This window comes from Cynocephalus volans, chromosome 8 (assembly GCF_027409185.1).
Source record: "Cynocephalus volans isolate mCynVol1 chromosome 8, mCynVol1.pri, whole genome shotgun sequence".
In the NCBI taxonomy this organism is placed as follows: Eukaryota; Metazoa; Chordata; class Mammalia; order Dermoptera; family Cynocephalidae; genus Cynocephalus; species Cynocephalus volans.
In genome coordinates this window covers 16,764,799-16,886,694 of record NC_084467.1, presented here as the reverse complement: position 1 = coordinate 16,886,694, position 121,896 = coordinate 16,764,799, and the positions used below count along the sequence as shown (strand labels likewise).

The 121,896-nt window shown below is 40.5% G+C and overlaps 1 protein-coding gene across 4 annotated transcripts; it reads left to right on the top strand.

The window, feature by feature from the left end:
• The first annotated feature begins 16,406 nt into the window (after positions 1 to 16,406).
• Positions 16,407 to 102,952, top strand: USP48 (ubiquitin specific peptidase 48). 4 transcript variants are annotated; one of them, XM_063104562.1, is made up of 27 exons: positions 16,407 to 16,716; positions 42,159 to 42,279; positions 43,281 to 43,437; positions 46,071 to 46,198; positions 46,533 to 46,657; positions 47,164 to 47,272; positions 49,932 to 50,065; positions 50,765 to 50,847; positions 58,318 to 58,497; positions 62,160 to 62,285; positions 62,979 to 63,128; positions 67,471 to 67,668; positions 68,942 to 69,056; positions 70,038 to 70,168; positions 73,144 to 73,215; positions 82,116 to 82,240; positions 82,396 to 82,518; positions 82,985 to 83,046; positions 83,286 to 83,396; positions 84,822 to 84,952; positions 85,269 to 85,375; positions 87,656 to 87,760; positions 92,346 to 92,501; positions 96,496 to 96,621; positions 98,867 to 98,915; positions 101,228 to 101,254; positions 102,330 to 102,952. In XM_063104562.1, the coding sequence occupies exons 1-27, from the start codon at positions 16,583 to 16,585 to the stop codon at positions 102,350 to 102,352; spliced, it is 3,108 nt and encodes a 1,035-aa protein (XP_062960632.1). In that variant the 5' UTR covers positions 16,407 to 16,582; the 3' UTR covers positions 102,353 to 102,952. The 4 variants fall into 4 exon arrangements, with proteins under 4 accessions (XP_062960632.1, XP_062960631.1, XP_062960630.1 ...); XM_063104561.1 differs by having other exon boundaries at positions 62,157 to 62,285; XM_063104560.1 differs by lacking the exons at positions 101,228 to 101,254; positions 102,330 to 102,952 and adding an exon at positions 100,819 to 100,996.
• The last annotated feature ends 18,944 nt before the right edge of the window (positions 102,953 to 121,896 follow it).

Sequence of the window (121,896 nt, the reverse complement as noted above, 5' to 3'; positions counted from 1 at the left end):
CACAGTACTTGCAGGGATTTGAGAATGTTGAATTCCCCTATATATTATTACATAGAAGATATCATGGTTAGAGGAATAGACAGAAAATATACAATAACTTAAGCAGATAAAATCATTAAATGTTTAGAATTAAGAGGATGAACAGTTACCCACCATAAAATTATAAAGGGGAGGGCATTTAGTTATATTTTTAGGTAAAATCTGATCACTAGAGGGATACAATACCAGAACCAATTAATGAACAGATAAAGGACATAGCCCAGGATTTTTTTAAAAAGCTCCTATAATTGATAAGATTATTTAGCTATTGGAGAAAACTTACTCCATTTTGAATATATTCTCTTACAATATATCAAATGACTAGAAAAAAAATCTAAGACTTTCCTTGAGGTTAAGACAACAGACATCCTTAAATGAACTAAAGAGGATAGTATGACATCTTACCCTCAGCATCTATACTACTAAAGAAAACAGAGATTTCGGGCGGAGCCCATGGCACAATGGGGAGAGTGCGCGCTGGGAGCGCAGCAACGCTCCTGCCACGGGTTCGGATCCTATATAGGAATGGCCGGTGCGCTCACTGGCTGAGTGCCGGTCACGAAAAAGACAAAAAAAAAGAAAAAAAAAAAAGAAAACAAGAGATTTCAATGACTCACAGACATGCTGACTGATCACTCTGAGTTAGATTCTGAAGATCAGGTATAGTATCATTTTGGCCTACTGGACAAAGAAATTTCTTCCTTTTCTTTCTTTTTTTAAAAAAGATGACCAGTAATGGGATCTTAACCCTTGACTTGGTGTTGTCAGCACCACGCTCTCCCAAGTGAGTTAACCAGCCATCCCTATATAGGGATCCGAACCCATGGCCTTGGTGTTATCAGAACCAGACTCTCCCAAGTGAGCCACGGGCTGGCCCTTGGACAAAGAAATTTCTGGTGCAGAAAACTAGCCCCATAGAAAAACAGGGCACTGGTTATGGGCTGGCCAATTAGCTTAATTGGTTAGAGTGTGGTGTTGATAACACCAAAGTCAAGGGTTCAGATCTCCAAACCGGCCAGCCATCAAAAAAATAAAAAACAAAAAAAGGCACTGATTGCACTCCTTGCACTAGAGGATACAGAGGGACTGCTGGTAGCCCCAAAATAAGAACCAACTTACCCATCACTGCGTGAGCCAGACTCAGTCCTAACCAAACCAACAGGGTAGCTCAAAGTACTACTCACCTAGAACGGAAATGTGTTGCTTTGTGTTGCTTTGCCCCCCACAGATTTGTCACCCCACTTCCCCTGGGTGACAGAGATGCAAAGGATTACTCAAAGCCCATCTCTTCTGAGCAGTGAGAGGCCCCAAAGTGGTTAATCTCCCGCTGGAACCCTCAATCGAGAGGGATCCCTTCCTTGGGAAATTAACGCTGAATTGGGGTTCTCTTCCTGCATTTATTTTCCAGACCAGGAAGTTACGGGAAGAGAACAAAGGTGGGGCTATAGGTTAACAGTATAGGTTGGTAACTTTCAGTGAAACAAGCCAGATGACATTCCAGTAAGGCAATTAAGAGGTCTTATCAGCACAAGCTTGATTTTAGCAAGCATTCCTTCTTATAGCAATTTCTCTGTATCTTTACATAACAATCAGCAACTAGTCTGTCTTTTAGCCAGCAACCTGCTGTGCCACAAATCTTTATCTTACACCAGAGACTTATAGCCTGAGGGAAAATTCCTGTCCTCCCCAAGGTCAATATTTGAAATTGTAAGACTTTGGAAAACCAGGCCCTGTGAAGTACATATGCTTTAGAGTATATTCCACATCTCCCCCCGTTTTATTTATTTAAAAGAAAAACCAAAAGTTATAGATCAGGTTGGCATAGTCAAGACAAAAAGCATTTTGTTAAAGCAAAGTTAGTATCATTTAGCATGGCAAGACCTTTTAATTTATTTCAGGTGAGGACTGATGATGTTATGGTCTCTCAGGGCCACTGCAGCAGCATCACTCCAGGTGCTGTGAATTGGGTGTAATTAATAATTGTTGAAACTCTGGGAAAGGGATTATGCTCTATATAATAGTTGACTCTGAGTTCAGAGAGTTAGTTAAACTGTCCAGGACATTACGGTTTTTAGAGCGTCTAGTCTTTTGCCAAATCTTTGATCAATTACGAGTCTTTTGCTTAAGAACAGGATGTCTCATCCAAGTTACAAACACCCTCTTTAAGGCCAGGAAAATTTAGAGAACTGCTTTTGTAGAGAAGACGTCATTTCCCCTTATGATCAAGGCATACCTCATAAAAGCATAGATGATCCGTATCTTGACTGAAAAGGTCTTACTTTTCTTTGTATAAATCTCTCGATGTTGGGAAGGCTCTTTCCCAGGTGGTGATAGAAAGAAGCATCTCAGCTCACTTTCTTTCAGTGATCTGTCCCACGTTGCTGGAAAGACTGTTTCCCAGGTTGTGTTTTGTCCCACGCTGGGGGGAAAGATGAACAGCAGGATGAAGCAGCAGCGAGGCCAAATTTAGGCAACATAAAAAAGGGGTCAGAACTTAGAAATGAGACATGCTATCTTGTATCCAAAGTTTTAAATTATATCCTGTTATAAAGAGAGAGAGTTAATTTTCATTGAACTTATAAAATAGCCATATTCCCATTATAATCCTAAGAATACTTAAAGTTACTAAATTTTGGGGGGGATCAAATAAGGAGAAAACAAATACTTTAACTTTTTTTTTTTTTTTTTTTTTAAAGATGACCGGTAAGGGGATTTTAACCCTTGACTTGGTGTTGTCAGCACCACTCTCACCCAGTGAGCAACCGGCCATCCCTATATGGGATCCGAACCCGTGGCCTTGGTGTTATCAGCACCACACTCTCCCGAGTGAGCCACGGGCCGGCCCTAACTTTTGTTTTAAATGACATTTTACCAAACTGTTGTTAGTTATAGATAGCTGAAGAGAGAGGGAGAGTTTTCTTACATTTGGAAAAACATTAGGAGAACCAACAGTGTTTTAAAATAAGGAAATTGTAAAAAACCCATAATTTTTTAAAATTAGTTTACCAACTTACTTTGTTGTTTTGACTTTTGTGAACAATTTCATAAACCCATCAGTTTATTCATTAGAATTTTGGAACTTCAATTTAAAGCTATGAACTCAACGTCTGTCGGCAAACTGTACCTATTAGAGTTTTTCATCAAATATTTGAGGATATAACATTTTAAAATTATAATTAAACCAAGATTATGACTGGTAGCATTTATATCAAGACACACCTTACAAGATTTTGGAACACATATTCATAACACCTTCAGTACTGACAATGCTTTCCCATATAGATTAATTTATTAAATAAGCCAATTAGTTTTGATACATCTTTCATATATCCTTTGAGAAAGTCCAGGGCCCTTGGAATTCCTCAAAGTTAAAGTTAAAATGTTGAGCTTTTAGAATTTGGTTTTGGAAAGTTTTGTTAAATAACAAAAGGCTTAAAACATTTAGTTGAGTAAGATCACAAATTATTACAAAAATAAAACCAAAGTGACAAAGGGTTGTAAAGGCAGAGAGCACAAGAACTTATCATGAAATAAGTTTTTTAAACCAGTTATCTAAGGGACAAAGAAAACCTTTTACAATTTTTTATTAAGAGCAATCAAGTGTTTTTTAGAAAATCTGGTTATTCCATCGCAGGAGAGCAAATTCTAACCCTGTATTAGAATACTTTTGACTTTAATTTTTAGAAAAACTCACACATAATTTGTTTTTAAATCCTGTTAATTCTTTTTACTGTAAAACCCTTTTTACAAACTTATCTACATGAACCATTATCAAGACTTACTCAGACATTCTGGTTTTGTCCTATACTTCCTATTTTCTAAATAGCCAGTCATTTTACTCTAGGACAAAAATACACTGTACCAGATGCTTTCTTACATAAAAATTATTTTTTTTTCTCTCTAGCCCCTCCAATCATAACCATATCCCCACATCCATAGCCTTCTTTAAATCACCTCCTTTTTACATACTTGTTTCTTTTTTATCAATGTTAAATTGGCCTAATTTGTCTAAAAATTATATATAAAAAAGTTTTTTTTCTTTTGTATTTAGCTTTTTTGGTTTGGTGGGGTTTACAACTAAAAAGCCTCTAGCAAAGACAAATGTAGTCCTGTTTGATTAGTAAACCCAGGCAACAATGTGTGTTGATAAGAACATTTTAATACATTCAGGTTAGTAAATAGGCATCCATTTATCAGAGCAAATTATACAAAGCCTAGTTTGAGTTTTAGCTATATTTACCAAATACATATTTATGGTTTCCCAGCCAAAAACTTGGTTTATTAGATCTATACCCTTATCAGTTAATGATAACTAGGGCCTATGCGATATTTGGCATAGGTTTCTTTTCACTAGCCATTTCAGGTCCCAGGTTTCCACGTGGCATTTAGAGCCAAGTGGAATCCAGAGAGGCAGAGGGCAGTATTCACTATCTATGTCTAAAAGATTGTTTCTCCCAGCATGGCCAGGAGGCAGAGCTGGGATAACGAGGAGACATATTGACCTAGAGACAAATTTAGGTAAAAGGTTTGAATCAAATTTTGAAAATATATTTATCAAAACTTTAGATTTAAGTCACATGAACTTGAAAAGTATACTTATTTATTTAATGAGCGTACGTTAATTATAAGCCAATTTGGTACCTTGCACATAAAACAATTACACATACAGACATGAACATATAGACATAACATACAGCTTATACATGCATATATGCAGAGATAAACAACAAGAACTAAGATCTTATAGGTTTTGTTCAAGATGTAAAAAAGCTCACTAGTAAAAAGGACAGTCAGGTTTAAATTTTGTTATTTCCAAAAGACTTATTGGTGAGCTCACCTTACCTTAAAGCAAGATAACAAGTTTACACTGTAAAGCAAAGTATGCAAGCTTTTGTCAAGAAGATGCAGAGAAGATTTTCTTCCTTTTAAGAAAACAGCATAGAATTCTACCAATAGGATTTTGTGAAGAAATACATAGATGAGACTAGAAGAGAATTTAGAAGTCTGTTTAAGATGCCAGAAAATTTGAGACCATTTAGTTAAACAGGTAGATTTTATGTTAGTTTTAGTTTCTCAAATGGGTTACTGAGCTCAAGAGATGAGCCACCAATCAGAGATGAAACCATTTGACTCTTGAGGTTTTTAGGAGAAGAGCAGTAGACCCAAAAGGGGTCTGGTTGGCACAATGACTGCTTTTCTTCATAAAACCCCAGAGTCTTCAGAGAAAAGGAGTAGCACATGCAATTAAGAAAAGAACCACTGCTTTTAAGAGAGGAGAGAAGCATTGTGCAGAAAAGAAAGAAAAACATGCTCTAACAATACCAACACTGTAAAGAAATATTAACTTCTTTTACTTTAGATTGTCCAATTTAAAGTTTTCTTAGTCACTGGCAAAGATTAAGTTTTATCCCTTTTTGGTGACATAAACATGTCTTAGTTTTTTGTTAAGGTCTTGGATAGGTCTCAGAGTGACTTGACATAGATTCCTAGTTGCTAGGTGGGAAGCCTTAACAAGACCCATTGCATAATTAACCAGTGACCAATTTGTTCCCAAATTTTTATGTTAACGCTCCCTTCCTTGAGGTATCAAGGATATGGTTGTTTAATATCCACTAACAGTTTTACAACCTGCCATTCAGTTACTTACAGCCTGCTGCTTTAAGGAGACATTGGAGTTGTAATGTATGTTCAGTCGCCCCTTTCATTAATGAATAATCCATATTTTACAAGTAAGGAGAATGAAAAAATATCTCCAGGGTTGAAAAGACCTAACTTTGACGTGCCGCAGGTGTGCAATCGCTAATTGAAAGCCACCTGTGATTCTCTTACCGAAATGCGTCTCCCTTATTAGGGACTCCCTTGCCGGGATGAATCAGACGTCCTATTCCTCTCTAATGTTTGGCAGTCTCCGATTCGTGGAGAATGTCCTCACATGGGGCACCATTTTGTTGCTTTGTGTTGCTTTGCCCCCCACGGATTTGTCACCCCACTTCCCCTGGGTGACAGAGATGCAAAGGATTACTCAAAGCCCATCTCTTCTGAGCAGTGAGAGGCCCCAAAGTGGTTAATCTCCCGCTGGAACCCTCAATCGAGAGGGATCCCTTCCTTGGGAAATTAATGCTGAATTGGGGTTCTCTTCCTGCATTTATTTTCCAGACCAGGAAGTTACGGGAAGAGAACAAAGGTGGGGCTATAGTTTAACAGTATAGGTTGGTAACTTTCAGTGAAACAAGCCAGATGACATTCCAGTAAGGCAATTAAGAGGTCTTATCAGCACAAGCTTGATTTTAGCAAGCATTCCTTCTTATAGCAATTTCTCTGTATCTTTACATAACAATCAGCAACTAGTCTATCTTTTAGCCAGCAACCTGCTGTGCCACAAATCTTTATCTTACACCAGAGACTTATAGCCTGAGGGAAAATTCCTGTCCTCCCCAAGGTCAATATTTGAAATTGCAAGACTTTGGAAAACCAGGCCCTGTGAAGTACATATGCTTTAGAGTATATTCCACAGAAATGGTATATAATAGATCTGCAACATAACCAGCTCCACTTTAGACAAGCCCAAGTACAAAATGGTACCACCCACCTCCTCCCCTCCCCTCCCCCTTCCCTTTACGAGAAGCCTCCTGATTTAAACAGAAACCCCTTTTGCTTCTGCAAAGACACAGTTCTCCACCCCATCCACATTAGCATAATGACCCTTCCTTGATGGTATTAGCCAGCTCTTAGTGCCAACATTCCAATATAAGCTCTACCACCCCCACACCTTGTGCTGTCTCCTTTCCAGGGCAGCCCTGGGCTGCCTGCTACTTTGAGCACAGCCTAGCAGATTTTCTTTCTTTAATAAAGCTTGAACAGTACCTGACATCTTGGCTCACTTTATTTCATTATGGTGCTGAAACCCAGGAAGGATTTTGGCCGATGTTGTGGACAATCCCCTCTCTCTGGGGGTGATTGGCCCTTGGCTGCCCTTCCTGGACCTGCTGGAACTGGGTACACTTGGGACTCTCTCCTTTTGCCATTTCAGACCAACAGATCCAACACTGGCCTCAATTCAGGGTGAGTCAGTGAGTCTGTACTGCCTACTCCTACGGTTCCCCTGACTACTCTTTGTCTATGACTCAGGTCTCTATGAAAGCCCAGGCCCCTGGCCGAGGGAACCCTTCTTGTGCCCCCCAACTACTGAAGGTCGCTCCTCTAGCCAGTTGGTTGGCTTTTTTCTCTTGAAAAGAAGGTGGGCAACAGAGAGGATGCTCTTTGTTGGCATGCTTCTTCTACCAGGACTGACTGCCCTTTCTCACCCTCTAAATGGGATCCTCACAACCTAAACCTCCATGCTGTACACCCTTGGGCTGTCTCCTGGCCAATTTCCTGGCCTCCAGGGAGACATTAAACCTATATGTCCCATCCCGTCTTCTACTGTACTCTGCGCTCTACACCTCTGGGCCGTCTCCAGGCCAATTTCTCGGCCTCCAGGGAGACATTAAAACTCAAACGCCTTGTTGCTATGGACTCCAGTGGCCACAAGATGGCACTCGATTTACACACTCACTTAAGCGGCAAAAGCTGTAGAGATTCCTTGTTCAGGCCTTTTCCTATCTTTGAACACGTTCTTCTCTCTGTCAAAACTGTCCTATGTCTCAAATTCTCCTAGCTCATGCTCGACCTCTCCTTCCAGACTCAGATCAATCTTTTGATCCGTCAGCCCTCCACATTTTTCTCTCTGCCCCACACCTGGCCTCCAGATGCTCGTCCTCAGCCCAACTCCTCTCCTTTTCCCCCATCGTCAGGTAAGAACCCTGTCTCAGCTCTGGCTTTTTATAACCCTTCCGTCAAGTGGCTAGGATGGAATGAATTGTCTGAGTCCATGTACAGGGAGCAGGTCTGGATGGCAGCTCAGGTACATGCTCAAAATAGTAGTCAGCCTGTGGGAGCCATTGCTGTTCCTTGCACGGACCCAAATTGGAACTACGAGGCTAGCCACGGGGATCAGGATCTCCAGGATAGTAGACACTTGATTTATAGCCTCCAAAAGTCTACTCACAAGTCAGTCAACTATGACAAGCTTAGAGAGATCACTCAGAGATCCACTGAAAATCTCAGTGAGTTTCTAACCCACCTCTTTGAGGCTTTACATGAATACACATGTATAGACCCAAAGTCCCCTGCATGCATGGGCCTCTTACACTCTCAATTCATTACCCAATCAGCCCCTGATATTTGAAAAAAACTATAAAAGAGATCAGGCCAAATACCAGCTCCTGGCTAATGCCATCCATGGCTCACATACTCCAAAGCTGGCTGCCTCAAGGAGAAAGCCACCCGAGAACTACTTCAAATGCAGTCAACCAGGCCACTCGGCACGGGCCTGTCATAACCTGTCCTCACTGCAAATGGCCAGGTTACTGGGGGACTGACTGTGCCACTTGCCAGAGAGGGAGTGGCCCAGTCCCCAACCTACAGCCTTTGGCTTCACGGCCATCCCTAGGAGGAGGATTGATGATGCCCAGGGCCTGAGGTCCCCATGGAGATCACCACTTGTGAGCCCACGGTAACTCGCCTCATAGCAGGTAAGCCAGTCTCTTTTGTCATTGATACAGGGGCCATTTACTTTACCCTTCCTAAGTATGCAGGACAAACAACCCCATCCTCTATCATAATAGTGGGGTCATGGGATCAGAATACCACCCACAAGGCCTGGCCTGTGGATCACTCGGGAGAGTGTGGTGCTGGTAACACCAAGGCCACGGGTTAAGATCCCTATATAGGGATGGCCGGTTAGTTCACCTGGAAGAGCGTGGTGCTGATGGCACCAAGTCAAGGGTTAAGATCCCCTTACCGGTCATCTTTTAAAAAAAAAAAAAAAAGAATACCACCCATGGATTACTCAAGCCCTTTCCTGCGCCTTACATCTCATCCAATTCCCACACAAATTCTTAATAATGCCTCAATGCCCAGCCCCCTTACTGGGATGGGACATTCTTTTCAAATTCAAAGCTACTCTTACCCTAAACATTTTAACTTCAGCTACAATACTCCTGTTACAGGCCACACCCAGACCTGGCCCCTGGGGCTTCCACCTTCCCCTCCCCCTCAGACAAGGTTAATCCCTAGTATGGGATGCTTCTTCTCCCTCCATTGCTATGCACCATTTCCCTGTCCTTGTTAAACTGCAGAACCCCTCTTTGTTCCCTAATGTCCCACAGTACCCCATCGCTAACAAACACCTAATAGGCTTAAAACCCATCATAAACAAACTCCTTTCTTCTCTTCTCTCACGGCCTACCCGCTCACCTTTTAATACACCCATCCGTCCAGTTACAAAGCCTAGTGGCTCATACTGCTTAGTACAGGACTGATCCTGACACATGCTATTCCAACAACTTACTGGGACAGTACTACCTCAGGGGTTTTGGGATAGCCCCCACTTTCCAGCTAGCCCTTAGCTCAAGACTTATCTGAACTTCCTCCAACCTCTAGCACTTTAATACAATATGTGGATTTTTTTTTTTTTTCGTGACCGGCGCTCAGCCAGGGAGTGCACCGGTCATTCTTATATAGGATCCGAACCCACGGCGGGAGCGTTGCCGCGCTGCTAGCGCAGCACGCTACCGAGTGCGCCACGGGCTCAGCCCAATACAATATGTGGATTACCTCCTCCTTTGTAGCCCCTCCTATGAGGATTCACAGGCCCACACTGTTACTCTCCTTAATTTACTGGCCTCCAGGGGATATCGAGTGTCCCCCAACAAGGCTCAAATTTTTTCTCCTTCAGTTGAAGAGTCTAATTTGTTTCTTTCTTTCTTTTTTTAAAAAGATGACCGGTAAGGGGATCTCAACCCTTGACTTGGTGTTGTCAGCACCACACTCAGCCAGTGAGCGAACTGGCCATCCCTATATAGGATGCAAACCTATGGCCTTGGTGTTATCAGCACCACACTCTCCTGAGTGAGCCACAGGCCGGCCCCTCAAGAGTCTAATTTCTGAAATCCTTTCTCCTACCACAAAAGGTAAAATCCTTTCTTTCTTGGGGCTCGCAGGGTATCTTCGCCTATGGATTCCTAACTCTGGCGTGCTAGCAAAGCCACTTTATGGGCAGCCAAAGGGGATCCTGCCATTCCTTTAGATCCCACAAAGCTCATTCATTCTCCTTACCAGCGATTAAAAGCCACTCTCCTTGCACCCCCAGCTCTATCTCTCTCAAGCCTATCTCTTCCTTTTATCCTATATGTCACCAAAACCCAAAGATTCACAGTCAGGGTTTTGGGACAAAAGGCAGAAGATATTTTCTCCCTGGTTGCATATTTCTCTAAACAACTAGACACCACAGCTCAAGAATGGGCCCCTGGTTATGGGCCTTGGCAGCAGCCGCCCTTTTAGCACAAGAAAGCACTAAACTAACTTTTAAACAACAAAGAGTCAAGACCTTCTCAGCCATGAGGCCAAGTCAATTCTCTCCCTTTCCCGCCCACAACTTATTCACCTTACTTTCACTGAAAACTCCCAGTTCTCCTTTAACCCTTGCTCTCCCTTAAAATCCAGCCACTCTCATTCCACAACACTCATGACACTTAGAACACAATTGCATGGAGGCTTTAGACCTCTTTCTCAATCCCTTTCCACACATCTCCCTTCATCCCATTATATGGTTCATAGATGGTAGCACCTCCACGCCCACCCCCTGGGCAGGTTATGCCATAGTAAATCGAACACAAGCTATTGAGGCTGCACAACTCCCAAAGAAGGTAGGGGTTATACACAGCAGAGGACGCCAAACCTCCAACGACCCCATAGCCCAGGGAAACAAACTGGCGGATCTAATCTCAAAACAGGCTGCTCAATCACCAGGCTCCTACGCTTCCTTTCCTGCTCAGGTCCTTCTCATGGCCCCTATGCCTTTATCTCAATATACACTCCAAGAAATACAACACCTCCAACAGTTGGGGGCACACAGAAAGGACAACTGGTATACTCTCTCCGGTTGCTATGTCCTCCCTACCATACAAGCTGAGCAAATCCTTTTAGATTTCCACAATTCAGTTCATATAGGCTATGAACTCCTCCTATGCCTTCTTCAGCCCTTATATTACTCTCCCACAAAAGGACACACTATCTTCTAAACTTAGTAGATACCTTTTCAGGTTGGGTTGAGTCTTTTCCCTGCACTTCAGAGGATGATACAGCAGTAACACATGCTCTTACCTCAGAAATCATCCCTCATTTTGGCCTCCCCACCAGTCACTCACTCGCTTATGGGCTGCCCCCCACAAGCCCACAGGCCTCAGCCCCCCTCAAACTTATGTACGGTAAGCCCTTCACTCTCACACCTCTCCCTTCCAGCTCATCGTCTTTAGGCCAGTGTCTCCCTACTCTTTCAGTCATTAGGGATCTTCTTTGGGAACAGGCTGTCTATTACCTCATCCTTTCCCCACCACCCTCTCAGACTTTAAACTAAGCCCAGGACAGCAAATATATATTAAAACCTGAATCCCAAAGCCCCTCTCACCATGCTGGGAAGGGCCTTATACAATACTTCTCGCCACCCCCATGGCAGTAAAAGTACTAAGAAAGGCCCTTTGGTATCACTTATTGTTGGTAAAACTAGCACCTGAGAATTTACCCAAAGAATCTGTTAACACCAAGCCAGAGGGGTCCTTCTACTTAACCCCCAACCTGACATCTCCTTACACTTCATCCATTTTAGGACCCACAAAACTAAAAATCTCCAGGACCTTTGCTCTTCCCCCAATCCCAGAAGGATCATCTTTCCCCCAGTGATTATTCTCTCACTCTTGCAGTCCCACTTCACGTCCTTTGCACAAGAGCTACTATTATACTATCTGTTCTAGGACTTGCTACAGGATTGGCAGCAGCTGCCCCAGAGCAGTGTAACATTACAGGAAGATTTCTCCTGGTACTCCTTTACCTCTTATCTGTAGGATGCTTCTTAGCAATGTCATTGTGACAATGCGCCCTTTAAATTCTTTTGGCTCCCTAACCCTTTGCATCCTTCCTGTGTTTTTCCTCCTATCTCAATGCCACCCCCTTACCTGGAACGTGGAGGTTCCAGGTCCGCAGGGATGACAGTCCTCAGCAAATCAGACTGGTCCCCGAGTGACTCATCTGTCTCCCACTTCGCGAGTAACTTTTTGTGGTCACCCCCGTCCCCGTCGATGCAGACATTTCCACAAACGTCTCTTCACTTTCCTTTAATCTTACCTCAGTGGGGACTGTCAGCATTGTGCGGGGCCTGCCCACACTCTGCCTCACTAACACCAAACGCTACCGCTCACTTACCCCCTCCTCACCCATGCCCTAAAACCGGAATATATTTCCTTTGTAAAACTACATTATCTTGTTGCCTGCCCCCCAACATGATTTCTTGCATATTCTTTGGCTCATCCCTGACATCACCCTCCAGAGGGATGGAGAAATGGTGATGGGACTGGGACTAACTCCCCCCCGGAAGTGCCCCTGCTCCCGTAGGGCACTAATTGTACCTTTTAATTGGGGCAGGGATCCTTCCTGCAACTGGAACTGGCATAGTGGGCCCTGCCACTGCCTCTCAATTCTATCAAAAACTGTCAGAAGAACTAAGCATAGACAGCGTCTCCTCCCTTCTCAGTCACAACAGTGGACAGTCGCTTTACAGAACCATTGGGCCCTTTACTTCATTACAGCCGAGAAGGAAGGCACCTGCCTCTTTTTGGGGGAGGAATGCTGTTATTATGTAAATGAGTCCGAAGTGATCCAAGACAACTTAAACCATTTAACTGAACCCTTGGATACCCTGGCTTATGTCCCTACTAGGACCCCTAACTGTGTTGGGACTCATCCTGCTTTTTGGTCCCTGTCTTTTTTGGTGTTTCTCTAATTTCTTGCAGAACGTATGCAGGCTTTCACCAACCAAAAGGTTGCCGAATTGTTCCTGCAAGGAGGATATCAGCCCCTCAGAATCAGAGACCCTTCCCTGGAGGAATACAGCCTCCCCACATGAAACCAATACCCCACCACCTAAATCTTTTATTTTTTCATATCTTCGCCCATCTCCGGCAGGAAGTAGCTTCAGAAGAATGAGACCTCCGTCCTTTTCCCCTATACTTAAAAGGCAGGAATAACAGATCTGCAACATAACCAGTGCCACTTTAGACAAGCCCAAGTACAAAATGGCACCGCCCACCTCCTCCCTTCCCCACTTCCCTTTAGGAGAAAACTCCTGACTTAAACAGAAACCCCTTTTGCTTCTGCAAGGAGGCAATCCTCCACCCTGATCCACAGTAGCATAATGACCCTTCTTGATGGTATCAGTCAGCCCTTGGCACACTATATAAGCTCTACCACCCCCACACCTGGTGCTGTCCCCTTTTCAGGGCAGTCCTCGGCTGCCTGCCACTCTGAGCACAGCCCAACAGATTTTCTTCTGTTAATAAAGCTTGAACGGGGGGCTGGCCTGTGGCTCACTTGGGAGAGTGTGGTGCTGATAACACCAAGGCCACAGGTTCGGATCCCATATAGGGATGGCCGGTTAGCTCACTGGGTGAGCGTGGTGCTGACAACACCAAGCCAAGGGTTAAGATCCCCTTACCGGTCATCTTTTAAAAAAATAAATAAATAAAAAATAAAGCTTGAACGGTACCTGGCATCTCAGCTCACTTTCTTTCAGCATTCTGTATATATTTTGAAGATACAGCTATCAGGTTTTGTGGAATTAGATGGGGATGTAAAATAAAGAGTGAAGATAAGGCTGCCTCTGAGATTTCTGGAAGAATACAGTTGACACCTACTGAGATGGGAAAGATACAGAGGGTATTGATGTGTATGCTGTAGGGGAGGTTGGAAGTGGAATAAACATAAGTTTTGGACCTGCAAGGTGTGAGATAGCTATTGCACATTTGAGATGCCATGTAAACAGTAGGATATACAAGTGTGGCACTTGAGGAGTGAGGTCAGGTCTGGAGATACGAATTTGGGAGTCATCCATGCACAGATAGTATTTAAAGTTACAGGAGATGAGATCACCTGGGGAATAAATGTAGTTAGAGGAGAAGTCCAAAGGACTGAACACTAGGCCATTCAAGTTTACAGATTACAGAGATGAGAAAGCAGTAGCAAAGAAGACAGAAAAGAAATGGCCAGTGAACAGTGGGAGAACCAGAAGAGTGTGGTGCCCTGTGAATTAAGAGAAAGTGTTTCTAAGCGAATGGAGTCAATAACTGGGTCAAATGCTGTTGATAGGTCTAGTAAAATAAATACAGTATGAGTTTACCATTGGATTTAAGAACATAGAGGCTACTGGCTGTCCTTCATATGAGCAGTTTTGCGGGGTAATACAGGAAAGAGCCTGATTCGGAACAGGCTTAAAGAGAAATAGGAGGAGGGGAATTAGAGAAGAGTATAGAAAACTCTTGCCAGGCATTTTGCCATAAAGGGGAGCAGAGAAATGGACAGTAGCTGGTGGAGGATATGGGAGTCAAGAGTTTGTTAAACTTCGGAAAAATTACACCATGTTTGAATGCTGATGAGCATGATTCAGTAAAGATTGAAAAGTTCATGAAGGAAGAGCAATATATCCCCCAAGATTCAGACTCATGTCTGCTGCTGTCCTGGCATGGATGTCCCGGACATACCTGAAATGCAACATATTCAAAACGGAAATCATCTCCCTTCTAAATCTGATCCTTCTCCTATAGTTTCTATCTCATTTGGCAAAAATTCCATCCATTTAATTACTCCTGTTGGAAAACTGGCATATAGTAGTGACAGCATGGTGAATAACATTCACAATTTCATAATGTGTGACGTGAAGCAATGGATGACACTGAGAGCTGTGAGCACCAAGGAAAGGGCCATGACCCAGACTTGAAGATAAAATAAGAGAAAGGTGAAGAGATATCGGTCAGCTCAACAAGTTGAAGCAATTCTACGTCCTACATATCTTTCAAATTTGTCTCTGCATTCCACACCTATTACACTGCTCCAGTTCAGGCCTTCATCATCTCTAGCCCGTGTTACTTCAATAGCCTTATGAGTTTTCCTCTGACCTTGACTCGGACTGAAGAAGCAAACAAAATGCATATCTCCATTTTATCACTCACCAGCTTAAAACCTTTCAAGGAGTCCCTTGAACAAAGGCAAGGTCTTGGCCTGCCTCTTAAGCTTTATGTCTCAGCTCTCCCAGTCTCAGAATTTGTGACCCTCCCACACCAAGTTTCTTATCTATGTTGTGGTTCCCTTTGGAATGGTGCCTTTCTTCTCTTCTGGGTAAGTTCTACTCATCTTCTACTGGAGGGCTTACGGGTTACTTATTTAGGGAAACCTTTTCTCAAGTACGAACCTCCCCAAGACTGGGAAGGGGACCTTACTTTGTGTTTCTGCCGCTCACCCCTCACCAACCCCCAACAGGAGGGACCACATCCATAAATGTTAGTCTAATGGATCCAGTCCAAGGTTACCCAGCTGATAAGCAACTGAGTTAGAATTTAGCGTTCTGACGCCCGCAGGCGTTACATTCAAATGTAGAGTATTCAAATATCCTTACTCCAGCAGTGTCCTTTACAGTGTGCAAAACGTTCTGAAGAAGCTACTCTCTATGTCCTGGGGCAGGACTTGCAGAAAGGAAATGTTTTTAAACCCGGAAGCTAGAAAGGCGCTTAATCATCACATAGAGATAACAGGCACTTGGAGGAAGCCAACTGCAAGCAAGAGCCTGCTCTCTAGAGCTACCCTGCCAGGCACCGGCAGGCGACTCCCCACATTCTGCGTCGCAACGCGTTCGCCCGCCTCGAAAACTACAAATCCCAGCATGCCTCGCACTCAGTGAGTGGCAGCAGGCACGGCATGCCGGGACACGTAGTCCCGTTCTAGCTCAGGAAAAGCCCAGAACGCCCCGTGATGTTAGGAGGGCTCAGGAAAGGAGTCAGAACCGCTTTCGGCTCAAGTGAAATCTTCCTCCAGAGAGCCGACCCTGGTGTCCTTGGTGACCCGGTTTCTATTCCAAACAGGCCCCACCCCGCAGACCAGGCGGACCTATGGTGTGCATTGAGTAGCCTCTCGCGTGAATCTTTCACGGTTAAAAGAGTACGGGGGGCAAGAATAGTTAGCCTTCCACCCTCGATCGCGGGCTTGTTAAAACAGTGGTACGTACACAGGCCGCTGCTTCCCCAGCAGCGACGGTGAGGACGTGGCAACACTGCCTTGGACAGCCGCTTTCCTTTCCTCCGCCCGTCGGGTTAGATGCGCGGGAGGCGCAAAGGCTGCTGGGAATGCGCATGCGCCCACTGCGGCGGGGAGTACACCTCCAACGTCCGCGGTCGCCGGGGGTGTTGGGTGTCGGCAGCGGCGCTTTGCGGCCGGTCGTGCGGGGCGGGCGCGGGCGGGCGCGGCGGCCGTGGCGCGCACAGGTGATTGACTGGCCACCTGCCTGAGGGAGCGCCTGGTCTCTATCGCTGGCAGGTGGCGGAGCCCTTTCGGGCAGCGGTGGAGGCGGCGGCGGCAGCGGCAGCGGCGGCACGGCTCGGGAGGCGCTCCTCGGGCCAAGGCCATGGCCCCCCGGCTGCAGCTGGAGAAGGCGGCCTGGCGCTGGGCGGAGACGGTGCGGCCCGAGGAGGTGTCGCAGGAGCATATCGAGACTGCCTACCGCATCTGGCTGGAGCCCTGCATCCGCGGCGTGTGCAGGTGAGGCCCGCGCACAGGGCCTCGCGGCCCCCTCGCGCCGGACTTCGGAAAGCCGGGGCAGGGTGGGGGGAAGGAAGACGGCGGCCCATTGCGTGCATTTGGAAGGCGCGGAGAAGAGCGAGGTGGAGGTTCCCCCCTTTCCGCCGTCTGGGCGACCCGGGAAACAGCCTTCCCGGGCTCTTCGCGGAGGTGATGCTGCTGCAAGTCCTTTAAAAAGGGTTCTGGGTTCTCATCCAGAAGATGGCGGTGCAGATGGTTGAAGGTAGGAGCTGAGAGCCTAGCAAAGGTTAATGGTTGGTCCATCTTGCCCACAACTCGGCATTTCGTTTATAAAAGGGAACTTTTTGGAAGTGAGCTTCATGGCAGTGTGTGTTGTATTAGTGTTGACGCCAGAGGCTTCATCGTCTTAGTATTGTTTTTGGAGAGGGCAGCTTCATAGTAACCTATGATTAGCCTACGTCATTTCTACCCTCCACCCCCAGGAGTCCTCCTACCCTTACTTGTTACTCTAGTATTTTTTCACCTTTTCTTTTCTTTTCTTTTCTTTTTTGGTCTTTCGGACTCGACGCCACTTTACCGAGTAATAGGTTTGAGCTGTGTAAGTGCTGGCCTTCACCTCTCCTTAGCCCTTGAGCCTTTCCTTAACTCCCTCTGATAGATCGAATCCTTCGAGTCTGTGGCTGTTTCCCCTTTTTCCACATTTTAACGCGGGAACTACAGGTTCCCGCCCCCCACCCCCCAATGTCGTTGAATTGAGTTGGCCAAGCCAGGCATGCTCAGGAGCCTTCTTTCACCAGGCACTCACTTAAGTAAATACTTCTGGAGTTTTTACATTCCACTGGGGGATCTAGAAGGAATGGAAGTTATGGTCTTTGGCTTTAGAACTTAAAATGTAGTTTGAGAAGTGAAACAAGTTGAGGCGCTTCCATAAAGCAAACGAATACAGTAAATCCAACCCGTGGGCATCTGGCTCACAAGGAGGGCAGATCTGACTCCAACAGTAAGTACTGGAATGACAGAAGTCCGTGTATAATAGACTTTGAATAGCTTTACTGAGGTATACTTCACATACCGTACGATTCACCGATTTAAAGTGTACAATCCAGTATTTTTTCATGTATTCACAGGGTTGTTCAGCCATTCCCTAATTTGATATTAGAACATTTTTGGCCTCCTTGAAAGAAACACTGTACCCATTAGATTAGCACTGAGTCCTCCCTTGCCTCCCCTCCCCCTACCCCCTACCCCCTCAAACAACCACTGATCGACTGTCTCTGCCTATTTTGGACACTTTATGTAAATAGAATTATACAATATGTAGACTTTTGTGACTTCTTTCACTTAGCATAGTGTTTTCAGGGATCATCTACGTTGTAGCATGTATCACTACCTTATTCCTTAAGGTTGAATAATATTCTGTTGTATGTCTGTACCACATTTTGTTTATCCATTCATCAGTTGATGGACATTTTGATATTCCGCGTTTTGGCTATTGGGAATAGTGAATAGTAGTGCTATGAAAACTTGTGTACAAGTTTTTGTTTGAACGCTCGTTTTCAGTTCTTTTGGGTATGTACCTAGGAATGGGATTGCTGGCTCATAAGGTGATTCTGTTTAACTTATTGAGGAACTGCCAAGCCATTTTTCACAGCAGCTACACCATTTTACATTCCCACCAGCAATGTAGGAGGGTTCGAATTTCTTTTCATGTTCACCAACACTTGCTATTTCTGTTTTTTTTTTTTTTGATTAGGCCATCCTAGTGAAAGTGAAGTGATATCTTTTTGTGGTTTTGATTTGCGTTTTCCTAATGACTAATGAGTTGAGCATCTTTTCATGTGCTTGTTGACCATTTTTCTTTTTACTGCCAAATAATATTCCATTTTATGTATTTATCTACCACTCTTTATTAATCTGTTCATCCGTTGATGGACATTTGGGTTGTTTCTACTTTTTGTCTATTATGAATAATGCTGCTATGAACATTTGTGTGCAAGTTTTTGTGTGGGCATTTGTTTTCATTTCTCTTGAATATATACCTAGGAGTGGAATTGCTAGGTCATACGGTAACTCAGTTTAACATTTTGGGGAGCTGTCAAGTTCCAAAGTGGCTGCACTGTTTTATGTACTGAAAAGCACTGTATGAGAATTCCAATTTCTTCACATCTTTATACTTATTGTTTTTTTTTTTTCCTCGTAGCCATCCTAGTGGATGTGAAGTAATGTCTCCTTGTGGCTTTAATTTGCCTTTGCCTGATGACTAGTAATGTTAAGCATCTTTTCATGTGTTTATTGGCCATTTCATATATCTTCTTTGGAGAAATGTTTATTCAAATGCTTCGCCCATTTTCAACTTGGGTTACTTTGTCTTTTTATTATTTAGTTGCAGGAATTTTGTATATATTCTGGATTCGAGTCCTGTATTAGATATATTATTTGGAAATATTTTCTTTTTTTTTTTTTCTTCCAAAAGATGACTGGTTAGGGGATCTTAACCCCTGACTTGGTGTTATCAGCACCACACTCTCCCAAGTGAGCCATGGGCTGGCCCTGGAAATATTTTCTTTAATTCTGTGGATTGTCTTTTTCACTCACTCCCCCCCCCCCTTTCCTTCCTTCTCTCTGTCTGTCTTGGCTGGCTGGTACAGGGATCGAACCCTGGACCTTGGTGTTATCAGCACTATGCTCTAACCAATTGAACTAGCCCTCTTTTCATTTTCTTTATGGTATCTTTTGTAATACCAAAGCTTTTAATTTTGATGTAGTTCAACTTAGTATTATTTTGGTTGCTTTTGGTTTTAAGAAACCGTGTCTCACTCAAGGTCCAAGCAATTTGAATTTTTTTTTTTTTTTTTTTTTTAAAGATGACCGGTAAGGGGATCTTAACCCTTGACTTGGTGTTGTCAGCACCACGCTCAGCCAGTGAGCGAACTGGCCATCCCTATATCGGATCCGAACCCGGGGCCTTGGTGTTATCAGCACCGCACTCTCCCGAGTGAGCCACGGGCCGGCCCGCAATTTGAATTTAAATATCAAAAAAGCTCTTTTGCTACTCTCTTTCTCCTTTAGTTTTGCCATTTCTTCTGATGCTCTGCAGGAAGAGATTAAAGAACTGAATCAATAGTATCGCACTTTTTTTTTTTTAATGCTTTACATAACAATTTGTTATGAGATGCCAGAGCTGAAGGAATAAGATGTTTGACTATATTCAAAGACTAGATGAGTCTTCAGAATGTTATTTACATTTCTGAAACTGCTTAGGACAATCACAGGATGATGAAAACAATGTGTACTAAGTCCTGTATCCATAGAATTGTGCAAATATTGTGTGTCTTAATTCTTAAGACCAGACTTGTTTGCTAACAGTGAAGATAGTGGTCAAGTAAGTTCCCTGCAGTAAAATTGTTGGGTAAGGGATGTGCATTTTTTCACTTTGATCCATATTGCCAAATAGCCCCTCAGAATGATAGTTCATTTTACATTCCCACTTGTCAATGTGTAAGAATGTCCTGTTTCCTCATACCCTCACCAACACAATGTGTTAATCACATTTTTTGATCTGAGAGGCGGTAAATGGTTTCATGTGTTTAATTTGTGTTTCTTTTTTGTGACATTTAACATTTTGATAGGAATTTTCAAAGGTTGGACTTATACGCCGAGCTACGTATAGGAGTACAGTGTTTATTTTGTTCTCAGAGAAACAGCACATGACTATTACCAAATTAAAGCAGAAATGTAAAGCATTCTAGAAAGCCAGTGTCATGCCAGCTTAAAACAATTCAGTGGTTTTATAGCTCTAGTCTAAAACACTAATGAGGACTGCTAGGTCTCACTCTAATGCTTTTATACAGCTTTTCCTCATTGATGATGTTCCAATGACACCTTCTTTCTTTCAGTTGGGGTATAATTTTTCTCATCTGGTATTTGTCCTTTTTTTTTTAAAGATGACCAGTATTAGTCCTTTTTGCCTTGTTTGCTTTCCCTGACCCTCAGACCAAGTCAGGTCACCTATTTAAATTTTTTTTTTTTTTTGGTGGCTGGCCAGTACAGGAATCCAAACCCTAGACCTTGGTGTTGTAACTCCTCGCTCTAATCAATTGAGCAAACTGGTCAGACTATGGCAAATTTTACACAGATTGAAATCTGGCTTGAGGAAGTAACCGCTTGAGCTAAAGCCGACCCAAATTTTAAACAGATAGTGAAGTAGGATGGTACAGTGAATCCCCATATGGGCATTTCCCAGCTTTGACAATTTATCAACAGAAGCTGATCACTTGTTTTATTCTCTTATTGTGTGCTGTACCTTTCCTACTTAAGCCAGCTATACTCCAAAAATTATGTACGTTAATTGGCTTAATTTAATGTAAGTTCAGTGTATGTTATTGATTTAATAGGTGTTTTGTGCTCCATGAAACCAGTGCCCTTGTCTCCTCTTGTATATCTTTCTGCTGTCTAGCACACTAAGACTAGGAAAGACTTAGTCCTTAACCAATTGTTGAATGAAAATGAAAGCCCTCCTTTAATCCCGGTCTCATCGCTGTAGCTATATATAGTATAACTATTATTTTATTCTATTTTCTTTCTGTGTCTCTTAAATTCAACAAGTATTTATTGAGGGCCTCTTATATGGCTTGCTGGAATAAGTATTAATTTATTGAACACTTTTTTTTTAACACCTACTGTGGACTTGGTGTAGTATTCTAGGGTGACTCTGGGATAAAGTCTCAGAAGTTAGTCTCTTCTTCATGTCCTATGTATTTTAGAGGCAAGACAGATAAGCAATATAATTGTTATTTTACGAAAAAGGGGAGGTCACACTACCTACTTTTTTGCAACTTTTTGATAATATACCTTTTTCCTTATTAATGCATATAGATCTGCTTTATTCTTTTTTTGAAAATAAATTTTATTGTGTATATTTAAGGTATACAACATGATGTTATGGGATACATATAGATAGTAAAATGGTTACTGTAGTGAAGCAAATTAATATATCCATTATCTCACATAGTTACACCCCTTTGCTCCCTGCCTTTTTTTGTGGCAAGAGCTGCTAAAATCTACTCTTTTAGCAGGAATCCCAAATACACATCTGCCTTATTCTTTTTATTTATTTTATTTTGGCTGCCTTATTCTTATTAACAGTAATCTGATATTTCATTTTGTAGAGGTAGGTGTGTTATGATTTATTTAACCAATTCCCTGTTGATGGACCTTTGGGTTTCCAGTTTTTGATATTACAAACAGTGCTGCTGTGAACATCCCCATACATGTACCTTGAGTATTAAATGGGAGTTTTAATTTAGTTTGCAAGATGAGAAATTGTTGAGGTTAAAAGGCATGACCATTTAAAATTTTGATAGTAAAAGTTCATATCATTTAACATTGCCACTTACAGCAAGTGTCCATATAAACCAACCAAAGCATTCCTATTCCCAACATCAGTCTGATTAGTGAGAAATGCTTATTTCCCATTTGCTTTTTTTTTTGCTGGTGGCATTGAACATTATTTTGTATTTACCGGCCATTTGTGTTTTTCTATGGATTGTGTGTTCTTGATTGTTGGTCATTTTCTTACTGATTTTCAAGAGCTTATTGAATTATTCCTGTTAATGATATTTTCCCCAGTTCGGGGGACTTTATGAGTTTTTTTTTCTTTTTGGTGCATTAAAACTTTTTTGTTTGTTTGGTTTTTTGGCAGTTGGCTGGTATAGGCATCAAACCTATCACCACACTCTAACTAACTGAGTTTACTGGCCAGCCCAAAACATGACATTTTTATGTGGTAAAATTTATCGATACTTTTCTTTATGGTTTCTGGATTTCCCAATTGCAAGAAGTATTTACTCACATTTTATTTTAGTTCTGATATTTTCCTTTTTGCAATGTTTGTCTTTTTTTTTTTTCTTAAAAGATGACAGGTAAGGGGATCTCAACCCTTGGCTTGGTGTTGTCAGCACCACGCTCAGCCATTGAGCTAACCAGCCATCCTTATATAGGGATCCGAACCCGTGGCCTTGGTGTTATCAGCACTGCACTCTCCCAAGTGAGTCACAGGCTGGCCCTTCTATCATATTTCTATCACCAAGATCAAAACATTACTAGCACTCCAGAACACCCCATCTCTAATTTTTTCCCCTACTGATCACTGCCACCTCTTTCCTTCTCAAAGGTAACTACTACCCTTACTTTGAACCCCACAGATTATTTTGTCTATTTGTTGTTCCTTTTTACCTGGCTTCTTTCACTCAACATTGTAAGATTCATCTAGATTGTGGGTAGTGTGTTCATTTGTAGTGTACACATTCCATTGTGTGACTATATACTTTATTCTTTCTACTGGTGATGGTCATTTGAAGTTTTCCCAGTACTTACTTGTCTATTATGAATAAGGCTGCAATGAGCATTCTTGAACATATCTTTTGGTGCAATGTATATACGTTTTTGATAGAGGAATTGCTGGTCATAAATATTTATTTAGCTTTAACATTATGCCAAACTGTTTTCCAAAGTGACTGTATCACGTTCTACTCTCAGCAGCAGTGTATGGGAGAGTAGAACTATTGCTGCACATTCTCACCAACACTTGGTGTAGTTAGTCTTTTTAATTTTAGCCATTATGGTGGATTTGTGGTGTCTCATTGTGATTTTAATTTGCATTTCTTCAGTGAACAATGGAGTTGACCCCTTTTTGTATTTCACTATTTGCATATTCTCTTGTGAGGTGCTTGTTCAAGTGTCCTGCCCAAGTTTTCTTCTTAGTTATCTTTTTCTTGTGGATTGCAGGAGTTCTTTATATTCTGGATTCAGGTACTTTGTTGACTGTATATGTATTGCAGATATCTTCTACTCATGCCTTTTTACTCTTTTAATGGCATCTTTTGATGAACGGAAGTTCTAATTTCAGTATAGTCCAATTTATCGATTTTTTCCTTTATGGTTAGTGCTTTGTATGTGTGTGATTTAAGAAATCTTTATCTTCCCCAGGGTCCTAAAGATATTCCCCTGTATTATCTTCTATAACCTGTATTCTTTTATCTTTCATAGTTAGATCTACAGTGCACCTGGAATTTATTGCTTATTCTCATCACTTGGGAGATCAGGGCATGGAGGAATTTTGGGTTACCTGCTCTCTCGACCTCAGCAAAGTAGAGAATTGAAGGCTGCTAGTGGTTAAACATGTTTAATACTAGAAAAAGTAATCGCTCTACTTGAAGGTGAAGACGTATATAGGGAAAACAAACACAACTAATTAAAATTAAACAATTGATGAGATGTTGCATATGTGTGTTTTAAAAAACAGTATTGTTTTATTACTACCAGCAAGAGTGGAGTGGTGAATGTGGTGGGCTCAGGGTATGTGTGGACCATGAAGAGAAGATGATGGTTGTGAGGCTAGAAGGAAAGAAGGTAGGCTTGGAGGTCAGGTCTGAGGGCACCTCAGATTGGCTTCTGGGAATAGGCAGCCATGATAAAGGAGTCATGGGTCATGGCAAGCCACAGCTGTGCCTCCAGCAAGATTAAGAAATTCTTGGAGGGCTGGCTTATTAGCTCATTTGGTTAGAGTGTGGTGCTGATATCACCAAGATTCCGGGTTCTGTTCCTATACAGGCCAGTTGTCAAAAAACAGAAACTAAAACAAACAAAAAAAGAAATTCTTGGAAATCAACTGCCCGTCACAGTTGGGGTCCAGTTTCTTCATCATGTGGAAAAGAACACTGGGGTCCTTCTGGTTCTTTGTGAAAAAAGCTAGTTATGTATTCATGAAACTTAGGAATTCCCTCTTAGAGAGTTTGCATTGGTTACATCCTCTCCAGCATACTGTGGAAAACAGCAGAAACTCAGTGCACCCGTTAGTCTACAGAGGACTGGAGATTTTTGCCGCATTAGAATTGACCGCACCCGAGACTTTTTTATATTTTGCAAATCCTTTATACCTCCTTCATTTCCCATGGCTTCCCGAGGTAGTGATCTAATTATTGAGAAAAAGTTAGCTTTATATTTGGGACTGTCCTACCAAGAAATGCAATGGAAGAAAACCCTCATATTGATCTAGAAATTCTTGTGTTTTCTGCATGTTTTAGAACATTTCTTTAACTTTTTTTAGTAAAATTAATTGAAATTGTATTTCTTGTGGTTTTATGTATCTGACATATTCACTGATGTGTACTCTTAACTTGAGAAGTGTGGATAAGCTAAAATGAAATATAGTTACATTAGGGCCTGGTCGGTTAGCCCAGTAACACCAAGGTCAATGGTTCAGATCCTCCTACCGGCCAGCCAACAAAAAATAAATAAAATAAAAAAATGTTGGGGGCTGGCCCGTGGCTCACTTGGGAGAGTGTGGTGCTCATAACACCAAGGTCACGGGTTCGGAGCCCATATAGGGATGGCCGGTTAGCTCACTTGGGAGAGCATGGTGCTGACAGCACCAAGTCAAGGGTTAAGATCCCATTACCGGTCATCTTTATTAAAAAAAAAAAAAATAAGAAATATAGTTACATTAGGTTTGTTAGATCTCACTGCTGACTTGATAAACTCATGTCAAGTAAAAGTGCAGAGAACACAGGTTGCAATATAGTCATGAGCTGCATGCATAACATTTCTGTCAAGGACAGACCATATATACGACAGTAGTACTATAAAATTATAATGGCTATACCATATAGCCTAGGTGTATAATAGGATATACCATCTAGGTTTGTGTAAGTACACTCTGTGATGTTCTCAAAATGGTGAAATCACCTAATGACGCATTTCCAGAATGTATCCCACTGTTAAGCGACACTACTGTATTTTAATATAATTCCTTTTGATTTTTCCATATGTACATAAAAATGAAATATCATCATGTTATGTGTGTATTTTATATGGGTGTTTTTTTTTTTTTCAAATGTTAACATTTCCCCAGGATATTATAGTGTACAAAAAATATTTTTTTTTTTTTTTTTTTTTTTTGTCGTTTTTTCGTGACTGGCACTCAGCCAGTGAGTGCACCAGTCATTCTTATATAGGATCCGAACCCGCGGCGGGAGCGTTGCCGCGCTTCCAGCGCAGCACTCTACCAAGTGCGCCACGGGCTCGGCCCCCCAAAAAATAATTTTTAATCATTGCATAATATTTAATTTTATATACCCCAAAGTATTTATTTTTCTGTTGGGCATTTGTCTGCCTTTCCTTTCCTTCTCCTCCTGTACCTCTTCCCTCCTCCTCCTCTTTTTTTTTTTTTAAAGTTCTAATGTTCTGAGCATCCTTATAAGTAAATATTGTCAGCTTCTCTGTTTTCTTAGATAAAAATTGTGAAAGTGGCATGAACATTTTTATGGCTTTCGAGATACACTACCAATGCAAGATTTGCTCCCACCAGCTGTGTGCAGTATATGAACATTCCTGTGTCTCTATGTCTTTTCCATCATTGAGGATTAAATTTTTAAAGTCTTTGCCAATTTCATAATTGAATGATGTTGTCTTTTACCAGAGAGGTTGAAAGATATTATTTTTTTAAGTGCTAGGCCAGTATTTCCTAAATTGTCTAAAGCTTGAGAAACACTTCAAATCATCCTTTTTGGAAAACTGAGAAATCCCACCCTAAGGGGGTGGAAAACTTTTAAGTTTTAATGTTTAAATAAGCCTATTTAGACAGGGAATGACTTCTCTTGACTTGCCAATTAGTGCCCCCCTACCCTGAACATTTTTCCTTTAGTACCAATTTGGGAGGTATCCTTTTAGAAAGTAGATTTATAGGGCCGGCCCGTGGCTCACTCGGTAGAGTGCGGTGCTGATAACACCAAGGCCACGGGTTCGGATCCTATATAGGGATGGCCGGTTTGCTCACTGGCTGAGCGTGGTGCTGACAACACCAAGCCAAGGGTTGAGATCCCCTTACCGGTCATCTTTTTTTTTTTTTAAAAAAAAAAAAAAAAAAAAAAGTAGATTTATAGTATTTCCAATTAGGTTCTCTTTCTAAATCCCTTTTGCTTGGCTAGTCTCCCACTCCCCAGTAGAAGGCTGAATTTCAGGCCAACTGATTTAATATGCTAATTACAAGAGTATTGTGTATACATTAAAAAAAAATACTAGTTATTATTATAGGCTGGTTTTGAACCCTATTTTAGTGGGGCTGGATTTTTGAGGTTTGGAAAAAGAAAGATATTTTATTTTTGCATGATTGATTGGATTCCTAAGCCTTAAAATATATGTTTAGGGGTTTTTGTTGTTATTGTTGTTTGAATACCCTATACAGTATTTAAAGGATTGCCAACACTTTAGAAAGGTTTCTTCTTTTTCTTTTTTTAAGACTTGGTGTTGTCAGCACCATGCTCACCCAGTGAGCTAACCAGCCATCCCTATATGGGCTCCGAACCCGTGGCCTTGGTGTTATCAGCACCACACTCTCCCGAGTGAGCCATGGGCTGGCCCACTTTAGGAAGGCTTCTAACCATGATGTTTAATGTAAATTTGGTGTTGAATTTGCTTTATCAGTTGCTTCCCAAGTCTTTTTTGCCCAAGACTTCTCTATATATGGCAGAGTAGAATGAGGATATAAGTGCTAAGGGCCCTGTTTGTGGTTGTTTTGTTTTTATTTTTGCTTCTGTCTTGCTCCTCCAATTTCTGAGATTTTGTTACAATAATGCCATGAAGAAAAACATTGTAAAGTTTTCAGTGATTAGAACCTAGAATTTAGATTATCTTGTTTCTCCTTTATTTTCACTGTGAAAAGTGAAGATGTGTGCTTTAATATTTTAGTAAACAAGTTCCCTTTTTCAATCAAAATTTAAAGTAAAATGTATTCGTTGAGTAGCTAATATAGGCATATAGTTTAAATAAGAAAGTGATTTAAAAAGTGTACATCCAGAACTCTGATCCCCCTCCGTTACCATCATCCCATTCTTTCACATCCTCTGTAAGAAACAACTCATTACTTTTTTCTTTCATTGTTTCCTTATGCAAATGTAAGCAAACACAAGTCTATTTTGTTACCCCTCTCTTTTCTTACACAAATGTAGCATTTTGCAAACACTGTTTATACCAGTAGACATTTCTATCTGTACCTAAAAGCGTCCTTGTTTTCTTTTGAAAAGCAATCAAAGCTTTATACAGTTGAGGTAAGATTATATGAAGTGAATTGTTCAGTTCAATGAATTTTGGTACTTGTAACTACCACTCCAATCAAGGTAAAGAACATTTTTATCATCCCAGAAGGTTCCTTCATATCTCCTTCCACTTATTTCCCATTCCCCAAAGGCATCTGCTGTTCTAATTTCTTTCTGTGTAGATTAGTTTTGCCTGTTCTTCAGCTTCATATTAATAGACCCTTACAGCTGTTATTCTTTTGTCTGGGTTCTTTTGCTCAAAATAATATTTTTGAGATTCATCCATATAGATGGATCAGTAGTTTTTTTGGTTTTTTGGGGGGGGGCAGGGTGGGACAAGCTGAATAGTAATCAATATATAATTTGTTCTATTGATGGACATTTGGGTCATGTACAGTCTCTTAACTATTGTACATAAATGCTGCTATAAATATTTATGTAGTCTTTGGATATTTGCATTCATTTCTCTTGGATCCTCATTCTTATGTACATTTACACGTATGCCATTGTATGGATTTACCTTAGTTTAATTAATCCTCTGTAAATGGACACTGGGCTTGTTTTCAGTTTTTGCTGTTACTAGCAATGCTTCAATAAATAACTTTCATTGTGAATTGTTTTGCATGCGTGCAGTTGTGTCTGTGGAATAAATACCCACGTGGGACAGCAGCGCACAAGGATAAAAGCACTAATAATGTTGATAGATACCGGAAATTGTCCTCTAGAGAGATCGTTTCACTTTTTAGTCTCACCAGCAATGCTTGAGAGACTGCATTTTTCCTGTGGCATGTCAGATTTTTGCCAATCTGATAGGCAAGGAAGATATATCAGTCAGGATGGACTAGGTTGTGGAACAAATAACTAGAAAATCTCAATGGTTTAAAACAGTGAAGGTTTACATCTTTCACAGGCTACAAGAAGATTGCAAGCTGGAACTAGGGTGAGTGGGGGTGGGGGAGTCTGGCTCATCCTATTTACACTGAATAACCAGTGTAGCAACACCACTTGAAACATTGTCATTTTGTCTGGAGGGTTTCAGTGTCAGCAATTAAATGCTTGGCTTGGAAGCACAAGCATCTTTTCTGCTCACAACTCATTGGCCAGAGCTTATTTCATGGTCCTACCCATCCAGAAGGTATGTAGAAGGAAGAGAGAGAAAAACTCAGCCAGCAAGGTGTCTGTGTCTAGTTTTATTTTTCATTCCTCTTATGACAGAGAATGAGTATCTTTTCATATGCAAGGGCGTTTGTATTTATCTTTGAACTGTCTGTTGTAGGCTTTGCCCATTTTTATATTGGTTTATTAATCTTATCAATTTGTAAGAGTTCTTTATGTACTAAGAGATTAACCCTATCTCTGTGCTGTGAGCTGCAAAAAGTTTTTAGCTTTATCATTGTCTTTTGACTTTGCTTATGGATTTGTTTGTTTGCCATGTAGAAGGATTTTATGAGATTGAATTAATGGCTTCTGGATTTTTGGGGGTGGGGTGGGGTGGGGTGGGCCTGGACAGGGATCCGTACCCTTGACTTTGGTTTCACAGGGCTGCACTCTAACCAACTGAGCCAACCAGCTATCTGGCTTCTGAATTTTGATTCGTTAAAAGGCCTTTCCCATACCAGCATTATAAAGACATTTGCTGATGTTTCAAATTATTGTTCTGGTTTCAATTTTAACATTTAAATCTCTGACCCATTTGGAGTTTGTACTAAAGTATACTATGAATTGTGAGTCCAATTGTATCTTTTTATAGATAGCTATCTGGTTGTCCTATCCACCATTTATTAAAAGCTCCACCTTTACTCCACTGGTTTGGATGCCTTTATTGCATGCTAAGTGGCCATATGTATTTGGGTCTGTTTCTGAACTTTTTATTCTTATACTGTTGCCTTAGTCCTTTTTTGCTGCTATAATAGAATACCTGAGACTGGGTAATTTATAAAGAACAAAAATTTATTCTTTCACCATTCTGGAGGCTGGGAGGACCAAGATCAAGGCACTGGCATCTGGTGTGGGCCGTCCCACTGCGTCCTCACATGGTGTAAGGTACAAGGGCAGGAGAGGAACTCTGGTCTCACATGGCATAAGGGAACGAACTCACTCTGGCCTTTTATAGTGGCATGAATCCATTTATGAAGGCAGAGTACTCATGACCTAAACACCTCCCAAAAGATCTCACCTCCCAATACTGGGTATTGATTAATTGGGGATAAAGTTTCCAACACATGAATTTTGGAGGGGCGATATTCAAACCATAGCATTTTGTTTTAATTTTGGACTTGACTTTATGATGAATTCAATATTGGATAGGGCTCAGTCACTCATGGTTGGTCTTTTAGGAGTTTTATATTTAAGTCTGCATTCTATTTTACTATATGTGCTTGTTTTAATAAAATTTTCTTCTAATTGTTGTTTAAAACTTATGACCCATGAAGATGCAGCATGTTTATCCCAAAGCTGAGAATACTTTACCCAAGGTTCAGAAGTATGGCATGAATTTTTCTTTTTTTGTGTGTGTGTGTTTCCTTTTTTTTCACAAGCAGGGGTGAGTAGCTTAGATTTTTTTTTTTTCTTAGTTTGAAATCGTGCTCGTAGAACGAGCAGGGGCCCTCTTTGGGGTCTGTGGTAGGATGCCGGATGGCAACCTTTGAAACTGCTTGGATATTGAGCTGTGTTCTTTTCTGCTATAGGACTTAGTGACATTGTCTTAATAATTAATTTGCTTTGGGGAGTTTTCCTTTTAAAACTGCCTTGAGAAATTGAAAAATTTAGATGAAAGGGTCTATTTTAATACTGTTAAATGTCTTATAGCAGCTCGACTCTTAAGAGGATGAAAGCTGTCCCTGTGTTCAGAGACCTTTTTGGTAAAAGAATATCTCCCAACCTGAAAAAAATAGAGCAGCTGTACGGCCAATAAGCCTGCCTCAAATGATAACTGCACATTATAAAGGATGCTTAGCTGGGATCCTGATGCCTTGTCTGTCCTGTTTGCTGTGTGGTTACTTTCTCTCGGATCCTTTTGGTCAGAATTCAAAATTTCAAATGAAATCAGGTTGTTAGGTAAATGAACGTTTTGTAAATTTCTAGATGTGAATATTCTCAAAGCATTCTTTATTAGTGATTGCCATCTTTCCCTAAAAAAAAGATTTTAAATGAAACTACTTACATAAAAATATGATTTTCTCTCCTTTCCCTCACTTCTTATAAAAATGATCAGTTATAAGTACTGTTGATTTGACCTCTGTTGCACCTCTTACATCTAACCTTCACCTCTACTATTGTCCTGTTTCATTTCAGATTCACATTTCTCATCTCTTATTATATCAGTATCCCCTTTAAATTTCTTTCTTTTTCAGATCTTTCCTGTATGTCTTTCATGTTCCAATTTGAATTCTGTGTGTCCCCCTCCCCCATCCCCCATGGGACGATAACCAGGATTTATATTTGGAAAGTATTTTAAAAAAAAAACAAAAAAAAACCTTATTAAAAACAGAAAGAGCTTATAAAAAATGCCAGTCATTGAAAAACCAAAACTTAACTGGCTGGTTAGCTCAGCTGGTTAGAGTGTGATGTTATAACACCAAGGTCAAGGGTTTGAGTCCCTTACCAGCCAACTGCCAAGAAAAAAAGAAAAGAAAAAGTGAAACTTGTAGAATTTTCATCTGATTATGGTATGCCGCCTTGGTTGCTTAGAGGATTTTTCTAAAATGCAAATCAGGTTATTTATCTCCTTAAAACCTTTTAGTGGCTGTTTATTGCAAACTGGATGAAGTCCAAGCTCTTTTTTTAACATGAAAATTGTTGTTCGTCAGTATCATATGTAATTATTCTTTGTGCGTTCCCCCCTCTTTTCCCCCTCCCCCTTTTCACTTCTCGTAACCACAGTTATGTTTTCTCCTTTTAAAGTCGACGCTCTTATTCGAGGTCTTATGTTACTGATCTGGCCCTTGACTTCTCTATAGCTTCTTTGGCCTTCCCAGCTCCATTCCCCAAAGCCTCCAGCTATGCTGAACTGCATGCTGGAAGACTTCCTTTGCATGGCCTCCTTGACCTTCCACTAGCTTGCTTCTCTAACCTTATCTCTCCTCCACGTGCTGTCCTCTGCTTGGAATGCTCTTCAGTTCCCCTCCCACACTTAAGTCAGTTTCTGTGTGTCCTTGGAGACTCCCACCTTGGCAGCACTTCCTCTCTTCCTGTGATATTTCTGCTGTGGCATCCCGTGCCTTGTTAGCACTTATTTCACAGCACTTATTTCTTGTTCTTTTATCTGTCACTTCATCTGCTGTGAGCCATTCTTTGATGCCTGGGACTTTGTCTTTTATCTTGGTATCCTCAGGTCCTATAATTCTTCTTGGAGCATCTCTGTGTGAATCTTTAAAGTCTAGTTGCTTTTTTAAGATTATAGGTTTTGGTTATGCGAAATGACATTGTTTACTTTTGCTCAGGTGCAATGTGACATACCTAGTGGAAGGCTGATGCCCACATATATCGATAGCAATTTGAAACTGTCCTTTGCTCCAGTTCTCTGAGCATAAATAACCCGGACAGTTCTTCATCATCACAGGGCTCTTACCAGGTGCCACTTCTGTCATTGTTTTCATTATCTTTTACTGACTGCAGTTAAAAAGGCAAAATGTTTTTCCTGCTTCGTGTACACAAGTGATATACAAACACAGATTTCCAAGAGGATCCAAATTAAAAACAAAAATGATACTGCAAGTATTTTAGTAGTCACCTGACCCAGTCCCCTTTGTTTTGTAAATAAGAAATGGGGACCTAAAGTATTTTGTTTTTAGGTTTGTCTGTACCCTCACCCCATGGATATATGCTTGGTTTTCTTATCTAACTTAAGCATCAGTACCTTATGAAAATTTAATAAGTTTTTAATTAATTAAAAATGATATTTGCAGTTCAAATAATGTGGTGTTTGAAGCAAAAGTTTCCCCACATTCCAGAGGAAACCTATGTTGCTATTTCCATGAGATGGGCAGGCCCCGGGTATTTATAAATGAGTTGGTTACCTAAACATTTTCTATGGAATGAACAATTTTTCAGCTTATCCCAAGTGAGCTAACTGGCCATCCCTATATAGGGATCCGAACCTGTGGCTTTGGTGTTATCAGCACTGCACTCTCCCAGTGAGCCACTGGCCAAGCCCTAATTTTTCAGCTTATCTAAAGAAGTCTAACCCCATGATGTAGTATTTCACCTTATGTTTATGATGAGCATTATGGAATAATTAATAAAGTTATAAAATAATAAAGTTGGGATGAAGCATTTTTTTTCTTCCAGTGGTATTTCAGGGTGTAGGAATCCTCTCCCCTTCTTCCTTCTCTGATAAACCTCGCCTTTTCCTTTGAGCAAAATTATGGATGGTTTTGCCTTTCATCAAGCACATAGGACAAAAAGAAGCCTGGAAATGTTGGCACAGGTCCCCAAAATTTAGGAAAGGGGTAAAAAATTAGGTAATAACCTGCTATACCCACTCCTACCTCCCCTACTTGTCAAAGGGAAGGAAGCCCTCCGAATTCCTCTTTTCCTCTTGACATCTGTTAAGAGTCCAGCTTATCTGTGGTAGTGAAACAAAATGGTAGAGTGTAAAGAATGTTCTTAATTGGAGGAGACTGGCTTGGAAAAGAATACCTGAACTTAGTGGACCTAGCTAATCCTGAGCAACTGTCACTCTGACAAGGTGGTGATACTTGGAGTTCCAGACATAATGTGAAGTTTTGGAAGGACAGTTCAGACAGTATTATTGAATCAATTTTAGTGCTATTTGGCTAACTTGTTTAGTTTGGGTTAAGTTTTCTTTGATTTTTTTGTAATAAATTGAACTATTTATAAATTGTAACTAGATATTTATCTCCAAATCTAATAAAGAGATTCTCAGGGAAGTCAGATTGGTCTACTTTGGCAAAATACCCACTTGTAGCAAAGCCCTGAGCACTGGAGCAAAACTCTCAGTTTAGATCTTTGATCTATTTAAGAATTACCTGCAATAACTCCAGACAATCAGTGATGCCTGGTATAGCCCATTAAGCAAGAAAGGATGTGTTGGCAGTGTGGTGGTTAGGGGATACAGTACAGTCTGCTCTGCTTGTTCTCATTGGCTAAGAGCCAGTAAAGTGCTTAGTAGGTGAGGGGAAAAGAACCTTGTTAATGGTGTGATGCAACTAATGGTTTTATATATGAGTAGGTTTTTTTTTTTCTTAAGGGAACACTGTTTTAGAGAGAATTATTTTAAATAAGTGCTGAATGGGATAACTTTAAAGAGGGTAGTATTCTGGCAATAAATTGTTAATTTAACACCCTTATCATACTAATGAATTAATTACACAATGCCAGAATCTTACCTCAGAGTTACTAGAGGAGGTGGTGTGCGTGTGTGTGTGTGTGCGTGTGTGTGTGTGTGTGTGTGTGTGTGTGTGTGTTTGGCATTTACAGTTTTGGCTTGCCTACCATTTTAAAAAAGTGTCTGTCAGTGGTTTAGTGTCCCTGGAATTTGTGATGACTCTGAAAACCAGGGTAAATATAGTTTAAGCCCTTTTTGTTTTCTTATATAAACTTAATGCTATAAATTTCCCTGTAGGCACTGATTTAGCTGCATCCCACAAATTTTTTTTTTTCTGGCCTTCACATTAGCTGTGATTTATTTATTTATTTATTTATTTATTTTTAAATTTTATTTTGTCGATATACATTGTGGCTGATTATTGTAGCCCATCACCAAAACCTCCTTCCCTCCTCCCTCCCTCCCTCCCCTCCAACATTGTCCTTTCTGTTTGCTTGTCGTATCAACTTCAAGTAATTGTGGTTGTTATATCTTCTCCCCCACCCCGTTTTTTTTTTTTTTTTTTTTTTTTTGGTGTGTGTGTGTGTGAATTATATATTAATTTTTAGCTCCCACCAATAAGTGAGAACATGTGGCATTTCTCTTTCTGTGCCTGACTCGTTTCACTTAATATAATTCTCTCAAGGTCCATCCATGTTGTTGCAAATGGCAGTATTTCATTCGTTAGCTGTGATTTTTTAAAAGATTGTTAAAAACATAAATTTACCCCCTTAACAATTTTTAAGTATACAGAACACTATTGCTGGGGTTTGTTTGTTTTTTTTTGGTGGCTCGTTGGTAAGGGGATCCAAACCGGGGACCTTGGTGTTACAAGGCTGCACTCTAACCATTGAGCACCCCGCCAGCCCACCATTGTTAATTGTGTGCACATGGTTGTGCAACATATCTCTAGAACATTTTCATCTCACATTACTGAAATTCTATACCCATTGAACAACAACTCCCCCTTTCCCCCTTCCCCTACCCCCTGGCCGCCACCATTCTGCTTTCTGTTTCTATGAGTTTGATTACTTTAGATACTTCATTTAAGTGGAATCATGCAGTATTTGTCTTTTTGTGACTGACTTTTTTCACTTGGCATAATGTCCTCAAGGTTCATCCATGTTATAGCATATGACAAGATTTCATTTTTAAAGGCTGAGTAATATCCTATTGTATGCATATGCCGTATTTTATTTATCTGCTCATCTGTAGATAGACATTTAGATTGCTTCCATTTCTTGGCTATTATGAATAACACTGCAGTGAACATGAGTGTGCAAATATCTTTTTGAGATGCTGTTTTTAATTCTTTTGGATATATACCCAGAAGTGGGATTGCTGGATTATGTGATAGTTGTAATTTTAATTTTTCAAGGACCCTCCATAGTTTTCCACAGCAGCTGTGCCATTTTACAGTCCCATCAACAGTGCATAAGGGTTTAAGTTTCTTCACATCCTTGCCAACACTTGTTATTTTCTGTTTTTAAATAGTGGCTGTAATAATAGGTGTGAGGTTTTGATTTGTATTTCCCTGATGATTAGTGGTGTTGAGCATCTTTTCATGGCCTTTTGTGCGTCTTTGGCAAAATTTGGTTCAAGTTCTTTGCCCATTTTTTATCAGGTTATTTGCACAAATTATATTTTATTGAGTTCAAAATTTTTTCTAATTTCTTTTGTGCTATGGTTTGAATATTGGTGTTTCCACTCACCTACATGCCTTCTCCGCTTAATCCCTAATATAGTAGGGATTAAGAGGTGGGGCCTCTGGGAGGCAATTAGATTACAAGGGCTCTGCCCTCATTAATGGGATTAGTGCCTTTATAAAAGAGGTTTGAGGGAGCTTGCTTGCCCCTTCAGGCATGAGAGGACACATACAAGGATACTTCATAAAGTTCATGGAAAAATAGGATTAAGAGATAATACAGGGCTGGCTGTTTAACTCAGTTGGTTAGAGCATGGTCCTGATGACACCAAGGTCAGGGGTTCAATCCCTGTACCTTCAAGCTGTCAACAAACAAAAACAAAAAAGACAATACACATCTTTCCATGAACATGTTGAAGTACCCTTGTAGAAGACAGCATCTTTGAGGAATCAGCCCTCACCAGACACTGAATCTGCTGGTGCCTTGGTCTTGGACTCCCCAGTCTCCTGTGAGTGATAAATTTCTCTTATAAATTCCCCCAGTCTAAGGTATTTTGTTATAGCAGCCTGCAAGAAGTAAGGCACCTTATGATTTTTTCTTTGACTCGCGGGTTATTTAGAAGAGTGTTGTTTAATTTCCAAATATTTGGGGATATTCCACGCATCTTTCTCTTATTGATTTTTAGCTTAATTCTGTTATGATCAGAGAGCATATCTGCTACGATTTCGGTTCTCTTAAATTTGCTGGGATTTGTTTAATGTCGCAGAATATGATGTATCTTGACAAATGTTTCATGTTCATTTGTAAAGAATGTGTATTCTATTGTTGCTGGATGGAGTGAAATGGGGTAACTACAGAAGTTGTTAACAGTATGCAAACTTCTCCCAATTTGCAGCTTGGAAAATTGTATTGAATGTGTCAGAAAAAAGATAACTGGCACTGTAAATTGTCACAGTTCTTTAGAATTGTGGACTCTAATAAAACCTTTTAATGTAATAAAAAGCACTAGCTTGTTCTAGCAATTTTCTGTTATAAACAATACTGTGATGATTATCTTTGAAAATGTTTGTTGATATCTGTTTGTGTACATTCTTAAAAATAATGGTTCTAGGGCAGAGGGTGTGAAGACCAGTAGAAGTCTTTATATGTATTGTCACATTACTTTTCAGAAAACATGTGCTCTGTGCACTAGGCAAAATCTTAGTATAGTCGAGTATCTTCACTAGAAGCAGTAAAGTGGGTGGGCATGTTGCCTTCATTGATTTCTCCCTGGACTGTCTGTGTGGAATGATGTCCTAAGAGCTAAGAAACTAAGAGGTGATGAGGAAGAAAAACAAAGCAGTAACTCTTTAATGACCACTCAGAGAGAGTGAGATTCCTACCCCTTTCCCATTTGAAGAATGAATCTTCTTTGAACTGCACAGCAACTATGAAGTCATTGATTACACATTTTCTGTTCGTTGTGCTGGAAGGCATATCCTTAAATGATGGGTCCTTGGGGATCTGTTCACACCTCTAAGATACCTAGCCTACTGCTTTTCCATTCCGCAGACAGATAATTTTTGATTTGTCGAAAATTCTTTCCTTACAATTTGGACATTACTTCAGACTTTTTTCCCTTCATGTCTACCCCATCTAATTGGTCCCAAAGTTCTATTGATTTCATCTCATTGATATGCTCAAATTCAGCTTACCCCCAGTCCCATTGCCACTTAATTGTTGTTGTTTTGGCAGTTGGCCAGCGGGGGGGATCTGAACCCATGATCTCGGTGTTATCAGGCTGTGCTCTAACCAACTAAGCCAACCAGCCAGCCTTAATTGTTTTTTTAAGACCTCATTTCCACTATAAAAGTTGTTAGTTTTGTTTTAGGCCTTTTGCTTTGGTCTTTCTTTTATACTGCTGCCAAGGTATTTCTCTGGCCTAAAATCTCAGTAGATGTCTGCTTAGCATGTCATATCAAACCTTGTGGTTTGTACCAATTTTTTTATAGCAGAAAAATATTTCTGTGTACTTGTTTCTATCAGACTGTAAAAACAGATCAAGGAAGCTGATTCAAGAAATATGAAACAGGAACACTTATTTACCATGCAAGGACACATCTGTTTAATGTGTAAATACCCTAGCCAGTGTGACTCATTTATATCATCTACCTGGTCCTACCACCATTGGTTCTTTGGTTTCCACCTGAAGTGTGGCTATAGGGACCCAGAAGCTAGTTGTATGTGAGACTGGTGCTTTATCACAGCTTCATCTCACCTTACCATGATGGTGGTCTAGCTGATTGAAGACTTAGTCTATAATCCCCAGCTAGCAATTAATTTAAGAAATTATGTTTAAAAGAACAATGCCAATATTCTAGAGCTGAATAATACAAATTGCTCCCAACCTCTGATGTTAGCTTTTGAATGTCCTATTGTAATTTTTAGGGTGAGGACAGGGAGAGCTTGCCTTTTGTTCATTTTATATATATATATATATATTTTTTTTTTAATTAATTAATTTTTTTTTTTTTTTTTTTGCTGTCAGGAACGGGAGATTAAAATCTGAATGGTTCCACTGGAACTGTTTTTCTAAGAATGATGTGTGTGTTTGACCCATGGGAATGCCTATCTTCCCAACCAAATCTTGTGAAAATGTCTTACCAGCTTCCCGTTCAAGAAGAGAAAGTAAATAAACGAGACTAGATATTATACCTCTGAAAAGCAGATTGGAAAGAGTTAACAAAATAAGTACCTACTTATTTTGTCTTAGAGGTATATTTTCACTCTAGCTACTGTCTCTTCCTAGCTCCCAGAGACTGTTGCCCAATGCTGCTAGCTGTAATTTTCTTTTAAAAGAATCATCCAGTACTGTGTGCCCTCACTTATATCTGGGAGCTAATAAAACTAACTAAATAAATAAATAAATAAAAGGGGGGAAAAGTTAGAACAATCACAATAATACATTGAACTTTTTAAGAGAAGAGAACAGAACTGAGGTTGCCAGGGGTGGGAAAGGAGGACAGGGAGGAATTGGTAAAGGGCCATGAAAATCTATTACGTTGTATACTGATGAATATACTAATTATCCTGATTTGAACATCACATATTGCTCACTGGTATTGATACTCAATGCTGTACCCCACAGATATATACAATCAACTATGTCCTGATAAACAAACAAAGAAGAATCTTCATATTATAGTATAGCCTTGCCACTATTCCAAGAAGGATTTTAAGTTACTTTCCTCAGTCTCTAAATTAGTTCTATTGTTTCTTTATTTCTCTTGATAGAAGAAAAAACTTAACTCTCTTTTACACAGAAAGTATTTTTTTTCCTCTTAGTATTGTAACTCCCTTGTAGTAGTCCTTTCCCATTAAAGTTATAGGCACAAAAACAAAATAAACCTCCGTTTAGATTCCCCCACCCCTCATCCCTACTTTTATTTTTTTGGTAAGTTATCTTCCAACTGGCTTTGACATAAAGCTGACAAAACTGCTCTTAAATTGGCCAAACTTTTTTTTTTTATTTTTTAAAAGCCAGGAAGCTGACACATTTAAACAGATCATTAAAACAGTTATTGTTTTTTGAATATGTAGCACATTCCATTGTTCAAAGTTTGCAAGGTTTACAAAGTGATGGGGGTGGGGAGCACAGAAAGTCTTTCACTCCTGTCCTGCAGCTGGTAAGTACATAGGTAACCTTAGGGGTGGTTGTTTGCAGTTTCCAGTGTATCCTTCTATCTGAACAAACAGATGTATTACCCTGCTTGTAAGCAAAAAATGGTAACACTATGTGCACTATTTTGTGTCTTACTTTTTTTTTTTTTTTTTTTAAAGATGACTGGTAAGGGGATCTTAACCCTTGACTTGGTGTTGTCAGCACCATGCTCTCCCAAGTGAGCTAATCGGCCATCCCTATATAGGGATCCGAACCTGTGGCCTTGGTGTTATCAGCACCACACTCTCCCAAGTATCTTACGTTTTTCAACTAATGATCTTTTTGCGTATCTTTTGGGGTTTATTTTTGGAGGCTGGCCAGTACAGGGATCTGAACCCATGATCTTGGTGTTGTCAGCACTACATTCTACTGAATGAGCTAACTGGCCAGCCCCCAATATTGTTACATAGCACAAAATAGAAGGCTTTCTCCATTTTTTTTCTGACTGCAGTAGTTTCCATTGTTTAGTTAGTTATATTATAATTTATTTTATCAATTTCCTATAAATGCCTCTGAGCATTTATGAAGTTTCTAGTCTTTTACTGTTACCAGTAAAACTTTTAATGGGTAACCTTTAGAAATATGCAGAACATACTGTCCTAATAATGTCCTTTATAGCCAAAGAAAACTGAAGCTCATTTGTTGCATTCAGTTGTCATATCTCTTCAGTCTCCTTTAATCTGGAATGGTTATGATTTCAATTTGTATTTCGCGACATTGACATTTTTGAAAAGTACAGGACACTTATTTTGTAGAAAGTTATTCAAGTTGGGTTTGTCTGATGTTTCCTCACGATTAGATTTAGGTTATGTGATTTTGGCCAGAACACTACAGAAGTAATGCTGTGTTCTTAGTGCATTATACCAGGAGGTGTCTGCTGTCAATTAAATCCATTTACTGGCCACATTAATTTTGATCACTTTGTTTAAGGTGGTGCCTGCCAGGTGGCCACTGAAAGTTACTATTTTTTCCCTTGGTAATTAATAAACTTGTGCTGAGACACTTTGAGATATCGTAAGTATTGCTACTTCTCCAATTTGCCTGCACTAGCATCCGTTAATTATTCTTGCCTGATTTTTTTTATTAATCTGATAGATGCCAGATTTCTAATTCTATCATTACTTCCACTTTGATAGTTGGCTTTTTTCTATAAGGGAGAGATTTTTCTTCCATTCACCCATCTATCTCACTATGAGGTCATGGATTCTTTATTGAGTAGGTTATAATCCTATTGCTATTTATTTTGGTAGATTATAATTCTATCGCTATTTGGGGTTTTTTTTTTTTTTTTAAGATGACCAGTAAGGGGATCTTAACCCTTGACTTGGTGTTGTCAGCACCACGTTCACCCAAGTGAGCTAACCGGCCATTCCTATATAGGGATCCAAATCCATGGCCTTGGTGTTATCAGCACCACACTTGCCCAAGTGAGCCATGAGCTGGCCCTTCGCTATTTGTTTTGTTACTCAAATTTTGTTGGCAGATTTTGCCAGCTGGCGCTGACTGTCTTTTTAACATGTCCCCATCATTATTTGAGTACGTTTCTACTTTTGGGACACAGTAAGATGTTCTGGGTTTATCTTGTAATATCCCTGACCTGGCCCTGGAATCAGCCATTTCTCCAAGGAGCCCAGGTTGTTTTAGAAGAGAATATTTAGAAAATCAAGGTCTGTGTTTTAGAATTGTTAACCCATGTCTCTATGAAAAGGAAGCCTACTAATTATTGGTATTATTTTGTCGTTAACCTGAGGAAATTACTAAATGAGTTTGCTAATTAATAGATTTTTAAAATTATTTGGGTTAGTGTCTCCCCTGCCCCCCCCACGTAGATATTTTATTCAATTGAAATGTTTTGTTTCTGTTTGTTGAATTTAGGGTTCCTCCCATCCTAGTTGATTTATTCTTGTGTGTGTTTCGTGAGAAGCATTAACATGTCCCCAAATTCAGCAACATATGAAAAGGTATATTCAGAAAAGTTTCACACATCGTTCCTTTTTTACCATATTCCGACTTATGCTCTGTAGAAAACCAATTTCATTAGTCTCTGGTTTGTCCTTTTTGGGTTTCTTTTTGCTCAAATAAGCAGATACATGTATATTTTTTGTCCCCATCTTTCTTACACAAAAATGCTATAGGTACTTTTTTGCACTTTGCTTTTTTTTACTTAATAATGTATCCTGGAAATTACTCTACATCAGTTCATAGAGATATCTTCTTCATATGTTTTTTGTTTTACAGTTACCTAGTGCTCCATTATGTGAATGTACCGTATCCTCTCTGTTTGGGCATTGAGGTTGTTTCTAGTATTTTGCAATTACAAACAGTGCTATAATGAATTATCCTAATGCATGTGCTTTTGTGTTGTTGGAGGTGTATCTTCAGGGCGAATTCTTAGAAAAGAGATTACTAGGTCAAAAGGTAGCCATATATGTAGTTTTGTTAGAGATTGCAAAATCCTCCTCCATAAAAGTCCTATCGATGTGCATTCCCATCAGCAGTATATGCATACCTGTTTCTCCACAGCCTCACAAACTGTGTCTTGTTGTATTTTCATGCTTTTGCTCATCTTATAGATGAGAAGCAGATGAGAAATGGTATCTCACTGTAACTTTAATTTGCATGTCTCTTATGAAACTATGGTATTTTAAAATTAAATAATAATTATTTTTTCATAGACGGAACTGCAAAGGAAATCCGAATTGCTTGGTTGGGATTGGTGAGCATATTTGGTTAGGAGAAATAGATGAAAATAGTTTTCATAACATCGATGATCCCAACTGTGAAAGGAGAAAAAAGGTAAACCAATCATTTTCTAAGTGATTGCTGTATTGTATTCCTGGTGTTTATTTTTGCTTTTGTTTTGTGCCTGTGATCAGAAACCACTACTGATTTCAGGTAACCTATGCAGCTTTAAAATAAGTAGTGGGACTTAAGACTCTAAGCTACTTGAATTGGATCACTTCTTAAATGGCATGATTTAAAACAGGTAGCTATATAATCCAGTATACCTTTAAATAATAGTTTTAGTTTGAATGCTGACTCTGTTTGCTTTAACATTGTATGCTTTATTTTGAACTCTTTTTAAAAAGTCTCTTTAAAGTAGGAAGTCATTCAAGGGAATAAGCTTCCATAATGAGATAACTTTGTTTTCTAGCTTGTTTTATATATATATATATATATATATATATATATATATATGTATAAAATATATATTACAGATCACTTTTTTAAAAAACACATTAATATTTTCTAACCGTAAAACCTGGCATTCACGAAATAGTTAGCTATGTATATTTTGTTATTAAAAAAATGATTCTTTGTAAGTTCAGGAATTCTCAACCTTATCTTTGGCAAAAGTTGCAAGCAGTTCTTACCCCCAACCTCCCAAATTTCTAGAATGTAAAGGGAACCTTTTTAGAAGTTTTACTTTGTCATTCTACTGAATTCTGGCAGTTTAGGAATAAAGCAAATGAAAAACCTATATACACATGTTCAAAACTGATCTTTTCTAGAATCTACTGTTCTAATTTTAGATTTAAGTGGCTGGAGAAGACGATATGCTAGCGATGAGCAGTGATGCTGTCCGAAGTCTTTTCCATTCCTGTGGTCAACCCAAAATGGGGTTTTCATGAAAATTATGCCCCACCTCCAGCCAAGAGAGACTTAAGGTGGTTATACCATGTTGATTGGGACAGACTTACAAATTTTTAATCGGAAAATTTAAAAATAATGGTTCTTAGAAAAATTTTGTTTAAAGGGAAATTGATTTTGTAATTGTAAATTTTGTATTTTTGTAGAACTCATTTGTGGGCCTGACTAACCTTGGAGCCACTTGTTATGTCAACACATTTCTTCAAGTGTGGTTTCTCAACTTGGAGCTCCGGCAGGCACTGTACTTATGTTCAAGCACCTGTAGTGACTACATGATGGGTGATGGTATTCAAGAAGAGAAAGGTTAGTGGGGATGGGGGAGGTATCGGAGGGGGAAAGAGCTCACTTCTGAGCATATTGCTGGCTGGATCACTTCTGAACCAACCAAAAAGGAAGGATGCTCAATATGTACAGGCACGGTGCTAGGTCTTTTATAAACATAGTCAGGATTCAAAATAGTTCTTTTTTTCCTGTGTATTTATCATTTATGTACCAAAATGGCTAATATTCAAATGAAGGAAATGCATTTGATTATATTTATATAGCTTGCAGCTACAATTTCTCTATGTAATACTCCGTGACTGTAGTCATTAATTTCTGGTAATTGATAAAAATCAGTCAATAAGGCAGAAAAGGTTACTCTTTTACCTAGTTTGAGAAGCTTAATAAATGTTTCAAGGTAACCACAGTCTTTTGGCCTGATTCCCAAATACAGTGACTTAAATGATATTCTCCAAAATTAAGTTTAAATTCATTAACCATGGCAGAATCTGTCACTAATATACTACTACCTTCATTGTGAATTCAGACAGAATCAGTTTCAAACTGTTTCTTTTTCTTTTTTTTTTTTTTAAAAAAGATGACTGGTAAGGGGATCTTAACCCTTGACTTGGTGTTGTCAGCACCACTCTCACCCAGTGAGCTAACCAGCCATCCCTATATGGGATCCGAACCCGTGGCCTTGGTGTTATCAGCACCACACTCTCCCAAGTGAGCCACAGGGCAGCCCCTGAAACTGGATAATTTATAAAGAAACTGGGAAGTCCGTGTTCTAGGGGACACCTCTGGTGAGGGCCTTCTTCCAGGTGGGAACTCTGCAAAGCCCTGTGGCAACCAGCGTATCACATGGCAAGAATGGCATGAGCAAAGGAGTTAACATTCTCACTTGCTTTCTTATAAAGCCATCAGAACCACTCCCTGATAATCCATTACTCTATGAATGGATTAATCCACTCACGAGGGCACAGTCCTCAAGATCCAATCACCTCTTAAAGGCCCCACCTTTCAAATACCATAATTGGATTTCCCACCCTCTTAACACTGTTACGGGGGCGGGGGGTCAAGCTTCAATGAATTTTGGGGGGACATTCAATCCACAGCATTTTACCAAAGTCTTGTACCATATTCTCTAGCATGAGTTCACACTTCCTATGCTAATCTTGATAGATAGGTACAATACAGTGGAGTGGAGTTTGTGTTAGAAATTATGGGGTCTGAATTTTATTTCTTGCTCAACCACTCCCTTATTTACAGATAAGGAAACCATCAGGGTTTGAGTTATTTAAAATTTTGCTATAGAGTATTCCAAACTGTAAAGTGAGAGAGTTGGAGTAAATACAGACTTAAGTGGCTTTTAACAGCCTGCAAAACTCCAATAAAGATTTTATTTTTATTTTACAAATGATATATTGACTTGCTGGAAGTCATAATTGATAGTAAGGAGATAAACATTTAAAGTTCAATTAGGAAACAAGCTACACAATAATTTGAACAGGGAAAGTTTCATATAGAGAATTATTAACAGGCAATTATAGTAATGGGGAATTGGTTAGTAAGAGTGAAAGAAGATTTTAAAGGATACAGGGAATAGCAGAACAGGGAGCAGACTACCCATAGGGCTGAAAGAGAGAACCCAGGGCAGAGTCTATCACCCCTCCAGTGCAAGCCTGAGATCCAAACCTTTTTGGACAGAGCACTGCTGAGACTCACTGAATGGCTGAAGAGCTGTTGAAATGATGCTTCGCTGGGGATTCCTTCTGGAAACTGTCCACAAGGAAGTGCTGGGCCCTAGAACTCCCTACAAAGTCACCTGAGAAAGGTGTCCAGAAGGTCATTCACAGGGTAGTCATTCAAGAGGAAATGTCTCACAGGAGGCACTGTACTGCAAAGCTATCAGAAGAGGTGCTGAGGAAAGCTGCTGGCCACTCTTAGCTGCAGGAACCTGGAGCCCTGGAAAAAACTGCCTAGCAGGAAGCCCAACTCAATCCTCCAGTGTCCTCCAACTTAACCATTCCATAACTGGTGAAGGAGAAGCTCATCTCTTTTATAATTGAGCAGGCAAAGAAGGGTGGACTTAGAGTAGAGAAGCAATAAATTAATAACTGATGTAGAAGATAAGAGTCAGGTCTTTTAGGGCTCTTGAAGTCCATGCTTTCTGTTTTCATGCCCTCCCCCAACTCATTAAAACTTGAAGCTCTAAAATTCTAGGATTTTGTATTCTTCATGCAAGTGTGAATTGCTATGCTTTAGATTCCCATCACTTGCTCTATTTGTGGCATGTCCACATTAATGGGATTATTTGAAAGTATGTGGCCATCTTATGCTAATGGTAAATATCGTTTATAGTTTTTATTACTGGAATGGATGTGTCAGTGTTATTTGACACTATGGAAACCAGTCATAATTGCTATTGTTGATGTAATGCCTGTACAGCCTCTTGCCTTTACAGAGTGTATATAGACAGCCCTGGCTGCCTCTTTCCTTTCAAAAGCTGTGGTTGCTAATTTTGTTTCTTTCGAAGTTTTAAAATGATGGTAAAACATTAGTATAGTTTGGATATAAGGGTGTTTAATTATGTCCTCATTTGAAGAAGTAGCATTTTTTAAAAAGAAAAATGGCAACTTATAAAAAACAAACTTATATTTTTATTTTAATAGATTATGAGCCTCAAACAATTTGTGAGCATCTTCAGTACTTGTTTGCCTTGTTGCAAAATAGTAATAGGCGATACATTGATCCATCGGGATTTGTTAAAGCCTTGGGCTTAGACACAGGGCAACAGCAGGTAGGAACTTCTTTTTTTTTTTTTTTAAATATTCAAAGGTACCCAAGTGTGAATGTTTATAGAGAGAGATGAAGTAGAATGCCTTTTAAAAATTAAAGTTTTCCTGTTTCGAATTTGAGCTTTTGTTTACTGTTCGGTATATTATACATTGTACTTGATTCCATTTGTGGAAATTCATATGTGGCCACATACTGGTTCAACATAACTGTAGTCCTTGTTCAAAAGGGCTAGGTTGAAAGTACGTTTAGTTTCTGGAATATTTAATTTATTACTGTTTGTATTAGAAGTTGAAAAGCAAGGTACAATTTTTCTTTTTATTAATCCAAACTTGTAGGATGCCCAAGAATTTTCAAAGCTCTTTATGTCTCTACTGGAAGATACTTTGTCTAAACAAAAGAATCCAGATGTGCGGAACATTGTCCAACAGCAGTTCTGTGGGGAATATGCTTATGTAACCGTGTAAGTCTATTTCAACTTTTCCATGGTACATTTTATTCTAAGACAGTTGTTCATGTGTTATCTAGTTTTCAGTTCAGTTCCAAGTTATAGCATTAGTGGGTTATCATGGGATCTGAAATGTTTATAGTAATACTGTTCCATGGGAACATGTAAACAACTGACTTGATAATTGCAGTTGAACCCAACCAGGTATTAGAAACTGTCCAGTTGAGCTCTTGTCATTTGCTTTATGGCTGTGTGTTATGAGCTGAAAGAATAAGATTGGAGCTGGCTAGAATACTAAAAGTAAATGTAAAGTATCTTAATTTTCCAGTCATAAAATACATGGCCTCACCAGTCACTTCTGTTTTTATTTAATTTTTAATATACATAGTATAAATAATTTCTGTGAAAGAAAACTAATTAAGGTTATAAAAATTTCTTTCCATCTTCCTAGGATGTAATACAGTAGAATTTTATTGCTTTTCCCACTCTGATCTTAATTTTGTCACTCTATTTTATTATAGTTGCAATCAGTGTGGCAGAGAGTCAAAGCTTTTATCAAAGTTTTATGAACTGGAGTTAAATATCCAAGGCCATAAACAGTTAACAGATTGTATCTCGGAGTTTTTGAAGGTATTCAAATTTTGGTGTATATATTGTTTCTGCTTATTAACAGTTAAATGCTATTCTGAATGGTATTTTTACTTAATGGATAGATCCATTATTCCACCTTTTTCTACCTAAGAAATGTCTGTGTTTATGTAATGATCTAGAAGAAACTTTATAAATTATAAAATACTGAAGCAGGCTGCATCTTAATTTTTGGCTATTTCAAGTTACTTTATTTGTGAAGTTATATATGTGTGAAAATTTATATTATTGCGTTGATTGGGGGTAATGGGGCATTTAAGAACATCTAAGCTCTGTTACCATAAAGCTAATTTACCTTTTCATGTAATGAGGACTAGAATGTGCTTAATGCAAATGTGTTTTTACAACAATATGGTCATTCTTCAATCCCTCCACTCTGTATTTCTACTTTCTGTATATTTAGATTTATGTGGCAATATGGGAGTGGCTCCCTTTTGTTCTGAGTGGAAAACTGCTCAGGAGAAACTTTTGTTACTAAGCATGAACAGATACATAGCATAATAGATAAGCTTATTATACAGCTTCCTATCTTAAAATATTGTTGTGCTTTTCCTACTCCTCTAGCACATCTGTTAGCCTGCTGGAAGTAGTCGTTTGTTAAATTCATTCAGCTGAACATTTATTGAGTGCTACTGTGTGTCAGGCACTTTTTCAGCTGTTGGGGATAACAATAATGAACGAAACAGACAAAATTAAGCTTTATGGAGCTTATAGTGTAGTGGTATGGGTACCAGGAAGGGAGAGTAAAATAAATATAAGTAAAATATATAGTGTGTCAACTGTAATAAGTGCTATGGAGAAAAATAAAGCAGGGAAGGGGACCAGGGAATGTGGTAGGGGTGAAGGGTGAGGTTGGTTGCAATGTGAAATAAAACTATTGAAAGTGAAGAAGTGGGCCATGCACGATTCAGAGAGAAGAATGTTCTGGGCAGATGAAATGGCAAGTGTAGAGCCTGGTGGCCTGAGGAACAGCAGGAGAGGTCAGTGCGGCTGAAGTGAAGAGCGAAGGGTGGATGCTGGAAGATGGGAAGGGGCTGTGAAGGAGCCAAGGCCCACATCAGATAGGGCCTGCCAGACCTCGTCAGGAGTCTGACTTTTACTCTGAGTGAGGCTGAGATGCCACTGGGGGTTGTAAGCATAGGAATGATAAAAATCAGTTTTAACGTGATAACTGTGGTGTCGTCTTGAGGATAGGCTGGAGGTGGGGCAAGGGCAAACAGTCATGCAGGATGGCTTGGACCAAACGGTTAGCGGAAGAGGTGATAAAAGTAGTGTTTAGCTTTTAGGTATGTTGTCAAAGAGGAACTGATAGAATCTGTGGACTGGATATTGAGAGAAAGAGAGATGTCAAGTATTATGAAGGTTTTTGGCCTGATCAAGTGAAAGAATGGAGTGGCTGTAACTGAGATTGGTGGGGAGGAGAGGGAATTGGGGCTGTGGGAGGAGCAGGGTTGAAAGGAGAATTAGGGGTTTGGTTTTGAGCATATTACATTTGAGAGGTGTAGTTCAAGTGGAGATGTTGGGGCCAGATAAAATCACCAAGGGAGTGAGAGAGAGACCAGGACCAAGGACTGAATGCTGGAACATTCAAACATTAAGGGATCAGGGAGATAGGAGGAGCTGGCAAAGGATGCTGTGGAGGAATGGCCATTGAATTAGGAGGAAAATAGGTGGGTGTGGTATCCTGGAAGCCACATGAAGAAAGGGCTACTACCAGTTTAGTATTAGTTACAATAATCTGTGTCAAAAAAGCTAATGGAAAAGAAAATTTAAAAAAGAAACTACTATTAGCCAAAACATTTGATTTTTCTGCATTTTTCTTTTAGCTTCATCTCATAAATGTAGTTTAGTAATTTTAACAACATATATATTAAATATATATATATATAATATCTATTATATATATATTTATTATATATATATATAATTCTCTATTCTGGTGCCCATATGTACTTTCTACCTATTTTTTCACCTATTCATGTTTTCATGGGTTTTTTTTGTTTTGTTTTGTTTTTTTTAAAAAGATGACCGGTAAGGGGATCTTAACCCTTGACTTGGTGTTGTCAGCACCACACTCACACAGTGAGGAAACCGGCCATCCCTATACAGGGATCCAAACCTGTGGACTTCGTGTTATCAGCACCACACTCTCCCGAGTGAGCCACGGGCCAGCCCCTATGTTTTCATGTTTTAAAATTAATTTTGCAGCAAAGTACATACAACATTTCTTTTAAAACATACATCCTTAGAATTCTTGGAAATGGGATTACCAGGACAAAGGACCTGACACAAGTACCAGGGTACTTGAATAAGTTCATGGAAAGATTGGTATTATCTTTTCATTCTATTTTTCCACAAGCTTTTTGAAGCATTCTGGTATTTTTAAAATCATACATTCTGGAAATAGTCACATCAATTTTAAATGTCATTGTATACAAATTGATAATGTCACTGCTAAGCAGTGCCTTTTAATCTTATGTGTCCATCGTTTATGGTAGCTTGATTTTAAACAACTTGAATGGCAGCTATTAACTAAACTGAAATTATGCTTTACATCAGAGGTTTTATCAGCTGTTTTAAATCCTTCCATTATCAGCTTTTTTTTTTTTTTTTTTAACTAATATGTCTTATTGTTGATCAGGAAGAAAAATTAGAAGGAGACAATCGATACTTTTGTGAAAACTGTCAAAGCAAACAGAATGCAACAAGGAAGATTCGACTTCTCAGCCTTCCTTGCACTCTGAACTTGCAGCTAATGCGTTTTGTCTTTGACAGGTAAACATGTGCAAGTAGTAGTATTCATTGTTCACTGGACTAATAATGTGTACAGATTTTACCATAGACAAATAAAATAATAGAATGATTATAATTTGAAACTCTAGGTTTGGGGATGAAAATTGTAGATGGAACCTGTCATTTTGAAATGTCAGTATTTCATGATTTTATTATAAAATTCTTAAAGAAGCCAGTCAAATGTAATTGAGAACTAGAAAAGTAAGGAATTCTTACCTTTTTATTCTAAGGAATTACTAAAAACTTCAAGGAGTGAATTCCCTTGACATTCTGTATTACTGTATATTTTAGAGTAAATTTCTTAGTCATTACTATTATCCTTCCCCTCTCCCCATGGGAGTGTATCTTTCATTTTATAATTAAAGTCTAGGCAATGTTTGCACATATGCGGGTCTTTTATAAAGCAGGAGTGCCTGTGTTTTCCTTTTGTGATTAAATTAAAACTTCTGGAAATAAGTTGTATTTGGAATCAGCACTTTGAATTCATACCTTTTAACCTATTGATTATTATTTGCTCAATTATAAAGCAATATTATGTTTACTTCTAACTGTACAGGTTTTTGAGCAAGATTGCTAAATGAAATCTAGCTACTGTTGAGCTTATTAAAATAGATGATAGAGCTTATATATTGTTTTATGATTGTTTTAAATATAAATATAATCAGCTTTCCTCTTGGTTAGGCAAACTGGACATAAGAAAAAGCTGAATACCTACATTGGCTTCTCAGAAATTTTGGATATGGAGCCTTATGTGGAACATAAAGGTAATATTTTTACTGAGCAGTGAAAATTATAGTGCTCAGAGACTATAACTTGTAATCTACTTGTGATGAATATATAATAGTAGTTTACTGCTAATTTCTATTTACTAATCTCTGTCTGGGAACAAAGGCTTTTTTTTTTTTTTTTTTTTTTTTTTTGTCTTTCTCGTGACCGGCACTCAGCCAGTGAGTGCACCGGCCATTCCTATATAGGATCCGAACCCGCGGCAGGAGCATCGCCGCGCTCCCAGCGCCGCACTCTCCTGAGTGCTCCATGGGCTCAGCCCGAAAAAGGCTTTTTTGGATGAGCTAAGATGTTATTTCATTTTCTGAGTTTAAGCACATAAAGATTAGATGGTTCATTAATATCTATATAAGGCAATAAAAGGAATTTTTTAAAAATGAAAAAGGTATTCTAGTGAACCCATACTTGTTACCTTAGTCTCAATACTATTATCTGTTATTCCTCATGAAACTAAGAGTCTCCGTGTTGCCTCTGTTAACCTTTGTTTTTAAAAAAATATTTTATTAGAAATGTTATTTGGTATAATTCCAATATTTATGCTGTAATTCTTCATATTAGTGACCACTGATATGTCTTAGGATGCTGTGTTATAGTTTCAAGAAATAATTACTGCCATTTTCTTTTGGTAGTCTTCATCTTACCAAATAGGATGATTCTTGTTAGAAAAAACAAACATTTTCCCCTTATGTTTCTCTTTCTCTGACTGAAAAGACTTTTATAAGTAGTAAGGTTGATCTTACTACTTATAAAATTTTTAATATGGAAATTATTTCATAAGCTCTCTCTCTTCCCCCCAATAAAGTTCTAGAGGTAACTTACAATTGAAACAAACCATAAAATCCTTTAAAAGAATTATTGGGAAGGTGGGGGAGGGATGTGTTAAATAAAACTCAAGGTTTCAAATGTATGATGCACTATCAGTGCTTTGGTTTAAAATTTGTACCTCCGTGGATAAGGAAGCTGCTATAAACTTTGCTTTTGGGCTTCATCATTGTTACATTTTGTTGAATGAGTAAATTAGCTATAATTCACTTTGTATAGTCGTCCTGCTTCCTTTGAATTGTTTGAAATTGGGGTAGTCTGAGGGATTAGTGGCTTCTCAGAGGTCAGAAATTTAGGAAATGTGAAATTATCAATTTTCTTCATTCCACTTATGTGTTTGAATAGTTATTATTGTTATTAAATGTATTATATATTTGTGCAATTTATGCTGTTAAGAAAATAAGGTATTTATCAAATAAACTTGATAGATTTAAAACCTGTAGAAATATTTAATTTTAGTATATTTATAGTAAACCTTTAATTTTTAAGTTGAGGAGTAATTATTGTCTTATTTTAGAATTGTTAGCTAGGACTGTAAAATTAATCCAGTAGTTTGTAGTTATAGGCTCATCTTTCACAGGTTGTTGTAATGTTTGGTATTAAAATGTGTTACCTGATATAGTTAGAAGACTGAAAAACAAATTAACTTTTGTTATAATTGCACAGGGTTTATTCAGATAATGTGGGAAATTCAGAAAGCATAAAGAAGAGAAATAAAAACCATCACCCAGATAACCAATATTTATATTTTTCTGTCTTCTTATTCATATGTGTCTGCACACACATATGCACCCAAAGCTGAGAAAATAGATCTAAAAGATGATCTATTCTTTTTTAATTAATTAATTTTTAAAATTGAAACATACTTGATGATATGTATCTGTGGGATACTGTGTAGAACATCAGTACCGGCATGCAATATGGGATGCTCATATCATGATAATTAGTATATTCAACATTATACAATGTAATTATTTTTTGTGGCCCTTTACCAATTTCCCACTAACCTCCCCTCCCGCCTCCCTTTCCCATGTCTGGTAACTTCTGTCCTTTTTTTTTTTTTTAAATAAAGATGACTGTTACGGAGGTCTTAACCCTTGATTTGGTGTTGTCAGCACCACACTCTCCCAAGTGAGCTAAGCGGCCATCCCTATATAGGGATCTGAACCCTTGGCCTCGGTGTTATCAGCACCACACTCTCCCAAGTGAGCCATGGGCCAGCCCTCTGTTCTGTCCTTTTGAAAGTTCAATGTATAGTTGTTATTGTTGTATCTGTCTTTCTTTTTCATGCAGTATTTCTCTTTCTGTGCCTAGCTTGTTTCACTTAACATAATTTTCTCTTAAGGTCATCCATGTTGGTGTGGATGGCAGAATTTCATTCTTTAAAAGATATATTCTTAAAAGGGGAATTCACTCGTTTCTTTAAATAGCGAGCCTGCAGATATTCTGAGATCTGTAGAATGAGGAATCCTCATTCCTTGAGCATTAGCACCTGATGCTAACTCAATTCCTGTCGTATTTCTTGGCAATTTTATTTTTTATTTTATTTTATTATTATTATTATGTTTTTTGTCTTTTTTGTGACCGGCCGCACCGCGCTCAGCCAGTGAGCGCACTGGCCATCCCTATATAAGATCCAAACCTGCGGCGGGAGCGCCACTGCGCTCCCAGTGCCGTACTCTCCCGAGTGCGCCGTGGGGTCGGCCCTTCTTGGCAATTTTAAAACTACCATAATTCTGAAGTTGATGAATGTAAATCCAGGTTATTGGCAATAATGGTAATGTGATATGGAAATTTTTGTGGTGTGTATTGGTGATAAAGTCATAGTTACTGCTAATACATCTGTGGCTTTCTGTCTTCATTAATAATTTGGAGGGAGAATACTATTAAGAATCCCTTCCAACAAACCTCGTAGCAACTTTTCTCCTTCAGTGATCTTGTCTTCCATCTACTGAGGGCCGTTCCCTACTTTGTCCTTCTGTAGTTTAAATTTCACACATCTCACTCTATCCTAGTTTTTTTCCTTTTTATTGTGAGATATAATACATTCCTAAAAGTTCAAAATACATGGCTTGGCAAATTATCACGAAATGATCATCTGCACGAGCACTACCCAGATCAAGAAACAGAACATTTCCAGTACCCCAAAACCCTCCTTTGTGCCCCTCCTAGCTATAACCTCCTTCCTCCCCCTAAATATAACCAGCTGACTTTTATGACCAGTCACTTCCATTTTTTCCTTTAGCATTTTACCATATTGATCCCTAAACATGATAGTTTAGTTTACTCTTTTTCCTCCTGGGATATTGCCAGGCAAAAGGTAACCCATAATTACATCTTACTCTGCTCCCTCTGCTTCTTCATCTGGGTTATTGAAGGTAACTGGAGAAGAGCCCCTCTGGTGATGCTCCAGAGCACTTTTGAGTCAGTGGTAGTTATCAGGTTCGCCATACTTTGTTCTTCTCCCCAGACCCTGGAATGTCTTTGGACACTGCTGACTTCTGTGTCTCCAGCTGGGGTTTCATCTATTGGATATTCTATGTCTTTGACAACTAGGTCTGAGCTTGCCAGAGCCTTATCTATCCCAGACTCCCATCCTCTGGGCCAACTATGGAGTCTGCTATGCTTCTGAAGAATCCTGGTCTTTGCTTCCCCTTCAATCTCCCTTTCTTTTTTCTTCCCCTCCCCCTCACCCATTTCTTGCAAAATGACGTGCTTTTGAATAATTAGGTCAATATAGCCAGAAAAAGAAATGTATGACTTTTCTAAGTTATTTATGTATTTAAAGTGTGTTGTCATCAGTATTTGTTCATAGATACATTAAAGGTAACCAAAAATGTTAATTTCTTTGAACATGTTTCTTTAAATGTTGAAAGCTTAGTTGTTTTATAATCCATCATCAAAAATGTTGAAATATTATGCAGGTTTATTTTTGCTGAGCTGGTTCTTTTAATGTTGCCTTGTTTCTCTTGTACCCGGTTGTCTTTTACTGTTTGCTGGTTATTGTACATGGAAAATTATTCATGGAGATTCCTCTAGGGCTGGGAAGAATGCCACCTCCTCCACAAAGCCTTTAAGTTTATTTCTTTCAGGCACCTGGGGCCCCTACTAGTTAGGTTTAAGGTTCAAGGCTTGAGAAATTCCCTGACTCATCCGAGCTATGAGAACCTAGTATGGTCAATCTAAGGCCAGGGCATTTTTACCCCTTTTTTCATTATTTCTGATGCTCTTCTCAGGGCTAAGTAATTTTCTTTATGGTTGCCTGAGGTTGGAGAGATGGAGAGGCTGTTTCTGGTTCACTTTTACCATGAAGTAATTGGGAGAGTGCAGTGTAGTAGAAAGAACAGTGGGTGGGCGATTCCAGGTAAGCCCTTGAAATGTGGAGTGTGAAAATGCCCTCAGGGCAGAGATGGCCTGGGCCAGCTGAAATTGCTATTTTGCCCTTTTATTCATTAACCTAGAAATTATAACATGCATACTTAACTTGAGTTAAAATCTTTACCTTCTAAAATCAGTGCAAGAACCTCAAAACATTAAGAAATTGATCTCTTAAATTGTTATTTTCCATATTTGTTTTAGTTCGTAGGATGCTTTTATAGGACTTCTGGTGATCAGTTTACCTGCCTCCTCTGTTTATCATTCCTTTTTGAATTCTAGACCTTTCATCTGGAATCACTTTTTTAATATTGAATTAGAGTTTATAAAATTCCTTTCATAAGGGTCTTGTTGGTTAATACGGACGGTTATTTTCACTCATTGCACTGAAGATATTGTGTTGTCTTGGGGCTTCCTTTGTTGCTGTTGAGAAGTTGGTAGCAGTTGAATTCTTGTCTTCCAGTGGCCTTTTTTATTCTGGTTTTAAGATTCTTTCTTTGGTTTTTGGGTTTTACAGAGTCACTGTGACTGGTTTTGGTTGGATTTTTAATTTATTTGTCATCCTCACCTAGGGCATTTGAAAATTTCCCAACCACTATCTCTTTTTCTCTTCCTCATTCTTTCCCCTCTTCTTCTAGAATTCCAGTAGATGTGTATTAGGCTTTCTCACTCTTCATGTCTCCTAACTAATAGTTGCTCTGTCCTGCATTCTGCATAATTCTTCAGCTCTACCTTCCACTTCATTATTTCTCTATTCAGGTGAACCTCATCTGCAGTTGTCTTCTATAGAATTTTGACTCTCAATTACTGTAATTTTCATTTCTGGAAGTTCATATTGGTTCTTTATCATCTGATTTTTGTTTACTATATCTCTTATTCCTTACTTTCAATCCCATCATTTAGTTCTTTAAATATACTCAAAGTTTTATTTATTTGCTATTTCTCATAACTGGGGTGAAGTCTTCATGTGTTTGGTTTTGTCTGTTTGCTGCCTCAGTTATAGTGACTTATGTCCTTTTCTTTTGTCTGTTGGGGAGGGGGTGTGGTTGACTGAACTCATTCCTTAGAACTGTCACTCATCCCAGTACCACATCAAACAAAAATCTTGGCTTGAGGTTTTTGTGACTTCCTAGGTATTGTGAATTCATTGTAGAAATCTTCATGAGGTTGCAGTGGAGATTTGTTTTTTTCTTACCCCCAAGTGTCAAAGTAAGTATAAGGCAGGTAATTTTTCCCTACTGTTTTCCTGTGGAGGGCAAGTTCATTTCTGTTATCTCTTAAACTGAAGAACTCTACTTTCAAAGAAAATGTGGGGTGTGTGTGTGTGTGTGTATATACACAATGGAATACTATTCAGCCTTTAAAAAGAAGGAAATTCTGTCATTTGTGGTAACATGGATGAACCTGGAGGACGTTATGCTAAGGGAAATAAGCCAGGCACAGAAAAACAAATACTGCATGATCTCACTTATATGTGGGATCTAAAGAAGTTGAACCGTAGAAGTAGAGAGTAGAATGGTGGTTACCAGGAGGTGGGGGACATGTAACTGCAGAGGGTTGGTGAAATGGGGAGATGATATTCAATGGGTACAAAGTTTTGGTTAGAAGAAGTTTTAGACATCCATTGCACGGCATAGTGGCTATAGTTAATGATAATGCATTTTATAGTTCAGAATTGCTGAAAGAATAGATTTTAAATGTCCTCACCACAAAAAAATGATTAGTATGTGAGATGATGGATATATTAGCTTGATCTAATCATTCCACAATGTAAACATATATCAAACATTACATTATATCCCATAAATATGAGTATGTACAAATATTATTCATTAATTTTTTAAAAAAGAGTCCTAGTTTTATGATGGGAGTCATCTTTTAGACTCTTTACCTTTTATCGGCCTTGATTTTTGTCTCTGGTCCCACAAGCCTCTTGGGAAGTGAAAAAACAAAGTTCACCTAATGCTCTCAGAAAGCAACTGTCTTTTTTGTCCATACCTTTGTAGCTTCCTGCCTTCACGTGGTATGTGGCTTCTGAGAATTCGTATTTCCTTTCAGCTAATGAATACATTTTTATCTGTCCTAATATATTAAGTATTTCCAGCTGGGGTGAGTTCAGTGGGCTTTGGTCCAGGTATTAAACCTCATTACTATCTCCCCCACTAAGCTACAAGAATGCAAGGTTTCAGTATTAATAATGGTTTCAGTATTAATAATGGTTATGTGGGATTATTAATGAACTTTTCTTGTTTTTGTAATTTTTAGTAATAAAACATGTAGTAGAAGTGATCATTTCCAGCACATTTTCCCCCTATAATTGGTTTAAGTTTAGGATTTTTACAGTATTTTTTTCAAGCTTTAAAGTTTTTATTTTCTCTTAAAAATTAAATGTTCATTCATTGCCAGTATTTTGATGTATGCATAAAGCTTTTTCTTGTGTAAGCACATGTATAATATATAGGCTGGATTTGTAGATTTTTGTTTATTTTAAATGGCATACGAACTTAAAATACTTTAAAGAAATGAGTGTAAAATTATTGTAGATTTTTAATGTTTTCTCTCCTATCGTTTCAAATGTTCTTACTTCTGCCTATTTATATTTTAATTTTATTTTTCCAGCTTTATTGAGCTATAATTGACAAATAAAATTGTATGATCTTAATGTTTTATGAAATGATTACCATGATCAAGTTAGTTTACATGTCATATGTATATCAGATCCCCAAAACTTATTTATTAGTGAAAGTTTGTGCCCCAATGCCTACACGTGTGTTGAAAGCAGTTTTTCTTAATGACTTGCCTCCAGTTTTTCTACAACATTTATCTTCTTTTTCTAGAAACAACAGCTTTTCATTTTACACACATCTCCATTGGTTTGTGTAAGTTTTAATTACTTTTTGTAACACATTGGAGAATATGAACAGCTGATTTTTGGTAAGCATATGGCTCAGCCAGTTTGTATAGAAGGGCACAGTACGCTATAGAGCAGCTTATCAACCCTGTGTGCCCACAGTGCGGTAGTTTTCCTTCCATATATTTTGCAGAGGGAATGGAGAGTTAATACAGTGCACTGCTTAGGAGAATGTCTACTATATTATTTTATAAGACTAAATATTTTTTTATCTTAGGTATCATGTTTTGAATTCTACCAGGAGTGTAAGGATTGTAATTATTACAATTCAGGCTCAAGATATAAGAAGAAATATTGTTATCCAAAGTTTCTTTTCCTTTATCCCTTTCCCCTTCTCCAGGTGGGCCCTATGTGTATGAACTCAGTGCAGTCCTTATACACAGAGGAGTGAGTGCTTATTCTGGCCACTACATTGCTCATGTGAAAGACCCACAATCTGGTGAATGGTACAAGTTCAATGATGAAGACATAGAAAAGATGGAGGGGAAGAAATTGCAACTAGGGATTGAGGAAGATCTAGGTAAAACCTTTAAGTTGTGAGTGCCCTTTTAAAATATAAATTTTTTTTTTACTGGAAATATTTGTGATAAGTTATTATGGCCCAAGGTTGTTATGGTCTATCAAGGATATTTACATTTCTTAAACACATAAAATCACTGAGCATCTTTTATGAGCAATGCCTGCTCTAAAAAAGAAAAAAAAAAAAAAGATTTTGCTCCAGAGATGCTTTTCATAATGTCATGCTTTCCAGTCGAGCTTGAAGGCAAAAAATCAATCTTTAATTATCAGATTCATGTTAGGAGAATGGTTGGTATTAAGCTAAAGATGATGAATAGTAAATTTCTACACTTGATCTTAGCCAAAAGGCCGAGAAGCGATGATGAATAGTAGATTTCTTACTGTATCTGAGCCACTTTTCCAAGGTGTCCAACAGAGAGGAGCATGGTAGTTGGTATCAGGCTTTCAAGACATATGGATCATCTCTGCAGATATTCACATGGTGACTAGATTCTTGTAGTTTGGAGAGGTATTATCTATTTTTAAATCACATTTGTGTGTTTATAGACTTTCAGCTATCTTGCTTCCATTTTACTGGAGTAATACTTAAGTTCTTAACCTTTGCTTGTTATTTTTTTTTAATTGCTGCATTCTTACTAGGAACAGGATTGAGATGTAGCTTACTTGGTTTTTTGGTGGCTGCCTGGTACAGGGATCCAAACTCTTGACCTTGGTGTTATAATACCACACTCTAACCTTGCTGAGCTAACCAGCCAGTCCTGTAGCTTTAAATTGTGAATAATTATGTCATGGTTTTATTTGACTGTTCTTTACTGAGGTTTTATTTGATTTATCTTCATTTTAGTCAGAGAATTGTAGGATTAAAAACATTAGGCTGTCCTGTCTATCTTCTATATATGGGTAATTCTAAATTTTTTTTTTTTTTTTTTTTTTTTTTTTAAAAGATGACCGGTAAGGGGATCTTAACCCTTGACTTGGTGTTGTGAGCACCACGCTCAGCCAGTGAGCGAACCGGCCATCCGTATATGGGATCCGAACCCGGGGCCTTGGTGTTATCAGCACCACACTCTCCCGAGTGAGCCACAGGCCGGCCCGGTAATTCTAAATTTTAAAGCAGTTCAAGAGAAAGACACTCCACACCCATCAGTATCCCATTCCAGAGTTTTAATAATTCTTTCATTGTTATATGCAACATGTATTGAAGGTTTCATCTGGTTTTTTAAATTAAAAATAGGAAATACTTGTTCATCAAATTCCATTAGACATTCATTACAGTATTCTATCCTGAGCTTTTATGAATCACTTGATATTCCATCTTAAACAAAGTAATGAGCATCTTAAATCTTGGATACTCTCCATTTACAGATGACTAACCTCCTCTTACCTGTACATTCTCCTGGTATTTTAATTCCCTATGACAGTAAAGGAGTCTTCAATCTTTTTTACTCATGTATTTATAAGAATGCTGAACAACTTTTGTTTCTCATTGCACATTTTAAAATTGAACATTTTTCATCATAAATATAAGTAGTTCCAAGTAACATAATTTATGACAAATTATAAATATTGAAATTTAAACTGCAACATCCCTCTTAAGAGCATCCAAAAGATACTGAATACCATAGGGATTTGATCCCTATTATCATCCTTTTCAGAGATCCACAAACAGGTCTTCTTTTATAGTAGGACATTTTTAACACTTCCTTTTTATTCTGCACTAGTATCTCCATTACCCTTAACCTACAGAATTTTGTTCTATTGGAATATGCTAAGTTTTCTGTGACCATAAGCTCTTTTTTTTTTTTTTAAAGATGACCGGTAAGGGGATCTTAACCCTTGACTTGGTGTTGTCAGCACCACGCTCTCCCAAGTGAGCTAACCGGCCGTCCCTATACAGGGATCCGAACCCGTGGCCTTGGTGTTATCAGCACCACACTCTCCCAAGTGACCCATGGGCCGGCCCTGACCATAAGCTTTAAGTGGTTAAAAAGTTCTTCTGGACTGAGTATTGTTGTTTTTTAAAATTATAAATATTACTACATAATTGATCAAACTCATAAATGTATGTTATAAATTTTATTGGATTAAGCACAGAGTAAAATTCTACTGTAAATCTTTTTTTTTTAAAAAAATGTTGGCAGCTGGCTGGTACAGGGGTCGAACACTGGACTTCATTGTTACCAGCATCATGCTCTAGCCAACTGAGCTAACCGGCCCCGTAAATATATCTTTTAATGAGATGGATGAGATTCTTTTTTTTTTTTTTGTCACTGGGTGAGAGGTTATTATATCTTTCTTTTGTAGAGTGGGAGACAGATGATTGTGAAAGAAGAGGTAAAAACCATCATGGGACCTCAACTTTGAGGCAGATCAGTTTTAGAAAAGAAAATAGTGAATTGAAGATATGGTCATTGATTTCCTCTGAACTGCCTGTGACCTTTTACCTTTGGAAGGTTATCCTGAAATACTCAAACCCAATTTGAAGATCACTCTCACGTGATACACAGCCGGCCCTCTGAATCCATGGGTTGCACATCTGTGTGTTCAACCAACCACAGATCAAAAATATTTGGAAAAAAAACTGGCCAGACACCAAAAAAAAAATTTATCTATAGGGGGAAAAAATTGCATCTAAACTGAACACATACAGACTTTTTTTCTTGCCATTATTCCCTAAACAATACAGTAATGACAATTTGCATAGCATTTACATTGTATTAGGGATCATAAGTAATCTAGAGATGATTTGAAGTATATGGAGGATGTGCATAGTTTATATGCAAATACAACAGCATTTTCTGGTGGGACTTGAGCATCCTTGGATTTTGGTATCCATAGGAGGTCCTGGAACCTATCTCCCATGAATACCAAGGGAAGACTGTACTTGTACTTGCCATCTAAAACACTTAATGTTTTCCACTTGCTACTGAATTTATAGAGATTAGTGGCTAATCTTTCTGCTCTTTAGCATTTCATTCAGTTTTTTTGAATATGCTATTTTATTTCTTTGGACAGTTGTCTGAATTTATTTTTATTTTTTTACTAAATTAAAGCACTTCTGTTTACTAAAATGATCATCTAATTTTTATTTTTCTAACTATATGTGTACATTTTATATTAACTTTTACTTTATTAAAAAACAATGCTAAAATAAGTACTTGTGTACCAAGCACTCAGATTACGAATAAAAACATTGCCAGGAGAGTTAAAGCCCCATATTCCATTTGATGATTACATTGGTCTGAATTAATTTTTATAATTGAAGACTAACATTAAAATCAACTCATACATATATCGAAATATAACTCTGTATCCCATAAATGTGTACAATTACTACATGTCAATTTAAAAATAATAATACAAAAATTAATTCATAGCAGCAGTACCTTTTTCTTGTTCCAGGTTTGTCCTTGGAGAAAATAGTACTTCCTTTTCATTTTTTAAAAAATGGAATGTGCTAGGCAAAGGGGATGGGTAGTAAATTTTTTAAATATTCAAAAATTCGAAGAGTCCACTAAATTTGTATAGCCTTTTAATGTTGTAGATCCATATTAAAGTATCTTGGGTATGTATTTTAGAAATTGTTTTCTGTGGCCCCCCTAAAGAATAAACAAACTATAGGCATTCTAGTCAAATCATCTTTTGATTTCCCTGCCTCAGCAGAGCCTTCTAAGTCCCAGACACGTAAACCCAAGTGTGGCAAAGGAACTCATTGCTCTCGAAATGCATACATGTTGGTTTATAGACTGCAAACTCAAGAAAAGCCCAACACGACTGTTGAAGTTCCAGGTAAACAATTTTCCAGGATTGTATCAGGGAAATGTTTTAGAAGCCATACTCAAAGGTTAATGACAAGCAACAACAGATTGCTTTTATTTATTATGATAGGCTGATTCCATATGGTAAACATTGGTGAAAGTAAATATTAATCATAAATTTGCTTTGAAGTAGTTATTTATTTTTTGAAATAAGGGAGCCTTGGACAGAACTTTGTCACTGAACCTTCCTAAAGAAAAGCAAAAGCAATGAAAAAAAAAAAGTCACAAAGGTAATCAAGACATGTATTTAAAGAGCAATTTGATTTTATTTTACTCAGTTTATAGAGCACTTGTGAGTTTTAACCAGCTGCTTATAGATTTTCTAGATTTAAAAAAATGGCCTGAAGGCAGTCTTTGTCTTTTACCTAATACTGTTCTGGACTCTGTGGCGTCATTTGTTTTGGAGTGGTGTTTCTGACCCACTTGATGTTTCTGGGTGGCTACTGATGTCATGGAGTTAGGTGTTGGGAATCACTTAGTGTTACTCCAGTGTGTCTTCAGTTTTACTTCTGCCTTCGAGTTGGAGGTCTCTAGCAGAAGGGGAGACCATAATAGGAAATGCCACCAGTCTTAGCCATTTTGATATAATTGAGAGATCAGCATGGTTCTCTGTCTTTGAAGACTAGAATAAAAAAGTTGTTTTATGTCTTTCTCTTTTAAATAGCCTTTCTTCAAGAGCTGGTAGATCGGGATAATTCCAAATTTGAGGAATGGTGTATTGAAATGGCTGAGATGCGTAAGCAAAGTGTGGATAAAGGAAAAGCAAAACACGAAGAGGTTAAGGAGCTGTACCAAAGGTTACCTGCTGGAGCTGGTCTGTAAGATATTCTGGGACAGCACTGTTGCCATTAAGTGCCTTGTTTTTTATGTTCACAAATGTATATGAAGAAACTTTTTTTCACCCTTTATAACCCATTAAAGCCACACTCTAAAATTACTGTGTAAACCAGCAAAACTTGATGTGTAGCATTCCATATAATTTATGATCATGTACTTTTAAAAATGGGAAGCTGTTAATACACTATAAGATTAGGTCAGCACTCTGCATACATGACTCTTGTAGATGTTTCTATTTTGTGAGATATTAAATTGTTTCTAAAGAAAAAACTGATTGGATTACTATGGAAGCAGTTTGCTTATTCTTTTTCTTTGCATACTTTGTGCTCTAACAGTGTTAACAGGCATTCTTTTATATGAGTACTTTTTTTGATACTATTAGATTTATTTGAAATTTAATACCAAATATTATTATGCTGAGTAGAAATACTTTCTGCTGACCCCTGATTTCTTAGAATTATCCCGAATAACTCAGCTCATCTCTTTCCTGTCTGTTTATTCAAGTTTACCTAGAGTCTCAAAAAAGAAACCCATTCTTTTAAGGCTTATATACCATTTGCGTAATAAGTTATTTTTGTCATTTCTAAACATGAATTTCCCAAACTTAACTCCTGCTTAGAGAAGAGAGGCAATTTAACCCTAACTTGAGAAAAATAAATACTCAAGCATAATTGTACTGGTGGTTTTGTCTTTTTGATATCTTAATTTTCCATATTATATATACGATATATATACATTGTTAAATCTGTAAGAATAGCTTTTATAAGTTATTTTAAAACTGCATCTTAATTTGACTCTGACCCTTCTTTGCAACCTGTTACTTTAACTGAGGGTTGGGATTATTGTAAAGAATTAGACTGACCTTGGCTTAACTGGAAATGATTTGGAAGTGAATCCATGATTCAGATCTCTAAATTAATAGGTCTTTGTTTAAAGGAGTTGGGACGTAGAAATCTATTTTCTGAACTTTATTCACAGTTTTCTGTATTCACTAGATAAGAAAAAGGTACTTACTGTGTCTAAAGTAAAATGCTATTTTGAACTACCCTTTAGTTCAAAATAGTCCGTAGATGTGAATGTCAAGTTAACATTGTGTATAAGAACCTACACTTATGTTCTTAGAATATTTCTCCATGTTATCTATGCTTTTACCAATTATGAGCTTTATAATTTTTTTCCCATTTGCAGTAAACTTAACTCAAAGTTAATGACCATGATTTTGTGCTGCCACTTGGAAGTCTTTTGTTATGTATTTCTAAATCTTCTCTCTGTGAAAATATTTAAAGGAGGGTTGTTTATCCTAAAATCTAATCCTCACTGGGAACAGGAACTCTTTGGGCCCATTTTATTAAATTGAAATGTGTTTAAATTATCTCTAGGTAAAGTATTTCAATTGGGGGGTGGTGGTGGCTGCTGGCCAGAACCCTGGACCTTGGTGTTATCAACCAACTGAGCTAACTGGCCAGCCTTTCCTTCACATTTTCTTTCTTTCTTTCTTTTTTTTTTTTTTGGCAGCTGACTGGTACAGGAATCCAAACCCTTGATCTTGGTGTTATAACACCATGCTCTAACCAACTGAGTTGACTGGCCAGCCCTGTTTCAAATATTTTTTGATCTTGGTGTTATAACACCATGCTCTAACCAACTGAGTTGACTGGCCAGCCCTGTTTCAAATATTTTTGATGCCATGAATGTTCTAGACTTTATAACTTTACAAAAGAAAATGAGTTGTGTGTAAAATCCAGGCTTTTTTTGAATATTAGAAATAACTTTGCACCAAAATTTACATGTTCCTTTGGTAAATATTTTAACAGTTACTTTCCTGGTTCATCAAATGCTGAGATTTCATACAGTCCGATTATTTCCAAGTTCATAATGCAGTAGAGTTTTCACTCCCATTTGGTAGTTGATTATCCATGCCTTTGGAAGGCAATGCTTACCCTAGGTAGTATACTGAACCACAAATACTAGGGAACATCTTTGAGAGCCTGCCAGGAGTCTTTTTCTAGTACAGAAAGATCTATGCGAGATTTGTGCTCAACCCCTATTCTCAGGGAAGCTCTTGGCAGAGATCGATGCAACTCTTTATGGTAATAGAGATTGATATGGAAAGAAAGAAAGACTTCTGTGACCATAGTCACTCTCCCATGGATCCCCCAGCACACCAAAATGAAATCTGGAAAACTGGCTGAGTTAATAATGAGTACGGTATTACATCAGAATTATGGGTCCAGTCTCTGCTCTCTTCCTTCCTCTTTTTACTATAAAGCCATACGTGATTTTTCTAATAAACCGAAACAAGCTTCATTCAGAAGTTTTTTGTGGGACTCTAATAGGGGATTGGAAAATGTTGTCTTGAACTAACTGCCTTTGAGTTACATTGTTGCTAGATGGGTCAAGGTTACAGTCACCCTGGGCCTTGAATTTCAGCAGACACACCCTGGCAAGGAGTGCTTTGTGCATTTTAGTTTTCCTAGATTCCATTCTTTCAGGTTTTTTGTTTTGTTTTGATGCTGGCCGGTAGGGGGTCTGAACCTGAACCCTTGACCTTGGTGTTATCAGCACCGTGCTCTGCCAAATGAGCTAACAGGCCAGCCCTATTCATTCAGTTAGCATTAGCAGGTATTGCCCTGTACTCACCCCTCCCTGGTGCTGGGGAAAGTAGAACACCTAGTGAATTATTCTTGGATTTTACTCCGGATCACAATCCTGTTTTCCCTTTTTGATAACCTTCAGATTACTGAAGATTTTAATCTATATACTTGAGAGAAGATTAGATATGCTAAGACTTTTATTTTACTCTGGGATTGGGATCATTTATCTCTGCATTCTTCAGATACCGAGTGTACTCTATCCCTGGCAGATTAAATTTGATAAATGGCAAATAAAATTGGGAGGTATTTTGAATGTAAATAACAATACCACAACTATGTTACCTTTACTGCATCTTAAGGTCGCTTCTTTTATATATTATGTGAATGTATAATTAACTTTTCTATATCTCTTTTCTTCCAAAAAGCTCAAAATACTTCATATATCTTATCTTTTACACTCAACAACATCCCTATGAGGTAGGTAGAAGGCAGGTATTATTACCTTCATTTTACAAATAAAAGACCTGAGGCATAGAGAGTTTAAGTGACTTGCTGAAGTTCAGTTTCTCGGTGGCAGAACTTGGATTAGACCTTGGTCTCAGCCCGCAGTCCTGTGCTCTTCCTCGGTAGCCGCATTAGAGCTGACCAGTCAGAAGGCTCTCAGTTGATGATGTACAGTTTTAGCAAATAAGGGATCCAGTAGTTCCAAATTGAAACGTTTTTACACTAAAATTAAAATGGAAGTTAGTTTTCTAGATGTGTAACTCTCAGGGGAGTGTAAAATTGGTCAAAATGGGCTTTGCGTTGAAGTGTCTATCCCTCGGATTTCATCAGAAGTAGTATATAATACAAATATATAAATTCAACCTCTGTATGTTTTCTTCTATGTTTTATGCTGGGACTCACTGGAGATCTTTGTAAGTAATCAAAGCTGGCCCTTTATCTTTAATTTTGGCTTTTAGAGAACTCTAGGATTCCCTTTCCCCAAATTAAAACTCATTTCAAGGTATTTGGTTTGTCTTTTAATTTTTGCCACTTCAAATTTGATAATTCAATTCTATTATACTTCATCCTGGAACTGGTTTAAAATAGGTTACTTTCTTGAAATAAATAATGTAATGAATAGATCGTGACATGGATTTGGGTGGGGGAAGTAAATACCGTTTCTTAATTGACATTAGTATCATCTTCAGTGGTTGAAATGAGATTGTGAAGGGTGGTAATAGCCAACAAGGTTAATTTCTAACTTAGAGCCCAGTCTGGTTTCTCATTTTAATTTTCTGATGTATATCACGTATTTGTGAAAAGTGTTGATGAAAATAATTTATGAAATAAACATAGGAGATGCGGTTGTATGATTGACAAGCCAGTGTAGAACATGACTTGTAGACAGTAAGCACGGGTGTCCTGATCAAAGCTCTGCTGTGCTATCAAGCAAGACACTTCTCTCTGTGGATGCCTTTTGTAGAATGTGGTTAATAATACCAGCCGATCTCATAGGGCACACTGTGCAGACTTGTTATCAGGCACAGCTCCTTGAACTCAGGGGAGTGGTAGTTAACTAGAGGTTTGTGTCATATTCATCAAATATCTTCCTGAACAATGACGATTCTGGTTCTGCTAACTTTGGACAAAGTTTGCATTGACTTTTGAGGAAAATAAATGTATTGCTTAATCAAAAAACTGTAAAAATACATAGGTTCTTTCCATTGCTTTCTTCCTCAGAGCCCTATGAGTTTGTCTCTCTTGAATGGCTGCAAAAGTGGTTGGATGAATCAACACCTACCAAGCCTATTGATAACCATGCTTGCTTGTGTTCCCACGACAAGCTCCATCCAGATAAAATATCGATTATGAAGAGAATATCTGAATATGCGGCTGACATTTTCTACAGTAGATATGGAGGAGGTCCAAGACTAACGGGTAATTTGAGATATTTTCTTCTCTGCTTAAAAAGAGTATTGTAGTAAGTCTTATGGTCTTTATGAGTGGAGGTTTATGATGATTTGACCCAAATTGTGCCAGACTGAATGTTTCCTACACTTTGCAAAATGGATTTGCTAAATTAGAAGCTAAACAACTGATGCTATTCATGGAGGGTTGTTTTTTCCTTCCTCTCAAAGCAGATAAAATAGGGCCCTTAGAAAACCATCTGGTAGTAGTTTGTTAGTTTATGTAGTACTCTTCAGAGTACATAAACCCTTGTTTGGTTGATTACAAATCTTGTGCCTCCTTGTTATGGGGACTTCTAACAGTATGAGATCTGTAGATTTGTAATTTAGTTTATGAATGGAAGCTGCTTGATTCTATCTTGAGTATAGACCTATATATGACCACGTAGTATCCATAGTCTATTTGATTCTGGCTGTTTCTCCCCCCCCCCTTTTTTTTTTTCCCTGCTGGTATGTTCAGGGATCCAAACCCTTGGCCTTAATGTTATCAGCTCCATGCTTTAACCAGTAGAGCTAACCGGCCAGCCCCACTTTTATTTTTAATTAGCAACACAGGATCTTCCCCAGTCTATAGATGAGGCTAAATAAAATTGCATGACACCTTCCTCCCCCTTTCTCGAAATTAAATGCTATTTTCTGATTGTGTACAACTTAACTGCATAAAAACTTGCATTTAACTACATACGTCACGTCTTCTCTTATACACATCTGGAGTTTTGATTTCTAAATTTCTGCTTTTGATTCACAATTAATAAACCATGCAATGGGAAGATCATTCAAAGAATCACATTTCATATGATTCCTAGAATTTCTGTGTGTTTTAAATTGGGTCCTTCATTTTTCTTTTCCTTTTAATGTTCTGTGCTTTGAAGATGTCTTCCACATGAAGATCATTACGTGTATAGCTGTGAGATATGTTGACTTCCTCCCCAATATAGAGCCTCAGTTATTTATTATCTTATATAATTTGCATCTAAACTTTGTAACATATTGTACCTTGTGGTGTACATAGTTCTAGCATATTATAACATTTTGTCTCTCATTGTTCTTTATGCAGATAACTTGCTTTTTTGAAATCTATATCTCCAAAATAATCTAGGGTATATACCAATTTGCTATATTGTCAAAATTTGTTACTTTGTTTTAGAATTCGTCTGTGTTTTATGAAGTGCTGAAAACCTTTTCCTAACAAGAAGTCTGTGTGTGAATAAACTATATTTCTTTTCATTCTTTCTTGCCTCTAGTGAAAGCCCTGTGTAAGGAATGTGTAGTAGAACGTTGTCGTGTGTTGCGTCTGAAGAACCAACTAAATGAAGATTATAAAACTGTTAATAATCTGCTAAAAGCAACAGTAAAGGGGTATGTTGTACAGTGCGCATTATTTATGATAAGCTAAAAAAATTTCAAGAGGTAATAACCAAGCAGCTTCATATTTATTAAAAATAGGGAGTGGGGATTTTTAGAAGAGTGATGGAAGTGGATTGCAGGGTCAGATCAAAAGTAAATTTTGCAATGATTGCTCCTGTGGCAAAGATAAAGCTGAGTAGGACAGCCTTTGCAACTATTCCATCCATTAGAGAGGAAGAAGCAGAAATGTGGATCTGAGGCCTGACCAAACTAAGGCAGAGTGTTAGCCTGTTCTCTGGCATGGCCTTGTGTAAAGCTTATGTTATAAGAAAAAACATCCCGGTAGGCTGGGGGTGACCCCCTTAGTGGGTCTGAAGTAAGGGTGTTAGCAAATAGCAAATGGTACCAGTGGAGTGTCCTTATCAGAAATGTCCAAGGTACTTGGAGTATGTTGAACACCACTCCATGGAGTACCTCTGGACTCAGGAATGAATGGAATCAGACAGTTAATGGATGGGATTAATTATGTCTGGGTTTAATTTAAGTTTTTTATTTCCCAAACAAATATTAATCTAGTTTATTATTTTGTGTCTTTCCACAAACAGCCTACTGAGTACCCTAAATGTGTGTTGGTATAGACGTGGATGTGCAAATATATATATATCATTGTCACGTATACTTAAAGACACAGTTGTATGTAATTGTGAATAGTAATCAAATGAAAGAAACTGGCCATTTAATGGGTGTGATTGGCATGAGTGTAATTGGGGTAGGAGAAGCAGGATGAGATTTAGGGTAGAAATAAATATTAGATATCTGCTATTTAATAGGAGTGAAAAATTGGCCAAAATGATAAAGTGTGTTAAAAAAACAGCACAACAGCTGGTTCTGAATATTTGTAATTCACTTTCGTTGTGGCCTTTACAAGGAAAAAAGGGAGGAGAACATTAGGAAACTTTATTTATATAATGTAACGTTCTCTTTGTTCCACAGCAATGATGGATTTTGGGTGGGGAAATCCTCCTTGCGGAGCTGGCGCCAGCTAGCTCTCGAACAACTAGATGAGCAAGATGGCGATGCAGACCAGAGCAATGGAAAAATGAATGGCAACACCTTAAATAAAGGTAATGTAGATTGTTGTGAAATTATAAGCATTCATTTTTAGTAAAATTGGTTTAATGCCCATCCATATAATTTTATTTTATTTTATTTTGTAGTAAAAGCAGCAAGTTACCATGTATTTATTAATCATCTGTTATTTTTAAGACATTTAATTCCAGTTTGGATGCAGAAATGTAAGAAATTTTATCTACCACCTACATGTAATTTTAAAGACAACTTTTGTTAAACCACAAGCTCTCAAAAATAGCTCAGGGCAAATAAAAGATTTTTAAACTATTAAAATTCAGTAGGGACTAAGCAACTCACCTGTGGAATTCTCCTTTATGACCTATCATACTTTGGGCTCAAGCTCTCTCTAGTTAATCACATGCAAAATTAATACTAATTTTACTTCAGGCTAAAAGTTTTAAGAAAGGTAAGACAGATGCAAATTGCATAGTATGCCCGGTGTATTCTGGTGTTAGATTATCTACCATATTTAGAGTTTGCCTTCGTCAGATAAGTGAGCTTGTGCTTCTGCATTTTTTATCAAGGAGAGAAGAGAGGGCTTTTGTATAGCCTTTTGCTTATAAATTCTTCTGAGTTATCTGAAGCTGTGCTTTCCAATAAGAAATTATCTTATTAAAAATCAACCACTAAAGTTAATTTTATAATCAGTGCTTTATATCAAGGGAAATTAAGGCACTAAGATTATTTTTAGATTTAAAATGGAGACTAGTGGTTTGATCAGATTTACTAATTTAGAAGTTTGTTACTTATATGCAGTGATCCATAGTTAGTGATCGGTGATTCATAAGCAATTATTTCACTTAATTTTCTTATTTCCTGTTTATTAGAATTTACATATATATATATATATATATATATACACACACACACACACACACACACACACACACAAGGGCATTCCAGAAAGTTCGTGGAAAAATAGAATTGAAGGGCTGGCCTGTGGCTCACTCGGGAGAATGTGGTGCTGATAACACCAAGGCCACGGGTTTGGATCCCTACATAGGGATGGCCAATTAGCTCCCTGGGTGAGCGTGGAGCTGATGACACCAAGTCAAGGGTTAAGATCTCCTTACCGGTCCTCTTTAAAAAAAAAAGAGAGAGAGAGAAAAATAGAATTGAAACATAGTGTGAATCTTTCCACAAACTTTTTGAAGTACCCTCATATATTTATTTTTTATTGCCATTTTAATATTCTTAATCTTTTTATTGAAGTATTCTGTATTTTCTGCATTCAAGCATTTTATATCATTTGCACCTTACTTTTTGAGAAAATAAAAAACACCAAAGCTATTAGCTTTTTAAGTTCCTTGAGCTGTAGTTTTTAACATTTTCAAATTTGAACTGTTTTTTTCTTTTGACTAAAATGTTTTGTTGCATTCTATAATTCATGAACTTAACATTAATTTGAAATTTATTATCCTGTCATTTGAAAATCCATACTATAATTATAGTGGTATCATGTGACGTAGTGTGTTAAGTATTTATTATTTGCTACTCTTTCGAGCCTCTTTATATACCAGTGTTCCTTCATTTTAAGTAAAGTTGGATGCTATACTGGAAAGTGCCTTGATGTTGGTTGGCCTAGCTTAAAAATATTTCTCATTGTTTTCAGAATAATATGCTTCTCTTCTTCTCCCATTAAAAGTTTTAAAAGCTTGAAGTAGCACAAATGTAATAAAGTAGAACTTCAAATCCCTCCCACCAGATATAATCACTGTAAATAGCGGTTTTCTATAATGGAGCTCATATAGGCACAGTTGTGCATCTCTTCCTATCAAAATACACAGCTCTTTTTATTCAGTGGCACAATGAAATGCCACTAAATTTACATATATCTATGTATACTTATTTATGTATTATATATTTATTTAACCAATTATATTTCAAAATTTAAAATTAGTATATAAGCACAGATGCAGGGCGCATCCTTGTGTGTGTCCTTGTATCTATGTATTTGTGTAATTTTCAGATTATTTCTGAGAAATAAATTCCTAGAAATTGCTGGGTCAGAGAATTATACACATTTATAATTGCTACATATTGGTACCTATTGGTAAATTTCCACCAGAACGCATATTAGGGGGCTTGTTTTTGCATGTTCTTCTCAACAGAAACAGTACATCAGTCACATCAATTTTTATCAGTCTGATACATGAAAATGACTAGCAATGTTGAGGCTTATGTTTTTCAAAATTATTTTTGGGGTTGACCATCTTCTCATATCTGAGAAGTTATTTGTGTATGTGACCAAGACAGAGGGGAGACAGAATTATCTGGTCATGTCCTTCCTTTGCCCATTTTTCTTCCTGAGTTTTCAAAAGATCAGTACATATTCTTTATATACATTAAGTATATTGTAAATGTGTTAGGTACTTAACATGAAAGATGCATGGATAACTCTTCTAATCTCCTGATGCTTAAGATTTTTTTTGATCATATTTCTAGTACATACAACTACAAATTGACAGTGATACAGTGTAGATAAGTAGGAAAAGCAGATATTGGAAGAGAAATATTAACAGGAAAAAGCAAAGTTCTTATTATATGTGTTTGACATTAAAGGTCAGACCTCACTTCATTCACCTTTAAAGCTTTCTGTTCAACTGCTAAGAGTAGGTAGATGAAAATGACATGACATGTAGATGATTAACTTAGTTTATGACACAGTATTCTGAATACCTTGACTAGAATTAATAGAAGGATATATAAATTATTTGTCAAATTGAAAAAAGGCACATCTTGCATAACCTAAATCTTTAAAAAGTTAACCGTCATTGAGATTTTTTTCTCCTTTTAAGGGAAAGAAATATAACACTTCTTAGCAGAACTGTGTAGGAATCACTTGGGTCTAATTTTCAGAATGTTTTAAGGTTTTCTTTGTTCAAAATTGTGCACAGTAGTATATCTGCTGCTTTGAACTTTAAATGCAACAACCAGAGTGGTTATTATCTGTGTTTCTTTTGATTAGATGAATCAAAGGAAGAAAGAAAAGAAGAGGAGGAGGAATTGAATTTTAATGAAGACATTCTGTGTCCACATGGTAAGCGAGAAGCATGAATCTGTTGTTAACTTGGCTTTAGTATATCATAAGTATTGTCTTAAAACATTTTCTCTTAGGGACTAGGCTCTAAAGTGGCAGCCATTGTTGAGTAACTGCTTTCTATTTTTTTTTTTTTTTTTTTAATTTTATTTTGTCGATATACATTGTAGCTGATTAATGCTCCCCATCACCAAAACCTCCCTCCCTTCTCCCTCCCCCCCTCCCCCCAACAATGTCCTTTCTGTTTGTTTGTTGTATCAACTTCAAATAATTGTGGTTGTTATATCTTCTCCCCCCCCCGTTTGTGTGTGTGTGTGTGTGTGTGTGTGTGTGTGTGTATGTGTGTGTGAATTTATATATTAATTTTTAGCTCCCACCAATAAGTGAGAACATGTGGTATTTCTCTTTCTGTGCCTGACTTGTTTCACTTAATATAATTCTCTCAAGGTCCATCCATGTTGTTGCAAATGGCAGTATTTCATTTGTTTTTATAGCTGAGTAGTATTCCATTGTGTAGATGTACCACATTTTCCGTATCCACTCATCTGATGATGGGCATTTGGGCTGGTTCCAACTCTTGGCTATTGTAAAGAGTGCTGCGATGAACATTGGGGAACAGGTATACCTTCGACTTGATGATTTCCATTCCTCTTGGTATATTCCCAACAGTGGGATGGCTGGGTCGTATGGTAGATCTATTTGCAATTGTTTAAGGAACCTCCATACCATTTTCCATAGAGGCTGCACCATTTTGCAGTCCCACCAACAATGTATGAGAGTTCCTTTTTCTCCGCAGCCTCGCCAGCATTTATCGTTCATAGTCTTTTGGATTTTAGCCATCCTAACTGGGGTTAGATGGTATCTCAATGTGGTTTTGATTTGCATTTCCCGGATGCTGAGTGATGTTGAGCATTTTTTCATATGTCTGTTGGCCATTTGTATATCTTCCTTAGAGAAATGCCTACTTAGCTCTTTTGCCCATTTTTTAATTGGGTTGCTTGTTTTCTTCTTGTAAAGTTGTTTGAGTTCCTTATATATTCTGGATATTAATCGAGTAACTGCTTTCTAAACTGTACTTTGATTAATGTTTCTGTTCTTTTACCCTTTTTAACTGTTAACTTCTACTCCCTGGCCTTTGCCTCTTACGTCATATCTTCTCACTTTTCAGGATATTAAATAAATAAATAAATAAAAGATTCTCCCACATTTAGAGGAAATCATTGGAAAAGAAAATTTTTCTCACTTATATTGAAGGGCTTTTGATTTTTTTTTTTTTTTTTTTTTTTTTTGGTGGCTGGCCAGTATAGGGGATTGAACCCTGGACCTTGGTGTTATCAGCACCACACTCTAACCAACTGGCTAGCCCCAAGGGCTTTTGAATTTGAAGGGAAGAATCTCAGTTGTTTCCTGTGACTACTTTATCCATTTGAACACTTTGAGAATAGCATTTTTATATTTCTTATTATCGTTAGTGCTATTTATGTTTTAGTTTCTTAGATATTTATTGACTAGCACCTGTGTCCTATGTGTTAGGTCCTCTTAACAAACTTAAGTCCCCTTCCCTGCCTTTTAAAAACCTATTTTTAGAAAAATCGCACCCAGAGAAGTTGAGATGTCAGTGTTTTATACTGTGTTAATCCACGTTTGTGCATTTCTTGTTATGTGGTAACATTGATAATACTCAGAATTCCTGTTGTTCCTAATAAATTTCTAATTTCAGTTCTAATTTCATTGGTTCACTGTGAACCAGTGGATGATGTCTCACACTTAACCCTTATGTACACTAGCACTTTTATATCAAGGGCCCTTGATGACACTAATGATAATAGTTGTCACTGGAGTAGTATTTGCATTCTGGATTATCTCACTGCATCTCAGCTTCCTAGATGAGGGGTATTCTCATTTACAGACCGCAAGAGTAGGGGAGCTCATCCTGGAGTGTGGATTGGGGTCTCTGTGGGTTCCAAGCTCATCTGTTCTTCCCCACTGCATCACCCTGACCCTCGTTTGTATTCCTTATACTAGTAGTGCACAGTAGGAGCACAAATGTAAAGAAGGTGTGACCTCTTAAGTAGTGGGCAGCATGAGTAAATAAGTAAGGGAAAGAAAGGTGGAGTGAACAGCCAAAAGGGGGTTAATTTTTTAGTGATGCTTTCCTATCAACTGATTTTATGTTCATAGCATAGATGTGGGCATATGATAAGCACATCCATTTTGAGAGTTGAGGCATGCCTGGCAAAATGTTAAGTTTCATGCTTGGTGCTGCCCATCTGGTTGAAACAGTGCCAGAACTTGGTTTGTCGTCGAACTCCTTAGCTCATTGAGTTTTGCTCCACCTTCCCTCCTATCTTTTTGTTTTGTTTTGTTTTGGCAGCTAGCTGGAAAGGGGATCTGAACCCTTGACCTTGGTGTTATCAGCACCTACTCTAACCACCTGAGCTAACTGGCCAGCTCTTCTTCCCACCAATATTATGTCATTTCTGTATTGACAGTTTTGACGAGAAAGCATGGCAAAGCTGAATATAATTTCAGGATGCATGCTGCACACCTCACCCTATCAGAAAGTGTGTAACTAACAGGAGGTGGTTTTTAGACCTTCAGCTTGATCTGTATCTCAGTGGCATTTTGAAGCCATACTTTGTAATCTGATATTTATAAGGGTTAGTTTTCTTTTCTTTTCTTTTTTCTTTTTTTTTCTTTTTTTTTTTTTTTTTGTCTTTTTCGTGACCGGCTCTCAGCCAGTGAGTGCACCGGCCAGTCCTATATAGGATCCAAACCCGCGGCGGGAGCGTCGCCGCACTCTCCCGAGCGTGCCACGGGCTCGGCCCGTGGGTTAGTTTTCTTCTTTTGTTTCTGTGTACTGTGTGCCCAGGGTGAGGTTTTTCATGTGCAGGATATCAAACCTTAGAAATTCACTTTACACATTAAGTTTCTATTAAAACTTCGTTAGGGAGAATTGTTGATGATGTTGGTAGTTGTAGTAATAGTAGCAGTAGTAGTAAGATGGTAGTGGACAGTTATTGAATGCTTACCATGTGCCTGGTAGTTTTCTAAGTGTAGAGATGTTAACTTGTTTAATCTGTACAACAACACTGTGAAGTCAATATTGTTATCACATCCCTTGTACTGATGAATAAGTAAACTGAGCACAGAGGTGAGAATCATTTGCTTAAGGTCATCACACTTGATTGGTAGTTTTGCCTGGGTATATAATTGTTGGAAACTCTTTTTCTTTGAAAATTTGAAGGACCTACCCTAGCGTTCAGTGTACCACTCAGAAGTCCAAAGCCATTCTTTGTAGGTAATTTTTTTTTCCTTCCATTTCTGGAAACTCATTGGATCTTTGTCCCCAATGTTGTACAATTTCACAGTGATCTGCCTTGGTGTAGACACTGTTTCTTTTATTGTGCTAGCACTCTGTGGAGGTCGAGTGTGTCTTGGAGGGGCTTGGTGACTGCAGGCTTCACTATTAGGGTGCCCTGGCTGGCCTCTTTCAATGGGGAATTCCCAATGTTGGTTTCCGCTCTTGGACTGCTCATATTTCTCCATAAGCGTCTTCCATTCTCCTACCTAGAAAATGCAGACCTGCCATCACTGTTCTGGGGTTGTAGAGAGAAGGGGGCTTGGGAGTCTCTGCATTCAGTGCAGAAATGTTTACTCATTCCTATCTCAGCTTGTTACCTCATTTGTCTCTGGGTCCCCTGGTGCAGAGGCCTTAGGTTTTTACTGTCAGAGAATAAACTTGTAGTTCTTTGTGGCCAGAGGGGATAGTTATCTGTAGGATGCAGAGAAGGGGACTGAGAATCTAAATAGACTTTTAGTCCTTTTTTTGTTTGTTTTGTTTTGTTAACCCTACCTTCACTTCCACATATCCCAAATTCCTGGTTCTATGGGGGCAGTTCTGCAGTGTAGTAAATCTGATTCCTTTTTTTTTTTTTTTTTTTTGTCTTTTTCGTGACCAGCACTCAGCCAGTGAGTGTACCGACCATTCCTATATAGGATCCGAACCCGCGACGGGAGCGTCACTACCGCGTTCCCAGCGCTGCACTCTCTTGAGTGCACCACGGGCTCGGCCCAAATCTGATTCCTTTTTGACTTTTGCCAACTTATAATTAATTTTCTTGTGTGTCTTATCTGTCGTCTTTTTAAGCTTCTAAAACTTTTGTTACTGTCATTCCGTATGTTCTTTTTATTCATCATTATGGTTTTATATCTTTTTAAAAAATCTCTATTGTGGTTTAATGATGTTTTAGGAGACACCAAAAGTAAATACAGTTTTTCTTTTGGTGGCTGGCTGGTACAGGGATTGAACTCTGGACCTTGGTGTTATCAGCACCATGCTCTAACCAACTGAGCTAACCAGTTGGCCCTTAAATGCAGTTTTAAAACATCATTTTTATCTGGAAATACTTGTTTTGCATTTTTATATTCTTATAACAAAATTCCTATGTATTTCTTTTTTTTTTTTTTTTATTGACTGGTAAGGGGATCGCAACCCTCAGCACAGTGTTGTCTGCACCACGCTCAGCCAGTGAGCACACCGGCCATCCCTATATAGGATCCGAACCCGCAGCCTCGGCGCTGCCAGCACTGCACTCTCCCTAGTGAGCCATGGGGCTGGCCCAAAATCCCTATGTATTTCTAAAGCCATTATATGTACTTAATATATCACAGATTTTGTGTGAATTCATTATTAGATTGTATTTCATTAGAAGATTTACTACTGCCATAAAGTTCATTATATTGCAGAAATAATATATTCATCAAGCTTTCTTTACATTTTATATTCCTTTGAATAAATAACCTCCCTACAACATACCTTGTTAATAACACCTAGTTTGCATAGAGGTTGGGCAGTTTTTGTTTTGTTTTTTAAGTTCTTTTTTGGGTGTTCTATGGCCCAGATTATTATAGTTTGAACTGGATTTTAGTGCTGATGGGGTCTGTTTATCCAGAATCTAAATTCATTGTTAACTACGTTCCTATTTTTACCAGAAGAATCTTTGGGAATCAGATTATCCAGTTATGTTTGGTGAATCTCTCATGACTGATTTGATCTTGTACTGGAAGATACTGCTCACAGGATGAAGTCGATTGCCTTTCTGTCTTCAAATTTAAGAAATAGCATTATTTATATCAGGATACAAAAATTCTTATGTCACAATTAAAAGTTAATTCTTGTGAGGTAATAGACAGTATTCAAATACATTAAACAATGATAGTTATTAAAATGATAGGAAATTAAATTTAGAGATGTGGCTAAGAAGTAAAGAACTTTGTATTACCAGCTAGACTGCAGTAAAACAGCTTATTAAATTTTTCTTCTGACTTCAGAAATAATTTGGGTTGTTCTTTTTTAATCATATGAGTAATACACGTCCAACATAAAAGCCAGTCACTACCTAAAGGTACCCCCTCATTAGAATGAGACAGTGCATCCATAGTGTCTGAAATCCTTTGCAAACATATATATTAAAGTGTGTGTGTCTGTATTATTATTTTCTTCATTCTCTCCCCTTTGCTTAACCAGATAGTTATATACCACATGCATACAAAGAAAGAATTCTTTTAAAAAAATTTTTATTGAATCATAATTGATTATAAATATTTTGGGGGTTCAATGTTGACATGTTGATCAAATCAATATTACTAGTATATATATTGTTATAAATCATACTTAATCTTTATGCCCCTTGTCCAATCTCTCTCTATCCCCATCTTGTTTCCCCCTCCCACCTCTGATAATCCTCGATTCCTTCTCTCCTTCTGAAAGAGTGATGGTTAACCTCTGTTGAATTGTTGCCTCAATGGTCTGTCCAATGCTGAGAGGTGTGCTCAGGTCCCACAATATTATCGTAGAGCAGATGCTCCTTCTGTTAGTCTCGAATGGGCTTTGTAGAGAGAGACATCCTCTTCTTTTCTTTGGTTTCTGCTGGTGACTCTCCTTATGTCAATGCACTCCAGTGGCTGGTGGACCATCTGCATGGTGGTTATGGTGTCTAGCTGCTTTCGTGGCAGCCGTGGTTATCATGGTGGCTGTGGTTGGCCACCCACATGGAGGTGATATTTTTGGCATGCTCCCTCCTTGGTGCTGGTAGTGTGCCTGGTTGTGTGAGGGAGTCCAGTCCCTGGCTCCATACCTCAGAACCCCGGGTAGGCCCCGAGGTGCTAGTGGTGTGCCTGGTTGGAGAGGGGTCTAGTCCCTGGCTCCAAAAGAATCCTTTTTTTTTTTTTAAAAAAGGAAACCACTTAAAAATTATAATTGCCTTGGAGTTCTTTCTAAATCAGGTCATAGAGATCTACCTTAATCTTTTTTATGGCTATATTGTATTTTACCATAAGGATGCACTAAATTAGGGTTTGATAATCCAATTAACCTTTTCCTTTTTTTAAAAAATAAATTTCCTGATTGTGTCAAATGATAGGCATGTTGGAGTAAGTTTTCATAGCCTCAAAGGAAATGTAAATTAATAGCCTACTCAGAAAGTGAATTTTCACATTGTGACCTTATTTCTGTGTGATAAGTTTATTAAAGCAAAATAATCTTTTCTTGAGATTATTCAAAGCTCAGAAAGAAGTGAGGGGTAGAAGTTAAGAAGATACATGAAAGGACTTTACAAAGTCATGGAAAGTCTATGGCTGTACCAGTCTGAACATGCCCAATCTCGTCTGATCTCAGAAAAAGTCATGGAAAAATGGAATTAAAAGATAAAAAATATAAACTTTATTTCTGAACATAACCTCCATTAAGTTGAAGATACTTTTATAAGCAGTGATATCAGCCATTTAGTCCATCCCTAAGGAACTGAGGGCCCTGGAAATTTAACGATGTCAATGCAGTCTTTTTTACATTATTAATAGCAGGGAAATGGTTGCCCTTTAAAGATTTCTTAAGATTGGGAGACAAAAAGAAGTCAGAAGGAGCCAAATCAGGACAGTAAAGTGGACACCTAATGATTTCCCATCCAAACTCTCACAAAATTGCCTTTGTTTGATGAGAGGAATGAGCAGGAACATTGTCATGGTGGTGAAGGGCTCTCTGGTGAAGCTTTCCCAGGTGTTTTTCTGCTAAAGCTTTGACTAACTTTCTCCAGACACTCTCATAATAAGCAAATGTTATTGTTCTTTGACCCCCGCCCCCAGGAAGTCAAGAAGCAAACTGTCTAGAGCATCCCAAAAAACCGTTGTCATGACCTTTGTTCTTGAGTCCACTTTTGCTTTGAGTGGCCCCCTTCCATCTCTTGGTAGCCATGGCTTTTATCGTGCTTTGTCTTCAGGATCACACTGTAAAGCCATGTCTCCTATTAACAGTTCTTTAAAGAAATGCTTCAAGATCTTGATCCCACTTGTTTAAAGTTTCCATTGAGAGTTCTGCTCTTGTATGCAGGTGGTCTGGGCACAACAATTTTGGCACCCATCAAGCATAAAGTTTGCTCAGTTTAAATTTTTTCATCAGAATTGTATAATCTGAACTGGTTGAGTTATCTATGGCGTTGGCTGTTGTTTCTGCTGTTAATTGTTGGTCCTCTTCCATTGGGGCATAAACAAGATTAATTTTTTCCTCGTGAATTGATGTGCTTCATCTTCAACACCATGTCATCCCTTAAAATGAGCTGTCCATTTGTAAACTGTTGATTTCTTTGGGGCCTTGTCCCCATAAACTTTTTATAAAGCATGAATGATTTCACTGTTCTTCTACCTAGGCTTCACTAGAATTCTTAGAAATTATGGGGTTTCGATGAAACCAACCTGGGTTCATAATCCCAGCCTCGTATTTGCCAGCTGTGGTGACCCTAGATATATTCATCTCTCTGATTCTCAGTTTATTCACTGTGTAAAATGTATTATGTGTTTAGAAAACTCCTGGCTTTATTACTCTCAATAAATCTGTAGGTACCTTGCCAGTCGGCGCAGAAACAAATGTTTGGCTTTGGAAACTTAAAGATGTTTCTCTGGATAATGACCCATATAGGTAGATACATACAGTTCACTAAGAGAACACTTGGGAACAGCTGAAACAATTGAGAATATAATATCACAAATGGAGCCAGGAGGAAGGCCCTGGAAAGCTAGATGTAGATAAGTAAATAGTAAACTGAGGAGAATCTGGTAAGATTGCAGGCTGCTGTGATTTTAGCATTCCTGTGATCTTCTGAGAAGTGTCAAGTCCTTGTGACTAGTATTCTTGTTGTCTTCTGGGATTTCTTGAAAACAAGTTGCAAGTAGCAAACAAATTGGGACATGACTGGAGATGGTTTTCAGAGTGAACGGTAGATTGCTTTATTACTTAACTTTTGCTTGTTAACTTGAAAGAATGGACCTGTGAGGGTGGGACACAACCTTGGAAAATATGATTTCAATGCAGAATGATTTTAGTAACAATCAAATCAGAGACAGTCAATTCTGCAGGAAATGATGACCTTTGAGTGATGCAGTTAAACAGTGCCTGGAGATCCCAGGATCCTGGGAGGCCTCTTTTTATTGCTTTCTTACTGGCAGGGAGAAAGGTAGCAAATGCATGGTTCTAGCCTATACATTTGTTTTTCTCTCCTGATTTTTCTTTTTCTCTGTTTTTTTACCCTCTTCCCTGCACCCTCCTCTGCCCTCTCTCCTGATTTTTCAACCACAGACCTGGATTAAAGACATAAAATTGGGGTTAGTGGCAAGCCCCTTTATAATTAAAATGAAATTTAAAATTTAGAGAGTTTTCTGGAAAGAGATAGAAATACAATTGCGAAGAAAAGGAAACGAGTACCTGTAGATTTTTCTTAAGTTTAAGAAATAGGAAATAGATTTTGGGTGCTTTCTCTTAAATTTAAGAAATAGAAAATAGATACTGACTTTTTCAGCTTTTTTTTTTTTTTTTTCTTCAAATACATTTTTTTTTTTCTTTAACTCAGGGGAGTTATGCATTTCTGAAAACGAAAGAAGGCTTGTTTCTCAAGAGGCTTGGAGCAAACTGCAGCAATACTTTCCAAAGGCTCCTGAGTTTCCAAGTTACAAAGAATGCTGTTCACAGTGCAAGGTACTGAGTGCTCTACTGACATCTATGGAAATGGCATGCCGCCTCCCTGGATTGACTTCCCGGGGAATTAACAATGTGCTTTTAATGGGGGTGTAGAGAGGAGGCAAGTCATGTGCTGTCAGCAGGAGACAGTTGATTGCTTCATTCTCTTTCAGATTTTAGAAAGAGAAGGAGAAGAAAATGAGGCCTTACATAAGATGATTGCAAACGAGCAAAAGACTTCTCTTCCGAATTTGTTCCAGGACAAAAACAGACCATGTCTCAGTAACTGGCCAGAGGTACAATGATTCCCACAAAGGAAAGAATCATCTTTCCTTTTTAAGGCCGTTGCCAAATTCTTGATAAACTGTTTCAGAACAACCCAGAACTTTTCTCATTCTCATTTGTTTAGTAATCTGATCAGGGGGATTTACTCCAGCTTGCTGTTTCTTGGTAGAAGACTGTATTTCCAATTTATTTATAAAACTTGGGGCCAGCCTGTGGCTCACTTGGGAGAGTGCGGTGCTGATAACTCCAAGGCCACGGGTTCGGATCCCTATATAGGGATGGCCGGTTAGCTCACTTGGGAGAGCGTGATGCTGACAACACCAAGTCAAGGGTTAAGATCCCCTTACCGGTCATCTTTAAAAAATAAATAAATAAATAAATAAAACTTGAATAAGAAAAACCACATTTGTCATAAAGAATTTGTGTTAAGAATGCAACGAATTAATGGATACTTTTTCTGTGATTTTTATATTCTAGGATACAGATGTCCTCTATATTGTTTCACAGTTCTTTGTAGAAGAATGGCGGAAATTTGTTAGGTAGAAACCAAAAATTTTCTCTTTCCTTTTTTTGGGGGTTGACTCCAGTACCCTTCATGGTTACTTTCACTAATGTACACTGGAAACTTTCTTTTCTCTTAAATGAGTAATCCTAAAGAACATTTAATTACTAATGCCCTTTTAAATATATCTCCAATTTAAAAATAATTATCTTAAAAATCTTCTTTTTCATCATGTAATAGTGAGGTATATTTATCTTCCTTGTCTTATTTGTATAGAAAGCCTACAAGATGTAGTCCTGTGTCATCGGTCGGAAATAGCGCTCTTCTGTGTCCCCATGGGGGACTCATGTTTACATTTGCTTCTATGACCAAAGAAGATTCTAAACTGTGAGTTTTTTCTCTTCATGTGATTTGTTTGTTTGTTTCTAATAATTAATAAAGTATGTTTAAGTAATTACTCTTCTAACATAAATAATCTGTTTTAAGAATCTAGTTCTTTGCTAAATTGTTGGTGTTTTTCCTTTTATATGCTCTTCTAGAGTGAGCTCTTGTCTTTAATTAAAAGGAAAAGCCTGCTTCTCCAGAAAAGGCAAGAGGCTGCCTGAGACTTTGTTCGTTATGCTCCTTCCTTGTCCCTCCTGGAGACGAGAAACACTCTCCTCCCCCTCTTCTCCTCCCAAGCTGCTGGTAACCAGTACCATGTCTCTAGGCGGATTCTTTTCCAGAATCACATAATCAACACGGTCTTGGTTGTAGGGTTTTTTCCTGCAGCTGCCAGCTTTCAGAAAATAGAGGAGGAGTATGGCCGTGTAGCACCAGAGCAAAGCCGCTGACTGAGCCAGTCACCTGGAATTCTAGGGTCTTAAAACCAAAATTTTCTTCCATTCCTCAAGTGCTTCCAAAGGAGCTCGTCTATAAATTTCACGCCTGATGTTGCTATTTTGTCTTGTGAAATAATTTTAAAATAACTATATAAGAGAAGGAAGAATGCCTCCAAGGTTGCCAGTAAATCATGCAAGGAAAATTGAAACACAAATAAAAATTCCCTTGAGACTAATCTAGAGTTTGGGAGTTTATTATTCATATTTCAATACTCTAAGATAAATTTAAGGGATCTGAGAATTAGTATATATATTCTTCTAGATTCTCCCCCAGCCCTCCCTCCCTCCCTTCTTTTTCCCTTTCTTTTCTCTTTTTTTAGGGGGTGGGGGTGGGGATTGTTACTGTTTTAATGCTGGATATCCAAGAAAATATCTATAATAATAAAGCAAACAGATGTGTGCCACCAGTCAGCTTAAAAGTTAAACAGTTCAGGTAATGTATTTAAAGTCCCCTCAGTACTTATCCTTCTTTTCATTACTGCTTTTCTCTCCCTCTCTCTCCCTTCCTCTTGAAGTAACCACTGTCCTGAATTTGAGAGTTATCAGTATCAGAAAGTATTCCTTTAAAAAACCAATACACACACATAGTAATGTCTTGGATATTTAAAACTTTTTATATTAAATGGCATCAATACTGTATTTATCCTTCTGCAACTAACTTATTTTACTCAACTTATGTTTTTGAGGTTTAAGTGTGTTGATATATGTAACTACAGTCCATTTAGTTTCACTGCTGTTGTAACATTGAAAAAACTACTATAATATATGAAAAATACTACTCCTTGTTGACGAGAACATATCTTTTTCCTTTCGTTCCTTTGCATTAAATACTGTAGTAGTGATTGATGATTTTGGTTTAGGAGATGAACGGATTATATTAGTTCTCTTTATTTCCATGTGTCTTAAGGCATGTTGTGTTTTTTTTGCACAGTATAGCTCTCATATGGCCCAGTGAGTGGCAAATGATACAAAAGCTCTTTGTTGTGGATCATGTAATCAAAATCACAAGAATTGAAATGGGCGATATAAACCCTTCAGAAACACAGTATATTTCTGAGCCTAGTAAGTTTTCATATTGATTTTGGTTTCTGTAGTTAAAAGTTGACATTTTATGGGGGAAGGAAAGGGTACATCAGTGTTGTATTCTCTGCTTAAAATTAAAGATCATGTGGCAGTTCAAACTCTCTAGGCGGGAACTTCCATACAGTTGTCTTTTATTTGTGTGTGTATTTGTGGACAGTAAATGAATATCCTTATTGTTACTATTTGCATTCAACAGAATAATAATTGATAGAAAATATATTACTGATAGTTTAATTAGATCTCTGGCTCTTTGACAGTAATTCCTCAACCACTTCTGTTTTACTTTTTTTTTAAGAACTCTGTCCAGAATGTAGAGAAGGCTTATTGTGTCAACAGCAGAGGGACCTGCGTGAATACACTCAAGCCACCATCTATGTCCATAAAGTTGTGGATAATAAAAAGGTACTGGTCCCTCTTGTGGCCATGACTAGTAGTGACCAAGTATGCTTTTTGACTTGCTGTTTTATGTTCACTGAGCACTGCCTAGAACTGTATTTTTGTTTCCTGAAAGCTGTTTGGCATTAGAATTGACATTGGACAAGAATTGAAAATGGATAGTTCTGTGATTATATGTGCATTTATTGATTTGATACATAGATATTTACTGAATGTCAGCTGTGTGCCAGGAATCACACACTGGTGCTGAGGATGTAGTGATGGAGACAGACAAGGTACCTGCTCTGGAAATCATACGTACCTAGTGAGGAAGGTCAGAAGTAAATCATAAATTCATAAGATGATTTTACACAGGAACAAGTATTTTGAGGGACATTTAACAGAGTAAAGTGAGAGAGACTGATAGAAATGGAGGTCGCAGTGTTAGATAGGGAGTAGACAGGAAAGGCATCTTGAGGAGGAGGAGTTTTACCTCCTGAGCACTCGCTGTCAGGGATCCAACCTGGGAAAAGTATTCTAGGCACAGGAAACAAAGGCCAAAGAGATAAGCCTAATGTGCTCAAGCATAGAGTAAAAACCATTGTGCTGACTGATAGAACTTTCTGCAGTGATGAACAGGTTCTATATCTGTGCTACACACCACAGGAGCCACCAGCCACATGTGGCTGTGGATCACTTGATTCATAGTTAGTGTGGCTAGTGTGACTGAACTAAAACTGAATTTTTTTTTTCCCCCAAAAGATGACCAGTAAGGGGATCTTAACCCTTGACTTGATGTTGTCAGCACCACACTCTCCCAAGTGAGCTAACTGGCCATCCCTATATAGGGAACTGAACCCGTGGCCTTGGTGTTATCAGCACCACACTCTCCCAAGTGAGCCACGGGCTGGCACCCTAAAACTGAATTTTTAATTTTTATTCATTTAAATTTAAATAGCTATATGTGGCTTGTGGCTACCATAGTAGCCAGCTCTGGTCTAGAGTGAAGTTTACTCCAAGGATGGATAGCAATATGGGATGAGGGACCAAATTCTGTTGTGTTTTATACAACTTACCAAGGACTTGGGATTTTGTTGTAAGTGTAGGTCTAAGCCACTGGAGAGTTTTGAACAAGGTCATGGTATGATCTCATTTATGGTTTGAAAAAGTCAGCCTGGCCATTGTGTTTAGAATTGCTGAGGACCTACAAGGAATAACAAAGGCAATTTGAGAGCATTTTGCATTGATCTGCAAGGGTAGGTGAAATTTTGTAAGCAGAGGTGTTAAAACTTGCTATGTTATGGATTTCAGAGCATTTTTACTATATTAGAAATGGCTCTTGGGTAGATCCTGACCTGTTATGGTTCCAGGATTTGGGGGATTAAAAACAAAGTAGAGGGCCAGCCCGTGGCTCACTTGGGAGAGTGTGGTGCTGATAATACTGAGGCCACAGGTTCAGATCCCTGTATAGGGATGGCCTGTTAGCTCACTTGGGAGAGCGTGGTGCTGACAGCACCAAGTCAAGGGTTAAGATCTCCTTACCGGTCATCTTTTAAAAACAACAACAACCAAAAAAAAAAAAAAACCGAAGTAGAATACATTTTCGTTGATGGTAAGTTACCAAAGACATTATTTAAGAAGGGTAACATACAGATTATGCTCTAGAGGTTTAGGGTTCTGCTTCACAAGTTGAACTAAGTCCTTCATTTCCTAATTTGCTGAGAAAATGAAGTTAATGAGTATAAATATTTTAGTTTTTCCCCTAAAATTTTCTTAAATCTTTTGTACCTTTTAGTACATGCAGATCTTGGTATCTTGGTATCTAGTATAGAATAATATCCAATTTAGTTGATTTCAATAATATCCAATTTTAGTTGAGTTTAATAACAGTATTTCATAGTGTTCTGCAAAAGAACACTTCCTCCATCGTACATTTTCTCAATTCTTAAAGAGCATTGTGACTCCTGCCACCTCAACAGTTTGAGAACTTGAAAAGGCTTGATAATTGGTGTACTCGAGAAGGTGTCAAGCACCTTACAACTTCTGCAAAATAACATCATTGTGCAAGCCTGATAATAACTGTTCTGTGGAGACCTCTTACATTTATTATGGTGAACACATTAAATACAAGAATAAGTCTTAGGATAAAAAAACAGAGAGCACTTGATTCTTGATCTACTCTGGTCATTTATCCCACCATGATAAAGGTGTTCCTCCTCTGGGTAAAGCTTGCCAGTCAAAGCCCGCACTCCCTCCATGGCGCACCTTTCTGACCTACTTCTCTCTCTCTCGTCTTCGTGCATTCAGGTGATGAAAGATTCAGCTCCGGAGTTGAATGTGAGTAGCTCCGAAACGGAGGAGGACAAGGAAGAAGCTAAACCAGATGGAGAAAAAGATCCAGATTTTAATCAAGTACGTCTTGAGGCTGCTTTTCATTGTTATCTTTTCCTCCATTCTCAAAGAGCAGCCACTCCCAGCACTTGGACATCTCTCTCTACTCTGTGTGGGGGATATTGGTTCTCTGCTCCCTTCCTGTTTTTCCTTTTCTTTCTTTAGTTTTGGCAGCACATTACAGCTGTCTTGATTGCTCATGAAAAGCCGTGGACCACATTATTCCAGAATTAACATATTTCTTGCTATTAAGTAAGAAAGGTTGACATATAATGTAATGATTAAATTTGTAGCTGGAAAAGAAGTCTAAAACCCAAGACCCATGTTTTGATTTGTTGTTTAATCATGGGATCTTCAAAGTATGAAAAGATATTTTAACTCAGATTACTTCATTTTACAAACAAAATAAATAGCCTTAATAATGAAGTATGTAGGAGAGATTTTTGTGTCTCTAATTAAGGTGTTGATCAAATGACCAGATGAGCTGTTGCATTAATCTTTCATTTTCCCTTATAATAAACTTTAAATTTTTCTATTAAACTTGAATATTTTCTGTATGTTCTGTTTTGATTTCCTACCCCTCTTATTTGGTCGCTTGATTATATTCTGCAGGTTTATAGTGATACTGGAGAAAATTTTCTTTCTTTCTTTCTTTTTCTTTTTCTTTTCTTTTTTTTTTAAATAAAAAGATGACTGGTAAGAGGATCTTAACCCTTGACTTGGTGTTGTCAGCACCACGCTCAGCGATTGAGCTAACCGGCCATCCCTATATAGAATCCGAACCCATGGCCTTGGTGTTATCAGCACCACACTCTCCCGATTGAGCCATGGGCCGGCCCCTAGGAGAAAATTTTCTTAAGAACAGGAACTAATATGGGAATGTGTGTGGTTGATGTATTGTGTAGGTAACTTTCAGCTTTGCAAAAAGACAGACCACTGTGTTCCAGGATATTCTGTAGATTCATTAAATTTGTGGAATTTTTTTCTACATAAAATTTCGTTTTTAATGGATGAGATATTTGTTTTCTTTCTTACAGCTAAAATAGTGTAGTTAAATTATGTTTAGCATTCTCCCTGAAAGAATAAAAGTGTTATAATGGCCATCTGCTGTATCTGTTACAGAGCAGAGATATCTGGGCATGTTGGCCTGTCTGTACACACTGATACTGTTACTTCATTTTCAACATTAAGAAAGTCTGAAAAGCCCTCTTGACTTGAATCTTGGTCTTCCCGAGGTAAATGTTACTTGTAGTTTCCCAACTGGTGTAAAGGGATGTCATTTGTTTTCCATGGCTTGTTGGATCTCATAAAATGATAACTTCAAAACACCTATGAAGGAACAAAACCATGCAATTTTATGCTCCCACTCCACTGACAGTGATCAGCCAGTCTTTGTTAAAGTTGTCCTGCCAAATTTGTATTTCAGTTAGTCACCATTGGAGGACCCTTTGCTTCAGTGCTAACCAATATCTATACATTTTATAGGAATGTAGATTTTCAGTTTGAGAGGATATTTTCCTACAATAAGTAATACCCTTACTGAAATCTGTGTACATGTATATATGTCTTCTGTTCCTTAGAATGGTTTTGAGTTTTGGGGTCAAATCATGTGTCTCTTGATAGGAATTTGCAGAAATGAATTTGCTACCCTCCAACCTTTTGTCAGCTCTTTGTTTTCTCATCTCCATCTCCTTATACCATCCATCTTCCAAGCTATATATCTACAACTAGATTGCTCTTTTAGGTGATACATTAAAAAATACACATATGTATATCTATGTGCATGTGGGTGTACATGTCCGTCCTGATTCAGGATGCCTGGTTCTCTTTCATCTGCTTGGCTGGCAGTACCATATTTTAGTTATTATCACTTGGCAGTATGGTTTAGTAATCAGTTGGGAATCCCATCTTTTTTTAGATCTTTTATAGTGCGTTAACACTAATTTATTCTTTCTTCTCTGGTTAACTTCATAAATTAATTTGTTAAGCTGGATATGTGTGTTCTTATTGTCCTCAGTTTCTGTTTGCAAGCTTTCCCTTTCAGCCTAAGAGTTGTTTAGAAAACTCCACATTTTGAGTGTTTTAGATTTTGGAAGGCTAACTTTTGAATGTCTAGTTTTATTCATATCCACAGCAATTTTTAAAAAGTAGATGTGGAATTTCTCTTAGTTGTGGATGACAACAGATTTCACATTTATAAATATGATAGAGAATGTTGGGGAACATTGCTTTTTATGCTTTAATTATTTTTTATATTTATAATTTTCTTCTGTCTTCCTTCTCCTTGTTTGGATGTTGTTATATTCTAGAATGTTTTAAATGTTTTTGGCTCACAAAAAATCTCAAGTGTTACCTGCCTTCTTTGGAAAAGAAAAGATAGTCCCCCCAAAATATCAAGCCTTTTCAGAATGTCACCCTCCTCACACTTTTTCTTTGTCTTACGTCACAGTACTCAGTACATAAGATAGCTTCTGCAATTGCTGTTTTAAATCCCAGTAATAAAAAATGATGCATTTCTGCTTGTCCTTAATGGAGGTGAACAAATCCCCTTTCCTCTTCTCTAAGCTAGATCAATCCAGTTCCTTTGCCTTTATTTAAAAATGTAGGTTAATAATACACTCAGTATTGGGTATCACTTAGGTAATTGAAAGCCTTCTAAAACCAGTGGGCTGGTTTTTATCAGTTAAGTTGGATTTAAAATCTGTGGATTTAAAAAACAAAATAATTCCAGGAAAAGCCTTTAGACCCATCTAAAATCAGTTATTAAAAAATCTGTCTTGCTTGATTCTCAGAGCTTTGTTTTTTTGTTCTGTTTTATACTTCTAAAATAAAGTCATATGTTGTAGATGTTTTTCCATATATTCCTAATTGTGGAATTTAGGTTCAATTCGACCTTTTCTTTCATCGTCAAGATTAAGAAAAATGTTTCATCAACTTTGGTATATTTTTGAATCTCTGTGTTCACTTACATTTTTCTTATGAATCTTAGAATCATCTATGTATCTATCTGGACTCAGGGCTAGAACTAATCCTAGCCTGGTGCAGTGCCTAGCCAGTGAACAGCACTCTGAACAAGTGTTCTGTGTTTGTGTCCCGATCATCTGCTTTGTAAATCAGTGGCGCTCTGTTGATAATGAATATGCGGCATCTGTGTCCATAATGACCCTTAAACTGCTTTGCTTATGCACTGCTGACACTCAGTGACAACTATGGAAACCAGAGCCAGGACCTCAGGGTTACCTCATCCAGATTTAATTAAATCAGAGAAAAAGATCTTTTTTGAAGAAATCCTGTTTCTTTCATTCCCTGCCCTGGTTAGCAGAAGAATCTTGACTGTTAACCTCTTGGTGAGGCATTTATAGGAGTACTGGAGAAGGACATTTGGCCCTTATCTATTATTTTTCTTAAAACTAGTACAGTATGTATTATGCGCCCACATGTATGTCTGTAATTTTTGCTGAACCTTTAGGTAAATCATGATTATCATGACATTTTGCCTCTAAATACTTAATACAGCATATCCAAGAAGGAAAGACAGTGTCTTATATAATACCAGTAACATGTTTATAAGAAAACAAAAATTCCCTAACTTCATCTAATACTCATACACAGATGTCTTAAACATTTTTCTTCTCAAACCAGCATGCAATCAGGGTGTGCATTGTTTTATATCATTTCAGACGGTTATAATCTAGAACAATTATCCTACCTCCCTGCCCACTTTCTTTCCCTCCTTGACATTGACTTGGAGACCAGTTTGATTTCTTGTAGATTGTCCCACATTCTGGATTCGGCTGATTGCCTTCTTATGTTACTCATTTTAACCTATTTACCTATTCCTGATAATTCAAATTTCTGTAAATTAGCAGTTGTGTATAAATGTTTGATTACATTCAGGGTTACCATTTTTTTGCAAGAATATTTCATAGGTGAAGCTGTATATTTTGCCATTATGACAAGAGGCACAATGTCTCATCTTGATTTTAGTTAAACTAAGTTTGATTTCTTGATTAAGGTACTGTCTTTCATTTTAAAATTCTAAGAAGTTTATATACTTAGCTTCCATGTCATTCTCAAAAAGAGGAGAAAATGTTCAAAATAACATTCAAATTCAGTTTGTTTATGAGCTAAATTTAGTAATCTCCATTTTTTTCAGTTTATTTTGTTTTCTGATTTAAGGTCAAACTTATTTTAATTTAAATTTTTCTTATAACAAACATTCAAACTGTTTACATGCAAATAGCATTTTTTTTTTCTTTTTTTCTTTTCCCCTCCAATTATATGTGAGCCTGCCAAGAAACTCTGGCAAGTTTCTACTCATTTTTTAAATTAAACTTCAAAATTGTTAAGCGGGCCGAGCCCGTGGCGCACTCGGGAGAGTGCAGCGCTGGGAGCGCAGCTACGGTCCTGCCGCGGGTTCGGATCCTATATAGGAATGACCGGTGCACTCACTGGCTGAGTGCCGGTCACGAAAAAGACCAAAAAAAAAAAAAAAATGGTTAAGCGACCTATAATAAGTAAGCTGCTTTTGCTTGCCTGAAGAACTTTATGAGCAAGGATCACACTGTGGATAATTTCGGTGCTTTGTTTCTTATCTTTATTATAGAGCAATGGAGGAACAAAGCGTCAAAAGATATCCCATCAAAATTATATAGCCTATCAAAAGCAAGTTATTCGACGGAGTATGCGACATAGAAAAGTTCGTGGTGAGAAAGCACTTCTCGTCTCTGCTAATCAAACATTAAAAGAATTGAAAATTCAGGTGAGGAAAATAATATTTGTTCAAGTCTGCTCTGGGTTTAAGAGGGCCTTCATGAGTTGCTGCTTCTATCTGTGTTTATATACGTATCTGTGCTTTCTTTCAGCTTGACCTTTTTCATATCTATCTGCTTATAGTATTAACCCATTGAGAGAGGGCTTTTTGATTTCAGTATAATGCCTGCAGGGCCCCAAATTAAAAATAATTATTTCTTTAAAAAGACAAAGTTTTCAAAATAGCCAAGAATCTTTCTGTGAAGATGTGATTTTTAGATTCTGAAACCTTGAGCAAACTCAAGTAGCTTTCCAATAATGAGAAACATTGAGAACCATTTAATTTGTCACATGTTGAGGTTGTTCCAGGATAATTGTTCTTTCACTTCATTGTGCTCTATGTTTTTCTTTGACCACTTAATAGGTATTTGAGCCTATTACTGGCATCTGCTATGAAATTTAAGGGGAGATAAAAGGGAGCCACTTGATTACTTATTCACTAGGATGAGTCAGAAATTCTTTTATCACAGTATTTTTGGTGGTAGATAAGTCTGTTTGATAGAATTTTTAAGTTGTCTTTACCTTTCTTTACACAGTGATGTTTTCCATATTATTATAAAAGTTCATTTTAGATCATGCCCTCTCCACCCAAAGCATGCATTGCTTTGTAAATCAATGCAGTGATTGTAATGCACGCATTGTGAAAAGGTTTCATGATATTATTTCTTGGTATTAATACTAAAGTTCTGTAAATGAGCATTCCAATGACATATCTCAAAACTGAGGCAAAAGGAGCTGATAAATTCAGGATGTCCATGAAAAAATCTGGCCCCTAATCTATTTCAGTCACTGATAGATATCCAAAAAGTTGACCTAATTTTCCTCTTTGTTCTACTTTTATGTGGCATAGTTTACTGCTTATACATTTTTCTTGTTGCTGATATTTATCATAGTAATTGAGGCAGAAGCACAGGCTTCCTTTGAGGGTATTACGTGTTCCAGATTGTCCTGAGAACAGTACTTCCCTTGGTTGAACCCATGGCTCTGAAAATAAATGTACTGGCATAATATCTTTGCTCTGTTATTGTACCTTTTACATCTAAGAAAGCTTGTTTCTATCACTGGCTTTCTGCCTGTCAGTGGTAAACCTCGAACATTTCAAAACCTTTAAATTACAAAAAGAGCCCCTGTGGATAAAGACATTTTTAAAAGCCTGTGCTGCTTTTATTATGGACTACTATTTTTGAAGACTAAATCAGAAGTCAGCAGAAATAACCTCTCCATCTGGCAGCATGTTACCTGCACGAATGAGCTGCTAGAAGACAGCAGCTGTTCAAATGAAACCCTCCAGTGGTTCCTTTGCAGTGTCTTTTCTCTCATCTGCCACTTTTGCTTCAAGGACCACTGTGATCCAGAGTCAAAAGAAAAGGCACTGAATGTAATTTTCCCCTCACTGCTCAGTGGCGGTAGCTTTCAAAGCTTCAGCTAGATATGACCTTTTTGCCTGGCAGCCTGGATAGCACTGGAGTTTGTGGTGGTTATGTGTGTGATCCTCAATTGTTGGTGGTAGGTGATTTTTTTTAAAGCATGAAATTAATTTTTTCATGTTTGCTGGAGCCTTTCCTTGGAGGATACTGCATTTTCAAGTTAATAGGATGAAAACCTTTGCAGAACTGTAAATGTTTGATTCTGGACACGTCTGCCATGTACAGTTGCTGGAAACTTTAAGAAGCTTGCTCTGCCTAATTAGTAATTCATCCACCTATGATGCCATAAAGTAAATGAAGTACAATTTATATCTCTCCTTTCTCAGAAGATGCTCAGTGTTTAGTTGTATTGTTTCTTTTTTCCAATGATAGGTCTTTACTGTGTGGTATTGCCTGCCTTAGAAAGGAGAACATTTTGGCACAGAGGTGAAATGGTTGGCAGCTGAGGCCAGTGCTCCTGCCTTTCCTTATTGCAGCTGCACCCACCATAGCGCACAGAACAGTGCAGCAGGGAGCTGCTCCCCTTTAGCAACAGGGTTTTCATTGTTCCTGTTATTCTCCATAGATCAGGAATGCAGCACCCACTCGTTAAACAGACCTACGCCATGTTAATTATACTCAAGCATTCTTATGGTACCATAGGCCGCCTGCCTTGATTGGCCTCTTCCCTTTGCTGAAACATTGTCTTCTCCCCACTGGCAAACATTCGCTCCTCTTTCATAGTACCTCTTCTACGAAACCTGTCTCAGCCCCTGTCAGAGAAAGGACTGTCCGTCTGTGCTTCCTTAGATCCTTCACGTACCTTCTGCCACTATCTTCCTGACTTTGTTTTGCCCTCACTCCTGTGAACTCTTCAGGGTGGGATTGTTCACTTCATATTTCCGGCACCTAGCACAGTACTTGACACATGGAAGCTTCTTCGTAAATGCTTCATTAATTGATGAATGTATTTAAATGTCCTTGTCTGTGTGCTCAAAATATAAAGTATGAGCATCAGCGTCTCAGTGATAGTCCTCGTGTCTTGAGGTGTTTGGTGTTTGTCCAGTCTCACAGGGTAGTACGAAGACATTTAGCATTTAGAGAAGTGAACAAGCATTCCTACATCAAGCAGTTGTGACATTGCCAATTTAGCATCACCTATCTCCACCTAACTCTGCTTGCATCTTTGTGGGGCCCCTTTGCTAACCTAGGGTTGGATGCCTCTGCTTGATGCTTGTGTACTGAGCTGGCTGGGTAGAACTGCCCTGTCAGTACTTCTTGCACACCAGAAATAGGCACATTGCTTTGTGAAGGTCGTCGGTGCCAGTGCACTTGGCGTCGTTAGCCACAGATCTCTGTTTAGTCTCCTGCTTACTTTTCAGGAGCTAATATCCTTTCGAGAAGTCCAGATAAGAGTCTGTCCCAACAGTTAGGGAGGAGGCCAGTGTTGTTATCTTTGTTCTTATTTATCTGTGTGCCATTATTAAAACCACTTTTTTGGTCACCATTTCCCCACCTTATAAAACTCTTGGGCCCTGTTATACACATAGTTAGTTCAGGGCTGATTTGCTAGGCTCATTTTGTCTTTCCAAATCCAAAGAGTAGCATGCAGGAAAAGGTAGAATGGTTTTCACATAACATCATGGATATTGGTGTAATATAAGATACATATAAGAGGATACATTCAACTAGTATGTAACTGAATTATATAAGGAATACTCTTGAACTTGTCCTACAAAGTAAGAATTAGAACAGTATCATTGAAGGTACCTTGTGTTTGCCTATCTGAGCCCAACTCCTACTTGCCTTCCAGAGGTAAAGACTATCAGGAAATGATAAAAAAAAATTTTTAAGAAAAGAACTTTCAGAATTTGAAAACACTTAAGTATTATGCATAGCAGTCTTTCAGAATGTATTTAATTTAAAAAATAATAATAATTTCCAACACTTGGCCAGAACTGGGGTGGGGTATGTGGTCTCTACCCTTAAGAAATTCATACTTTGGTTCCTAGAGACAAGACTCAGTCCAGTATATGACAGACTCAAGGGCTGAAATATGTAGTCCAGGCTGTTTGCTGAAGGAATGAACACAGAAGGAAGAAAAGTCCAAATAGGTTAAAGATGGTCTTAAGAAGGAATTTGGACTTGACTTGCTTATGAAAGGATGTGGGGCCTGAGAATGGTGGACTGACAATGATGACCTTGCCCAAGTCTTGTAAACAGAGATGTCAGTCCAGCCCCACCTTTTGCTCAAATGATTTCCCCACACACCCACCTTGGGGAGGTGGTAAGGTACAGAATGAAAGGATCTGTGTGTATAATTGTTTCCCACCAAGGACATTCCCAGATGTATCAGGGATTATAGCTTCAGTAGGAATCTAACAAGTGGGCTGACTGCAAACAGCAGTGTCTTTTATACTCTGAAACCTTTTGTTTGCTTGTTTTTTTTTTTTTAGATTCATGCATTATTTACTCAAATAGGGTATAGGTCTCAGTGTTTTGCTTTATACAGACTTTGTTTCTTTTATATTGGCACAGATCATGCATGCATTTTCAGTTGCTCCTTTTGACCAGAATCTGTCAATTGATGGAAAAATTTTAAGTGATGACTGTGCTACCCTTGGCACCCTTGGCGTCATTCCCGAATCTGTCATTTTATTAAAGGTAAGTGACAGTTCCTTCACTGAGGGACTCTGGATTTTAAATGACACACACCTGTGTGTAAACTGTGTGACATGGTTGTTAAGGATGCCTCACGTCCTCAGCAGAGTATGGTGACAAGAGACCACTTCGAGTTTTTGCTGGCCCCTGGATTAAGCTGAGCCACCAGAGATGTAGAAAAGGTCAGGGCACCCCTGGGTCTCTGTGTGTCACAGTGGTCTGCAGTAGTGCCACAACATCCTCAAACTGTGCCCTGAGAAGGGGAAGGCGAAGGCTTCCTATCAGCCCTTCCTGGATCACCAGCTCAGTATTCCATGCCCTTATGGGATTAGGTTACATCATCATCATTCCCATTCCCTGTTAAGGCAGGGTGACTGTGAAACTCCCCTCACCAGCTGTTAAGCCCCATGCCTGATTTCTCCTGTTTGATTTTCTATGACAAGGGACCCTAGGCTTCTCCAGATACAGATCTATTTTTCATTCCCTTCAGACTGGGAAGAAAGAAGTGATGTTGGGTTGTGCCCCTCTGAGCACTGAGGAGGGACTGTCAGACCTAGGAGCAACCACGTTGGGTGTTCTGCTGGACCAGCTGGGTAACCCAGTCTGAGGTCACAGAGTCTCTGTGGTGTCCCTCTCACCCCTATATACACACTTTCTTTTCTTTGGGGACTAGCTAGAGATTCTGTTCTTAAAATCACATTAATAATATTGATGTCTGCAACTTACTTTGTTGTTGTTTTGTTTTGTTGGTGCTGGCCAGTATGGGATCCGAACTCTTGACGTTGCTGTTATCAGCACCGTGCTCTACCAAATGAGCCAACCATACAGCCCTGCTTTACTTTGAAATGCTGTCCCCCCAGCCCCCCCCTAAAAAAATGGGTAGTAGATAGGTGATCAACATGAATAGTAACTCTAACTTACTTTACACTTTAAAATCTAGATCTATTATTTTTAACAAAATAATGGAAACCTCTACTGTCTTCACTGAGATTTTCATAATTTTTGTTAAAAAATAATAGGTCTAGATTCAGCCTCCTCCCTTTTTCCTACCTTCTGGATCAGCAGAATTACTTAATCATGCTTCTATGAAAGCATCCCCTCTTTTCCTCTTGGTTCAGAAATACCAGCCAGTCAAGCTAGGAAACAAGCGTAAGACATGAGTCTCTGTCATAATAGTCAGGGGACTCAGGTGGCTTAATGGGATTCTTGACCAGAGTATGGAAATCAGCTTTGGATTTAGTGGATGTGGAAGATTTAGAAAGTACGGCTTCTTTCAAAGAAAAAATCATTGAGCCAGCCTCATGAGCCTAATCCTTCCCTTCCTAGGGCCCAATTTAGTCACTTCCCTTTGCCTCTTGTTTCTTGGTGGCTAGAAGGATCCCCACTGTGCCAAACACTACTGCGTCATGTAGTAGAATAATTTTTCAGGTTTTCCAGCTGTGTAATATATGCTTTTTATGCCCAGATCCCCAGTTCCGGTGTGATAAAGTCAGGCCTTGGAATGATGAAGCAGATCTATGTCCACCTCACACATGTACACACACCCATCATCCTGCCACCTCCCCTCCCTCTGTTTACTTTTTGCTTTTCCTGGAGCTATAGGTTCTCTGAAATGATTTGAAGACCTGTTGAGTTGCTGAATCTTAATGAACCTGTCTGACATCCTAGAAGCAGCCTGCGTTATCAAAGGGTTTCTTCTTCAGCTGGGCAGCCAGAGTCTATATTGGTCACTGGCCTCTTTGCCCTTGCAGCTGATCTCACCATAAGCTTGGATTCAGTGTGGTCTTCTGCCCTAAAAAGGAAGTGGTGATTTTGTTCTTGATGGAGAAGCAGGAGAAAAGTTTAATTTGAACCTAATTGATATTTTGAGAGGACCAGTCTAACTTTTATTTCTACCTAACACTCATTGCCACCCCTAGCATCTTAACTCACATTGATTAAATCAGTTTTGGTAGCCTCAGATTATCTAAAGGTGTGCTTAGGAGCAGGAAAACGGTGTCCCCCCACCATATGCCATTTTTGAGGTGATAAGTCTAGACCCATAGTTGGCAGGTATCTATTGTTAAACCTGGCCATCGCTGGCTGTGGCTCGAAGTGAGCTCTTTGCTGGACTGTGTTCACATTTGTGTTTTGTGTCAATATCAGTATTTGAATCATGGGCCAGACTTCAGCATGATGAGTAGCTGGCATGCTCTTCCTCCTGCTTCCATTTCTCTATGGTTTTAAATTGTCTTCATTTGTTTTCTAGGCTGATGAACCAATTGCAGATTATGCTGCAATGGATGATGTCATGCAAGGTAAAGACAAATTTGTTATAGGAATCTGTCGATTAATTATTAGATGTGGGATTATAGATATTGAAAGATTAGTGTGCAGTGTTTTTACTTTTAACCTTGAAAAAAACTTGTACATGTTATTCAGGTAGAATCTTACATTCTTTTAAAGATCATAACAAGAGGGAAGGATATCTATAAAAATTTGGAAAATGGAAAGCCAGAGACAAGAATAATAGTTTTAGCTAACTTGAGGAAACTGAGATAAATGTGCAAGCCTACAGATGGAAGAGGTTGATAAGAAGCAATGCTAATTCCAGCCACAGCACCCCAGTCAGGCACACAGGAATTGGAGACCCCAGGTACCTTTGAGAGTGGGAGTGAGGTGCCAGCCTAGAGACAGGAAGCTTAGTTGGAAAAAGCAGTTAGACAGCTCCCTGCCTGCAGAACCTTGCCACTCCCTCCCTTCACATTCATGTCACCGCCCCTGCCCTGTCTGCACCTCACTTGGGTGATGAGTCTGAGTTTCATCCCCTTGAAGAAATGAAACTAGAAAGGTGGGACTGAGACCCATTACATAGCAAACAGGAGACCACCCTCGAGCCCTTTGGTCAAATGCTGGCAGTCCATCTCTTACCTCCCACATACGATGAAGGAGGATTCTTCTCCGGAGAAACTGGCCAATTCAAGAAAATAAGCTACAGATATTTTTAAAAAGCTGGTTCATCTCTCAGGTACCCTTTAGTGAAGCCCACTTGTGCCCACTGAACAGAGATTTCAGACATCTTTTTAGTATCTCACCCTTAAATAGGTAGAAACGGGCAGCCAAAGATCACCAAACAGTTGATCAATCAACAAATTGAAAAAAAGAAACACAGAGGAAATAGTGTAGGAAGCAGAAGACAGCTTAAAAATTACCTGTAAATAATATAGAGAAAAAGAGCAGACAATAGCCAGGGCTTATATTATAGGAACATTTGGAGAACAAAAAAGAATTCATGGAAATAAAATTGTTACAGCAAGGGTCTGATACAGTATGTGAAAAACTAGGGATAAGAAGATCCTAAAAGCTTCTAGAAATAGGGAGGGGAAACCAGTCACATTCACAGTATGAGGAGTCAGGAAAACGAGATAATGGAGCAGTGCCCCCAAGATTCTTAGGGAAAGTGAGCTCCAGTCTAGAATTATGTGACTGGACAGACTTTATTCTGCCCTCACATCTGATGCTTTTTGAACACATGTAAGGCCTCAAAAAATTTCTCATGCACCACCTGCCAGGATACTGTGTGAGATGTGCTGTTCTTAAACACGAGAGTAAATCCAGAAGGAAGCTGACAGTGGGACCAGTAAACAGGTGATCCAGCATAGGTCAAGATGCCCTGGAAGATGGGGAAGGGAAGTTCCAGAACAGACAGTTCTGCAGCAGGGAGCGAGGGCACCCGGTTCAGAGTGGAGTGGCGAGATGCAGGCTTTGGGAAATGGTGTCCACAAGGAAAAGTGGACGTGATGATGACTGCCTTGAAGAGGTTCACAGGTCTTTAAGAATTTACACTTGAACTGGAGATAGGCACAGAGAAAATGAAACACATCAGTAATGCAGCAGTTACCAATCCTTGAAAGACAGTTATACCACACAAGAAATATAACTGGGTGCACCAAGCAGTTCAACTGTGAGCAGTATTAGTAGCGACAGAAGTAACGTCACCGCCGGAGACTGGCTTAACAACAACAAATACCACTATGTGGGGAGGGTGGGTTAGGAGGCAGGTGGTTTGTAAGAGGTGGCAGAAGAGCTAAATTTGTATCTTGCATTGAGGAAGTTATTAGATATCATCTAAAATTATGAGATAACATAAGCATGTTTTTTAGATAAAGAGGTTAAATAGCTTAAGAAACTGCTGTAAGAGTCAAAAATGGTTCCTTCTAGAATATGGGAATGAGAAGAGGAGGAGGAGACAGAGCTTTGGAAGAGTCATCCACATCGTTTTCTCAGGCCACTCCTCGAGTCGTGCAGAATGTTGGCCCTAGTTACAAACCTTGTCCTACCAGTATTTGACTTTGTAAATGATGCATGTATATTACTCTGATTAAATATAAAAACAAAGATGATTATCCTCAGATTGATACAAGTGTACTTCAAAAAGTTTGCGGAAAAATGGAATTAAAAGATAAACGAATCTTTCCATGAACTTTTTTTCATCTATAACTTTGAAAGTAATAATTTTAGGTGACATAATTAAAAGTTATTTTAAACTTTTCATCTTTAGGCATAGAAGTGATCTTATTACTGTCTGTCACAACAATCTTTTCAATTTGGGATTTTTTTTTCCCCCCAGTTTGTATGCCAGAAGAAGGGTTTAAAGGTAAGTTACATTTGTCATGTTTTGTTCATGAATGTCAGAGTCATACTGTAATTTTCTATTAAAGTAAAGGCTATAATTTGATTTTAAAATTTAATTCAATCTGAGTCTCATGACTGAAATTAATTTTAGTTAAATGCATTTTTTATTCCAGCTTCTTCATTATCTTTTTCAGCACTCAGGCCTCAGATGGGGCCTGTGTATTAGAACTCTCTTCTGCCAGATTTCCATTCGGCTTTCTCTTTCTCATTTCATGGGAGGTTGGGAAATTAGCTAGTGGCATTTCAAGATTTATATTTAACCTTTTCCCAGTTCCTCTATCAGTCTCATCTTAGAGCAAAACAGGTGTGTGTGTGTGTACCTGATAAGAAATAGTGGTAGAAGAATTTGCTGAATTATATCAGGTCCAGTGAAAAGGTTTAATTAATCTATTCAGAATGAAGGCGTTTGTTGGGTTATTACTTCAAGTAGGCACAACAGTGCCTTGTAACTGCATCATGGCCACTATAGTTGAGCACAATAATATTCATTAATCCATCAAATACAGAACTTTGACATTTATGGATTTTAACTGTTGACGTGTTGATTCTCTGTGGACCACTCCAGAGGTCCATGAAAGGTTGGGCTTTTGCCAAGGAATGAGTTTGAATCAAATACCAGGGGTTCTTTGCTAAAGCAAATGAGTGACAAAGCTACAGGCCTAAATAAAATCTTCCTCTCAATGCGGCTTTGTTGTCTATATGCTGCCACTACAAAGGAACTCCTGATGTGGTAACACAAAACAAAGCAAAACAATTCTTTAGGAAAAATAGTCATCTAATGAAAGCATCAATAAAACCTGATTAACTTGTGTGAAGATACGCATAGGAAATAAACACATGGCTTTCAACAGGAATGTGACTTAGCTGAAAGCCTGGAGTCTGCCGATGGTTTTCCTTATCCTTCAACGCCAAGGGGCTGCTGTGTTCATTTATTAAATTGGATATTCCCTGTTGATGATGCATTCTTGGCAAATGGAATACATGAACTCTTGATCTTTAGTTCACAACTGTACCTCCACGTGTGTTTCTTTTCTCAGGTACTGGTCTCCTTGGACATTAATCTTTGAACACTTGCTGACTGCTAAGAAATGACCAGAGGGGAAGAGGAGTTTGACATGTTAGGGCATTAAAGAAAAGGTGGATTAAGAATTAAACCATTATGTGGCTCTTCCAAAAGGCAAAAATCCATTCGAAAGAGACTGTCCCAAAATGCCTTATGTCAAATAAAGCAGATTGCACTGAAGGACACCAGACTTGAAGGAAATGTTTCAAATTTTATATTTAAGGGGGGTGGTGGGAGGGAAGGGGCAGGTAAAGACTGAACAAGTTTAGTAGCAGTAACAGTAAATCATGTTTACATATGAGATTTATAGTCATGGGAGGTAATAAAGTTCTGTTATATTTCCTTGCTCGAGTTTCATACCAGATGCATTGGTCCATAAAGGATTTGTATCACAGTAGATGGGACAACATTCTGCTCTGAACTAAAAGTAATTCTTTAGAGACATAACCTGATTACCAATACCTGTCTTTGATTCATATTCTACTTTCAATAAAGCATGAAAGTGAAGAAAGAACTTGCCGTAATTGTGGGAAAGTGTCTTCAGATTTTAGACTCCTCTCCGTGTCAGCTGCAGCGCACCGCCTTACACGCTGCCCGGCATCTGTCTCATTGTTGTGTAAAGGAAGGGGCACCTGCATGTCTTTTGCAATGAGCAAGGGATTATGTCTCATTTGGGGCTTCAAAGGCTTTTTGCTTTGATGCATTTCAGAAAAGATGGAGAATATTAATATGTGTGATAGCATCTTCCTCTGGTTTTGCTATTGTTCAAAAGTGGGAAATCAGAATCTGAACATCTTATCAGAAGAGTAAATTTGACTGAAGTACATTTGGATAACTCAAGGTTTTTATAAAATTTGTCCTTCCCATCCTCCAAGCCCCCTGTTTCTTGGATCTCACTTCTCTTTTTAAAAGTGTTCTGAAATGCCTTGAAAGAATCTTTTAGATCACTTTGTTTAAAAAAGAAAAGCATGTACGGACGGAGTGTGCTATTTTATCCAACTCAGAGTTATTGTTATTAGCAACAAATAACCAAAGCAATATTCTTAAGAATATTGAAGGATTTTTAATGGAACCTAAGACTGGAGTTGGTTTTTTTAAAGAAATTATGTTTTCTCTATTGAGTATGTATGTATATGTTTGTGGCTGAGCTACTGACTTAGGCATCTTGTTAACATGTTTTTTTGGCCTTGAGTTTATGCTGGGCTTTTTTTTTCTTTTCTTTTCTTTCTTTTAATGGAAATTTGAACGCAAATAATCAAATAATGGTTCAGGGAGGCAGATTTCAATTTGAAGACCAGCAACCTTGGCAGCATCCCTTTTGAATAGCTTTTTATCAGAATAATACTGTTTGATAAAATGCTAACTTGGTGTTTGCGATTCCCCTCTGTGTGTAATGTGTTCGGTCTGTGCCCTGGAGGAGGCAGAGGGGGTTAATGAGCCTGTTGTGTGGGAGGGGGAGAGCTGTATGCAACACTCTCCGAAACCATTATAGGAGCTAGGAGCGGCAACAGAGGGACCAGCAGTTCCAGCCTTGCACAGGGGAAGGGGAAGGGAAGTTGAGCTCATGGATAGCTAATCCTGATTTTTAGATCTTCCTTTTATTTTGCTGTAAAGAAATGAACCTGGAGCCTAAAAATAGGAACACAAAGCATCTTATTCTTTCCCAAGGTAAAGACTTGTGTAAAAGTTCACATAGTGCTTCATGGAGTAGCTTCCTTTTCCTTACAGAGGAGCTTGTTGGCCAGGGGAGGTTCTTTCCAGTGATTGACACAAACATGTCAGTAGCCTCCAGAAATCTGGTCTATTTTTCCCAATTTGCTGTTGATAACAGTTTTTAAATTTGTTACTTGGGTTTTGTTTCCTTTTGCAATGGTACAAAATAACAACCTTTTGTAAGTCTTTCCTGCCGATTCCCAGTCTCAGTACTGGCTCCTTTATTAACTCTGTCAAAGGGTGGAGGTGGATGGGCCCAGAGTGAGCAGGTGATGCTCCGGCAGTCTTTCCTCAAGGTCTCAGTAGTCGACTTCCTCCTGCCCCAACAACTTACCGTGTTCTACCAGCACTGCTCAGAGTGGCATTTAGAACCCAGCAGCACCAACAACACTGCGAAACTCTATTACAAATGCAGGAGCTCAGGACCCAGACCCACTGAATGGGAATCTGCACCCACAGGGCAACTCCTATGCTTTTAGAAGTTTGAGAAACCTGGTGGGTAGGTCTCTTTCCCACCCACAGTAAGCAGAGTTACCAAGAAATGTAAATGTGTGCTGTGTTTAATAGCTTTTTGCATTACCACCCATACCACGTTGTACAGAGAAAACAGGTACAAGGTTTAACCTGAAGCCCAATTCTTGTTTTGTCTGTATTTACAAATAGATGGAGTCCAGTTGTCTTCTTCCGGGCTGTGACCACATTAAAATGCGAAAACTCTATTGCAGTTCCAATGCCGTGCATGTGTACTTTTTTATGTTAGGTCAGTCTGCCATAGAAGGAAGGTATTATGAAGCTTGAGGTTTTCCCTCTATATGTTCCTGACCTTTCTTTAATCCCAAATTAATGTGTAAAATGTAATATGTTGGTACAAATTGTTGCCATTATCTGAAATATAGGTTTCCATTTGGATGTCTTTATTCCCTGGGGGGATAAATACCTTTGTGTTTTTATGGACTTTATTGTTTAGAATTACTGTTAACCTTTCTGCCAAATTAAAAACACATGAGTGTCCCTTTAGTTCTGTGGAATCATAATCCAGGTGAATTTTTTAGTTATTTTAAATGTCCAGTTGGTTGGTCTGTATGGGTCATAGACTTGTTGATCAGATTCTGTTTAATATTGGAAACTAATGCTTGGATTGAATGACCTGTTTCAAATACTCAGGGGATGATTTATCCCTGTCTAAACAAACTGCTGAAGTGAAATGAGCAGGAAAGCCTGTCTTTCCTGTTACAGAAGCGTGGAGGAGGGTCACATCCTTTCCCTTGGGTGTTTTAGTACTCAGCTTGTTCAGTGTTATAGGGGACTGAGAACAGAGTGCAGGCAGATGAAAAGCCAGCACTTTCATTTTAAGATTCTCATCCCTGTGCCAACACCCCTGCCTCCAGTAAGGTACAGGGTTCTGTCAACAGCCGCATTTCTAATTCTGAAGGGGAGCCTGCTTCACTATCCCCACCCCTCACCTCCTAGACATTGTATGGGCAGAAGTATTGGCTAGGGATTTGATTATCAACATTACTGGAACCTTTTATAAGTTGTATCGCCTGTGTTCCAGATAATTTCTACATTTACTGTATAACTAAGAAAAGTTAATCTTGCTTTGCCTTAGTTTCCTTTTCTCTAAAAATGGCAGTATTTGCTCCCTTGTTTTCCCTATAATACTGAGGATTAAGCAGTAATAAATGTTGTTGGGGTAAAATGTTTTGTCTTATTCTATATGATTAGAAAGACTGTATTCTAGCTAGCCTTTCTAAGGAAATGATGTAGAATCTTCTTTTCTGCAAGTCTTCAAACAGAGGTCTTGTAACCACATACCCCTTCTACCTGGAGCCCTTCTCTGAGAACTTAAGACCATACCTTTTGCTGGAAGCCCTTCAAACTAAAATGATGACTGGACAGATGTTTGATCATCCTGTTACATAAATCTTTCCTCTTGGCCCATAAGGATAATGAAGCCAATGGCTGAGCAGTAAGCCGCCTTGATTCCGTGTTTATTTGCAGGGTCATGTTGAAAGGTATTTGAAACACGCTTAGAATGCATGTTGAAGATTTATGTCTTTTTGATGGACAGTTCCTGCCCAGAGGAGCAGCTTCAGTTGTTTTGATTGTCATTGCCAAGAACATCAGGAACAGATGCCTCAAGCCTCAGAGGCAGGGCTGTGTAGGAACCAGGCAGCGGGAAGCAGTGCAGAGAAGACTGGCCAGTACTTACAGGCTACTTCCTTCCTGACCTGAGAATGGTGTGCTTTTCATTCTTCATTTACCTATCGAGACTTCGTGAATAATATTGTTCAAGAGTAAAGTACACAAAACAGGTATTTCTTGAAAGTGTTTCCCCTCCCCCAACAAGTAAACCACAGAACCAGTTCTATCAAATTAATACACCACACTGCTAACCATGTCACATTTCTTCATATTGTAAGGTTTAGGTATCATTTTTGAGCCTCACTAGACTTTTAGGAAGGAGGACGTAGCAGAACTCATCTCATTGTGACTAGGGTTGTATAACCTCTTCGAGGTGACACTGGTCTGGCTTTAGAAATGGAACCTACCACACAGCTCGTTACTGGCCCAAGCCTTTGTTATGTCTAGCCCAGCAGAGGCAAGACCAAGTTTCCTGTAGAAGTGGATCCTACTGCTGAGGGGCTCCATCCCACAAGCACAAGTGGCCCTTGTCATATAGTGTGTTTTCACCCTCTTTCTCATTCAGGAGTCTGTCTGAATTCCCCCTGAAGTTAGCCAAGAGCTTGTCCAACATTAACTACTGCATTGATCTCAAATAGATGGCATCATCTGGGTCTCGCAACCTGCTTAGAAAGAAAAGAAACAAAACCGTGCTTTCAAGGACTTGGCTAAGACTTCATAGGCCAGGGCCTTTGACGTGAAACTGCTCTCGGACCAGGAGGGAGCCAACCTCATGACAGCAGCTGGAATGACTGCTCCAATTCCAGATCTGCGTTAGTGTTGCCAGGCAAGGCAGGCCCTGGGCAACAGGAAGTGAGGGACACCCTCCAGGGAAGCCAAAAGGCCTAGACAGCCGCTGCCTGGCTTGGATCATCGCCAGCAGGCATGTTGACCTCTGCACAATTGTATCTGGGTTTTCCTCCCCCTGTTACTCGCTGGTGTTCTGTAACCAGGGAACGCTAAACTGCAACCAGCTCTCTTTATGATCCTGGACAAGTGTTCCCCTTTGAGCCTCAGTGTCCTCTCTAAAAGGAAGTTGGATGTGTAGAAGTTGTCAAACATGAACTCGGTGGAAGAAGACAGTGGGGCTGCGTCTTTTCAGCTCCACTTCTCCCACGCCCACCTACCTACTCCCTTGAAGTTCCAGGGAGTGCGTGTGGAAAATTGCCAAGCAGGACTGCCTCTAAGGGCTTTTTTTTTTTTTTTTTTTTTTGATATCAGTCCGTGAGTTTCCTCTTTGGTTGGTTTATGTCTGGAGTTTTTGTAGCATCTCACCCATCCGCAGCATGTCACTGGTTCTCTGGATGAAAGAGGCTTCAGGTCGTACTCTACTGTCTAGAATTCTGGAGCTAGAGTGTACTGTTCTTGGGTTTTGTTTTTTGGTGGCTGGCTGGTACAGGGATCAAACCCCTGACCTTGGTGTTACCAGCACCAATCTCTGAACAACTGAGCTAACCAGCCAGCTCCCTGGAGTATGTTTATTTTTTGTACTGGGAGCCAGAATTAAGGCTGGGCTGGATTTTATGTCTGTACCTAAAACCATTCCATGAATCAACCTCATTATTGCTAGACTGTTCTGGCTCCCTGAGAGCAAGGCTCTGGCCATCATATTCACCACCATATCCCCACAGTGTGACACATGATATGTTCTCAGTACAGAAAAATGAACGAACACTTCAGGGTCCATGAGAAGTTCCTCTCCAGAGACCCTGGGGAGAGAGCTCTTTCTATTTGGTTTGACCAAGGCTGTCCCCACCTTTAGGTTTTCTCCTTTGTCCTCAATGTGGGCTTCCTAGCTATGTTCATGATCCATGACCTCTGTACCCCAAGGGTAGGTCCCCCAGAGTCACATCCTTTCTGCCATGTCTACTGCATCAGCTTGGTCCCAGACAGAGCCTCGGGTCCTTCCCTGACACGAGCCCTGGTGCTGACTTCCACTGCCCTTATCCTCATCTCCAAGCCACTACCAGCCCCTCCTAGACCCTACTCAGTGCTCCAGGGATAACTCACCTTGAGAACTTGCCACTTTTGGGTTTTCTCTTCCTGCTTGTTCTGGTGGGCAGTGCCTATCCCCGTTTTCCTCCCCTTTGATCTGGCTAGAGAGAGCTGGGCAGAGATAGGGGAGTAATTTCCAAGAGGCTTCATTCCCATTTTAGGATTCTTCCTCCTACAGCCTCGTGCATTATTTGGAATTTACTGTTGTGCCACCCACGTTTTTATTCTCCAGACTTCTTAGATGTCAGAGTTTTTGAAGCCAGCTTTCATTTCCCAGAGGTTGGGAGGGCAGGGGTGGTGGCTGGGTTGCAGTGTATTAAGTGTTTGAGAAAGAAAAGGACTTGTGCCCAGAGGCAGCCATGCGTGAGTGGTCAGTCCTGAGTGGTTTGGATTGAAATAGGGCAAGGAAAGCAAAGCTTCGGGGCTTTGTCCAGCCCTCCCTTCAGTAGCCAGGCTCCGTGCCCAGCCCCCTACGGCATGTGTTGCCTTCTCCCCAGGTGCCCTGACGATCTCAGAATGGTGCCCGCCAGGACACACGAAAGATTATAAGCCTCTTGCATTGAGGGAGGTTTTCTGTAAAGAGGAAAATGCTGTAACTGAAAAGCTCCTTGATTATAAAGAAGAAATAGAGAAGCCTGGCACAAAAGAGCCTACTTTCTTTGGTCTGCGCAGCCAGGGTTGGGCACGTTCAGTTCCCCCATGCTAATTTTAGGCCCTTTGGCGTCTCAGAGTCCATGGATCCAGACCCTGGAAGGACAAGGGGGTCATGGAAGAGGTCACACAGCTGTACTCCTTGGCTTGGTGCATTCTGCACCACCACTGCCTCCATCTGCCCCCTCCTTCTGGCTCAAGTGGGGCACCTGTGTCTTCACTCGGCAGTCTGGAATGTACCATTGGCTGGCCAGAGTTGGGGAGCTAATGGTCTCTTTGTCTCAAAGCATGGAGGGGAAAGAGACCTCTTTCGTGAAAGGAGTTAGAGAAGCAGGAAGGGGCACTGGCGTTGTGCTTGGAATGGAACTCAGGGATCAGTCTGGTGTACAAAAAAAGCCAAAGGATGGGTAGAGACATGGTCCTCAAGAGAATCCTGGAATCTGTGCGTTTCTGAGATCTGCAAGGCCAACCCCTGCTGTAGAGAAACCAGGCCGGTACATACTACCCTTGAAGGTCTGTAGGCATTCAGTTGGCATTTCCCAAATAGGATTATTTCACCCAACACCTCCCAGGACCAGTGCCCTGCAGAACATCCCTATCTGGGGCAGTTGGTACACCATGCACTCCCTTCCATACCATCCCCAGAAGGGCTTTGGGCAACTCCATTTAACTCCTTCCTTCTTACTACAGCTTTGAAGCAACTATATAGTCCTGGTGCATTCGTAGGCAGGAAGTCAAAGGGCTCCAAGGGTTGGGTCCTGGGTGAACAGATGATGCTCCAGGAGTTTGTCCTCAGAGCCTCCGAGGTCTCCCTCCTCCTGCTTGTTCTACCAGCACCGCTCAAAATTGTGGCCCAACAGCACCAGCAGCACTGAGAAGCTTTATTAGAGATTCAGGAGCTCAAGCCCCAGACCCACTGAAGCAGAATCTGCATCCACAGGTCACTCCTGCTCTTAGAAGTTTGTAAACCCTGGGCTGGGGCCTCTTTGCTACCCACAGCTGGGAGAGCTTGCCAGAGGAACTTGACACCGAAGGAGGACTGGAAAGAACCAGTGCCTGATTCCCACTTCCCCTCTGACCTTTCATGTTGTGGGGCTGGGATAGGGGCGAGACATTTCCTGCTATTCCCCGATACTCTTCTCTGTTCGCGTGAGAGTCTTGGCCAGGAAACATGGCCCTGGTCCCCAGCCCCTTGTGGGACTGAAAACTTGGGGCGTGTGTGTCTCAGATCCTCCAGAGGCTGATGTAAGAGTTGCTGAAGACCGCAGATCTTTTCCTTAATGAAATGCAGTCACCATGGCCGGGAAAACAGCGGGAGGTGGGACTGACAGTCACCGTGTGAAGCACACAGCAGGTGCTCAATAAATATATTGAATGTATAACTTGAGTCCTTTCTTCTCCCTGTCCTATCTGTGAAGTAGGCCTATTGGACTCGCTGTGGTGGGCCTATCAGCTTGACCCAATAATTCTAAATAGTTGATGAGATGGAGGCCTCAGTTTCCCTAGTATTAGAAGAACAATAGGGTGAGATCCAGAGATCTTAAAGATCCCCTCTAACATTAATATTCTGTGACTGGGTTATGATGTTGGGGCCACCAACCACCCATATTCTCACCATTGCAGCTCTGGCCCCGTGGACACCTGCTTGTTTCCTTGCTTCATCTAGGGCTGGCCTGGGAGGGGAGCCCAGCAGAGAACAGAAAGAAAGGTGTGTGAGGGTTTCCCCTAAGTGAGGAGTGGGGCTCAGGAACCTCGGGCTCTGTTGGCCATCGAAGGGGAGTGGACAGGCCCGAGTATCGGCCTTGCTGCTCCCACTTGCTGTGTGACCTTGGGCAAGTCTCTTCCCCTCCCTGGGCCTCAGAAGCCTGGCCAAGGTGATCTCTGCGGCCCCTTCCGAATTGGGTTTTCAACTCTTGTCCGGACCCCACCCTGCGCCTGCTACCTTCCCTGCACTAAATTACAGCGCGTCTCACGGCTCCCTCCGCCCCGTGTTCCCGGGTTAGGTTGGGACGGAGGCGAGCTGCCCAGTCCAGGAAGAATGTCCGAGAGCCGCCAGCTGGCTGGCGAGGGTCGCCGCGCTGCCTCTGCGAAGACCCCCCACCAAGCGCTGCTGTGCGAGGACATCGCCCAGCTCAACCCGTGCGCCTTTTCCTTCCTCCCTGCCCTTGCACACAAGCGGAGCCCTTGGGGGCCTAGGGCGTGTCCCCGACCTGTCCCATCGCCCCCACTTGCCCCAGAAGTGGTCACCGTTCCCTCGGAGCATAGGCTGTTGGTGGACTGCTGGGACCTCGCCCAGGCCCTGCCACTGTCTAGCTGTGACACCCTGGGCCAGTCCCTGCCCCCTCTCCGGTCCTCAGTTTCCCCACCTGTAAAATGGGGGCACAGAGCGCCCACTTCCAAGACGTGGGGCGAGGGGCGCGCGGGCGGGGCGGTGGGCAGGGTGGGGGCCTTTCCGCCGCTCCTGCGCCGGCGGCTCGGGCTCCGCAGTGAGGGGGGAGCGGCGCCGGGAAGCAGCGCTCCGCGGTCACGTGACGCCCCCTCCCCGAACTGCGGCGGCGGCGGCGGCGGCGAGCGCGTCCGAGCAGAGCTGCAGCGGCCGCCGCGGGCACCGGAGTGCCGAGCCCAGGACGCCCCCGGCCCAGGCCCGCGGGTGAGTGCGCCCCGCCCGGGCTCCGGTCCGGGGAAGGCGACCGAGGCGTCTCGGCAGCCAAGACTCTGCGCGAGCGGGCTGGGCGGGAGGGTGGCAGCGAACGGGCGGGGACCGGGTCCCGAGGGGCGCGGGGAGGGGCGCAGCCTGGGCTTGACAGCGGCGGGAGGAGTGGGGGACAGGCCTAGGCTGAGCCGGCTGAGCCCCCGCTATGGGGGTTCGTCCAGGCAACAGCTGGGGGCTCTGGTCCCACTCCCCTGGGCGGGTGGGAAGTCCCGTTTTCCGCTCACCCTGAGGAGGGGACGCCTTGGGTTTAGGGGAGGGGCTGCAGAGAGTGGGCATGTTTTCTCTATCCCTGCGGAGGGGCCCTGGACCTAGCATTCCCCCAGGGGGAGGCGCTCCGGTCCTCAGGGGTAATGAGGGGGCCCTCAGGTCCAACGACCCTGAGCTGGGAGGCGGTGATGTCCTTGCATCCCCAGGGACAGAGCGCATTCTCCCCAGCCCGCTGTCCCTGACCCGTGTGAAGCAGGGCACACGCGTCACGCAGTCGGGCGCCCCCTCGTCGCCTCTCCTGGCTCAACAGGATCTGAAGACCTGGTGGGGATTCACAAGGCAGTCCCTGTGTCCTGCAGGCCCTTTGGTGGCAGTCGCAGGGCGCCTGGGCTTGGGAAAGAAACCTTGTGTACACAGCATGTGTTCACACACACACACACACACACAAGCTCAGGAGGTGAGCGACCGCTTATGTCCACTTCTAGTAGGTAGACCCTGACCTGTGCGACCTGTGCATGACCCTGGAGTCCTTGTTGGGGTCATAGCACAGGCCTTGGGGTGCAATCGGGAAAGATATCCCACTCCTCACATGGCACATTGGCCTCTGTCCTCGTGCTTCAATCTGCTCCCTGCCAACGTCAGAGGCCAGACCCCTCATGGCCAGCAGGAGGGGTGCTGAGAGAAGCCTGGGCTGGTGGAAAGCAGGAGAGAAAGGCAAAGGGGAAACCAGGCGAGATGGTACAACTTCCTCCCAAGAGGAGGTTGGGTGCGAGGCTCCTGTCCCCCACCCCCCTGCACCAGGCACTTATCCTTGCTGCAGGGGGAGGGGGGGAGAAGAAACTGGGGGCAGGGGGTGGCCCTGTTTCCTAGCTAACAAGAGAGAACATGGGCCAAAGGTGCCCCTGAACTGATTTCTAGGCTGACACAGGCCCCTGGAGGAAGCAGCTTAGTGGGAGAGGTGGCGGTCAGACCCAGCTGGCCCCTGGGGTCGCTCTTTCCCCCCAGGAGCTCAGCCTCACTCTGAGGACCCTGTAGCAGTTGGAGGGTCTGGGCAAGGAGTGGGCATGCTTTGATAGCCTTGGAAAGGATTCCTAGGTAATGATTAGTCCTTAGGTGGCACAAGCACCTTCCTCATCCACAGCAGAATTTCAAGGTGGGGATGGAGCGCTCCATTGCACAGGTGAGGAAACTCAGGCCTAATGAACTGCCCAAGGTCACTGAGTCACCTTCTGCCCAAGCTAGAGTCACAGTTGTCATCTCCTGATCCAGGATGGATCTCTAGAGTGGTAGGGTGGAGGAAGGGTAGGTGACAGAGCTGAGTGGTCCTCAGTGACCTGCTCCTCTTTGCTGCCCAAGGAGGGGCGGGGGGGGACTCTGAATGGAGGCAGGAAAACTGGGTCAGGAGGAGAGGGTCCAGAGTCTGGTGCTCGCTTTGCTGCCCCTTCCCACAGCCATGATGGTGTTCCCTCCCTGGGACTTCGCCGGCTCCCTGCCTTTCTTGGGCAAAGCCCTCTTCTCTTCTCTCCTTCCCAGGGTGCCTGCCTGGCAGGGGTCTCAGTAGACCCCTCTCCCGGCTCTTATCGCTCTCCACCTCCTAGGAGACAAGAAGGATTCTTCCTTTGGTCTCTTGGAATGCAGTGGGTCTCCTTTTTGGCTCGGGGGAGGTCTCTGCTGCTTGGGCTTCAGGCCCCCCAGCAGGGTGTGCGGAGGCCTGGAGTGAGAGAGCCTTGACACCCTGCCGCCACCTCCCTGTCATCTGGTCCTGCCCCCCGGCTGTCAAGTTCCAGGGCTAGAGGCCCTTTGAAGACTCCTGGGGAAGGTCTGTCTTCCACACCACCTGTCTGTCTGCAAAGGCCTTTGTCCTGGCTGTCAGAGGCTGCTGAGCAGCCACAAATACTATGCAAACAACTGAGACCTGTGCACAGCCAGACACAGACACAAACACGGTTTGACTCACAAATACTCCAAGACCCAGACACCGGAACACACAGACGTACCGAGGCCAAAACCCCATCCCCTGCTCTGCCTGACACCACATATACCAAGAGACACATCACCCAGACGCCAGCACTTGCGTACACACACTGAGATGGGGGTTGTTGTCAGCCAGAGGGAGAGCCTCCTCCGAAGCCCTCGAGCGGCTGTCATCTGCTCCCATTATCTCCTCCAGGGTGCATGCATGACACACGCACACGCAGGGAAGAACACGAGGAAGCCCAACGCCCTTAAAGTGAACCTGGCAGACATGCACATGCACCCACCCACACCCAGGCCACCATGGGTGCACACACGTGTGCATTACGTTAGCTTCCTGTGTGTGGGATGTGAACGCCTCATCACTCGCAGGGGGCGGGGGGGTGCCTGTGACCACCCCAGCGAAGCCTCACCTTCTTCCCCCTTTTCTGCTTCATATGAACCAGCTTGGTCGACCCTGAGGACACTGGGAAACTGCCTGCTGTTTCTCCCTCCATAAGCTCTCCTCTCCTGCCACCCCAGCCCCCACCTGCTAGGTTGTCAGAAGAGCCTCTCCCGCAGGCTGACCCTTTGCTGCCCCTTAAGGTGCCGCTCCACAGGTCCCTTCCAAGACAGCGCATGCCCCAACATAGGCTCCAAGCAATGCTGGGGTTCCCTTTCCTTTGCCACTTTTGCCGGAGGCCTTGCCAAGTGCTGGTTTCTGTTTTGCCCTCCCGGCAAGGCTGGGGACCAGCTGGTGTGAGAGAAGGGGGATCCTCAGAGTCCTCCTGCGCTCTCCTCCTCCCATGGCGGAACCTCTGCTGGGCTGAGCCCTGGCACCCTGTCTGCGCCTCTGAGAGACTGGCAGTGCTAGGAGGTTGTTGCCCAGAGGTGCTCTGTGGCTTAGGTGAGGCCTCCAGGGCAGATTGCTGCTTGGTGGGGGGTAGCGAGGGGCTCTGGGCTCACCATGCTCAGTCAGTGCTTGCCCAGGGCTTACTAGAGTGCTGACTCCTAGTCCTATCCTAGCCCTGCTTTGCGCTGGCTGTGTGTCCCGGGCACATCATTCCCCTTCTCTGGGCCCAGATCCAGATCTGGGAGGCAGCCCAGCCTGGCTGGGGCGTGAGGAAAGCCAGAGGTGGCAGCCCTGTGCCAATAAAGAAAGCAGATTTAGTTCTGGGCAGTGTGGGGCACAAGGGGACCCTGGCTACGGACTTCCTGCACAGTGGAAACTGTGGGTCCACACTAGGTCAAGCGGGGGTTGCCAGTCCTGGGGCAGCCACCCTGGGGTCAGCTGCAAGAAGAGGGGGACCTGAAGGGGCTGCAGTGGTAGTTACATCTGTGAGTATTTTTATCCCTCAAAATGTGCTCTATTTTTAGGGCGAAAGACTGGCACTTGCAGGCAGTGACTCAGCGATGAAGGACTGAGAAGAGGCAGAGGGGTGCAGGTGGGGAGACACCCAAAACAGGGGGTCCCACTGGATCCCAGCCTTCTCTACAAAACAGCATCATCCTGCTGTGTGTTGGCAGAGACCTCGTTTGCATACTCACTAAGCATTTAATGAGCATATCGTGTACCCCAGGGACTGTGACCTGCACTGGGGACTCAAATGAGGTGGGAGTGGCTTCCTTCAGTCCCTACCACATCCCGGTGTGGCATGTGTTACTGTGGCCATGTCTCAGATGAGGAGGTGAGGCTCAAAGAGGTGAAGTGACTTGCCTACTCTGCTAGTAAATACCTCTGCTGTGAGGCCACCTTCCCTTGGGCCAGCCCCCTTTGGAGGAAGCAGAGCTGAGTTCAAATTCTGCTTTGCCACTGACTAGCTATACAACTTGGGGCGACTTAATCCATCTCTCTGAGACTCTGTTTCTTTATCTGTGAAGTGGGGATCATAGTACCTACCTGATGGGTTTGGTTGAGGGTTAAGAAGACCAATACCCAGGGCACTTCCCAGCTCATCATGGGCATTTGTCTAGGTCTGAAAGGTTATGGGCTGGGAATCGTCAGGAATCCAAGTCCAGTGTATGATGTGTGACTTTGGGCTAGTCACTTACCTTCTCTGTGCCTCATTTCCTTCTCCATAGGACAGGGATGATGAGCTCTTATTTGCCTGCTTACCTGAGAGCGTTGTTTGTGAGGATCAGATACAATGGCTGGGACCTGCTTTGAAAAACAGAGATGCACAGAAGGAAAAACAAACACCAGAAAAATCTTTCTTAAAAATTTTGAATATTTCTAGGGCCGGCCCAAGGCTCACTTGGGAAAGCGTGGTGCTGACAACACCAAGTCAAGGGTTAAGATCCCCTTACCAGTCATCTTTTTTAAAAAAAAAAAATTTTTTTTTAAATATTTCTTTACAGAAAATAAAATAGTCAATTTTTCTTTAATGTTTTGGGGTAGTGGGAATTTTTTCCATAACTTCACATTTCCAAGGCACTTGGCACTGCTGTCATCACGTGAGTTGTTTAATTTTCCCCCTCGAGGAGTCCATGCCTGGCACATAGTAGGTGTTCAATAAATGGTAATGTGGTTATTGGTATATTATAAGTTGCTGCTGAGAGGAGGGGTGAAGGCATTCCTGCTGGCGTGGCCGGCTGCAGCTGGGCAAAGGTGGGAGGTAGCACTCAGGACACTGGTTTGGCTTCAATGGAAGGTGTGTATAGGGATGAGTTGGAGTCAGTTTATCAAGGGCCTTGAATGCCAGGCTGAGGAGTTTGCATTTCCCCAGAAGTCAGTGGGGACCCATCAGAGGGATCAGCTGAGCCTTCTGTGGGAAGACCTTGGGTTTCTGTTCAGGCCCACCAGCCAGGAATGAGGAACTAGCCAGGCACAGTTCTCCGCCCTACCCCTGCTATGTGAGTATGGCTCCATGGTCTGTTTCCCTGGGCCTCATTTTCCCTGAGTGTGCACAGAAAGGGCTCCAGCATCTTTCATCCCAGGGGGAGGCAAGAGGACCTAGGTACCGACTCATCAGGGGTTGCTGAGAGAACAGAGGAAGCAGGAGCCTTGTGCTCGCTCTCTGGCCCACCCCACTAGCTGGGTGAGCTCGGGCAAGCCACTGGCCTCTTTGAGCCTTCCTGTCCATCTGTGGAATGGGTGGATGCGGTTTCTGCCTTTGCAGTGCGGCTCCAATGAGTCGGAGCTGGTGACTATGTTGTGTGAGCCTCGGGTGTGTTGTGCCTGAGGGGAAATCTCAGTGTTTCTTGTAACTACCTGTTCCCCAGGCTCCCCTGAGAATTTGGGGCTGCTGGCAAGGGGCTGGGGGTGGGGGACAGTGGGTGAGGATCAGACACCTGAGCTACTGGAGAGGCTGTGACCTTCTCAAGGCCACAGGAGCCATGTGCCTGCCTCAGCCAGGCTGCTGGGGCAGGCGGAGGGAGAGGTGGAGGTGAGGTAGACGGGTCCAGCCCTCTGCTCAGCTCCTGAGCTCTGGGCCCCAAGTCTGTGAAGGAAAGACACCCCCATCTCCAGCTCAGAGACAGCCCTCTGAAAGGCCTCATTTCTTGAGTTAGGTCTCGAGGACTGGGAGGGAGGAGGCTGATGGAGAGTGACCTTGGGGACTTCTCCCAGCCTGCGAGCTCCCAGGGGCAGCCCCTATTCCTCCATTCTCAAAAGTGGGCAGTGCAGGGCCTGTGAGGGGCTACCAGGATGAGGCCTTGGCTGATGGTGGGCAAACTTCCCACCCTACCACGTCTTCTCTAACGTGGAATGTCTCGAGAGAGGCCACCCACCCCCTGGCAGACTGCTGCAGGCCCTTGTGCCAGCCAGGGCGGCAGGCTAAGGATGCCACAGGACTGGAGTCTCTGAGTAGGTCGGCTCCAGCCTTGCCCTGAGGTGTAGGAGATTTTCCAGGTGCAGAGGGGTGCCCTTACATCCCCTCCCCCAGAGCTTCAAGCTTCCAGAAACAGGGCTGGGCAGAGCCCCTGGGACCAGACCCATGACCCTCCCTGGCTAGAGAGATGTGGGTATCTGTGGTCCTCTGAGAGACAGAGAAGCCTGGCACCTGCCCCCTGCCCTTTCCCCAATGCTTCACTGTCGGGGTGTGCCCTGTGTCAGTTATAGGGCAAGCCCCTGTGGATAGCTGGCTCAGGGATTCCAGGAGGATTCTGGTAGGTGGAGAAGTTGAATGGGGGCTGAGTGATAGAACACGGGTGGGGGCATTAATTGCACACTTAGAGTGTGCTGGGCCCTATGCTATGCAATTTTCATGGATCTATCTCATTTAATCCTCAGAGTAACCACTGTTAGCAATGGTTAGGAGCTCAGAGAGGTTACATAGCCTGCCCAAAGTCACCTAGAGTGTCTGGGGCTGAGATATGAATTAAGAGCTGTCTGACTCCACTTTTAACCATTTTGGTGTACTGCATGCAGATTGAGAGGTGGAGGAAGGGCACAATACAGAGGGATGGGCTGTGCCCTGGAGAAGGGGAACTGTTCTGGGCAGGGGCAGGGGTGGGGCTCAAACTCTGAGGCTGTCCTCACACCTGCAGGACCTGGCCCTGAAACTCCTAGCTCCCACTCCGAGTGGCCTATCCCTGGGGCTCAGTGTCCCAGTCTGGGTTGGGGAAGAGGAGGAATGGGAAAGATTTGGCAGAGGTTCCCATGGACAGACAATCCCACAGACCCTGACTTTTCCTGGCCCCTCCAGCTGTGAACTCCAAGCTCAGAAACACGCGAGATCCTCAGCATCAGAGCTGGAAAAGAGCCCACGGAGATCAGCTGGTCCTGCCCCCTCATTTTACAGATAATAATGATTATGATTATAACCAATGGTGGCAATCCACAAAAGCCTTTACATCTGGATTGCCTAGAAGTGTGCCAGAACCCTCAGGGCTGGCAGGACTCCTGTGGCAGTGGAGGCTGAGGTTAGAGAGGCAAAGAGATGGGCTTCTGGGCACACGGCTGACCTTGGCACTGGGTTCCAAACCCAGGTCTCTTCCCCCTGAGGTCCAGAGCCCATGTGATGGGCTCTGGGGCTGCATCCTGAATTGGGGTGGAGCTGGTTCTGAGAGGTCCGCATGAGGACAGGGCAAGTGTCAGGTGAGGTTCTGGGACTCCTGGTGATGCCAGCCTTCCTCTCTGTCATGACAACAACCTCCCTCTCCATGCCGGCAGGGACAGACTTCTAGGCAGAGCTGTTCCCAAGAGGCTTCCCTGCCTGCCGTGCCCATGGAGGCTAGGCTGCCCCAGAAAATCAGATTTAGAAGGACCCTTGAGGAGCCCTCATTATACAGAGGTGAAAACAGGCCCAGAGAGGAGTAGGGAGCTGTTCACATCCCACTGTGAGCCAGTGGTAGAGCTGGGCTTAGAACTAGGCTCTCCTGACTCAGCTCGTGGCTCTACTAGCACATGTCCAGTAACAGTATTAAAGACAGTCCCCTTGATTGGGTGCCTACTTCGTGCCGGGGCTGAGCACTTTATACTGAGTCTTAATAACAACCCTGTGAGGTAAGTACTATGATTATCATTACCATCCCATTTTACAGATGAAGAAACTGAGGCTTTGAGAGATTATAAAATTGGCCTGAAGTCATAAGCCAGGAAGTGGCAGATGAGGGTCCATCTGATTCCAAACACACTCCAGTGCCAACCTCTATATGTATTATGATAAGAGTTAAATTGACTTTATCTTTCTTTTTGTTCATAGCTGACCTAGGACATGATTCATTCATTCATTCATTGAACATTTATGAAGTGCTTACTATGATGAGGAGACCATGGAGTTGATTGGGGGTTAGGGTCAGAGATTAGGCCATGAGGCAAGGAGTCTTAGACACTCCTAAACTCCTCGTCCCCATTGAGGATGGCTGCCCCTCCCTCCTCCTTCTGTCCCCAACCCACAGGCTGTGTATCTGCAACCTCTTTCTCTGCCCATCATGCCTGTCCATGGTGTACCTGATTTACCTTTGGAAGAAATGGCGGCATGACTCAGCAGGGGCTTCTGGGCTTTGTATACCCCAAAGAAGACCTTACTGGCAACAGTACTGACAACCACCACAATGCGAGCTCTTCATGGACACAAGGCACCATGCTCAGTTGTCTGTGGGCGTCACCTCGTTTAACACCATCACCCTGTGAGCTAACAGCTAGTATTATATCCATTTTCCAGATGTGAAAACTGAGGCTTAGAGTCACCCAGCTCAGAACTGGGCAGGAGTCCCACTCTCTCCAGCTCTCATGCCTGTACCCTTACCCACTGGCTCCCTCTGCCCTACGCTGTGTCCAGGCTCTGTTCCCAGGCTGTGTGGTTAGGATTGAGAACCCTGGTTCCTGGGAGGCAGGGCTTCAGCCAAGCCACAGGTATGTATTAAGAACCCACTGTGTGGTTCAGAGAGGTGTGTTGTGAGGCTGAAGCTTGTGAGGACAGGAGATGGGGTTCTTCTGTGAGGGATGTGGGGGCCCATGTCCCACCCCACCCTGGCGCTTAGGATGAGGAGATGTTCAAGCCTCTGAGGGTATCAGGGCAGAGCAGCCAGGGCAGGGCAGTGTATGCTGTCTGAACGGCTTTCTTTGGGCAGGAGTGTCCCTGAGAGTATTTGGAGCAGAGTGAAGACCCTCGGAGGGTCTTTACAGCCATTTCTATATCCACAGACCCTTGGGCAAGCCACTCAGCCTTTGGAGACCTTGGTTTCCTGATCTGTGAAATGGGAAGGATGATTGTATCTAATCTGCGCGTGGACGTGAGGACTGAATGAAAGTGCTTGGCACAGGGCCTCGGGAACTAGTAGCTGCTGTTGTTACTGAGCTGTACTGCATGTGTAACGGGGACTGAGATCTTGAAGAGCGTCAGAAGAGCTGGATCTGCTCTGTTTGCAAGCCTCAGTTTCCCTATCACTCTTGCATGATCTGCCTCACGGGGCTGTCGTGAAGATCACAGAAGTCCCAGGGGGCGTAGGGGCGGCTCCGTGATCTGCGCACCGAGCAAACGGGTCCCACGGGAGAGGGGGCGGCGAGAACACGGTTGGCGGTGGCACAGGTGCCGCCATTGTGGCGCGCAGGTGTGCCTTTGGGGGCCGGGAGAGGCGCGGCGGTCGGCTCAGGAGAGAAGGGAGAGGACAGGCTCTGGAGCCACCTTTGCGCAAGGAATGGAGTGAGGGAGAGTGGGGGGTGGTGAGCGCGCGGCCGGGGACGCGGGAAGCTTCCTTTGGGCGGTTCAGGGTCCCCACCCTTCCCGGGAGAGACGCTCCCGGGCTCAGTCCCGGGGCGCTGTCCCTGGTCCTGGAGCTCGTCCGGCTCTAGCCTGCAGTTCCCGTAATGGCCAGTCGAGGGCGCCCGGGACCGCGGCAGACTCCCCAGGCCGTTTTTACAAGACGTTTTTAAAAAGCGTTCTTTATTTTCCTGTAATGACATCCCTAGATAATAAGCCTACCTACACGCCTAACTTCAAAAACCAACTAAATATTACCATAAGAGAAGTAAAAATCCCTCTGCTTCCTTAGATGAGTGCTCTGGCATGACCACGCCACAGGGACTAGTGAAGTAACCAAATGCTTGCACCGTTTATAAAATAACATACCTTTAGATTTAAGAGCAGAAAATGATATCACTGTACTCCAGTAGTTGCACCTCTGAAAAATTCATTATAGGTTAAAGCCACATCTCCCTAAACAAACAAACAAACAAAAACCTCATGCTCAGTTCTGAGGGTAGGTTAAACAGGCTTTTCATACACGTGAATGTCTAGGAGCATATCTGATGCACAAGTCTTCTTTGAGTGGGACTTTCCCTGGCATAGCTTTCCTAGCCCCCATCCACTGAATGAAGGTCATTGCTGGGGACCAAAATTACCCTTGCCTATTTCCCTAATTCCATCTAGAGGGCAGAACCACCCCCGTGGAGAGCACTGCCAAGGTGAGGGCCTTGTCGGGGTGAAGGGGCCCACAGAGTCCCAGACTGGCTGGCCCAGTGGGAGGGCGGCATCTTAAGGAACTGTTGAGTAACCCCCTCCCCATCTTACAGAGGGTCCAGCAGAGGACAGAAGTGGGAAGGGGCTTGTGCTAGGAAATCCAGCAAGTGGCTAGCAGAGCTAGGGGGCCACACCCAGGTCTGCTAACCTGTAGTACAGGGCTCAGTCAGCCTAGCTGTCCTCCTGGATGGAGCTCTGGGCATCAAGCAGTCTCCTCCCAG

Excerpts from the sequence above, each read along its gene's own strand:
- USP48 (XM_063104559.1), top strand. The coding sequence starts at position 16,583 with ATGGCCCCCCGGCTGCAGCTGGAGAAGGCGGCCTGGCGCTGGGCGGAG. Across the intron at positions 42,280-43,280 it reads ACTGTGAAAGGAGAAAAAAG|AACTCATTTGTGGGCCTGAC; the intron begins GTAAACCAATCA and ends GTATTTTTGTAG. Across the intron at positions 85,376-87,655 it reads AAGTTGTGGATAATAAAAAG|GTGATGAAAGATTCAGCTCC; the intron begins GTACTGGTCCCT and ends TCGTGCATTCAG.